Here is a 127,192-nt window from a genome sequence, read left to right on the forward strand (position 1 = left end):
TGTGAACTCGATGACTTCACCACAAATCACATCCACCACAGTCCCAGATCCCCAAGACCAATGCATTTGGGCAGCTGCATCCCAAACTCTGTAGGCCCACCTGTCTCTGCAGCTGCTACAGAACAGCCGGATGTCAAGGGTTCCCGGAGGCTCCTGGCCCTGGGGATGGGAAGCCCAGGCTCCCTGTAATCAGGCCAGCCTCAGAAGCAGCCATTTCATCAGGACAAGCCAGCTCATGGCAAGCCATCATTAGCAACCTGCTCAGCCCCAGGCCGTGACCCAGCTGCTCAAGGCCCAGAGAGGGAAGCAGGTAGTTAGCCAAAGTCTTTCATGCCTCGGAGTCCTCCTCACTCAGGTTCGTGGAAGGGTGCCTGGCAACACAAGCAGGGAGAAGGACAGTCTGCCCAAACCCCGGTCCCTACCCCCACCCCAGCACCCAGGCGGCAGTCAGCCCAGGGGAACAGAGCTTTGTCTCCAAGGAGCCTGCAATCTCCACACGAAGAGCTCTCGTTCCCCCTCAAAAAAGAAAGGGGGCTGCGGAGGTAGCTCAGAGGGTGTTTACTGTACAAGGATGAGGACCAGAGTTTGGATCCTAGAACTCAAGTGAAGCCAGATGTGGTAGTGCACATCTGTCATCCCAGTGTTCCTACATGATAAGCAGAAAAGTCCTTGGAAGTTCAAGAGGCAACCCAGTGGTAATGGGGACCTTGTCTCTGGGTGGGAAAGGTAACAGGAGATCGATCTTGTCTCAGGAAAAGCAAAGACAGGCACCCAAGGTTGTCCTCTGACCTCCACACAGGCGTGCCCGACTTGGACACACATGAACTCACAAACTCATACACACTACACACATGTTTTAAAAAAGAAGGATGCCAGGTGGTACATGCCTTTAATCCCTGCACTTGAGAGGAAGAGGCAGATCTCTGTGAGTTCTAGGCCAGCCTGGTGTACATAGTGAGTTCCAGGACAGCCAGAGCTACACAGAGAAACCTTGTCCCAGAAAAAAAGAATTAAAAATTAAAAAGGAGAAGGAAAACCAGGCGTGGAGAATCACAGATGAAAGACAAGTATAAAAAGGATGTGGGGAAAAGCGGAACCTTACAATCTGAATTAGAGCAGACATTAGGGAAGACAGTGTAGAAGTTCCTCCAAAAGTTAAAAATAGAACTATCCTATGATTGGAGGGAATGTTCAGAGCAGGGGAAATAGAAGAAATGTAGTGTTATAAAGGGGGAAAGAGGAAAAATGGAGCAGGGAGGGAAAAGTGGAGTAGGGGATGGGAGGGCAGGCTAGAAGAGGAAGTGTGGAGACAGCTAACATTAAAGGCCTTTGAAAAGCCCATAAGGGTGCCTGCTAATGTAGAGGCTTCTGTGTGTGTGTGTCTGTGTGTCTGTGTGTGTGTCTCTGTGTGTGTTTCTGTGTGTGTCTGTGTGTGTGTCTCTGTTTTGTCTGTGTCTGTGTGTCTCTGTGTGTGTCTGTGTGTGTGTCTGTGTATGTGTGTCTGTGTGTCTCTGTGTATGTGTGTCTGTGTCTGTGTGCCTCTGTGTGTGTCTTTGTGTGTCTGTGTAATTATATATATACATATATATGTAATGAGTTGGAATGGAGTTGCCCTATAACAGGGGACAAAACCCCAAGTTGATATTAAAGAAAAACCCTAATAAGCAGAAATGGGTCACCTCTTTTTGAGTTGTTGGCCAGTGAGATCCCGTAGACCCCAAACACTACAGGCTAATTGCCATTGCTCATGATTAGCCCTCAGAACTCGATAATAAGATCCTATTGTTGCTAGTCGGTGGTGGCACATGCCTTTAATCCCAGCACTCGGGAGGCAGAGCCAGGCGGATCTCTGTGAGTTCGAGGTCAACCTGGTCTACAGAGTGAGATCCAGGAAGGGTGCAAAGCTACACAGAGAAACCCTGTCTCGAAAAACAAAACAACAAACAAACAAAAAACAAGATCCTATTGTTGAAGACACAGAGTACTTGAGTTATTAACATGAAAAGGACAACACTGTCTCACAACTGTTTGCATAGCAGGAGTGTTGTGTTAAGGCTTTATTTTATAGTTTTATTTAAATTTAATTAATTTATTTGTTTGTTTGTTTTGAGAGGGTCCCTCTATACAGATTTGGCTGCTCTGGAACTTGATATGTAGACTAGGCTAACCTCAAACTCACAGCAATCCACCTACCTCTGCCTGGAATTGAAAGTGTTCACCACCACACCAGTCTTGTGTTAGGTTTTAATCAAAGATGACTCAAGGTACCTGTAAGGAATGCACAGGCTGTGTGCAACTGTCCTCAGGTCAGGTATCCATGCGGGTCTTAGAACCAATTCCCCGTGGATACTGAGGGGCAACTGTATACCTAAAGCAAATAAAGCCAGTGTGTCCACTAGGTGTGGTTGTATAAGCCTCTAATCTCAGCACTGAGGCTGAGAGAGGAGGGTCCTAAATTAGAGGCAAGTCTGGAGTGTATAGGGAACTCCAGGCCAGCCTGAGCTACATATCGAGACTCAGTCAAGAAGAAAGAACAAGCCAGGTGGTGGTGGTGCGCGCCTTTAACCCCAGCGCTTGGGAGGCAGAGACAGGTGGATCTCTGTGAGTTCAATCTGGTCTACAGAGTGAGTTCCAGGATAGGCTTCAAAGCTACACAGAGAAACCCTGCCTCAACAAACCAAAAAAAGAAGAAGGAGGAGGAAGAAGAGGAGGAAGAGGAGGAGGAGGAGGAGGAAGAGGTAGAGGAGGAGAAGATGAAGAAGGAGGAGGAGAAGAATTATTCAGTATGCTGAAGCAGTGGGTTCACTTCATGGTCTCATCACATGTGAAAGCTAAAAGTGATAAACTTCGGACAGAGGCGGCTCAGCAGATCAAGATGCATGCCACCAAGCCACAGGGTCTGAGTTTGGCCCAGGACCCACATGGTAAAAGGAGAGAATAGGTTTCTATAGATTGTCCTCTGACCTCCACACATGACTACTGTGGCATGTCCCTACCCCACCCCACCACCCCACACACACACTGGACATATCATACAAAATAAATATAAATGTTTAAACATTTTTGGAGTTATTAACCCATGGAGGCAGAGAGTAGAATTGTGGTTAACAGGCAAATGTAATTGGAACATGTGGGTCAAAGGGCATGTGATTTCAGCTTAAAAAGAAGCCTATTGTACAGCATGGTGACAGTGAGCCAGATGTGACCATGCACACCTATAATCCCGGCGCTTGGAAGATGAGAGACAGAGATTCAGAAGTTCAAGGTCAGCTTCAGAAGTTTAGGCCAGTGTGGGAAAAATGATACCCTGTTTCAAAACACCAAAACCAGAGCTAGGGAGATGGCTCAGCAGTTAAGAGCACTTGCTGCTCTTATAGAGGACTCAGGATTGATTCCCAGAACCTTCATGGTGGCTCCCAACTACTTGTCACGCCAGCACCAGGGACCGGACACCTTTTGGCTTCCTCAGGCACCCACACATATGTGACACACACACATATAGACCTACAAATACACATAAATAAAAATAAAATAAAAATGTGGTACTTCACTCACATGGTGCACAAACATACACACAGGCAAAAACACCCATACACACAAAATAAATAAAATCTCAAAAAATGCATTCACCACCACTAGGGAGTTCCAGAACTTTCCATTACTCCAGACAGAAACCCTATACCCACTAAGCAGTCACCCCTCATCCACACACACTCTACTCTCTTTCTATGTGGATTTTCCTATTCTAGATATTTAATTTAAATGGAATCAAACAAGATGTGATCTTCTCACTTTTTTTTCCTCCCAATTATTTATTTATTTTTGTGGGAGGCAGGGCACATGTGCACAGCACTGTTGTGAAATAATCTTTTGTGCACTGTGAAGATATGCTTTGCCAAGGCAAAGATTGGTTTAATAAAGAGCTGAGCCAGAGACTGTGGTGGCGCATGCCTTTAATCCCAGCACTCTGGAGGCAGAGCTAGGCAGATCTCTGTGAGTTCGAGGCCAGCCTGGTCTACAGAGTGAGTTCTAGGAAAGGAGCAAAGCTACACAGAGAAACCCTATCTCAAAAAAGAAGAAGAAGAAGGAGAAGGGCTAGAGACTCAGCTTTTAGGGGGTCGGAGATTTTTAGCTCAGTGGTAGAGTGCTTGCCTAGCAAGTGCAAGGCCCTGGGTTCGGTCCTCAGCTCCAGAAAATAAATAAATAAATAAATAAACAGATAAATAAATAAATAAATAAATAGCTGAATGGCCAGTAGCTAGACAGGAAGAGGTTACACTTAGGTGGGACTTCCAGGCAGAGAGAGCGGAGAGAGAAGAGATGAATCTAGGTCGAGGTGGAAGGGGTGAGGGAGATGCCAGAGGACATGGAGAGGAAACAGGCGGTAAAGATGGAAGAGAGGTAAAAAGCCACAAGGTAAAATATAGGTTAATATAAATAGATTAATTTAAGTTATAAGAGCTAGTGGACAAGCTTAAGCTATAGGCCGAGCTTTCATAATCAATAATAAATCTCCATGTCATTTTTTGTTGTTGTTTTTTGTTTTGTTTGTTTGAGACAGGGTTTCTCTGTAGTTTTGGTGCCTGTCCTGGCTCTTGCTCTGTAGACCAGGTTTGCCTCGAACTCACAGAGATCCACCTGTCTCTGCCTCCCGAGTGCTGGGATTAAAGGCATGCGCCACCACCTCCCGGCAACCAGCCCATTTTGTAACTGCCTTCTTTCTGTTTTATTTGTTTGATTTTGGAGATAGAATCTCTCTGTATAAGCCTGGGCTCCTGAGTGCTTGGATCACCTGTTCAACACCACACCTAGCTTCTTATTTTCACTTAAGATGTTTTTTAACTTAACAATGTTGACTAGGCTTATCCACATTGGTGCTTGTATCAGTGCCAAACAATACTCCATTGTTTGGAGAAGCCCTGTGTCTTTTGTTTGTGGGTTGTTCTTGGTTTTGTTTCGTTCTGTTTATTTTCAAGACAGGGTTTCTCTGTGTAGCCCTGGCTGTCCTGGCCCCAACTCAGAGATCCTGCCTCTGCCTCCCCAGTGGTGGGATGAAAGGTGTGTGTGGTCACCAACCCCACCCTCTGTCCTGTGGATTTTTGACAGTTGACAGGCATGCAGACTGCTTCCAGTCTAGCCTGCTATTAGAGTTGAAATACAAGTGTTTGTGCACTCAGTTGTTGGTTCTCTAGAGGAATACCTGGGAAGGAGATCGCTGGGTCATCTGGAAACCCTATGCCTAACTTTTGAGGATCTGCCAAACTTTTGGAAAGCTGCCTCCTCACATGTTTGCAGCAGCGCTGGGGTGCCTTGTGAAGTAACTTTCCTGCCCTGGGGCTTCTCTCCAGAAGCCAGGGCATGCACCTGTTTCTTAAGCATCCTTCCCAAAGCAGCTTAACAATTCTCACCCTTTTTTTTTTCCTGAAAGTCTGAGTCTCTCTGTGTAGCTCTAGATGTCTTTGAACTCCCTGAAATCCTCCTGCCTTTGCCTCTTGAGTACTGGGATTAAAAGCTGGCTCCAGCCAGGCGGTGGTGGCACATGCCTGTAATCCCAGCACTTGGGAGGCAGAGGCAGGTGGATCTCTCTAAGTTCGAGGCCAGCCTGGTCTACAAAGCAAGTTCCAGGACAGGCTCCAAAGCTACAGAGAAACCCTGTCTCAGGGGAAAAAAAAAAAAAAAAAAGCTGGCTCCATCTGATGAAATGCTTTGAGTTTTGAACATGTCTTGACTAGCAGAGAACTATGCCATGGGAAAAGGCCCCCCACTGGTGGGAGGTCTCCATCCATCCTTGTTGCAAACCCTCTTCCTGATTTTGCTTTAAGGACTGGAGTCTGGATCCCTGGGATCCATATGAAAACCAGGAAGGTGCTGGGTAGCCTGTAAGTCCACCATCCAAGATCCCTCCCTGAACAAGCAGGTTAACTAGACCAGTCAGAACCTGTGAGGTTCAGTAGAAGACCTTGCCTCAACAGTAAAGTGGCAAGATGGGAGGAAGATCCAACATACACACACACACACACACACACACACACACACACACACACACACACGATATGATGGCATGCCTGCAATCCCAGAACTTGGGCTGAGCAGGACTGTAGAGTGAGTTCAAAGTCACACTGAGCTACTGAATAAGACTCTGTCTCAAACAAGCAAATAAGTCTAATCATGTGATCAGACCCGGTTAGCATTTTGGGTTGTGCTGCCACCGGACATGGCCATGCAAACCTGCAATCCCAGCATATGAGGCTGAGGAAGGAGAACTGCTGAGTTCAACCTGGACTACTGGACTACGTAGCAAAAGCCCTCTCCAAAAAAAGTCATCCCTGACTGCCCTTGGCCCTTCTCTCTCTCCGTGCTTTTTCTGGGAACTTTCAGTTTCCAAAAATAGGTGTGCAACCTCTCTCCTCCTGACTCTGGATATGACCTCTGCTCCAGGGAACGCCCCATCACTTCCACCCCCATCTCTGATGGAGTCCCTGCTAGCAGGCCAGCCTCCCAGGTGCACCCCCTCCACAGAGGGACAGGTCAGGAAGAGCTTGGGTCCCTTAACTCTCTACTGTCACTCTTGAAAGGCATCATAATGTTTTAACAGGGGTCACCAAGTTTTCACGCTGTGACGGAACCTGCCAATTAGGTGACAGGCCACGCTCTGCCTTCTGCCTCTCACACAGCATGGTACGCTCTTTGACCTCAGGGGTGTCCTGGCCCCTCTTCTGACCACAGGGCCTGGTGGAAAGAGAATGAGTGAATGAATGAATGCTCAAAATGCATGACTGAAAGGAAGTTTGGGACAGCAGAATGGAAGGGTAGGAGGGAGAAATGGAGAAAGAGAGGATGATGGGGAGGGAGGAAAAAAGGAGCCTATTAGGCCATGAAGAGCAATGTAGGTGGTAGGAATTTCAGTGTAAACAGAAGTTGGGAGGGCACCATGAGGTAGAAGGGACAGCACAGGCAAATGATCCTTAAAAAAAATTCCTGAGAGAGAGACTTCTGGGCAGAACCCACTGCTCTGGCTTCAGCTAAACCCCAGATGAGATGAAGAAGGAGAAGCAGTGATGTGGAAGCTGCTGTTTCCCTGGCTCAGGGACGAGAGAAAGGCCCAGATGCGGAGGACGCAGCGTTAATTAGCGCCCTGAGAGGGCCTTTCCTGCCATTGTGGAGTTGGTGATAGGTCAAGTTAGGAAGTCAAGGGGGCTGATGGCATAGCTTGGCCCCAGTCAGACCTCCGGGATGCAGTCATCTGAATGACCCATCAAAGTTAGGTCAGCTGCTCTGCCCTGAATCCCCATCAGCTGGTAGGCTTTCTGTGGGCCCAGACCATCATCTCAGTCAGATCTTGGCCTCCCAACTCCCCATCCCAGAACCTGGATGGTCCTCAGGGTCCAGGACTGGAAGAACCAGTGAGAGGTTAGGGGGGCTCCTGCAGTGAGTGTCCCAATGGCCTGTAGCGATGGGGCGGGAATGACCTCTTAGGGTTTATGAATTGAGACTTCAGCAGGAACAAAGAGGAACTCGAGGGGTTGAGTAGCCATTATCAGGATCACCTGCCCCAGGGGGGTTTTAGACTCTAGACACTGGGTTACATAGAGGAGACTGGTGTTCTATTCCTCACTTGAGACAAGGTCCCATTAAGCTCCCATGATCCTCCTGTCTCCACCCCACACAGGGCTGAGATGAAACTGGAGCCTGAGGCCATGCCAGGATTTTGCTTTTTGCTGTTATTTGAGTTCTTTTTTATTGTTATTGTTTTAAGATTTATTTTAGGGGGCTGGAGAGATGGCTCAGTGGTTAAGAGTACTGACTGCTCCTCCAGAGGACCCAGGTTCAATTCCCAACCACATGGCAGCTCACACCTATCTGTAACTCCAAGATCTGACACCCTTACTCAGACATTCATACAGGCAAAACACCAATGCACATAAAATAAAAATAAATATTTTTTAAAAGATTTATTTTAGGCCAAGGGGTAGTGGCCCACACCTTCGGTTTCAGCACTTGGGAGGCAGAGGCAGGTGGATCTGAGTTCAAGGCCAGCCTGTCTACAGATCAAGTTCCAGGACAGCCAGGACCATACAGAGAAACCCTGTCTTAGAAGAAAAGAATATTTATTTTAGGAGATAAAGAGTGCTTATTTCTCTTCTCTTGCAGAGGTTCTGGGTTCAGGTCTCAGCACTATGTGAGGCAAGTTCCAACCACTTGTAATTCCAGTTCCCAGTGGATCCAACACTCCTGGCCACCTCAGACATCACAGGCATCAGCATGAATGTGGTGCACATAAATTCATACAACCTCACACACACACACACACACACACACACACAAATTATATGTGTGTGTTTGTATAAATATATTTGTGTGTGTGTGTGTGTGTGTGTGTGTGTGTGTGTGTGCTCAAGTGCAAGAGTGTGCCCTTGGAGGCTAGCAGAGGGCATCAGGCCCCCTGTAGCTGGAGTTACAGGTGGTTGTGAGTCACCCAGGGTGAGCGCTGGGACTAATTTCAGGTTCCAGGAAAGAGCAAGAAGCACTCTTAACTACTGAGCCACCTAGTTAGCCCCCATGCTGTTGTTCTTACTACAGTTATTTATTCTCTCTCTCTGTGTGTGTGTGTGTGTGTGTGTGTGTGTGTGTGTGTGTGTATGTGTGAGGACACACACATCACAATGCACATGCAGAAGTCAGAGGACAGTTTTCAAGAGCTGGCTCTTCCCTTCCACTGTGAGGTTCCAGGGACCAGACTCAGGTCAGCAGGCTGTGGCAGGCACCTTTACCTGCCCAGTCACCTCCCTTTCCCTGTGATTTTAGAGACAGAGTCCTGCTGTCTGGCCCTGGCCTGGTAACCACTATGCAGCCCAGACTGGCCTCAAATATTATCCATCCTCCTGCCTCAGCCTCCCAGGCTCATAGTCATGCACTGCTGTACTCAGCTTCACATTTGTTAACTTTGTGACTGAACAAGAGTTTGTGTATACTGAGCCATCAGAAAGGAAAGGCATCTTCCAGGGATGGCACTACACACCTATCATCCCAGCATTGGGGAGACCAAGGCAGCAGGTTTGCTAGGAGTTGGAATCCAGCCTGGACTACATAGTGAGCACCAGGTCCGAGTACCAGAGCTGCTAGCAAGCCGCTGCTTAAGTAAATAAATAGATAGAAAGATAGATGGATAGACGGACGGACGAACGAACGAACAAAGAAACAAACAAATAAATAAATAATAAAAAATAGGACCTGATACCTAGGGCCTGTAATTCCAACTACTTTGAAAGCTGACTCAGGAGAATTAAAAGTCAATGCATTCCTGGGCTACAAAAGTAAGTTCAAGGTCCGTCAGGGCAACTTCGTGCAACCTTGTCTCCAAAACAAAATGTATGGTGAGCATGGTGGCACACACCTGCAACCCTAGCATTTGGGAGGTAAGGCAAGGGGATCAGAAGTTCAAAGTCATCCTCAGCTACAGAATGAGTTCGAGGCCAGCCTGGGATCCAAGAAGACCTTGTCTCAAAAACAAGCACACAGACAAAAGGGGGCAGGAGAGATGACTCAGTGGTTAAGAACACTGGCTGTTCCTGCAGGGGACTCTGATTTGAGTCCCAGTACCAACTTGATGCCTCCCAAGCATCTATAGCTGCAGTTCTGGGAAATGTGACCCCTTTTTCTGGACTCTGTGAGAAGTACATGCATGTAGTGCATAGATTTACATGCAGGCAAAACACCCATGCACATACAATAAAAATAAATCTTTTTTAAAAGGGTCGAGGAGTTTAGATCAGTGTCAGACCAGTTGTCTAGCTTATACAAGACTCTCCATGGCTCCATCCCCAGCACTTTGGAAAAGAAAAAGCAAAATCCAGGAGCTAGAGATGATAGCTCAGGGGTAAGAACATCTGCTGATCAAACATGAGGACCAGAGTTGAGAGCCTAGCACCCAGGGCAAGCAGCTCACAAATGCTTGTACTCCAGGGGATCCGACACCCTCTTCAGGCTTCTGAGAACACCTTTGGAGGTGTGCATACCGTCACACAGACATGGATAAATTATTAAAAATACAAATAAATCAAAATAATAATGAAATTTGTTTAACTAAAAACCATTCATAGCTCATGGGCCATGTGAAAGATTGCTGGCCACTACGACCTGGCTTCTCACGTAAACAGAAACATTATAAACAATCAAAAGCCCAGGAAATGGCTCATCCAGAGCCAAGATGGCCTTCCGCTCGATGGATGGCTTTTTGTTCATTTGTTTCTATGTTTTAGATTTTTATTTTATGTACACGAATATGTTCCCTGCATGTATGTGTGTGTATTAGCTGTGCACCCTAGTGCTGGGGAGGCCAGAAGAGGGTACTGGATCCCGCCCCCCCAAACTGGAGTTCAGGGCTGGGAACTGAACCTAAGCCCTCTCCAAAAACAACTGCTGAGCACTCTCCAGCAGCACCTCTCCTTTGTTGAGACTGGGTCTCACTCTCTCTCTCTCCTTGGCTAGCCTAGAATTCTCTATGTAGACCAGCAGGCTGGCCTCAAACTCACAGAGATCCTCCTGTTTCTGCCTCCTGAGTGCTGAGGATTAAAGTGTGCGCTACCACATCCAGTCTTGGTTTTGTTTTCGAGACAAGAGCTCTGTAGTCCAGGCTGGCTTGAAACTCACTAAGTAGCCCAGGCTGGCCTTGAATTTGTGACAATCATCCTGCCTCAGTTTCTCCACTACTGACATTTCGGGCATGAGTCACACTCCACCTGGATTTTGTTTTTGTTTTTGTTTTGTTTTGTTTTGTTTTTCGAGACAGGGTTTCTCTGTGTAGCTTTGTACCTTTCCTGGAACTGACTTGGTAGCCCAGGCTGGCCTCGAACTCACAGAGATCCACCTGCCTCTGCCTCCCGAGTGCTGGGATTATAGGCGTGCACCACCACCGCCCGGCCTTTTTTTTTTTTTTTTTTTTTAAACATATTTTCTCCAGAGTCAATCTGCCTCATTAGCCATGGCTTTGCCATGGAAGTCTCTCTGGTATTCTAAATGGATAAGCTGTCCTCTTGTGCCATGGACACATGGCTCCTGGATGAGGCCACCCTACATGTTCACCGTGTCATCTATAGGCACTTCTGCGATCATCATTTTCATTGTCACGACCATCACTGGAGCCCTCTTATCTATTCTACCATCAGACAATCAACAGGCAGCTGAAGCCTGTTCTCCATCTTCAAAAGCTTTTGATGCCCACTCTCTCTCACTCACCACACACTGAAGCGATGATGTAAACAAGAAGGCGAGACATCTCTGTTTTCTCATGACACATGGGATCTTCAAAGTCACCACATTGTTCATTATCTTCCCTGAACATATTGCAAGCCAAAGGTGGTATCAGCCGGGCGACGGTGGCACACGCCTATAATCCCAGCACTTGGGAGGCAGAGGCAGACAGATCTCTGTGAGTTCTAGGCCAGCCTGGTCTACAAAGCGAGTTCCAGGACAGCCTCCAAAGCTACAGAGAAACCCTGTCTTGAAAAACAAAAAACGAAACAAAACAAAGGTAGTGTCAGATGCCCACACTGTGTCCTTGACCACATGCTCCAAGCGTTGGCCACAGTATCACAATGCATCTTCCTTGAGAAAGTCCTTTTGCAAACTTTCCATGTCTGTGCTTCTGATCACCACTGTGACTGTCCAAGAAAGTATTTTTAGTCAGGCATGGTGGTATACCCCTGTCATCCCAGCACTTGGGAAACTGAGGCAGGAATAATGCCAAGAGTTCAAGGCCAACTTGGTCAAGACTGTTTCAAAATTGAAGGATGGGGAGGGGGAGAATCATTTTCACGTTTATCCTCATTGACCTAAGAATGTTCTCACAGCCCAGCAGGGATGAGGCAGGATGTGGGCTCAGTGACAGTCAGTGTCCAGGTGTAGGGGTAACGCCACACCAGAAACTCAGCCCAGGAGTATCTTACAGGTAAGAACACTGTCAGCCACCCAGAATATGCAGCTGACTGGTATCAGAAGGCCCAGCTCAAAAGCCATCTCTACCCCTAGCTCTCAGAGAAATCTTCAGCAAAAACCCTTGGGACCTAGTCTGGCCCAAGTGAAGATAGATAGATGATAGACAGACAGACAGACAGATAGATAGATGGTTGTGTGTGTGTGTGTGTGTGTGTGTGTGTGTGTGTGTGTGTGTGTGTGTGTGTGTCCGCGCGCGCATTCATGCAGAAGTTGGGGTTGGGGGCTGCTGCTCCTATCCTGGCTCCTTGGCGCCCCCTAGTGGGCGCATTGGTGCATGATGCCCCTTGCTTCCTGACCCTGGAGAAACTCAGGTGTCCATGCACCTCATTTCCAGATTTCAAGGGGATGAGAAGGGCGTCTAGGTGCCAGAGAAAACCCTCAAGTCTGTCCCTATCACTTACTCTCAATCCTTTTTTTGAACCTGTTTTCCTAACTCTTAGAAGGCATGACTGGGATGAGCCCAAAAGTTGGCGAAGCTTCTATCTAGCACACATGAAGTCTGGTTTGTTCCACAGCACTGTGTAAACCAGTGTAGTGCACACTTGCAACCCCAGAATTCAGGAGCAGAGGCAGGAGCATCAGAAGCTCAAAGTCATATGAAAGTCAAAGCCAACCTGGGCTACTTGAGACCCTCTGTCAGAACAAGATAAAACAGGATGAGTCCAGGGATTAGGACCTAGGTTCAATCACTCACTGATACCATTAAAAATAATTAATAAGAAAACCAGGTGTAGTGTCATATGCCTTTAATCCTAATATTCGGTAGTCAGAGGCAGGCAGATCTGAGTTTTAGGCCAGCCCGGTCTACAAAGAGAGTTTCAGAACAGCTAGGGCTACACAGAGAAACCCTATCTTAAGAAAAAATTAATAAGGCCAAGTATTGTAGGGCACATCTTTCACCCCAGAACTTGGAAGGCAGAGGCAAGCAGATCTCTGTGAGTTTGAGACCACCTTGGTCTACAGAGTGAGTTCCAGGACAACTAGAGCTACACAGTGAGACCCTCTCTCAAAAAAAAAAAGAAAAAGGGGGGCTGGAGAGATGGCTCAGAGGTTAAGAGCATTGACTGTTTTTCCAGAGGTCCTGAGTTCAATTCCCAGCAACCACATGGTGGCTCACAACCATCTGGTGCCTTCTTCTGGCCTGCAGTCATACATACTGTATACATAATAAATAAATAAATCTTTAAAAAGAAAGAAACAAAGAAAAAGAAAAAGGGTACTACAAAACAAAGCATATTTGCTTATGTAGGTGCAGGTAAGTGTGTAATTATGGGGGTGAGGTGGGAGCAGAGGGGGCATATGGATGCACATCTGGAGGCCAGAGGACACCCTCAGCTCTCCATCCTCAAGTACATTCTGCTTTTGTTTGAGACTGTCTCTCACTGGCCTGGAACTTTGCCACGGAAGCCAGGTGACAAGTTTCCAGAGACCTACCTCTCATACTGCTATCACTGGGACTATGGGGGCATGTCACCACATCATGCTTTTTTGTTTTGTTTTTAAGGCGGGGTTTCTCTGTGTAGACCTGGAACTCCATCTTTAGACCAGATTGGCCTCAGATTCATAATGAGCCACCTGCCTCTATTTCCTGAGTGCTAGGATTGAAGGAGTGCACCACCATACCTGGTTCACATTGTGCTTTTTTTTTTTTTTTTTAAACTCACTCTGTAGCCCAGGCGGGCCTCAAACTCACAGAGATCCGCCTGCCTCTGCCTCCCAAGTGCTGGGATCAAAGACATGCGCCACCACCACCACCCGGCCACATTGTGCTTTCTATGTGGGTTCTAAGAACACAAACTCAGGTCCTCATCCCCTTAAAAAGGTACTTTGCCAACTAAGCCATCTTCCTAGCCCAAGACTTGCTTTCCAATGGCATCACCAAGCTGTGTGAGCTCGGAACCTCACTGGCTCTGAAGTTAAGGAATTGAAGTGGAAACTAGGGATTTAGGGTGAAAATCATCTCCCTGTTGGGCAAGGTGCCTCACATCTGTTATTCCAACACAAGGAGGCTGGAACAATGCTCCATTTGAGGGCAGTGTAGGTACTACCTAGTGAGTTCTAAGTCAGCCAGGGCTACCATGTGAGATCCTTGTAGTTGGAGTTTTCCTGCCTGGCCCACAGTCAGAACAAATCTCTCACTCGCCAGTCCCACAGTCGATCAGACCCAACCAAGTAAGCACACAGAGACTTATATTGCTTATAAACTGTGTGGCCATGGCAGGCTTTTTGTTATCTACTTCTTCTATCTTAAATTAACCCATTTCTATTCATCTATACTTTGCCACGTGGCTCGTGGCTTACCAGTACCTTATCTCTTTCTTGTCATGGCGGTGGCTTGTGGTGTCTCCCTACCCAGCCATCCACTTCCCACCTGGTGCCCAGATTTGTCCTTACTGTGGACCAGGCAGGAAAACTCTAACTACAGATCCTGTCTTAAAAGAAAAAAAAAATCATATTATAGGGCAATAGAAGACCATTTAGCATTAACCACAGGTCTCCCTCCCACACCTCCTTCTCCTGTTTTGGGACTCAAATCCAGGGCCGTGTGTATTAAGCAAATACTATCACTGAGCCAAATTTCTAGTCCCATCAATTTTTTAAAAACAATAGTTTAAAAAAAAATTTGGGGGGGGGGGCTGGAGAGATGGCTCAGAGGTTAAGAGCACTGTTTGTTCTTCCAAAGGTCCTGAGTTCAATTCCCAGCAACCACATGGTGGCTCACAACCATCTGTAATGAGATCTGGCGCCCTCTTCTGGCCTGCAGAGATACATGCAGACAGAACACTGTATACATAATAAATAAATAAATCTTAAAAACAAAACAAAACAAAAACTTTTTTGAGGGCTGGAGAGATGGCTCAGTGGTTAGGAGCACTGGCTGCTCTTCCAGAGGTCCTGAGTTCAATTCCCAGCAACCACAGGGTGGCTCACAACCATGTGTAATGAGATCTGGTGCCCTCTTCTGGCCTGCAGGCATACATGGAGACAGAAAGCTGTATACATAATAGATGGATGGATGAATAAATAAATATTTAAAAGAATTTTTTTTCGAAATGGGGTCTTGCTGTAGTCCAGGCAGCCAAAACTGGCTTTGAACCCTTCTTCCTGCTCTCTCTTCCTAGCTCTGAGTGCCAGGATTACAGGAATTCTCCATCATGCTCAGTTTAACATTCAGATATTTTAATCTGATGAATGCTGAGAACATGTTTTTTGGGTTTTGTTTTTTTGTTTTTTGTTGTTGTTTTGTTTTGTTTGTTTGTTTGTTTGTTTTTGTGGAGCTGATGATCGAACCCCAGGCCTTGCGCTTGCTAGGCAAGTGCTCTACCACTCAGCTAAATCCCCAACCAAGAACATGTTCCATACTGGACCTTGCAGAGGGTGCTGGCCATGAAGTAGACAGCATACAAGACATACTCTTTGCCCTATACAGGCTAGCCAAAGGCACTGAGGAGTGCACAAATATTTACACTCTATTCTGAATAACCAACAGGAATGTGGACAAATTAAGCATGTCACTGGGGTGAACCGAGACAGCTGGTGACCATGGTGAGTGGAGAGAGTCTCAGAGTGGGCACAGAGACAGACCAGGGCCAAGGGGAAGGCAGTTCTGTCCAGATCTAATATGGAAAAACAAACTCACATTCTGATATGCAGGAACAAATCTGTGGGGCCTCATTGGCCTGTTTGGATCAGGTGGTTCCTGGATCAGTCTGGAGAAAGCAGACAGCCGTTGGGAAGTCCACATCGCAAAGGGCCACACCTCCCGGGGAGGGACTGGGTGACGCTAGTTAAGAAGGCACACTGTTGTTCCCTTTGTTCCTGCCACTGAGAAAGTCCCTCAGACCAGGTAACATGCCACCGTGTGAAAAGTCTGTGACCACACACTCCTCAGTGGGAATGCTATGGACATAAAAATACCAACTACACCCCCTTAGTGCTGGCACAAGCTTGTAAACTAGCACTTGGCAGGCAGTTCTAGGATAGCCTCGGCTACATAGGTAGTTCACAGCCATACTGGGCTACATGAGAATCTGTCAGAAAAAAACAAAAACAAGAACTGGTGGTTGTGCCGGGCGGTGGTGTCGCACGCCTTTAATCCCAGCACTCAGGAGGCAGAGGCAGGAGGATCTCTGTGAGTTCGAGGCCAGCCTGGGCTACAGAGTGAGTTCCAGGACAACTAGGGCTGTTGCACAGAGAAACCCTATCTCAGAAAAATAAATAAAATAAAATAAAAAGTAACCATAACAACAACAAACACTGGTGGTTAGCAAGACCAGTCCATGGAGAGGGCGCTGCTGGAGTCATGCACGGCTCTACAGTCAGGAGCACTCGCTACTCTTGCAGAGGACCCTTGTTTCGTTTGAAGCACCCACATGGAAGCTCACAAACATCTACAACTCCAGTTCCAGGGGATGCGGCACCTTCTTCTGACTCTTGCGGGCATCAGGCACGAACATGCTGCACAAACCTACACACAGGCAAAATATCCAGATACATAAAATAAATAAATCTTAAAGAACAAATAAATAGCATCATCAACAACAACAAAATAAGAGCAGCTAGCCTGGGTCCAATTCCCCAAACCCACAGAAAGGTGAAAGAGAGAGCCAATGGCACACAATTGTCCTCTGACACATATTGTTCTCCCACACATACAAAATAAGTAAATACATGTAATTTTTAAATTAAAAATCAAAACATGGTGGCACACTCCTTTTTTTTAAAATTTATTTTATTTTATGTGCATTGGTGTTTTGCCTGCATGTATGTCTGTGTGAGGTTGTCAGATCTTGGAGTTACAGACAGTTGTGAGCCGCCATGTGGGTGCTGGGAATTGAACTCAGGTCCTCTGAAAGAGCAGTCAGTGCTCTTAACCACAGAGCCATCTCTCTAGCCTGGCACACTCCTTTTTAATTCCAGCACTCAGGAGGTGGAGGCAGGAGATAGGGAGTTCAAGGTCTTCTGACCCTCCATATCCAGTTTGAGGCCAGTGTGGGCTACGTGAGACTCGGTCTCAAAACAAATAAGACACCAACCGGAGAGCACAGCTGGGAACTCCAGGCAGGAGGATCCTAAGTTTGAGGCCAGATTGGGCTACACAGTAAGTTCCAGGCCTGTATGAGATACATAAAGAGACATTGTCTTAAAATATGAGAAACATGGTGAGGACAGGTACAGCAAAACGCAAAATCCCCAGGATGTGGATGCCATCTGTCTTTCTCATGGTAGGGGCTAGATCAGTCAGGCTAGGGATGTATTCCAACGTTTTGTGAGAAAGTCAAGTAGAGGGCTGGCAAGATGGCCCTGGGGGTTAAGGCGCTTGGTGCCAAGTCTGAGAATCTGAATTAGATCCCTAGACCCCACACGGTGGAAGGAGGGTGGAAGGACTCCCGCAGGTGGTCCTCTGACTTACACTTGAAAACACACACACACACACACACACACACACACACACACACACGTAATTTTTTTTTTCTTTTCAAGACAGGGTTTCCCCTGTGTAGCTTTGCGCCTTTCCTGGACCTCACTTGGTAGCCCAGGCTGGCCTCAAACTCACAGAGATCCGCCTGGCTCTACCTCCCAAGTGCTGGGATTAAAGGCGGCGTGTGCCACCACCGCCTGGCTTTTTTTTTTTTTTTTTTTTTTCCAGAGACAGTCTTACAATGTAGCTTCTGCTGGCCTGGAACTCACTATGTAGAACAGACTGGTCTTGAACTCAGAGACCTGTCTGCTTCTGCCTCTGAGAAGCTGGGATTAAATGTCCGTGCCAGCACCACGCTGGCCAATAAATGTAATATTTAAATTTTGAAAAAAGAGAGAGAGAAAAATCAAGAGGATGTTAAGTCACATACCTCAGTTGACAATAAATGTTAAAAGGGTTAAAGGTCATGGTGGATTTTGACCTACATGGCATCTCTCCACAGTTGTAACTTTCTGTCAGACATAGTCAGTCTGCAGGATCTCTGACAGGGAAGCGCTTCTGTTCACCAAGCATTACAGGCTAACATGTGTGTCAGGGAAACCCCCAAAGAGGGCTTCCTGAGGTCCCCATGGGAGCTGAGTCTATTTTCCAGAGGTCTTGTGACCCTCCTTGGGAAAGGTCACAGGTCAGAAGGCACACTGCTGTCCTCAGCAAGCTTCCCATCTGGGCACGGACATGGGGAGATTGGTCCCCCCCAAAGCTAGCTCTAGAAATTCTCTTGTGTGGGCGTGGACACATGCAAGCCACAGGTTGATGTCAGCCTGCTTTTTATCTTATTACATTTTACTTTTACTTTTTATTTTATTTTACTTGTATGTGCACCATGTGTGCCTGGTGCCCCTAGAAGCTGGAAGACAGCATTGGATCCCCTGGAACTGGAGTTACAGACAGTTTGTGAGCCACTGTCTGAATACTGGGAATTTAGCCTGTGTCCTCTAGAAGAGCAGCTTTTTTTTTTTTTTTTTTTTTTTTTGGTTTTTCAAGACAGGGTTCTCTGTGCAGCTTTGCACCTTTCATGGAACTCACTTGGTAGTCCAGGCTGGCCTCAAACTCACAGAGATCCACCTGCCTCTGCCTCCTGAGTGCTGGGATTAAAGGTGTGCGCCACAACCGCCCGGCCTGTTTTGTTTGCTTGTTTGTTTGTTTTTTTGAGCTGAGGATCAAACCCAGGGCCTTGTGCTTGCTAGGCAAGCACTCTACCACTGAGCTAAATCCCCAACCCCCAGCAGCTCTTAGCAATGAACCATCTCTCCAGCTCCAGGCTGTTTTCCTCAATGGCTTACCTTTTTCTTTCTTTGAGACAAGATCTCTCTTCTCTAAGTCTGGAACTCACCATTTTAGCTAAAATGGCTGGCCAGCAAGCCCCTGGAATTCACTTATCTCAGCCCTTACCTCCAGCTCTGGGATAACAAGCCTACACTGCCATGCTGGATTTTACATATGTGTTAGGGACCTAAACTCAAACATGTGTAGAAAACACATGACCCACTGAGCCATCTCCCCCAAAGACACCCTCCTTGTCAAGGTAAAATAACAGTTTTGAGCTGGGTAATGGTGGCACACGCCTTTAATCCCAGCACTAGGGAGGCAGAGACAGGCGGATCTCTGTGAGTTTGAGGCCAGGTTGGTCTACAGAGCGAGGTCTAGGACAGCCAGGGCTGCACAGAGAACCCTGTCTCCAAAATCAAAAAAATAAAAATAAATAAAGTAAAATAAAAATAAAAAACCTCTTGTTTTGAAAGCAATAAAATAGAAGTATTTTTTCTGAGCCAAATATGAGTGACTATGGCCCAGGAACACCAGCTCACAGCGCCCTGAATGAGTTCAACTGCAGAAAGGGTTATAGGGATGGATGCTTTCTCTTGCTGTAAAAACAAAAGAAAGTTATAAATCAACATATTTACCAATTATCTGGCTGAGAGCATCAGAAAATGGGGGTGTAAGCAGGCTGCAGCACTTGAGGAAATCTCTTCTTTGGGGGCTCAGATGTTGTTTTCTTGGGCTCTTAGCCTTAGGGCTGGTGCAGGATGGAGGTCTGCAGAGAAACTTATCTGTTAGTCACCAAATGTCAGGTCAAATGCAAGTTAACAAGGACTCTTGAAGAAATCAAGATGGCTGGAGGCAGTAACTTTATCTTTAAGAAATTAAGATAGCCTGTGATAATTGTGTCTTAAGGGAATCAAGATTGCCTGCTGTCATTTTATCTTTAAGGAATTAAGATGGCTCCTGGTAATCTTCTCTTAAAGGAATTAAGATAGTTCATGGTAATTTTGGCTCTGGACCTACTGCATTTCACATGTCCACCATCACCGTATTAGCCCAGCTGAAGTCAAGCAGTCTGCAGGCTCCTCACTTTATCATACAAGCAGGGAAAGGTTCGCGAAGGTTCTCAACCTATGGGTCGGAACGGGGGTGGGGTAGGGTGGGGTGGGGTGGGGGGCTTGAACGACCTTTCACAGGCATCAGACTTCGCCTGAGACCATCGGAAAACAAATGTTTACGTTACATTTCGTGACAGTAGCAAAATTACAGTTATGAAGTAGCAACGAAAATAGTTTCCTAGTTGGGGGTCACCGTAACATGAAGAATTGTGTGAAAGGGTCGAGGCGTTAGGAAGGTTGAGAGCCTCTCTCTGGTAGAGCAAAAGAGGAAAAGGAAAAGTACCAGGGGTTCGACTCAGGCAGGGCTGCAAAGCCTTCCCTTTCCAGAAGGGGGCGCGTCGTCCGCAGACACTGGAAGATGCTCCACTGAGAAGATGCTGCTACTCCAGAGCCAGGACTGACGTCTGCTCTGCTCTTTTGTTTGTTTGATGAGTTGGCTGGTTTGATTTTTGAGACCAGGTCTCACTATGTAGCCTCGGCTGGCCTGGAGCTTACTATATAGACCAGGCTGGACTCAAACTCACAGAGACCTGCCTGCCTCCCCAGTGCTGAGATTAAAGGTGAGTACCTCCCCCCCACCTCTGCCTTGTGATTTTCATATCCTCTGGCAAGAGGACAAGGACAAGCAATTCGGATTCCAGCTGGGAAGACGGAGCTCCAGAGAACCGCAGTGGTGGCTGGAGGCCTGAGTTTCTACCACATGGGTCCCAAGGTTTGAACCCACATCATCAGTCTTGACAGCAAGTATCTTTACCTACTGAGTCATCTCAGATAGCCACAGGAATCACTCTGTTTCTGTATTTTAAATTTTAAATTTATTTAATTTTATATGTGTGGGTGTTTTGCCTGCCTATAAGTCCATGTACCTCTTACATTCTTGGTGCCCAAGGAAGTCAGAAGAGAGGGTTGGATCCCCTGAACTAGAGTTACAGACAGTTGTGAACCACCATGTGGGTGTTAAAAATCAAACCCAGGTCCTCTGGAAGATTTAACCACTGAGCCATCTCTCCAGGCCAGAGAATCATTTCTTAAGTCATCTATTCTCTCTCTCTCTCTCTCTCTCTCTCTCTCTCTCTCTCTCTCTCTCTCTCTCTCACACACACACACACACACACACACACACACACACTACACCAAACCAACCTTCCTTTCTTCTCCCAGGACCCCTGTGCCATGCTCCCGTCATCTTCAGCCTTGGCTCAACTCTGGGATTTTGAGGAAGGGACTGAAAGTCACATCGTACAGACCTGGTGATCCAAGTCTTCTTGCCTACCCCTGTATGGTGCCTCAATTCTCCCTGGGAACTCTGATAACACTGTCCCAGAATTCTCCTCTTAAAAACTGAAAATAGGGTTGGGGATTTAGCCCAGTGGTAGAGCACTTGCCTAGCAAGTGCAAGGCCCTGGGTGGGTGCGGGGCTGAAAATAGCCAGGCACTGTGGCACACGCCTTTAATCCCAGCACTCGGGAGGCAGAGCCAGGCAGATCTCTGTGAGTTCGAGGCCAGCCTGGTCTACAGAAGTAGATCCAGGACTGGCACCAAAACTACATAGAGAAACCCTGTATTGAAAAAAACAACAAACAAACAAACAAACAAACAAAAACTGAAAATAGCCAGGCAGTAGTGGTGCACACCTTTACTCCCAGCACTCAGGAGGCAGAGGCACATGGGTCCCTGTGAGTTCAAGGACAGCCTGATCTATAGAGTGAGTTCTAGGACAGCCAGGGCTACACAGTGAAGCCCAAAACATCTGGGTCTCTCATGGTGTTCCAGGCTCATCTCTGAGCTCTCAAATAAGGCAACAGGGGCTCAGAGAAGGTGAGTAATTTGTCTGTCCTGCTGATAGTGCCAAAACAAGACTGTAACTCCGGAAAGAGTCTTTAGAGAAAGACTGGGAGCCGGGCGGCGGCGGCGCACGCCTTTAATCCCAGTACTTGGGAGGCAGAGGCAGGTGGATCTCTGTGAGTTCAAGGCCAGCCTGGTCTACAAAGCAAGTTCCAGGAAAGGTGCAAAGCTACAGAGAAACCCTGTCTCGGGGAAAAAAGAGAGAGAGAAAGAATGGGAAGCGCTGTCAGAAGCTGCCAGTCCCCTGACCACCATGTTCTAGAGTGAAAAGTATGTGTGTGTGTGTGTGTGTGTGTGTGTGTGTGTGTGTGTGTGCGCGCGTGTGTGTGCGTGTGTGCGCGTGCGCTCGCATGCCTACCAGTTCTGACCCCTTTAACCAGCAGAGGCTTCTCCCCAGACTCCCTCCTGCTGGCACATGTGAAGTGTCCTGGAGCATCGCAGCTCCTAACCATCTGCCATCCAGTCCCATGACAGAGTCATAACAATATTGTCATAAGATAACCAGATCACAGAACACCTCCCCCCAACAAACCCTCAACAGCTCGTGACTGCTTTTAAAAGACCAGACCCCTGCGCTGCATGGCTTCCATCTTTCTCAGACTTTCTGCTCTCCTCTCTCCTCAGTTTTTTCCTCTGCCCCCATCCCAGGTCAGTCGTCAGAACAAGCTCATCATTCTGCAACTACCCCTTCCGATTCGATTCCTATTCCACACTTAACAGGCACGTGTCGTTCAAGACCCAGCCTAAGAGTTGCTCCTGTGTGAAATGTTTTCTGACCCTCCAGGCAGAGTGTGAGTGACTTCCTCTTCCAGCCTTCCCTGGCACACCTGCAGCCCTCTGTATTAGTGACAGCCTGAGATGTGGCCACTCTTTTCGTCTCTCACAGGGTCAAGTCTGGGTCATATGCTGGTTATTGTACCTGGCATCAAGCCAAGCACTAAGTTAACAGCCAGCTGGGTTCAATGAGACCTGACAGAGAGATGTTGCATGTGTTTTTGTATGTGCATGTGTGTGAGTTCAGGGTCTGATCTGGCTGGAAGTCCAGGCCAAGGAGTCAGGGAGAACATTTAGAAATAGCCCCAGCTCAGGCCTGATGCCCAGATAAACTGATACTGTGTGAGAAGGTGGGGGCTAGGGTGGAGTGTGGGTCAGACACGCTGGGCCACTAGCCCTCTGGGTCTGTCAGTCAAGGCAGATGGGCCCTGCCTGCCACAGGCATCCTGGTATCCAGACCTTGGTGACCCTCAGTGACCAGTGAATATTTTGGGCTGGGGCTGAGCATCACCTGCTCCCTTGGCTGCACTTGTAGGGCAAAGGGGAACCTGCCAGCCTGTCCACTGATGAAGGCTAAAGATGGGGACACTGGAAAAATCTGTCCTTCCTGTGCTCTGTTCCGCATTACCCTCTTCCCTACTTGGAAGTCCCCTTCCTGAATCATCAGCAGCCAAGCCTTGAAGGATTTAGATCATCAGGTTCACCCTTCCAAGGATCTGGGCACGCTGAAGGAAAGAGGCCCAAGGTCACAGTGCAAGGCAGGAGGAAAAGGTGGATGAACTTCACAACCTCCTGAGTCGATCTCACAAGTCCAAATCCTGGCTGTTTTGTGAGCACGTGTAAAAGGACAAACATGGCTGCCACAGTGCATGGTGGCAGTGAGATAGGGACATCTCTGCAGGGGCTCCAGGCCTGTTGTCCCCAGCTGGCCCAGACCTTCGTGGGAGCAGGTTCTTTCCTCTGGATACCCAATGTTCTTGTTGACTGTAGAATCCCAGCAAGCTGCCCACACAGACCTCCAGGCAACTGAGGAGTCCAGGGTAGGTAGCCCAATGGATGCCAGCTTTGGCTCTGTGTCTGTTTGCTGGAACGTATGTGACCCTAGATTTCTAAGGCCCAGATCCTCTCCTTGCCAGCCCTCTGTCACTCAGGAACACACAATGATCACTTGTGTTAGTGAACCAGGCTCAACAGCCTCCTGGAACTTCCTGGATTCTTCCAGAATCCTGGGCAAGCTGTATCTGAACAGGGTACACTCTGAGGTGTCAACATTGAGATGTGGTGCCAGGAGAGGAGCCAGAACAGCAGGGATGGAGGCCATAGGCCCGTGGGCAGGTGAGGTGTTACGTATTTTTTTGTTTATTTGTTTTTGAGACAGGGTCTTGTTATGTAGCTGTTGCTGGCCTAGAACTCAATATGTAGACCAGGCTTGCTTTGAACTCACAGAGATCCACCTGCCTCTGTCTCCTGAGCACTGGGATCAAAGGTATGTACCACCACACTCAAGCCAAGAGGTACAGTTTTATAAAGTATTCTACTTACTTTTCTCCCTATATGAAAACCTAGGCTTTATTGACCACTTTGTACACGCATACAATATATCTTAATCATATCCAACCCAAATCCCCTTCCCAGTCCCCAGAACCCCCATACCACCCCCACTTCACCTTCATGTCTTCTTTTTCTTCCTAACCCACTGATCAACCTGGTACGGCTTGCATGCCTGTGGGTGTAGGGCCATCCACCCCAACAATGAACAACCCACCAACTGCCAAACCTTAAAGGAAAAAGTGACTCCTCATTTCCCCCAGCAGCCACCAACTGCTACTGGATCTGCATGGGGGTTGGGGTGGAGACACCAAAACAGCTTGACCACACAGCTGCCATGACAGGCTTAGAGACCCAGACACAGCTTCTGGCAGGCAACACCTGGACCCAGGAAAAGCCATAAGCCAATCCCACCCAGTGGGGCCTGCATCTAAGAGAAAGTTTCAACATTCCCTATACCCCTAGACAAATGTCAGCCAATCAGGGTCCTGAACCCTAGAAATCCCCTCACCTCAACCTCTGCTATGATTAAAAAAAAAAAAAAAAAAAAAAACCACCCTGATGGGCTCTGTGCTCTGCTCTCACCACTGTATCGAACAGAGCCCAAGCTCCAAGCTTGAAAATAAAGGTGTCTTGGAGGAGGTGAGAATAGGGGGTAGGTTGGGAGGGAAGGCTGGGGGGACAAGAGGGGGAAGGAGAGGGGGAATCTGTGGTTGGTATATAAAATGAATAGGAAAAAAATTTAAGGTTTATTTATTTATTATATATACAGAAGAGGGTGACAGATTTCATTACAGATGGTTGTGAGCCACCATGTGGGTGCTGGGAATTGAACTCAGGACCTCTGGAAGAGCAGTCGGTGCTCTTAACCTCTAAGCCATCTCTCCAGCCTGAAATTTTCTTAATAATAATAAAAAAAAGTAAAGGCTCTTTGCTTTTGCATACAGAATTCGGTCTTTGTGGTGGTCTTTTGGGTGGTCCTCGAGATCTGGGCATAACAGCTCCTCTGCTCAGGATAGAGTCTCATGTGTCCCTCTCCCATCCACACTGCAATGTTGACTGTCCCAATTGAGTTTGGGAATGCAGTGGCCACATCATGTCCAGAAGACCTTTTCATTCCACACCCCCACACACCCCCCAACCCCACCCAGAACTGAGGACCCAACCCAGGGCCTTGCACTTGCTAGGCAAGCGCTCTACCACTGAACTAAGTCCCCAACCCCAGAAGACCTTTTCAAAGCCCTCCTCCCCACCCTCCACACTTACATTCTTTCTGAAGCCTCTTCTGCTTTGTTCCTGAGCCTTGAGGGGAAGGGGCGGATATGAATGTCCCACTTAGGGCTGAGTGCTCAGCAGTCACCTATTCTCAGCACAGTGACCAGTTATGAGTCTCTGCACTGACTGCTGCCCACTACAGCCCCTGTGGGTCTCTGACGAGGCTGAACTATTCTCGTCTGGGTACAGATTTGCCTGTCTGTTTACTCTACCTAGCCCAGTTTCAGAGGTTTCGATTGTTGCAGAAGAAATCTTTTCATTTGAGAGCTTGGTGAAGGAAAGAGGAGCCAGCTTGAGTCCCAAGCCTGAGACCTGGTTTCACTACTTTCTGGGAACAGCCGGGTCCCCAAAGAAAGCTACCTTTGATTCCCAGACTACAAGCAGCCTCAAGGGCAATTCTCACCTAGGAAAACGTGGGGCCTGGGGATGGGGTGGAAAGGAGGACAGGAGATAAGATCTGACAGCAGGAGGAAAGCTGAGAGGGAGGTGGGAGGGTCTAACAGAGAGGACACTGAAGAAGGCAGATGGCTCAGTGGATAAAGGTATTTGCTGCCCAGCAAGTCTGATGTCATGAACCAGCTAACCCAGGTAAAAGGGAAATCAGAGACTGACTCCACAAAGTTGTCCTCTGAACTTTCCATGTGTGCTGGTGCATACACACCTATACATACATCATGTATGGGCACACATGCTTGCTCACACACAATAATACTAATAACAATACTAATACAAAACAACTTGGTGTCTCTATGTGTATGGGAGTGCATGTACCAGCATCCATGTGTGGAGGCCAAAGGACAACTTGTGGGAGGTGGTTCTCATCCCAGGGATCCACTCAGGTCTTCAGGCTTGGTAGCACTATACTACCTCTAAGGGATGAGTCATCTGGCTGGTCCCAAAAGGAAAAAAGAAGGGGAGGAGCCAAGAGCACAGTGGTTGGCTTTGCTCTGGTCAGTTCATCAGATAAGCAGACACTTGGCCAGGCAGGCCCTGCAGGGAGGGACACAGACCTGCCCAGTTGGAGAATGGCCTCCAGTGAACAGCTAAGACAGATCCATAGATCCCATCAAAGCAGGATAAATGCTGTGATGTGACAGTTAAGCTGGGAAATGAGTCTTAACTAAATGAGGGTAGGGGTTGGGCAGGTAGAGCAAGGAGGCCGACCACAAGGTAAAGCATGCCACCCCCCTGCACAGCACAGACAGGTGTGGGGTGGGGGTGGGGTAGAGTGGGCTGTTGGGAGCCCAGAAAGGTGGGCAGATGCTCCACCAAGGGGACCTATGCTACGCAGCTAGCAAGAAAATCTTGAAGATGGTATTTGTTCCATACTCCCCGATGGGCTCTGTCTTGGCTTCTGAGTGCTCAGAGGGCCAGCTTGTTGGGGATCTTGCTGGCTTTGTTGTTCTGTTTTTTGAGACAGGGTTTCTCTGTAGCTTTGGAGCCTGTCCTGGACTAGCTCTGTAGACCAGACTGGCCTCGAACTCACAGAGTTCTGCCTCTGCCTCCCCAGTGCTGGGATTACAGGCCTGTGCCACCACCGCCCGGCTCTCTTGCTGGCTTTTACAGATGAATAAACTAAGACCCAGGAAGGTCACCCAGCTGGTACATAAGTAACAGACTCCCTCTAGACACCTAAAGCTAGAGTGCTGTGTGAGTTCCCCTGAAATGACACACCCATGCTGAAGATACTTCGGACTGGCCTCCCGAGTGAGACCCTGGTGACTGTGGTCAGTTGGAATGTTTCAGGCTCAGAGCCCAAATTATCTTGGACTGTTTTTAGTCCCTAACATCTTTGTAACTATCAGGGAAAAAAGATTTTAGAATGTATTCACTCAGCTGAACATCAACCTCTACCAAAGAATGTTATCAAACTGGGTGGTGGTGGTGCATGTCTTTAATCTCAGCACTGGGGAGGCAAAGGCAGAGGATCTCTGTGAGTTCAAGGCCAGCCTGGTCTACAGAGGGAGTTCCAGGACAGGCTCCAAAACTACACAAAGAAACCCTGTCTCGGAAACAAACAAACAAACAAACAAACAAAAGACTGTTATCAGACAGCATCCAAATATAGCTAGAGCTCTCCCATCTGCTGTAACAGGCACCTTGGATTTGGTACCTGCATCTTTGTGACTTTCTTTTGTCCTGTGACTATCAAGAGTTCATGCAGGGCTGAGAAGATGGCTCAGTGGATAACCATGCTTGCAGTTAAAGTCGGCCTGCCTGCCTCTGATCTGTAATCCCGGCACTCCTAATGAGATAGAGGCAGAGACAAGAAATCAGCCCTAAAGCCTCAGGCCAGCTCACAGCACAGCAGGAGAAACAGGAAAAACTCTGCCTCAAGGACTGGGAGAGTCGACTCCCCCAAAGTTGTCCTTTGACATACATACATGCATGTACGCACACACACAAATAAGTCAATAACTAATTTAGAAATTGAAAACAAAAATGCTCATGTGACTATTTGCATGGTGGAATATACTATTTGGGGTAAGATGAATCCATGTTCCCAGGACCATGGTTGCTTGTATCCAATTATATTAAATCATCTCATTTATTTTTGGAGTGGGAGTGTGTTGACTGTAGTTAGATTCACTTGCTTGCTTGCTCACTCACTCATCCAAGCATGCTCAATATAGGAACCCCACTCTCTGACAGACACTCTTTTGTTTTGTTTTGTTTTGTTTTGAAGACAGGGTTTCTCTGTGTGGCCCTGGCTATCCTAGAACTCACTCTGTAGCCCAGCCTGGCCTTGAACTCATAGATCTGCCTGCCTCTGCCTCCCCAGAGCTCAGATTAAAGGTGTGCACCATCACCATCCAGCTTCTTTTTCGTTTTTAATGGCGTATTTATTGTTGCTTTTTATGGGATTTGCTGTTTTGCCTGCATGCAGGTCTGGGTGAGGGCATCAGAAGCTCTGGAATTGGAGTTACAGACAGGTATGAGCTGCCATGTGGGGGCTGGGAATTGAACCCAGGACCTCGGGAAAGGCAGCCAGTGCTCTTAACTGCTGAGCCATCTCTCAGACATTCCTTCTTATGACAGGATTTATTAATAAACTAGAGAAAGGAAAGAGCTGAGAGAGAGAGCAGGCCAAGGAGCTTTTCTTCTGTGAGCCACCAAGAGACGGGCTGTTTTCCCGGAAGACATGGCGTCCCTCCTGTCCGAGCTGGGTCTCCCTGGACAGGGAAGGACACTGTTCTTTCCAGGGAGCACCTGCCAGAGGCAGCGTTTTCTCAGAGGCAGCGTTTTCTCAGAAGCACACCGGTGTTGAGTACACCTGTACCTTTGACGTCAATTGAACTCCTGAGGACAAGGAAACAGATTTCCTAGAGGTGGAAGAACATTCCTTCCGACCTCCATGGCTGTGCTCCTCTACTGTGTGTGTGTGTGTGTGTGTGTGTGTGTGTGTGTGTGTGTGTACACATTCCTGCTTATGTGCACACACTCACGAGCTTGTGGCTGATCCTTCCTTTTTAACTTGGCTCCCTGCTCAGCTCAGCTCAAGCAACAGTAGTAGGATTATTTAAATAGAAATGCAAAGATGGGGAAACTTATGCATAACTCTGAGGGCCACTATATAGCCTCTGTGAGAAATGCTATACATCCTTTCCTACTGATCTTCTCTGCGGGGGGCGGGGGCAGTCCTGGAAGGGAGAAACAAAGGAAATTACTATTCATTGAATATTAATGTGCTGGGATTTCTATTTATTTATGTTCATTCCCCCACCTCCTCCAATGTAAGAATCAAGGTCAGAGTTTCCTATATGCTAGGCAAATGTTCTGTCAGTGAGCCTATTAATACTCGGAGGCCCATTAATTCTGTTTTAATTCCATTCTCTGAGAATCCAAAGGCCTTCCTTTATGGAAGGGAAAGGCAGTCAAGGGGCTTGCCTCAGTGTTCTAGGCAGTAAGGAGCATGTCTGGCATGAACCAAGGCCTCTTTCCAAAATGAGCATGCCCTCCACTAAGAGGGGCTGCAGGACAGTGGAGAAAGAGCTAAGTAAGAGCCAATGACTCCCATGGGGCAGACAGAAAGCCCCACCACCGTCTCCGTAAGAACTTCCGTTGTTCACACTAGGAATGGACAGAAGGAGGTTCTCCACGTCTCTGGGTTGATGAAGCCCTGGCTCAGCCTCTTTGGCCTCTACCTCTTGGTTCTCCCACATGCTAGCAGACATTCCCATATAGAGGCATCCTTGTCTGGGAGGGCCCAGGAAACAGCTGGAGATGCGGAGTATGCTTCTTCCCCCTTCCCATGGACCCACGATCAGCCAGTACTACAGTACAGCTCATCCCACTGGCTCCCTTCTCCTCCCTCCTCTTCTTCCCAGCCCATGGTGGCTGTGGAAACCTTGAATACTAACATCACCACAGGAGAAGGCTGGGGAGAATTGCTGCTCTTGACAGACACTGCTGCCTGCCAGATATGGCAGCCATATCTGGATCCACTAAAGGCAGGAAGGGTGTGAAAAGGGACATGACTCACACCCACCCTCTAAGGTAGTGAGCATAGCAGGATGAGAAAATGCATGCACTCAGAAATACACTCCTTTTACACACTTAGAAGGGAAAATGAGCCGAAGCTGGTGGTACAAGCCTGGGAAGCTGAAGCAGGAAGATGGAAAATTCAAGACCTGCCTGGGCTATAGGGGCAACTTAGTGAGACCCTATCTCAAATTAAAGAAAAAAATCACAATGAGGGCTGGGGATGGGATATAGACTCCTGGAAGAGCCCTTGTATAGCACACATGAGGGCTTATGTTTAATCAGAACATTTGCCTAGCATATATGAGACTCTGACCTTGATTCTTACATTGGAGGAGGTGGGGAATAAACATAAATAAATAGAAATCCCAGCACATTAATATTCAATGAATAGTACTGAGAAAGAGAGAGAGAGAGAGAGAGAGAGAAAACCAGGTAGACAGCCCAGTGGATAATTCACTTGCTGTGGTGAGAGCCTCCTTAAGTGGGCTTGATTCCCAGAACCCATAATAAAAGAAGAGAACTGAATCCTGAAAGTTGTCCTCTGGCCTCCACATACTTGTCAAGCCACATACATGCCTGAAGCTCACACACATATATCATGCACACGAACAACAAAAATGGCAACAAAATAATAATAATAATAATAATAATAATAATAATAATAATAACAACAGGACCTGGCGAGAGGAAAGAACTCAACCTCAGTGGCTCAGGTCAGAGCTTTGCAGTCACAGCATAGGTAACTGATCTACAGCTCACGTGCCTTCTTACCCCCCCCCCCAATGGCCCCCTACCCCCTTTTTTCTGAGGCTCTCACTAGCAGCCCTGGCGGGTAGCCTGGAACTCAGATATATCCTCCTCCCTCTGCCTCATCAGGCTTGGGATGAAAGGTTATGTTGTTGTTGCTCACTTTATTTTTGAGACAGGGTTTTCTCACTGAAACTGGGAGCTTGCTTTTCTGCTAGACTGACTGGTCAGCAAGCTCCCCACGATCTACCTGTCTTTGTGTCTCTACCAGTGGTTATGGGCTTACAGGCATAAGCAACCATGCCCAGTTTTTTTTTTTTTTGTTTGTTTGTTTTTTTTTGTATGTGGAGCTGAGGATCGAACCCAGAGCCTTGTGCTTGCTAGGCAAGCGCTCTATCACTGAGCTAAATCCCCAACCCATCATGCCCAGTTCTTACATGGGTGCTGAAGTGAGCACCTTACCCACTGAGCCATCTTATCTCCCCAGCCTTTCAGTGACTATTTTATTTATTTATTTGTTTGTTTGTTGTGAAGACAGGGTTTCTCTATGTAGCCCTGACTGTCTTGGAACTCACTCTGTAGACCAAGCTGGGTTTGAACTCAGAGATCCACCTGCCTCTGCCTCCTCAGTGATGGAATTAAAGGCATGTGCCACCACCCCAGCTATCAGGGATTATAGAAGCCAGGTGGATCTCTGAGTTCTACACAGTAGAGCCTGTCTTTAAAAACAAAAACAAAAAAGGAAAAGAAGAAAGAAAGAGAGTGAGAGAGAAAGAAAGGAAGGAAGGAAGAAAGAAAGAAAGAAAGGAAGGAAGGAAGGAAGGAAGGAAGGAAGGAAGAAAGAAAGAAAGAGACAAACCATGGGCCAGGTGTGGTGGTGTGTGTCTTTGATCCCAGCACTCTGGGAGGCAGAGGCAGGTGGATCTCCGAGTTTGAGGTTACCCTGGTCCACAGAGTGAGTTCCAGGCCAGCTGGGGTTATGTAGAAAGCCTGTCATAACCAACAAACAAAAACAGAGTTTTAAATATATTTTCTTTCCTGATCTCCAAATCTCTCCCATTTCAGACTTGAAATTGATTCTGAGTGACTTGCTCAAGGCCGCACCACACAGCTAGTACCCACTGAGGTCAGGACTAGACACAGATCTTCCCGTCAGCAGCTGTCAGTCGCCCCAGCTCTCCAGCACAGCGTTATGGTGTCGGTGTAGGCAGACTGCTCTGCTCCCCGGGTCTCCAGATTGCCAGTCCCTGAGAGAAGAGACGCCTTCTCTAAAGCCTGTGACCTTGAATCGGAAACCATCCCATGCCCTCCTTCCCTTGGCATCTGCTCTAGCTGAGGTCACCAGGGCTCCAGGCCCAGCCCTGAGGCCTATCTCTGTAGCTTTGGCAGAACTGGAGCTCTTAGCCTGAAGGCAACTGGACTCTCAAAGGAATCAAGACCTGGGGCTAGGGAAGGGTGCAAGGACTCTTCCTCATTGGCCTCCTTCCCAGAACAGCCAGGGTGTGGGAGGAAGGGACTCCCAAAAAAGAGGCCTTGCCACACCGCAGGTGGACCGGTCAGGCCCCAGGGCTCTGGTGATGGTTCCTGAATAACTACCCTGGACCGGCTTCTAGAGGCTGAAGTTCTGTGCACACTACTCCCTCCCACACTCAGAAATTCATAAGCCCTTCTTCCTCGGAGTCCCAAGTCAGAGCAGCCCTCTCCTATAGTCATTAATTGCATGATTCTCCCAAAAGGGAATAATTCAGCCTGTAACAACTTCTCCTGTGGTCTTTTCCAAAGCAGGGCTGGCACAAACCAGAAACTTAATTATTTTGAGACGGATCCTGCCCTATGTAGCTCAGGCTGGCCTCCAACTCAGAATCCTCTTTCCTCCAGGTGCCTGAACAACTGTTGAGTCAAGCCAAGCCAGCCACGCAAGGCAGTAATCTCAGGAGACAGAGGCAGGGAGATCTTTAGTTCAAGGTCAACCTGGGCTGCACATTGAGATGTTGATTTGGTAATTATTAAACAGAAACTCGCTGAACTAAGCAATGGGCTCCTCGAGTTCCCTTTACTCACCGGTAAAAAGGGGATAGCACCAGCTACCAACGGAAAAGTTCAGTGTGATCATGTCCTGAAGCAGGCTACAATCATCACTAAAGAGGGTCTCCTTTAATAAAGTGCTTTTAGGCGACAAGAAGGCTAGTGGCAGAAATCAGAAGAAGGACTGATTTCTGCAGTTAAGGTGGCCGGGGCCAGAAGAACCACTTGAACAGAAAGATTTCTGAAAGAGGTAAACGCAGAAGGACCCCAAAGCAAGCTGAGAGGTCAGAAACGCCTGGAGCGCTCGCAGGGAGCTGGTGGGGAGCTGGACGGCTAAGGGAGAGGCGCCAGCAGGAGACATTCCGCAGGGAGGGGCAAGCACGTGTGGAGCTAGCACGGGGGAAGCAAGGTCACGTTCGCCCAGTGCAGGTGAGGCACTGGGCAGCTCAGCCACCAATAGTGTCCAGGGCGACTCCTCTCCATTCGGCTGGGAGGAGTACGCGGGCTCGGGGTCACTAGACCATGCTTGCTGTCTGGGCTCCAATTCACTTCTATTTAATGGTGATCGCGCCTCTCCTACAAGATGACCTGGGGCTGGTGAAATGGGTCAGCAGGTAAAGGCATTTGCTGCCAAGACCCACAATGTGGAAGGAGAGAAGTGACTCCCGCGAGTTACAACGTACCCCTCAATACGCGCGCCTATACACGCATGCACACAATAAGTGTAAAACCACCACGAATTAAAAAAAAAAAAAAAAAAAAAAAAGGTGACATAAGGGTCAGGCGGCGTTTTCCCAGCCTGGCACCAGCTCAAGAGCGAGTTTCCTTTCTGTGTGGCTGTGGGTGGTGGGTGCTCTTCTTGGGTTGCGGGGAGCGCCCCGCAGCCAGGACAGGAACAAGTTGTATGGCACCGGCAGGACCGCGGACGGCGCCGACGCAGGCACCGGCGGTCTGAAGGGTGGGGGAGGGCACCAGCTCCTTGCTGGAGTGCAAGCCCTGGCTTCCTATTTCGGGAGCAAGGGGTGTGGGCCACGCTCATCATGTGACGCGAGGGCTATTTAAAGAGACTCTCCCGCCGGGTGCTGCGGTTCTGAGTGCCTGCACGCCTCCTCTCTCATCACACCATGGCGGACGCCTTTGTCGGCACCTGGAAGCTAGTGGACAGCAAGAATTTTGATGACTACATGAAGTCACTCGGTGAGTGAACCGCGGGCGCAGGATCCCGGGTGCGGAAGTGATCCTGCGGGTCCTGGCGCTGAGTTCCAGCTGGAGTGTCCCGTGCGCCTCCTTGCACACTCCCTGCCAGTCCAGGCTGGGAATACCCGCGCGCGAAGGGTGGTGTGGGCTGGAGCATCTCGGCCTTCTGGGAGGGGACGGTCGGACGGTCTTGGTCCGAACCTGGGGAGTGAGACTGCTAGGGAGAAAGCGCCCAGGGGAAGCAGCTGTGGCTGCAGAGGTCTGGGCTGGGAGGCGCTTTCTAGGAAGCAAGAGAGAGGTCTGTGATCTAGAGGTGAGAGGGAGTTGAAAGAGCAGAAGGCGAGAGAGAGGCTGACTGCAGGAGAAAGCAAACAGGAGCATGGGTGGTCTAGGAATTGAATCCCGAAAGGGAACAGAGCAGATATGAGTGTACTGTAGGAGGAAATACCTAGGAACCTCGAGAAAGACTAAGGAAAATCAAGTGAGTTCGATCTGGGAAGAGGTGAAGACAGACCTGAGCAGTCAGCCATGGTCCCTCCCCCTCCATGTTGGGATAGTGAAGGTGCCCTCGTTTTCACCAGTGTGTTCACCTCAGTGTGTGCATCCCGCTCCCCATCAGTATCTGAGATGCTGCTGGTAGGGTAGGGCAAGATGATCATCACACATGGACTTTCCTACGGAACCAGTCTCTCACCTGTTCAGTGTCAGGGACAGGGTGAAGAAAGCTGTTGTCTGGGATACAGCCAAGGGTGCCAGAAGCAAGGTCAAGAGCTGTGAGTGCGGAGTGCGATTTGGGAATGAGGAATATTCAGAGAACCTCATTGGTAAGGTCTGTGAAAATGGAGCCCCAGGACTTGCTTAGCTAGGAAAACAGCCCAGTAAATGCAAGCTGGTTATCGGAAGACTGAACTTAGAGCCTTGTGCATACCAGGCACGCTCTCTACCACTGAGTCTCTCTCTCTCACACACACCCCACACACTCCCTTTTTACTTTGTGTGACAGGTTCTCATTAACTTACCCAGCTGGCCTCGAACTTGTAACCTGCTATCCCAGCCTTCCAAGTAGTTGAAAACCCAGAACCATCTAGAGTTCTTCCCACTTCAACATAGGGAGTGGGAGATTACCTGCACGTGGGGAACGCGGTATGACCCACTCACCCAGGACTGGCCTAGTCTTTCCTTTCTTGCCTTGGGCTTAGGTAAAGACCCTTCCTGTGAAGTCCCTGGCTATATCATCTTAGTCTGCTAGGTTGGGATGGGAAAAACTGGGCTGTGTCATGGATGAGCTAGATTCTATTCCTCCTTCTGAGGAAAGAGGGCTGGATTACGACATGTTGAGGGGTGTATGTAGGTTCCTCTCACCTACTTCAGGATTGTCTCACAAAAATGCCCCACAAAGCATTTTTGTCATTTTGATTTGGGGGGTGGAACCCAAGGCCTTGCACATGCTGAGCAAGCACCATGACTGCTGCGCCTCACCCAGGCTCCCATCAGCACCTACCCAGAGAACCACACATTCTCTAGGTCGGAAGCTGGGCTTGTTTTTGTTTGGAGACAGGCTCTCACTGTAGAGTCCTGGCTGTCCTGAGCCCCTTGTGCAGACCAGGCCCTCTTGCCTCTGCCTCCCCAGCGCTGGGGTTAGAAGCGTATATCCACACCCAGCAAGTTGGCTGTTCCTGATAGGGTAGGAGTCCTGATTGCCCAGGTTTAGTTCTGCCTCCCCAGGCCAAGCTGCTAAGTCCTGAAACCGAGCTGCAGCTGCCATTCCGACCTTCTCCTTTGCCTCAGTGCCCCTTGTCTTCAGGCCATTGTGCTGGGGTGTTGACAGAAACCAGGGCCTTCGGCAGGCTGAGCACCTGATCGTCCCGAGCTGCACCCTCAGCCCAAAGCAGCTTCTTCTGTTAGGGGACTGAGATTCCATTTCACCTGGACATACAGAAAGGCTGAAGGCCAGTGAAGAGCAGATTCACCCCAGCCTCTCAGCCAGTAACTGGCTTCACGAGCACCCTACCCCTGCGGGTGGGTCCTGGGAAAACAGCTGGTTCACTGCTGAGGTCCAACTCACTCAGACACCAGTAGGCAAAGCCTTATCCTACAGAACCAAAAGTTCTTAAAACAGAGCAGCCCAGCCTAGTATAAGTGGCTACAGGTACCAATGGTGGCTCTAAGACAGTCTGGGAATCAAGGTCACTAAACACTAATTTCTATTTATTTATTTTGCCTTTTTGAAACCGTGTCTCACCATAGCTCATGTTCTGGAGCTCTTCAGCCCAAGCTGGCCTTGAATTCTTGGCATTTCTTCTGCTTCAGCCTCCCGAGTGAGATTATAAGCAGGAGTCACCATGCTCAGCTTGTTTGACTTTGGATAAGACAGCACACTCTCTAGGCCTTATTTGTAAATTGCGAGTAATGAAACCTATTTTTAGGGCTGTTTCAAGCATTACTTGGCCACCCATGGACAGCTTGCATGGTGTACATAGCTTCCAGCAAATACACATGGCCAGGGGGATATTTAGAGGTTCCATACCATATCCTTCTATCTGGCTGCCTCCTACCTCATCGCCGAGGACAGCTCAGCATGTGCTGGGACCCGGGGATAGGTAGTCAACAATGGAAGATTCCAAGGAAGCTACAATCCAAGGGGGTGAAGGCTTGACCTACCAGGTCTGTGTACTTCTTCACCTGCTTGTGGACACTTGGGACCTTGCCTAGGACTCAGATCCAATGTTATGTCAGAAGTCTCCCCAGGGACTTCAACTCAACCCCTAAGTCTGTAGGAGACAAAGCTCCTTTGTGCTTCTAACCAGGAGGCGCCGAAGCTGCAGTGTTACCACACAGAGATGGCAGAGCCCGGACGTCCCCCGTTTAAGGGTGGAAAATGGCTGAGGATCCTTGTCCAGGGGACTCGGAAGACTGTTGACTATTTCTTCTTTTCTAGTCTGTGGTCTGAGTGTTCAGGAAGTCAGAGGCAGTGGGTGCTCTGCTCTGGAGCTGACATAGGGCTTAGTGGCTTCTATCTGATTTGTGACTCTGGGCTTAAACTCCATGCAGTGTTTACATCTCCTTGCAGGGACAGGACTGAGTGAGGGGCCGTCCATACCTCACTCTAATTTCCACTGTTGCTGACCTCCCCAACATCAACATTCCTCATGTTCCACATCAGTCCAACAGCGGCAGAGCTAAGGAAAAGACTGGATGAGAAAATGGCCACACAAAGGCACCGGCCACTATGGTCCTCCTTCCCCATGCCTAGGCCCAAGATTTCTCTGAGCTTGTACAACTCCTCTCTACATTAGCTAATTCTCAACCGTCCACCCCTGCCCTTAGGTGTGGGCTTTGCCACCAGGCAGGTGGCTAGCATGACCAAGCCTACCACAATCATCGAGAAAAAGGGGGATACTATAGTCATAAAGACACACAGCACCTTCAAGAACACAGAGATCAGCTTTCAGCTGGGAGTGCAGTTCGACGAAGTAACAGCAGATGACAGGAAGGTCAAGGTGAGTCAGACCAAAGGGATGGAGGGTACTGAGACACGGTAGGGGGTAGGGTATGGTGATATACTGTGTACCCTAATAAAATTTGCCTGAAGATCAGAGAACAGAACAAGCCACTAGATTAAACATAGAGGCCAGGCCAGGATTAAAGGCACACACCTTTAATTCTAGCAGTCGGGAGGCAGAGATCTGTCTGGATCTCTGAGTTCAAAGCCACCCTGGACTACCTGAGATTGACTCAGTGTAGGAGAGAAACAGAGTCAGGCAGTGGTGGCACACACCTTCAATCCCAGCATTAGCAAGGTTGAGACAGGAAGTGATAGCTGGGCGGAGAAAGGTGTACATGGCGTGAGGAGACAGGAACTAAAGCCCTTTTCCGCTGGGACTTTTCAGGCTGAGGAGCCCTAGAGGTGAGAGGTGGCTGTGGCTTGTTCCTTTGTCCCTCTGATCTTTCAGCATTTACCCCAATATCTGGTTCCATGCTTTTATTAAAAGACATTTTAGAATTTGTGATACAGTAGGGTAAGAGGCTAGCCTTCTCTTAGTTCCTTGGCTTTGTACCCCAAGGAGCAGGCTGTCATAGATTTAGATCAACAAGGTTCATAAAGCCTGCTCAGTGCTGGGATACCCTAGTGGCTGAGTATAAGCTCTGGTCTATTTTCTTCTCACCTTCCTGGGCAGGATCTATCAGCTGCTACTGGAGTGGGCAGCAGAGCTAAGATGTTCTTCTGACCTTACCTCTCCAGCCCCAGCTGGGTGACCTTGTACACCACGGTATGCAGTAACTCCCAGGACTTCAGCAGCCATGGCTGTGACCTGAAGTGCTTTAGGAATGATGCCCAGAATCAGTGCCCTGTACTCAGGTCATCCAGGCTCTGTCAGCAGAGGCAGCTGAGCCCTCCTTACAGGCTTTCTCTTCTGCTGCTCTCAGGCTAAGCCACTGACCATGACAAACTTTTTCCAGTACCACCAGCTGACAGCCAGAGCTATGCTCCAGGATATGCATTCACCAACATGAATATTGTGGGTGTTTGTAGTCTCCAATATTTTTTTCAGGGTATGGGAGGGAGCACCTAACTCTAGTGTTGCTCAGTTACCTCACAGTGGTTATCTTGGCAGCTTGCACAAACCTCCCAGCACTGGTCTAGACGCAGAACTTAGGGTTGCTGACATCTATAGCCATAGGTTGTCCCTATACCAGTATCCCTAGCATTGTAACCCTGAAGTTGATCTCTTCAGCTCTTCCTCTGCACAGCAGTCTCCATAAAGAACAGGGGAGGTACTAGTCTTGCAGATGCAGAAGAGCTGAAGCCCAGCCCACGACCACACAGCAGGCCAGCAGTGGCACCTGGGACGGTGCACTGAGATGACAATCTACTTTGGATGAGCGTGGTTGCTTCACTACATGCTCCTAACTACAGCCTTGAACTTGCCACCTTTTTATGGGACCAGACCACACATTAAATACAACAGTGGCCTGCTGGGATGTTTAGGCTGAAACTTAACTGTTGAGTTGACAAAAAAAAAAAAAAAAAAAAAAAAAAAAAAAAGCCAATGGGGAATGAAGATTCTATAAGGTGGAATATAGACTGCCCAAGAGATGAGTGATCAACTACTACCACCACTTTTCTAGACTCCTACCCAACAGACGCTTAGTTCCCTAGTTCTGGCCTACAGCTCCCAAATTCTAGAGAAGAGAGATCTGGGCAAGCTGCCAAACACAAGCTAGCAGCTGATACAGGCCGTAGGCAGCACTGAGGACCAAGTGGGCCCTGGAGCCAGAGCTGAAGGACACTCCAAGGACACCTGGTCCTAGGACCTTGCAATTGCTGCTCTGTTGCTGGTTGAGGGGATTTTCACGTGATATAAACTGAAGGAAGGGAGGTCTAATTTTCCAATGTATCTCAAGGGTCTTTTAGACACTGACATGCACAAGAGTAGAAAGATCTTCAGGATTCCTCTTTGGGTAGTCTCAGAGAAAGGGATGGGCTTAAAGGGACCTGGAACTGTGCTCTACTGAGCTCCGCCTCAGCCTGAGCTCCTCTTGGAGGTTTGTGCCAAGGGCTGAGCTGCCTGCTGTACCCACTGCCTGAGCTCTCCACCTCCCAGGGCGGCCAGAGCAGGAACCCCATATAGCTGTGTTGGAGGTGGGCTGCCTGAAGGCTCGTCCTAGCACCAGTACTACTTAGCACCAATTAGGTTCCTGGCCTGTCTTGCCCTTCAATTCTGGCTCTGGTCACAGCTTAGGTTCTACCTCTTCTACCCCACAGTCGATCGTGACACTAGATGGAGGCAAACTTGTCCATGTGCAGAAGTGGGACGGGCAAGAGACTACGCTTACAAGGGAGCTGTGTGATGGGAAACTCATCCTGGTAAGATGGGCAGCGGTGGTGTCTCGCAGCAAGTGCCTTGTCTTCTTCAGTCCAGGTCCTCTGTCCCCTAGGGGACAGAGGACCTGGACAAGAGAGGCAGGGATGGGGATTCATATGAGTCTTGGTTCAAGTATCAGCCTAAAGGCTGCCTGATTTTGGACCTGTCACCTTCCTAACACCAGCCTTGAGGGCTGCTGGAAAGACTGTATTCATAGCCAAAAGCACCACCCAAATGGGAAGAATGTATTAGGTGCCCATGAAAGCTTCCTCCTGTTTGCTGTTCTCCAGGAAGGAGGAGAAAGCAGGGCCAACTGGTCCAAGGCTCTCCAGGAGCAGCTGCCACTCTGTCCTCTCCTGGGTAGGAATGCAGACATCTGCAGGAGCACCTTCGCTATTGTTTACTGTTTCTGGCTTCCTGTAAATACCTATGGCCTAGATAGGGGTACAACCAGGCCTGCAGATCTGCTTTGGGACAAGTTTAAAAGCTTCACCAGGAGAATGTAGCCCTGTAGGACGGCACCTGCACCAGAAACATAGAGAGCAATGTCAGCATGGCAGACCTCATCTGGCTCAGTGGAACCTGCCAATTGCATCTCATATTCACAGGAGACCGGGGTCCCCACTGAGTTAGGAGTGAGGTTCCTAGCTTTGGTAGGGAGGTAACAGACAGGACCATGTTCACTGGGCAGTTAGACTAAGGTGACCATGGCTTGGCTCTCCTGTGACACAATAATGGGTGGTTATGAGAGGGAGAAAAAGTTGGCAGACTAGTGGTTTTCTCAAGACTCTGATGTTTTTATTCACGTTTGCCTACTATGTGCCAGGTACCACCTTAGTGAGCAGGTGCTAAACACAAAAGAAAGCAGAACGAGAATGTGCTAGATTTTGACCAATTTACATCTTCTTTCAAGGGCCCATTTTCCCAAAAATCTTTAAAATGGAAATTATAACACTTATCTTAAAAGATTTGTATCAGAAAAAAAAAGTCAAGTTCCTGGCACATAGTAGGTATTCAAGGGCTGATCAGGAGGAAGAGGGTGGGGAGCACTCCTCTCTTGCCCTGCCCCCTCTGACCCTGTCCTTCCTTCCAGACACTCACCCATGGCAGTGTGGTGAGCACCCGAACTTATGAGAAGGAGGCGTGACGCTGCTGCGCTGTGGCTGACTGTTCCTCTGCCTACGGGCTACCCCTCGACTCAGCACCACGTGCCTCATTTTTTCCCTCTGGTGTTTTGTATAAATACACTTTGGTTGGGATGTTTCTGGAGATGGGGCACCAGCCTGAATCCCAGTTCCCATTGTGTATGTGGTTTTATTTTTTAAAACTGTATCCACAGGATGCTCTGAGGTCAATAAAACAGAGTCAAGGCCACCCAGTTGCTTTTGCCTTTGCGCCTCCTTTCCTGTACGTCCTAGGCCCAAGTGACAACAGCCTATAGGCCACCTGGGAAGCAGCATCTGGTAAGGAGCCCAGGTGGACAGTCTCTGCTGCCACCATGCTATGTCTTTACCCTGGCCTGCCATGGTCAGATGAGCTAGGTGTCCCTGAATGACTACTTCACACCCACTCTGCACAGAATACTCCTGGATTGGCTCTATGGTTGCTGTGGTCACCCTCCTTCTGGAATATAGGCTCAGGACAGGGTCCAGGGACCACTGTGGTGGGAGGTGACTGCCAAGTTCCCATTCGTGCCCCAGAGAGCCCCCAAGGTTATAGTCTTACTGGATTTTCTAATCAGCCCAGGGGAAGAGGTCTTCACTATGGAAGAGAGGGCTTTTTGAGTGATCTCAAGAAAGCTGTGACTTGCTAGTGACCTTGGCTTTGTGCCTCAGCTTGGCCTCTTTCCAGAGTCTCGGATAGCATATAAAATGTTTTCTGTCAACTACTGTGCTAAGTCTGTAAGTTACCAGGAAGGATTATAGGAACAAGGCCTTCCAGAAAGTTTAAAACCAAACACATCTCCATTTATGCCAGGAATTTAAGCAGAGACCTGCAATGGAACCAGTCACTCACATAGTGATACAGAAGGCAGAGCAATGACCTTGGCTTCGGATGTCTGGTTCAGCAGTCACTGCAAAGACTGTTCTCCGCACACTTGAAGCACAGGCCCGGGTTGAGGGAATGAACAATACTTCTCCCTCCTGCCTCCAATAGAGGCTGCAGTCTATCCATAACTGGGCCTAGACAGCAGGCAGGCGGAGGCTGCTCACTTTGCTCTCCCACCACAGCCAGGCTCACCTCCACAGTAGCACCTGTGGCTCTAGCCTGGACTCCTGCAAAGGGATCCAGCTCTGGCAGTAGCAGCCGGGGATGGTACTAGAACCTTCTGCTGAATAAGGAAATTGTGTACATGAATGCAATGGCTGTGGGGGTCACTTGCAAAGGGATCAGAAGCAATAAGGAAAAAAACATTTTGGGAGCTGCCCTCTAGCTTCTCAAGCTGCTTGCTACACGAAGAGAAGCCATCTGAGCCCACAGGGACAAAGTCAGTGGGGTGGGAGACCATATTCTCACTAATGAGTCTTTCCAGGAGCCAGGGCTGCCACAGCCCATCCCACCCTCATTCTTTATGCTTCTTGTGTTTCTTCTTCTTCTTTTTCTTCTTTGTAGCCTTGCTGTCCTTTGATGCATGCCTTGCCTTCTTGCCCATATCACTCTCAGAGTCAGAGCTGTCACAGTCAGACGACTTCCTGTCTCTGTGTTTCTTTTTCTTCTTTTCCTAAAAGGGAAATGTAAAATTTCAACACCCATGTGTATATCTCCTTTAATATCAAAACCATAGCAGGTGACCAATAGGTGAGATACAGCTGAGTGTGGTGTGCATTTGGGAAGTGGGAGCAGGAAGATCAGGGGTTCAAGGTCAGGCAGAACTGCATAAGACATCATCGCAAACAAAAAACAGGCAGTGGTAGTGTACAAAACAGATCTCTTGAGTTCAAGGCCAGCCTGGGTCTACAGAGTAAGATACAGGACAGCCACCAAAGTTACACAGAGAAACCCTGTCTCAAAAAACCCAAACCAAACAAATACCCTGCAAAAAGAAACCCAGGCAGAGAGGCACCTGTCTATAACCCCAGTGCTACGGGGGCAGATTTGGGAGGGTATACCCAGGGAGCTCCAGACCAGCTGGACTATAAAAGGCAGAAAACCCCAAATGAGGAGTGGGGAGAACGACAACACACAACACTTGTCGATCTTATCAACTGTGTAGAAAGTGTGCTGATATGTACAACATAGACATGCTACCATGTTCACACACACACACACACACACACACACACACACGCACACACTTAATACCCAGAAGACTCCTGGAGCTAGAGTTACTTGCAGGTGATTCTGAGACACCCAAATGAATTCTGGGAACTGAACTCCAGCAGCACATGTGCTTTTAATCACAAGGCATCCCTCCAGCCCAATGCTTCTTTTTAAAAAACAAGCATCTACTCTTTTTTGCTTGATTTTTTCAAGACAAGAGTTTCACTGTGTAGCCCTGGCTGACTGTCCTGGAACAGGCAGGCTGTTCAGACCAGGCTGGCCTTGAACTCAGATCCATCTGCCTCTGCCTCCTGAGTGCTGGGATTAAAGGTGTGTGCCGCCACCACCGCTTGTCTCTCAGTGAGTTCTTAGCTAGCCTGGTCTACACAGTTCCATGTCAGCCAGGGCTATGTAGAGAGATCCCCATCTCAAAATGAATAAATACAAATATCAGATAAATAAGTTTAGGTCAATCTTTGCAGCAGGAAAAACAAGTATTTGGAGTGGGAGGTCTGAAGTCGGGCCTCACGTAGTCCAGGTCTATCCTCAGCTCCTGATCTTCCGCCTTAGCTTCCCGAGTGCTGGCCTTGCAGTAGTAGACTGCTGTGCAGTGTTTGCACTCTTTGGAAGAAGTACACACACCAGGCTTTTCTGTCTGTCTTTTTTTTTTTTTCAAGACAGAGTTTCTCTGTAGTGTTTTGGTGCCTGTCCTGGATCTTGCTTTGTAGCCCAGGCTGGCCTTGAACTCATAGAGATCCACCTGGCTCTGCCTCCCGAGTGCTGAGATTAAAGGCGTGCGCCACCATGCCCGGCTCTTTGTTATTTTTATGTTACTTATATGTGTGTGTACATGCACTCCATGGACCGTGAGTGGCAGTCAGAGGATAACGTTCTCTTCCAACTGGGAATCCAAATCCTGTCTCAGGCTTGGCAGCTGCCTTTATCCACTGAGCAATACCACTGGCCTCTCTACAACCCTTTTTAATAAAAACAACTTCATAGGCAAGCTTACTCCACAGGGCATAGCATGGGAAGTCCAGAACCCTAGAGGGGTGAGGCACAGCCACAGAGGATGGGGGATAGTCCTGATCCCCTGGTGGCTGCCAGAATGGAGACCTACTGTGATTCAAACTTGTCCCTTCCCCCGGGCAGCCCCACTGATGTGCTCGCTGGCAACGGAAACAGATGGCCTCTCTTACCCCTAAAGAGCAATCACCATCTTGAGCTCCATGCAGTGGACAGGAGCTTTTGGGAGGGAGCATGGTCAGAGGAGGAGAAAATACTATTTCCTAACTGACTTTTCCTCACACTCACACAAAGAAAGGGCAAGTGCTGTGAGAAGGATCGGAATGTGCCAGAAAGTGTTTTAAGGTAAACCAACAGTTCACAGCTTTGCAAGTGGAACGTTTTTCTTTTTTTTCACTGGGGTGGTCCTAAAGTTAGACATCCTGCACACAACCACGTCACCAAAGGTAACAGCACAAACCCAGAGTTGGGAGGCTGGTTTCTACACTTCTGGGGGCGTGACCTGGGTGGTTCTTCAGCACCGTGTAAGCTGCCTCCTTGAGTTTAAATATCTACATTGCCTCAGCAAAACTCCCCAGAGGAGACTACAGGAACAGGGAAGGAGGCCCAATAAGTGAGGCTCCTGCTCCTGTAGGCTTTTTAGCCAGCATCCTGCAAGCCTGGGTGATCCACCAGGTGCTGCAAGCTGCCTTGTGGTGGAAAGAAGAGCGAGCCGGTGTCTGTCACACAGACCTAGCCCCAAGTTCTACCTACTACTACTCTGCTGCCTTGACAAGTCATCTCACCTCCCTGAAGTCTAGCTGCTGCAGATGGAAAACAGGTAAGAATAGCATCCATGTCACATGGCTGTGATGATTCAATGAAACAGTATCCATGGCGTGGAGAAGCTGGAAGGACTGTCCCAGACTATAGGGTAGGGTTGAAATCTGCGTGTCGATGATGGGAAGGAAGTAGCTCCTAAGCAGAGCATGGCCCTCCATGGACACGACAGGAGGCCTCACAGTATGGTGGTCAGAACAGCAATCTTAGAATAAGACAATTACATTTCAGCTCTGCCACATGAGTCACCATGTGTCACTGGGACCAAGGACTTGTTGAAACAGTACTTACTTTGAAAGAGGCCATGAGGGTAAGTTCTAAACCTGGCACATTACAGGCATCCTGCAATGCCTAACAGCTTCCTTTCCACCCAGTGCTGGGAACTGAGCCCACAACCTTGTGCAGAGCAGGCAAGTGCTCTACCGTGGACTATGTCCCCACCAACTACAAGTACTATCTCTTATTTCAGTAACTCTCAGGGTCTTCTCACAGTCTCAGCAAAGAAGCAGAATGAACAAGTTAAGGGTTTTTCAATAATTCACAGAGATCCACCTGCCTCTCTGCCTCCTGAGTGCTGGGATAAAGGTGTGTGCCATCACCTGGCTCAAACTTGACCCTGAAGGCTTCCTAGTGTGTCACTGTGATCTTTCAGTTCCACTCCTGATGCCATCTTTACCGGTCCCTTCCCTACCTTACATCCAATCTCTCAAGGATTCTGTCCACTGCCTCCAGAGTCCACCATCAGCTCCTTCTCATCATCTCTACAACTGTTACTCTAGTCCGGGTCCCAGTGACCTCTCCTCTGGATTAGCAGTGTCTGTCAACCTGCCCACTTCCAGCCTTACTTTCTGACCAGTTTCCGTAGAGGAGCCAGAACAATCTTCTTAAAAAGGAAGGCAGAGAGCCGGGCGGTGGTGGCACACACTTTTAATCCCAGCACTCGGGAGGCAGAGCCAGGCGGATCTCCGTGAGTTCGAGGCCAACCTGGGCTACTGAGTGAGCTCCAGAAAAGGCGCAAAGCTACACAGAGAAACCCTGTCTCGAAAAACCAAAAAAAAAAAAAAAAAAAAAAAAGGAAGGCAGAGGTAGATGGATCTCTCTGAGTTTGAAGCCAGGCTGGTGTAAAGACTAAGTTCAGCCAAAGCTAGTGAGACCTCATCTCAAAACCGTCAGAGCATGCCATTGCTCTGCTGAAAAGCTCTACGTAAGTAGAAGGCCTTACAACCAGGGCCCTCCGTGGTCTCTACTCCCCCCCTCCCACTCTCTCTCTCTTATTCTGCCCACACTGGCTTCCTCACTGCTTCCGAAGTGTGCCAGCTCACTCCCAGCACCCAGCTACTGCACCGCTGAAGCCCTCTCTCCACTCAGCTAGGCCATTTGCTGTCCCACTTCAGATGAGTGTACTTATCCAAATAATACTTTAAAAATTTTTTTGAGACAGGACCTTGCTATATGCAAACCAGGCAGGCTTGGAATCCTCCTGCCTCAGCTTCTCATGTGCTGAGATCAATGATAGTTCATAAGAGTGGCTTACCCACATAGCGCCCTATCTAAAATGCCAAGACAGGGTTGGAGTGTAGTTCAGTGGCAGAGACTTGCTTACCATGCACAAGGTGCTGAGTTCAAGCCCAACACCACAAAACAAACCCTCAGACTGTTTTCTCCAGGGCATTTGCACTACTTGATATATTCATATCAAGCAGTATTTGTTTACCAGGTCCTTGACTATCACCTCCATTAAGCCACAATGCATGTTCTTCATTTTGTACCTTGGTGACTAGAATAGAGGTACATTGTGTGTGTGAGGGGGAATGGTGGAAGGTGATATTTTATCACAGAAGTGGAAATAAAATATCTGGGTGTGGTGGCTCCATTTGTAATCTCAGTATCTGGTATATGGAGACAGGAGACAGGAAGACCAAGTATTTAAGATCACACACACACACACACACACACACACACACACACACACACACACCCAGAGAGAGAGAGAGAAAGAGAGAGAGAGAGAGCAAGAGAGCATGAGCGAGCTCTCAGCAGGTAAAGCACTTGATGTACAAACGTGGTGACCCGCCTACCCCTTTTCACTGAGCATATGTGCATTGAACTCTTGTCCTTACCCACACAGCCATCGTGTATTGGTTTAGCTTTGTATCCAGTGTATTCAGGACAGACAGAACATGGCAGTGTAAATATCCATCCCTCTCTAAACTGACTGAAGGAACCCAAGGAGAAATTGGGGTCTAGCTCCCCAGAATCAGAGGATGCCTGTTACATGGCACATATTTACTGTTGTAGCACGCGACATCCACATCTTAACTCCCTGCCGTTCCCTAGTTCCTCCACTTTGCGGGGCAATCCCTGGCTCACAGGCCTAGTGTTAAATATGTTCCCCAGAATACAGAAGCCAGACACTGAAGCAGGCTTGAGAAGAAACAGGCAAGGTCCAACAGCTTCTGCTTTGGACTCTCTGGCTGCAGTCCAGAGTGGGCTTGACTCCACTGCTTCTCTTGGCCTTTGAGAGCCAGTGACCTCCTTGGGATGAGTTTCTCTCCTCTATTACCATACATACCTTGGCTGGTTATCCCTCTCCTTAAGCAATTAGCTGATTGAGTGCTGTGACCTTTAGTTCATGTGAGATGCCTACCACACATAATCATTCCTGTTACCCACTCATCAATTTGACAGTGTGGATGGCTGAACACACACCCTTCAGATCAATCTATTCAGTTCTGCATGTGGCTCCAGAACTGTGAGTACTAGAGCAGTGTCCAAGTCAACAGACATGGACTCTCAAAGTCCATTTCTTACTGGAAAGGAAAGGTCGTCTGCTATGGGGATCCGAGCTATGGAGAGGCTGTGATGGTGGCACTCAGGAGGTGAGGCAGGAGGATGGTAAAGTCAAGGCCAGCCTTGATACCCAGTATCCAGGAGGAGGAGAGAAAGGGAAGAGAAGAAGAGATTAGAGAGTAGAAGAACAGAAAGGAGGACTCCTGGAACTTGGAGACCTGAACCTGATTTACACTAGGTATAGAAATAAATCAACAGGCAATACTACAAGCTAAAGGCCTCTGGTTACAAAACAAAAACTGGGGCTAGCTTAGCGGGTAAAGGTGCTTGCTTCCAGCCCTGATGGCCTGAGTTTGGTATCTGAGATCTACATGGGAGGAGAGAACAGACTTCTGCAAGTTGTCCTCTGACGTCCACAAGAGCAAGACATGACTTGTTATCCCTCCCCAAATAAAGAAATAATTCATTTAAAAATGCTTCTTTTTAAGAAACTGGCTAAGCTATATCTTTAATCTCAGCACTCAGGAGGCAGAGGCAGGTAGATCTCTGTCAGGGCTGGAGAGATGACTCAATCGTTAAGAGCAGTGGCTTTTCTTCCAGAGAACTTGGATTCATTTCCCAGTACCCACTTGTCTGTCAGTTCCAGGGCTTCTAAAACCCTCACATAGACATACATGCAGGCAAAACACCAATGAACTAAAATAAAAATAAATTATATATTAAAAAAGAAAAGAAAACAAAAACAAATAAAACCAACCAAACAAATATGCATGCAGGCAAACACTGATACACATAAAAATAAATCTTTAACATACACACATACATTCACACACACCAAAAAAACAAAACAAAACAAAAAAACCCAACTGGCTAAAGGTGAACTTAGTATCTTGTTATATCAAGTGACTAACACTCTTCTGGATACATGTGAGGCAGAAGCAATATAATTTTAAGATGCTTAAAATATGCCCTCTCCAGGCACAATTCCAATGCCAAGAGTACTCAGGAGGTTAATAGGAGGATCACCAGTCCATGGCTAGCCTGGGGTACAAGCAGTCAGAGAAGAGGAGGAGGAGGAGGAGGAGAAGTAGTCGTCATTGTCGTAGTAGAGAACTTTTGGCAGGACCTAGGAACTAAGTGAATGTGAGATAGAGAATAAAGTAAAGGCATATGGCTTCTCTCTTAGGAGGGCATTATTGCTAAAACAAGGGACATAAACAGAAGTATGGTGATATTTTATTTGTACTGAAATGTGATTTTATATGTATGTTAATAAAGTTGCCTTGGGGTCAGAGCAAGCCACAGCAGAAGCTGGGTGGTGGTGGTGCACACCTTTAATCCCAGCACTTGGTAGGCAGAGCTAGGCGGATCTCTGTGTGTTCAGGGATACAGCCCAGCATGGAGACACATGCCTTTAATCTCAATACCGACCATAATGACCTGGAGGTCTGTACAGACAGGCAGTGATGAGGAGGTCATGTGGTTGGGTTTACAACCAATGAGAAGGCAGAACAGAAAGTCTATAAAGAAAAACACACAGAGAGTAGGTCTCTCACGGAGAGGAAAGACAGAAGCAGCAGTGAAGGGTAAGGTTTTCAGCTCTTAGCTATTGCTCTGACCTCTTGGCTATTAACTCTGTATTTGGCTCTGTGTTTCTTATTTAACAAGACATTACATCTACACAGAAGGGCAGAAACAAGAGTGGTATGTGTATGTGTGTTGTCAAAGAGCTCATAAAAGATTATGGGGCCAGTCGGTGGTGGCACACGCCTTTAATCTCAGCACTCGGGAGGCAGAGGTAGGCTGATCTCTGAGTTCGAGGCCAGCCTGGTCTCCAAAGCAAGTTCCAGGAAAGGCACAAAGCTCCACAGAGAAACCCTGTCTCAAAAAAAAAAAAAAAAAAAAAAATTATGGAATGTAGGGGTTAAGAGATGGATGGTTCATTGGTTAAGAGTACTGGCAACTCTAATAGAAGACCCAGGTTCAATTCCCAGCATCTACACAGCAGCTCACAAACATCTGTAACTACAGTTCCAGGGGATCTGACTCCCTCTCTGGCCTCGGCTGGCACCAGGCACACACATGGTACACAGACATACATGCAGGCACAACCCCCATAGACAATAAATAATAAAAACATAACACCCCCCAAGAGATCAGAGATTGCGGTAGTGTATTTAAGAGTGTTAGACCTAGGAGCTGTAATGAAGAAGCACTCCAGAGGTGGAGGCAGGCAGATTGTTCAAGGTCAGCCTGGACTACATAAAGAGTTTGAGCTCAGTCTGAGCTATGAGATTATGTCTCCAAAAAAGAGTCAGTATCAATTAGGAACTGACTTGTCATCACTTTCTATTTTGAGGAGCTGGGCATCACCCCACAGGGAACATTGCCAAAGATCACAACAATCCCACTCTGCAAATGAAAGAACTGTGGTTAGTTTAAACTTACCTAGCCAGTCATAAGCTCCCAAGGACCTCAAACTAGGTTTGAGAGACTCAAGCCGAAGCCTAAAGAACTAGGGAGGCCCCAGGCCAGGAGTATGGAGAGAATGTACACGTCAGTGACTTTCATGTTACTTGGCTAATTCTTCTAATGCTGTAACAGGCCTTTCCCTTACCTACAAAATGGAAAAACCCTTCACTGTGATGATGCCACTGAGGGAAAAGATTACAGCAGAACCTTTCACCTCTAAAGATTGCAATGCCTGATACAAAATGACCACTTAACACATTTTTAAAAAGCTGGGCACAGTGGTTCACACCTGCAATCCTAGCACTCAGGAGACTGAGGCAAGAAGATCACTGAAAGTTCAAAGCTAGCTGGAGCTACAGTGTGAAACTCAATCTTAAAAAACACCAAAAGCTGGTTATGGTGGTGCACATCTGTAATCCCAGCATTCAGGAGGCAGAGGCAGGTGGATCTCTGGTGAGTCTGAGGACAGCCTGATCTACAGAGTTCCAGGACAGCCAGGGTTACATAGTGAGAAATCCTGTTCTCTCCCACCTCCCAAACAACCACCACAACAGAAAACAAAACACAACAAAAAACCAATGAAACAAAACAGAAATATCCTACAAGTTGGGGAAACGATTATTGGCTGACCAAACTCCAGCACAGTCCTTTGACTTCTCTGCATAGCATGCCACAAATCTACCTTCCTTCTGTACCACAAAAATCACTGTGCTCTGAGCAGTAAAAGAGGGTAACGCCAGCAGACAGGGGTCTTCTCCATAGATGGGAACAGGAAGTACTTCCTTGAAGACAATTTGATAAACCTAGCAAGAGTCTTAAAGTCTTTCTTTTATTAATTTTATTTAGTGAGTTATTTTGCCTACATGTGTTTATGTGTACCACATGCATGGTTGTTGCCCATGAAGGTTAAAGAAAAAAAAGGCATCAGATCCCCTAGAACCAGAGTTATGAATGGCTGTGAACCACCATGCAGGCTCTGGGAATCAAACCCAGGTCCTCTGCAGGAGCAACAAGTGCTCTTAGCCACTGAGCCATCTCTCTAGCCCCAGGAGCCCTAAAGTCTTAACTCAGTATCTTTGTTTGCTTTTGTTTCTTTTCTTTTAAGACAGGCTCTCTATGTAGCCCTGCTTTTCTAGAACTCTCTATGTACATACACAGGCTTCACCAAGACAGAGTCACAGTCTATAACCCTCAAATGTCTGTAACTCACTATGTATCCTACTGTGGCCCTGAGCTTGTCACAATCCATCTTCCTCTGCCTCCTGAAAACTAAGATTACAGGTGTGAGATATCACACCTAGTTCCCTTAACTCAATTAATTCAGCTCTTATCCCATGAGTCATCTGTCCAGACCCTCCCCTCTTTTGAAAAGATTAATGTATTTTTATTTTATGTGTATGGATATTTTGCTTGTATATATGCACATGCACCACATGCATGTAGTGCCCTTGGAGGCCAGAAGAGGGTGTTAGATTTCCCTGGAACTGGAATTAGAGGTGGTTGCAAGCCATCATTGGGTATGGACAACTGAACCCAGGTCCTCTGCAGGAGCAGCCAGTGCTCTTACGAACTGAGGCATCGTCCCAGCCTTAACTCAGTAAGCCTAACCCAGGGACATATTCAGAGAAAAGTAAGGAGGTATAGCCAGCATTTTAGTTGGAAGTATTAAGTGTAGAATAATATTAAAATAAATTAATAATTACAGCCAAGCACAGTGGCACACCTGGGAGGAAGATCAAGTGTTTAAGGTTCCTGAGATGTGTGTGTGTGTGTGTGTGTGTGTATCAACTTTGAGGCCAGCCTGGACTACAACTAATTAACTAAATCAATCAATAATCAATCAATCAATCAATCTTCATAGTCACTGAGTGAAATATTATGTGGCTTGTTTGTTTGTTTTTTGAGACAGGGTTTCTCTGTGTAGCCTTGGCTGTCTTGGAACTCACTGTCCTCAAACTCAGAGATCTGCCCATTATGTGGTTTTTAACATCAAGTGTTTTAAGAACATTTAAGGATAATTAAAAATAAGAAAAATGAAAAAAGTAGGAAGTAAACTACACATACAATGATCATAATTTTATATTGTATGTATATGCATCTATTTATATTGTTAACTAGGAAAAAGATTACAGTATGCCAAAACTGTGTATACAACTCTCTGGAAAGATTATGAGAGCTTCCTTTTTTCATTTTTCACTATTTCAAAAATGCTTACACAAAACATTTATATTTTAATACTGACAAAAAAATGTGATAAATAAAAGTAAGCCAGCTCTTACCTTTTTTCTTTTTCTGGAAGAAGTCTTTGTGGGATCAGGCTTCTCAATTCCTTCTTCCTTTGTCTCTTCTTTTTCCTCTTCCTCCTCAGGGATCAGAGAATACTTGGTTCCACCTGGCTGCATGAAACAGTCTTTTGCAAAGTGGCCTGTGGAAAAGAAACAAAGCCTAGAGAGGAAGGAGCTGCCCTCTTGCACAGGTGGATGCCTTCCAGAGCTCCTGACAGGGCCACTGCTTCAAAGATATTACTACCGAGTTATCAGAGTGGCGTTTCTGCCACCTCAAGGTGGCAATGCTCACTCAGTTCGAGCCAGGCGAGCAGCTGGTGTTAGAGCTGCGGGAGGCACTGGTGCTGCTTTGGAAAAGGCAGAAGATACAAGCAAGCAGGCTTGTGCTGCCCTCCCTTAGCAATGGGGCTTATTAATTTTTAAAGATCTATTTTGGAACTTACTCCTGACAATGCAAGGCTCCTCCAGAGAGCAGAATGCTTAACAGAGGGAACTGAACTGCAGGCCAAGCCCTAAAGGAAGATAGCTGGCAGGAAGTGGGTACTCACATCCAAGCCAGCACACACAGAGACAGGCACAGACACCCAGGGTGACTGAGAATTCAGACTGTCAGGTCTGGCAAGGGCCTTAGAGATCGTGAAATCCAACACCCTGCATCTGCATCAGATAGGAAGGCCTAGAGCGAAGTAGCTCAGGGTCAGACAGCAGCAAACACTCAGCTCAGGCTGGCTGTTTCCCCCTTTTGTGCTGCTTTTGATACACCAAAGTCAAATACCTTCAACCTGACCTTCGCTGGCTGGGTAAAATTCTACTGCTTGCCTCTCTGCTCTCTGCTCTGTGGGGCATTAGGTAGATACAAGTGAAGGGGCTCCACACTGAGCCTGTGATGATATTGAGGGTCCCTTTTGTTGTTTTGAAGATGAGTTGGTTTTTTGCTTTTGTTTTTAAATTTTACATATACATGTGAATCTGTGTGCAGGTCTGTACTCATGAGTGCAGGTGCCCGAGAGGGTGTCTGACCCCCTGAAGCTAGAGCTACAGGAAGTCTCTAGGGCTCTTCATCTCGCAAGCAGGAAAGCAAGTGTGAGGAGTGACTAGAGATTTAATGTGTTTGCATTTGAGTCTAGAGGTTAGATGGGGCCTGGGAAGAGGGATACAGCACAGTTTTCTAAATACCAAATATTCAAATACTACCACAATTTCCTCAAGGGCTATTGCTTCTCTCACTGTTACATTATCCTTCTCTATATATATTAATAAAAAATAGGGCTTAAAACCTCACAAATTCAGGCTGGAGAGATGGCTCAGCAGTTAAGAGCACTGGCTGCTCTTCCAGAGGACCCGGGTCCAATTTCCAGCATCCACATGGCAACTCACAACTCTGTAACTCTGTAAGTTACAGGATCTGACACCTTCAGACATACATGCTGGCAAAACACAAATGCACGTAAGATAGATAGATAGATAGATAGATAGATAGATAGATAGATAGATATGAATGGATAGATAGATAGATAGATAGATAGACAGACAGACAGACAGATAGATAGACAGACAGACAGACAGACAGATAGATAGATAAGAGCCCCACAAATTCAACCAGGACACAAATCTGTGCCCAGTCACTGCAGAAAAATGAGCAAAGCATGAAGGATGGAAAGCTAGGGAGAAGAGGTGACAAATTGAGGTCACTCTGAAAATAAGAAGATGGCAATCTCTCTCATTATAGCTCTAATAAGGGAAGTCAGGCTGAAAAGCTTTTAATATTTGAGTAAGACTAGAAGAAATCTGAGGAAATGGAGCCAAAAGGAAGTGACAACCCTCTATCTTTATGACAAAAAAAGGACCCTGTATTCAGAATTCTGAACTTAAAGAGATGAAGGAGGAGGAGGAGGAGGAGGAGGAGGAGGAGGAGGAGGAGGAGGAGGAGGAGGAGGACAGATCTCATTTGGATCCTTAGGGAGTGTATCTCCACGTCACTTAATTTCTACAGAGGAGTAACTGTACTTAGAGATCAGTGTGGTGGAGGACGGTGTGAGAGTGCGTGAGCAGCAGCCAACTGAAAGCCACACTGAGCTAAACCAACATGGTCTCCTTCAGCCGGGGGAAGAGACAGGAATGACAGACTTCTCATACCTTTGCAGCCACACTTCTTGCAGACAGTGTTCAGGACAGCCTCAAGGGTGATCTTCTGCCCAGTGTAATCCTGGAAGGAGCGCCTCCGCCTCTCTTCTTGCCTGTAATGAAAGAGATCCTGACCACTGGCGCTTTTCAGAAGTGGCCAGATATCTTACAATGTAATGCTGCTTGCTGGTTTTCTGTTTGGTTTTTGGCAAGGAAGTGGGAAAGAGAAGAAAAGCACTGGGCAGAACTAGACAGTGAAATAGCTCCCTCTTTTTTTTTTTTTTTTTTTTCTTTCTCATTTAGAATAAGCTTTGTTTTTGTTTTGTTTTGGTTTTTCTAAACAGGGTTTCTCTGTAGCCCTGGCAGTCCTGCAACTCGCTCTATAGACCAGGCTGGCCTTGAACTCACTGAGATCTGCCTACCTCTGCCTCCCAAGTGCTGGGATTAAAGGCATGCGCCACCACTGCCTGGCTATTCCTGACACTTTTAATGAACATATAAAAGACACACATGGAAGGCACTTATAACAAGTATACACTCACTTAGTTTTCACAGTCTGAACTTCCCCATATAACCAGCACTGGGGTTGATATCTTAAAACAGACATCTCAGCCCAGCAGCGGTGGTGCATGCCTTTAATTCCAGCACTTGGGAGGCAGAGACAGGCAGATCTCTGAGTTTGAGGCCAGCCTGGTCTATCAAGTGAGTTCCAGGACAGCCAGGGCTATTATATAGAGAAACCATCTCGAAAAACAAAAAACAAAAACCAGTCATCTCCTGCTCACTGCTAATCATCAAACCTACTCCCAGAGTAACCGCCATTCTTTCTTTGAATACAAAATCACTTTTCTCTTTACAGTAGCTGGTAATGATGGTACACACCTATAATACCAGGACTGGAGAAGCTGAAGAAGAGTCTCCCAAGTTCAAGACCAGCCTGAGCAATTTAGCAAGGCTCTGTCTCAAAATAATAGCACCTGGGGCTGGGGATTTAGCTCAGTGGTAGAGTGCTTGCCTAGCAAGCGCAAGACGCTGGATTCAATCCTCAGCATACAAAAGTCCTGATTGCAACTTTCAGTACCAAAAGAATTATCTATGCGCGTGCGCACAGACACACACAAAATGGATACATTCTGTATAGTTCTACTGTTTGTGAAACATATCCACATTGTTGTCTATAGTTAGGAATCATTTATTCTCATTGGTATATGTTATTATTTTGCTGTTGTCAAAGACAAGCTAGCCTTGAACTTACAGAGATCCACCTGCCTCTATTGGAACTGAAGGCATGTGTCACTATGTCCAGAGAAACATGTGGCTAATGTGACTAACGAATTAAGATATTAAACTGAGCTGGAGCACTCTCGAGGATTAAGAGCACTTTCTGCTCTTCCAAAGGACTGGGGTTTGACTCCTGGCACCAAAATACTGACTTACAACCATCTGCAACACCAATTCCAGGGGATCCGGTTACCCTCTCCGGACTCTGAGGACACCAGACACAAGTGGTACACACACATACATGCAGGCAAAACACCTATACAGGTGAAATAAAAATGAAAATAAAACAAAACAGATATTAAATTTCACTTATTTCTACTTTTTGAGACACTGAGAACTGAACCTAGAGCTTCCTCCATGCGAGGCAAGCACTTGGCTGCAAGCTTCACCCCAGACCCTTTTACTCTTTGTTTTGAAACAAGTCTCACTAAGCTGCCTGGGCTAGCCAGGGTTACAGGTCTGCAGCATCAGACCCAGTTCTTAAATTTTACTTAATTTTCATTAATTTACATTTAAACAGCCCCATGCTATCTACAGCTACCTAGGTAGACAAGCATCTAATTTAAGTTCTGAAAACGTTTGCACAAATGTCAGGCCTTTGCCCTAGAAGAATGTAAATGCATAGAGTCAATTATCTGGTATGGGTTATAGAAATGGGCCCTTTCAAAACAAAGCCTGAAGAATAAAAGCCAAGACAGGCATTTGGAAACATTGAGCAAGTCACTTCCTTATGGGTTTTCAGGAGTGCTAATTTGAAGGCTTCTTTCTTTCTTTCTTTCTTTTTTTTTGTATAGTTTTTGGTGCCTGTCCTAAAAATTCACAGAGATCTGCCTGGCTCTGCCTCCCACATGCTGGGATTAAAGGCGTGCGCCACCACCGGCAAAGAGCATAGTTTTAAGTGGCCCTGAGCCAAAGCTTAGACATATCGTTATAATCAATCCCAATACTCTGGGATTCTAACACATCACGTGCCTGACCAGACCTCCCACATAACAAGTGTCTCACCTTCAGCTCTCACTTTCTGCCCCCTTCTGTGTTGGTCAGGCTTCACTGTAGCTCACATAAAGCAATGGTTCTCAACCAGTGGGTCAGGACCCATGGGAAAGAGTTGCTCACTCTCAGTAGTCTCCATTCTTCTGTGTTTTTTCATTCAGTCCACCCAAGTTAACTAGTGAGTGCTATGTGCCAGTGTTAGTACTGAGGGGAGCAAATGAACAAAGAGCACGTGCCTAGGATGTACAAGGCCTGAGGTCCAATCCCCAGCACCACAACAAAATGCTGGCTCGGTCAGGAGAGGACAGCTAGCGGAGGCCGGAGGAGACAGACTTGCCTGGTCACCTCTTCCACACACAGGAGCCCCTGATGGGCTGTGCCTTTCCTAAAGTCCTTTCACTTCCCGAAACACCATTCCTTTTCCTGCTACGTGAAAATACCATATCCACTCCTTAAGACGTAGTTCAAATGTCACCTCTCTGAACAGAGGACCTGCAAGAAACTCCTCCTCCTCCTCCTCAAGCTGCCTTGTAATGTTGAACAGATAGTAAATGAATGCTCTCAAGAAAAGAACACTAGCTGAGAAGTGGCACTGCCAGCCTTCAATCCCAGAGACAGGCGGATCTCTGAGTTCAAGGCCAGCCTGGTCTACAGAGCTCCAAGATAGTCAGGGCTACACAAAGAAATCTTGTCTTGAAAAACAAAAAAGAAAAATAAAAAGAAAGGAAGGAAGGAAGGAAGGAAGGAAGGAAGGAAGGAAGGAAGGAACCCTAAACATTGAGCACTACAGGAGGCAAGGAGGGTAAGGCAGGCAGGCACCTGTGCTCATGAGCCATACACATTCTTTCAACAGAAAAAGTGTGTCAGTCTCAGTCCTGGGAAAAGCAAAGAGGCACTTAAAATAATGTCCAACCATAAGTAGCTATCTATACTAAGTGTTTATGACAGACTTGCCATTAAGATGGCTGCCTGCTAATAAGACCTTTCTTCGATGATTTGGTCATTTTTATTACATTTACTGTGTGTGCACACAGTACATGTGTAGAGGGCGGAGGGCAATTTGTAGGAGGCAGTTCTTCCTTCCCCAGCTGGGTCTCAGTAGTCCTTTACCCACTGGGTCATCTCGACAGCCCTCATTCTGTTATTTCTGAGATAGCTAACATTATTTTTGTTTTATAGAAAGAAAAAAAAAAGCTGAGTTTATCAAGATTAAGAATCTGTGACAAGCCAGGCAGTGGTGGCGCATGCCTTTGACCCCAGCACTCAGGAGGCAGAGGCAGGCGGATCTCTGTGAGTTCAAGGCTAGCCAGGTCTACAGAGTGAGTTCCAGGACAGGCAGGGTGGTTACACAAAGAAACCGTGTCTCGAAAAACCAAAGGCAAAAAAAAATCTGCAATAGACCTGCCTGATGTCACTTGGGTCAGGTGGGTGGAAGCTGGGTCCTCAAGGCCTGGGCTGGTTGAAGACATTCACATGCTCTTAACTGCTGAGCCATCTCTCCGGTACCCAGGAATTCACAGCTGTTTTTGTTTTTGTTTTTGTTTTTTTTTTTTTTTGAGACAGGGTTTCTCTGTGCAGCTTTGCACCTGTCCTGGATCTCACTCTGTAGACCAGGCTGGCCTCGAACTCACAGAGATCCGCCTGGCTCTGCCTCCTGAGTGCTGGGACTAAAGGCATGTGCCACCACTGCCCGGCTCGAATTCACAGTTTTTTAACAAGTCTGAAAAGCACAGGATTCTTTGTGAAAAGGTACACTGGATCAGTAAATGCCAAACTTCAGCATTTCTGAGTTGAGTTATAAGAGATTACCACTATAACTGACAAGTGTTTTACGAATAAGCAGACCTCCTACAAATACATCAATATTTAGAACTAAACTACAGAAATATGAAAGGCTTAGTCTCACAGTGGCGAGCAGGGTATTTGCTTTAACCCTGGGTCCTACACCAAAGTATCTGGCCCATAAATCTGCCACACAATCTCCAGCTACAATCTAGAAATATGAAGGGAAACAGGAGATGATGCTTAACTCACAGGTTAGTGTAAAAATGAGAGGCACTGATGTACACCTGCCTTGTGTCTGCTACACAGTATCTTCTCAATAAACACTACCTCCCTTCTTGTTAAATAAATGCCTTTGTAGCTGAAGCAAATTTTCTCAAAACTATAAACATAAGAGCTTCAATTTTTTTTTTTTTTTCTGCAAAAAAGATCTCATTCAAATTATATTCATTACTCTTTGTGGGTATGTTCCCAAGCCAGGTTCTCAATATGTAGCCCAGAATGGCCTCAAGCTCACTATGTAGCTCAGGCTAGCCTTTCTTTAACTTCATATCCTCTTGCCTTAGTCTCCCAAATATACTGGGATTATAGGAATGTGCTACCACATCTAGTTTATTTATTAATCAATGCTATTGCTGCCAGAGAGAAAGAGCATAATGTTTAACATCAAAAATCAATGAATAATAGCATGGTTAACCTGAAGATAAATGTATGATTTAGTTGACTTGCTTGAAACACTGGAAATAGTTAATAATCCTCTCAAGGGATTTTGTGTGTGTGTGTGTGTGTGTGTGTGTGTGTGTGTGCACAACTTTGTGTAATTGGGTCTTTCCTTCGATCTTTACATACGTTTCAAGGACTGAACTCAGACTGGCAGGTTTTCACAGCAAGTGCCTTTATCCAGTGAGCCATTACAACCACCACCTCCACCACGACGTAAGGGGTCTCAAAGAGTATGCAACCTTGGGTTAGAAATTCAATGAAGAGGCAGGAGTGGTGGCACAGTCTTCAGTACCAGCACCTGGGAGGCAGAGGCAGGAGAATCTCTGAGAGCTAGAGGTCTACCCTGGTATACCAGTGAGTTCCAGAACAGCCATGGCTTATGTTGAAAGACCCTATCGCAAAAACAAATCAATAAAGGGGTTAAGGTAGTTAATAGCAGTTTCCCTGGAATTGAAACATTCCCCAAGAGGCTCATGAGACTCGAGGTAATGTCCTTATGTTTGGATGTCTGGGAAAGCTGAAAGGTACAAGATTCTCAAAGACCCCTCCCCAGCTTTACAGAGACAGCAAACAGCTGCTGAAGAGGAGGCTCTGACCAGCAGAGCTGGGGAGGAAATCCACAGACCTGGGGCTGAGAGCTCCAGGGTTACATTTCAGTTGCGCTGTCACCAGGGTTGGGGTGGGCTTTGCAGCAACACGGTTTTTTTGTTTTTTGTTTTTTTTTTCTGAGGATCGAACCCTGGTCCTTGAGCTTGCTAGGCAAGCGCTCTACCACTGAGCTAAATCCCCAACCCAACGCGGCTGCTTTGAACCCAACCCTGTCCCTAGAAAGGAGTCCTCACCCACCTCCTGTTTGTAACCCCAGAAAAACTTGCTGGTTCAGTCAGACTCAAACGTAGTCATTACTCTGGTCTGCTGTGGACTCCCTTTCTGGGTGGTATTGCATTGGTGCGTGGCATCTTCCCAGAAAAGTCTCTCACAAAACAGAGGGCTTACCAGGAAAAAGTATTTCAGCCAGGCATGGTGGTGCACGCCTTTTAACTCAGCACTTGAGAGGCAGAGGCAGGTGGATCTCCCTAAGTTCAAGGCCAACCTGGTCTATGTAACAAGTAGCAGGCTAACAGGGGTTCATAGAGACCCTGTCTCAAAAACCAAACACCTCTCCCCTCAAACAAAACAAAACAAAAGCACTTGCCTGAAAAAGTCTGAGGCCCTAAGTTTTACCCCCACGCTAGGCCTGAAGGTAGAGGGAGAGAAATGCTCCCACAAGTTCTAACCCCACACATGCCCCCCAATAAATAAATGAATGTAAATTTTTTACAGAAAGAAGTGCAATAAAGGATCTGAGTCAGATAGCCTGTTTTCTGTCTCTTGAGAAATCACTTAGATCAAGAGAAAACCTTCCATGCTGAAGGGAACTGGAGGGTTCTCAGATGAGCCAAGGAAGGTGCTGTGTTCCAAGACAGGGAGGAGTCCCCGCTCCCCACTCCCTGTCTCTCCCTTTCTTCAGAGCCAGTGCTGACACCAGCGAAGGGGTGACAGCACTTCATGAGTGCTGGCTGCTCCGGACTGAAGGAGAGCAGAAGAGGGAGGGAAGGTAACAAACTGCCTTCGAGACGCTCCAGCGCTAGAACAGTGTGTGATCATTCCATCGCCACACAGCAGGCTGTGTGGGGCATGCGCACTGAGCTTCAGGCCACCCAGGCTACACAGTGAGACCCTGCCTCGAAACAGACAAGAAGTGCACTTTACACCTAGAAAAGCCCCAGGTCATCAGTACTGCAGTCCTCACTAACATCACAGCCTACAAAGGGTAGCAGGCCCAATCTGTTCTAATTTACACAAGCTGTACTTGTGGGATTTCAGCTCTTCCAAACCCTTTACCTACTCAATGATAACGTTGTTGGGATCGAGGTCTTTCCCAGTTCCTTGGTTGACAACTTTCATGGAGAGGGACACTTTTATTCTATCATTTTTCATCTGAAAAAGACAAAAGAAGAGTCACCAAAACCCTTGTGTGTGTGTGTGTGTGTGTGTGTGTGTGTGTGTGTGTGTGTGTGTGTAGGGGGTGTTCATGTGGGTGCATGCTGTGTATAGAGGCCAAAGATCAACCTGAGGGGCATCCCTCTGGAACTTCTACCTTGTTTTCTTTTTTAACAAGGCTGGCTGACCAGCAAGTCTCCAGGACTCTCCTGTCCACACCTCCTCAGCACTGGGATTATAGGAGTGCACCACCACACCCAGCTTGGCTGCTGGTGCAACTGAACTCAGGTCTTCATGTCTACATGCAAGCATTTACCAACCAAGCCATGTTGCCAAGCCACCAAACCCCGTAAGTACCTGACTACCAATTTGTAATACTTCAGAGTCAAGCTTGTAACCATCACTACAAACCTCAAATAGACTAAGTGCTAAGTTAAGAACACTGGGAGTACGAAGAGGTAGAAAGGGCAGACTTAATGGAGAAGAGCTATAGGAAACAACCTTCATCCATTCCTATCTTGGAAGTAAAACAGGCCAGGGGCCAGTGAGATGACTCATTGGGTTAAGGTAACTGCTGCCAAGCCTAATGGTATGAGTCCGATTCTCAGGATCCACATGGGGGGGGGGGGGGAGAAGGACATGACTCCAGCAAACTGTCCTTTGATCTCCACATATACTGTGGCCTGAATGTGGGAATAGGCAGACAGACATTAGACACACACACACACCCCTGCCTCAGCTGCTCCAATGCTAAAATTACAAGGGTATGCCACCATGCTCTGGTTCAGTCTTGTAGCTACAAAACCTAACATACTGAAAGCACTCAAATGGGTTTTCAGCTTTTTAATAACTCCAGGACTTTCTGCCTGCCATTCCCTGGTAGAGCACAGAGAGCATGCATTCCTGTGCCTGCACTGCCCATTCCATTAGACGGTGCCAAACTCTAGGAAAAATGACTATGAACTGTGTCCTTTCCATCCTGCCTCAAGCTGAAGTGTACTTGACAAACACTCTCTGCAGCTACGGTAGAGATGAAACCTCCTCCTTTGGTTCTTTTCCTTCTGAACCTCAGGAGGAGAGTTTTATGAACACCCACTCCTACCACACTTCTATACTTCATGTTATTTCTCCTAAATCTGCAGGACAGACAACCAGAAGATTCAAACTCAAGACAGATGACTGGGACAAGATTTAAAAATAAGAATGTCAGCCACCATGAACATTTACACACTCGACGTCATAGAATTCCAATCAAACCTTAGCTTTTTATAAACCTCTCAAACCACATGAAGTTACAGGAAACTTTACCTCTCGGCCAATAAGCTTCACCCACACTTTGTCTCCAACATCTACTATTTCAGAAGGCTTGTCCACTCGACAGGATGACATGTGAGTTCGATGGACCAGACCTGGGCACAAGAAAGAAATAAACATTTATACTCTGAATGAATGGATAGGAAAATATAGGAGCTGGAGAATACAGGAGAAAATTTAAATTTTCGATGAAAATATTACATAGATTAAAAACTACAAACTAAAACAACTTAAGACAATCTTTTAATCTAAGCAACCAACCAACATTGTTTGAATTATTTTACTTTATGTGTATGGGTGTTTTGCCTGCATATATCTGTACACCATGTGCGTGCCTAGTGCCCCAAAAGAACAAAAGAGGGTGCTGGATCTCCTGGAACTGGAGTTAGAGACAGCTGTGCACTGCCATGTGGATGCTAGGAATCAAACTCTGGTCTTCTGGAAGAACAGCCAGTGTTCTAATCACTGAGCTGTCTCTGTAGCCCCAATGAAGATTCAATAACTGCTTGGTTGGGGTACAGCTCCGTGGTAGAACATGTACACAGTATGCACTAGGCTGGGAATTCAATTCCTAGCACCAAAAAATAGAAAAAAAAAAAAAAAAAAAGTAAATGAAACACTATACAGTGTTACCATTCTTCATTTTCTAGATTTCTTTTTAATAACAAAAACGGGAGAATTCCAAGGACTGGTTGATTCTTCAATATGTTGAGCATTTAGCTGCTCCTGTATCAGCTGTACTAATGTCTGTAATTTTTCTGATGTCAAAGGCCATGGTTCCACCCAGACAGGTTTGTCCAGTTGACCATTTTAAAGGTAGGGCTGTTGGTTCCTTTGAAAGATCAGCAGCTGTTGTGCCCTGCCATGCACACTCTGAATGGTCGGTGACTGTTCTTTATAACACCTTTCAATATTTCATGGAAACATGTTAGTTTACAGTTTGTTCTGAGATTGGAGGAATGTTAATCTGGGTAGTCCATTGCTTTAACAAATCATGTCCCCATAAATTCATTGCTATGTTAGCCCATAATGGCTTTAGTTTTTCTCTCTGTCCTTCTGGCCCTATACATTCAACCCATCTCATGAGTTTTATTTTCTGTGATACTGGAGATTGACCCAAGCCTCCTGCATGGTAGACAGGCATTCTACCACTGAGCTACATTCCCAAGCCCCTCAAAGATTTATTTTTAATTATGTGTATGTATGTCTACATGCCAGTGTGCCTATATGTGTGTCTATATATGAGGTGCTCACAGAGGCCAGAAGAAGGCATCAGATCCCCTGGCGCGGGAGTTACAGGCAGGTGTAAGCAACACAATATGGGTGCTGGGAACCAGACCCAGGTCCTCTGCAAAGCAGCAATTGTTCCTAACTGTTGAACCGTCTCTCCAGCCCCATTCATACAGTGCAGATAGAAACTCAAGTTGGCAAAATTCTTTTTTTTTTTTTTTTTTGGTTTTGGTTTTGGTTTTGGTTTTTCGAGACAGGGTTTCCCTGTGTAGTTTTGCGCCTTTCCTGGAATTCACTTGGTAGCCCAGGCTGGCCTCGAACTCACAAAGACCCACCTGGCTCTACCTCCCGAGTGCTGGAATTAAAGGCGTGCACCACCACCGCACAGCTCAAAATTCTTTACAAGACATAAAGATGTTACACCTTTGACTTTATCCTTTGGTGGTGTTTATCTTTAACCTTCTAGGACTTTGCATACGCTGGGCAAACGCTTCTACCACTGGCCAAGGTATTCACACCTTTGATATAAGAATATCATTGGAGTTGCTCCCCCCAAAAAAAAGCAATACAGGTAAAACACCAGTGGAAAAAAACATTTGAGGTATTATTATCTATAAAGTTAAAAATGTAAGAATTGAGCAGGGAGATGGTGGTGCAAGTCTTTAATCCCAGCACTCCGGAGGCAGAGGCAGGCGGATCCCAATGAGACGAGGCCAGCCTGATCTACAAAGCAAGTTCCAGGACAGCCAGGACTTCACAGAGAAACCCTGTCTTAAAAAAGGAAAAACAAAATACAAAACAAAACAATAACGACAAAAATTAAGAATTGTGGCTGAAAAATGGATCAGCAGAGGTGGCTCAGTAGTTAAGAGCACTGGCTGCTCTTCCAGAGGACTCAGGTTCAATTCCCAGCATCCACATGGTGGCTCACAACCTTCTATAACTCCAGTTCCAGAAGCTCTGATGACCTCACACAGACATACATGCAGGTAAACACCAATGCACATTAAATAAAAATAAACAAAGGTACTTTTTGAAAAAAAAAAAAAAAAAAACTGGTCTCATCTGGGTGGTGGTGGCACACCCCTTTGATCCCAGCATTTAGGAGGCAGAGGCAGAGGCAGAACTCACAGAACCCTGTGAATTCAAGTCCAGTCTGATCTACAGAGTGAGTTCCAAGATAGCCAGGGCTGTTACACAGAGAAACCCTGTCTTGAAAAACCAAATAAATAATAAACGATAGATTCTTTAAAAAAAAAAAAAAAAAAAAAAAGTCTATATAGCCAAAACTGGCCTTCTGACTCAACTATAGGTCAGTACCACACACCTTGGCTAAGTACTATTTTTAACATATTAAATTGACAATGATGTCTAGAAAACAATAACCAATATTGGTGAAAACAGAAAAATAAGAAACATCATTAAAGTAAGAATTAACATTAAAAAGTTACTTAACAATAACTACCAAAAAATGATAAACCTGGGAAGGGAGTAGCCCCTGAATAGGAGTAGCACAAGAGTAGGAGTAGCCTAGGAGTAGCCCAGGAGTAGCAGTAGCCCAGGAGTAGCAGTAGCCCAGGAGTAGGAGTAGCCCAGGAGTAGCAGTAGCCCAGGAGTAGCCCAGCATACTTGCCTAACGTGTAAGGTCCTGAGTTTGATCTGAGTACCACAAAAATAAATTTAAGTAATTAAAATAGTTTTAACTTTGGTTGGGCATAGTGGCATACACCATTAATCCCAGCTCTTGAAAGGCAGAGGCAAGTGGATCTCTGTGGGTTCAAGGCTGGCCTGATCTACATAGCAAGTTCCAGGACAGCCAGGGCTATATGGAGACTTGTCTCAAAACACAAAACACATCAATAACTACAAACTTTTTTTTTTTTTTTCGAGACAGGGTTTCTCTGTGTAGCTTTGCGCCTTTCCTGGAACTCGCTTTGTAGCCCAGGCTGGCCTCAAACTCACAGAGATCCACCTGCCTCTGCCTTCCGAGTGCTGGGATTAAAGGTATGCACCACCATGACCCAGCAATAACAAACTTTTTAAAATTAATCTTCTATTATATGTGTACATGTAAGTGCAGGTGCCCGTAGAAGCTGGGATGTTGGAGCTCTGGAGCTGGATGTACAGGTGGTTGAGAAACATCTGATGTTCTGGGAATTGAACTTGGATCCTCTGGAAAAGCAGTTCATGCTCTTAACCGCCAAGCCATCTCTTAAGTCCCTTTAAATAATTTTAAAATACCCCTCTCCTGACTGTTGAAGGTGAATTCCTCTAACAACCTTCTTTCCATATGCCAAGGAAATCCCAAGCTGTGGCACAAGACAAAGTCTAGTCAATCACGGTCCTATATCTTCCTGACTATAGAAATTGGTTAGTTCAGGAAGAGACAAAGAAACCACCAACATCCATCATCTTTCTCAAAAACATTTCTACTAACTACAAAAAGCTGTCAATACCCATCTTGACCAGCAGGTGGCATGAGTCTGTCAGAGGAAAGTAAAGAGGATCATAGCAGAAGAGACAGGGCCTAGGGCATAAACTGAGTTAAATCAGGTCTGGTGGCACTCATTTGTAATCCAAGCACCTGGGAGAGGTCAAGCTGAGGCCAGCCTGGGCTATGTATGGAGACCCTTTCTTTAAAAGCAAAACAAAACAGAAGCATCAGATGCATCTGATACTAACCAAGGATGAGACTAGAAGTCCCCAGCAATACTGGCCAAAAACTTGTGTCTGCCACTTTGTACCAGGAGTTCTGGCTAAGTCTCACTATAACCACATCCAGGAAACTGACCTAAGAAAACAATCAATTTGGATTGTGCTGTGCACCCAGGCTGACCTTTGACCATGAAGCAGACTCATCCACTTGCCTGAGCCCCGAGGAGCTGGGGCTACAGGTGCATGCTGCCATGCCACACAACACATATAGAGAGGGGAATTTAGAAGCACCCTAAAACCTACCACAAACACAGCAATTATGTCAACCTTCGGCAGTCGCTAGGAAAGCCAGCCACATGCCAGTGATTCATTTGGTAGTAAATCTGCCTGGTACTGTGCATATCTAGGATTTTCCACGGTAAGAACAGTACAATACAAAATTATAGGACTACAAAGGCTTGAAATGTTAAGGAATTGCCCAAAATGCTAACAACGAGGATAGTATCTCTGGGAGCTAGTTATGTGTCAACTTAACACCAGCTAGAATCAGTTTGGAAGAGAGAACCTCAACTGAGGGATCCAGGAAGGTGGTCCTGGATGCTGTAAGAAAGCAGACTGAGCACGCCCTAGGGAGCAGGCCAGTAAGCAGCACCCCTCCACAGCTTCAGTCTCAGTCCTGGCCTCCAGGTTCCTGCCTTGATTTCCTTCTGTGATGGAATATAACCTGAGAGTTGTAAACTGAAATAAATCCTTTCCTGGCAGGGTGGTGGTGGCACACGCCTTTAATCTCAGCACTCGGGAGGCAGAGGGTAGGCAGATCTTGGAGTCTGAGGACAGCCTGGTCTGCAAAGCAAGTTCAGACAGCCAGAGCTACACAGAGAGAAACCCTGTCTCAAAAACCACTGGGCTATGGTGACGCACGCCTTTAATCCTAGCACTCGAAAGGCAGAGCCAGGCAGATCTCTGTGAGTTCAAGGTTAGCCTGGTCTACAGAGTGAGAGCCAGGACAGGCACCAAAACTATACGAAGAAACCCTGTCTCGAAGAAACAAACAAAGACCCCCAAACCAATGTCTTAGGGTTTCTATTGCTGGGAAGAGATACCATGACCATGACAACTCAGTAGACCAGGCTGGCCTGGAACTCAGAGATCCACCCGCCTCTGCCTCCTGAGTGCTGGGACTAAAGGCTTGTACCACCATTACCCAGCTGACCACAGCAACTCTTACAAAGGAAAACATTTAATTGTGGTGGCTCACTTAGTTTCAGAGGTTTAGTCCATTATCATCATGGTGAGACATGGTGGCCTGCAGGCAAACATGGTGCTAGAGCTGAGAGTCCTTACATCTTGACTCAGAAGCAATCTGAGACACTGGGTGGTATCTTGAACATATACAAGACCTCAAAGCCCACCTCACAGTCACACACTTCCTTCAACAACACCAAACCTACTCCAACAAGGCCATACCCACTAATAGTGCCACTCCTTATGAGATTATGGGGGCCAATTACACTCAAACTACCACAACCAAGAACCAAAACAAAACAAAAACTCCTTTCCTCCCTAAGTTGCTTTTGTTTTGTTTTGTTGAAGACAGTATTACAGATAAACTCTTTCACTAATTTTTTAAATATTTTATAATAAAGAAAATTTGGGGATTTACTTCTGGAGAAAATGAAAATAAGTAATTATTTTGAGACATGACCCGGAAATTGTGTCTAAAATAATTGCCCTCTCTAGTAAATTGAGACTTTTTAGTTTTGTTTTTGAGACAGGTTCTTGCTATTCAGATCATGCTGGCCTCAGACTTGTGAGGCCTGCCTCCAACTCTAAGTGTACTTAGAAGCATGCATCACCTCATCTGGCTGCTGAAATTCAGCTCCCTCTCTCACAAACTTGGGTGCACACACCTGAGCGTTTGTATATGCCTGAAATTCAATGCATTTATCCTTTCTGTTTAGGGCTTCTCTCAGGAGCCACTGTTTTCTTTATCCGTGGCCAATGGGGGCTCTTACCTCTAAGATAGCTGATTCTACAGCTACCTCCAAAGGGCTTAATATGTAAATATATGGATATAACTATATTTTAAATTAGGTTATCATATAATCTCCAAATCAAATAAAATTCATGCATCTTGGGTTTTATGCCCCCAGCCATGATGATGGAATGATCACTCTTGTCTAACTAACAGTTTGAAAGGAAATTCAGATCCCTGAGAAGAGGGAAACCTCACACTTAGGCAGTTTGGGTTACAACAGTCCTCTGGTTATTGAAATTCACTCCATTTCTCTAAAGGAAATGAATGTGCCTAAGATACCCGACCGCACATTGTATTTCTTCCCTAAAGCTGAAGATCTACTTACTGGGAAGTCACAAGGAAATACTGGCAATTAAACAGTATTATTAATAGTCTTTTGAACAAGGATACATTTGCCATTTCTGGCAGATTAAATGATTAAACTCACCCCCTGAAACTGTAGGCCCCATATAAACTCTATCTTCTATAAATTGCCTTGGTCATGGCGTCTTAGCACAGCAGAAGAAAAGCAGCCAGGACAGCTGTACAAGCTACATTTGTGTAAGAATACTTAGTGCCTGGAAGGCACCAAAACTGCCCATCAAACACCTGTCAAAGTATCCCCATCATTAACAATGTGAGACTGCAGTTATAGTTTAGGGACAAGGACAAAAAAAGATCTCACATGTTCTTCACATATACTGTTTCTGTCTTGTTTTAAGGCCCAGCCTTGCCTCAAACCTATAATCCTTATGACTCTGTCCCCAGGACTGGGGTGCCACCGATCTAGGCTTGTGATCCCCACCAATACTTTTTGATTCAAAGTTGGTTGAATCCATGAACATAGAGCCCATGGATACAGGGTCAACTATAACAGAAATGGAATTTGAATGAGTTTGTCAATGCCCTTATAAAAATATGCCCTTATTTTCTATCCCTGAGATACATGATTCTTTGTACTAAAAAAGCAGAAAGAGCAGGTTGCCTACAGGCAGTGGACTCATGCCGTTTTACCCTAGCAGATGCTCCAGATGCAGACACAAAAGTGCTTTACTTTCTCTCCCGAGACTGAATCCCAAGCCTGTGCACACGAGGCAAGCACTATACCACTGAGCTTTACTCTCGACTTCTGTGCCTGGATTTCTGACATGAAGCCACAAAAGCCCAAAGGGCATATCAAATCCATCATCATGTTCCATCAACCCAACATGACACTTAGACAGAATGAGTCCCAACTGAACGTCTGTCAGCAAAAGAAGAAAATAACATAACCCTGATACTTGGAAAGAACTGGCTACTCAATCACCACGTAAGACAGCGAGCTTATTACCACCCCGTAGAATGCTCTTCCCATTGTTTCAGGCTCAGTATTAATCTCTTTCACAACTTCAACAGTCTAGAGAGCAAGGTGAGACTGTCAATCCATGAGGATGGGCAAAATGCCAAAAGAAAAGACACAATGAAAGCTCTCCTTGATCTCTTCCTCTACAGTTTTCTGTGGGTCATCTCCAGTGAACAGCATATGACAATAACACAAGCAGAGAAGTCAGTGCTTCATGCTCTCTATCTGCTGGGATTAGAAATACAGTCAAACTTTACCAACACTACAATGCAAACACAAATGGATCCAAGGATGAATGAAAAACAGTTCTGTCAATCAAATAACCGGAGTCTGAAACAGGGACATCCTCTCCACTCCACGATGAGGAAACTAAGATGAAAATCCAAGTGATTCACCCAAATCAAGAAACTAGTAAACGGCAGAGCTGGGACTGAATTCATGCATTTACGCAATAAGACTTACTGACTGCCCACTACATCTCAGACACCACACTACGCCCCAAGCCAGGTGAGTTCAAGGTAGTCTCCTTACTTCTTTACATGCTGCTTTAATTTGTTCCCATGTGTAGTAGTAAAGGGCTCCACTGCTTACCAGCAGCATAGCTATCTTACATTTAATTGTTCAAATAAAGAAGTCAGCAGCTACTGTATTGGGCTGCACAAAAAAGGTAAAATATAAAACATAAAAATACATTTGGCTGGGTGGGGTGGCACTTAACAAAATACCATCCCCTAGCAGCCTAGTGTAAGATGACTTCTGTGAGTGCTATCCTAAGATACAGTGTGATCTTGCCTCAAAAAAAAATTAAAAATGGCAGCAAGTTGGCTCAGCAGTCACCTGGCTGTAAACTCGAGGACCTGAGCTCAATCCCTGAACCCCCCCACAAAAAGCCAAATGCAGTGGCCCACACCTGTAATCCCAGCACTCCTACAGTATGATGGGAGACAGAGACAGGAGTCACCTGGAAGCTCACATCAGCCTGGAATATGCAGACAAGCAGAAATAAGAAGCAGCATAAATAAAGTGGAAAAAGAACTGCCTCCCAAAAATTGTCCTCTGACCTCCACATGGACACCATGACACCCATATATGCCAATAATAATAAAAACTAAAAATACATATTTGTGTAGATGCATGTGTGTATACATATATGTATGTCTGTGAGTGTATATGTGTGTATATATGTATATATGTGTGTGAGTGTGTATGTGAGTATGTGTGTGTGTGTGAGTGTGTGTATTGTTTTGGGCTTTGCCCTTGTTTCCAGCAAAGACTCCAAAAAACATGATTATCTGAGTAAGTTATATACCTTTTATTAGTTATAAGAAGCCCCCTTTGGTGTTTATGCCAATAAGGTGACATCTAGATAGTCTCTGGATGGGGATGGTCACAGAAGAGTCAAGTGATTTGAGCGTTGGAACATTCAGCCCCATCCATCGAACTCCGCCACCGGGAATGGAGGAGTGAGTGTGGAGGGGACCTCAGGACAACCCTGCAGAGACCGGAGTAGCTCTGGGGCTGGTGAGAAGGATGTAGAGCTGGGTGGACACTGAGAGGACACTGACACCTCAACCCCACTCTACTCACACCTGTCCTGTCTCCCTCCCATCGTCTGTTCCTGAACTTCTCCTCTCATCAGAAGCCAGCAAAAGACAGACCCTGTTTTCCTGAGCTCTGTCAACTTGCACTGTGGTGTTTGGGGTGTTTGTTTGAGACAGAGTCTTGCTGTGTAGCATTGGCTGGCCTGGAACTCATTATGCAAATCAGGCAGACTGAGATCTGTCTGCCTCTGCCTCCTGAGTGGTACTGGGATTAAAAGTGTGCCTCACCATGCTCTGCTCAATAGTTTTTAAAAACAAGGTATCCAGTAGCCCAGGCTGGCCTCCAATTCATTATGTAGACAAGGATGGCCCAAATTTCTGATTCCCCTGCCTTTATTTCTCATGTGCTGGAATTACAGGTATACACCACACCCGGTCTACTCTAGCAAATTACCAAGCTTAAGGTGAGGGTCATGGGAACCTTCAAATTAGAACTGACTGGTCGTCTTTCGGGGCACCTGAGGGATGGCAATCTTGTAGGACAGAGCCCTTCAACAATGGGATCTGATATTAATTTGGGGTTGACAATGTCAGAAGTGAATTGAAAGTTGTTGGACATCTTGTTGGTGTCCAGAGAAATGAAAATCTGGTTTGTGTGAGAAAAACCAATGAGAACAGATCTTTAACATTACCACCAGCACATAAAGTTCTATTGAGTAACAACAGAGTATGGTGATTTTTTTTTTTCCTTTTTTGGTTTTTTGAGACAGGGTTCTCTGTGTAGCTTTGCACCTTTCCTGGATCTCCCTCTGTAGACCACGCTGGCCTCAAACTCACAGAGATCCGCCTGCCTCTGCCTCCCAGGTGCTGGGATTAAAGGCGTGCTGAAATGTGGTGACATTTTATTTGTATGTTAATAAATAAAGTTTGCCTGGAGATAAGAGGAAATAGCAAGCCATTTTAAGTAAACACAAGTCAGGCAGTAGTAGCACATGCCCCTAATCCGATCACTTGGCAGGCAAGGTCTCTGTGGGTTCAAGGCACACAGCCAAGTGTGGTAACATACTCCTTTAATCCCAGTACCAACCACAGAGACCTGGAGGTCTGTTCAGACAGGCAGTGACAAGGAAGTGAGGTAGCTGGGCTAGGAGCCAATGAGACGGCAGAACAGCGAGGCAATAAAAGCCTGGGTGGTCAGGAATTCATGGCATTTTGGAAGTTAAATTCAGCTACACCAGAGCCAAGGCTAGGGTGGATGGGTCAGTGGGGAAGTTGTTTACCACCAAGCCTGATGCCCTGAGTTCAAAGATGGACCCACACAGTAAAAAGAGAGAACCCCCAGCTATACTCTGACCTCCACACAAATATTATGGCATGTCCCCAAGCCACATTTGCATACAGAGAACAAACAAATGAATGTAAAAAAAGGAAAGACTAGTTTTGATTTAGAGACAGAGAAGAGGTCTTTAACTCAACAGTGGTTAAAGAGAAAGTAATTCAAATTAGCATCTCCCTAAACTAAAGCTGTTACATTCAGATCACATTGACCTCATTGCTCAGTCCTTTCAAGGTGGGACCTAATGATATCCCACCTTGGAGAAGCTAGACACACTGTAGGGGAGTCCCTGCTCAAGTTATCCACCAAACCGACACCAGATGCTAGGATTAAAGCTCACAGTTCCCACCTAATTATTTGGCTCCCTGAGCTCTCGCTGTGAATTTGCCACAGCTGTCAGACTGACAGATCCACTTGTAAGCTGTCAGCCACTATCACAGGCATTATCTGACAGGGAACAGACACAAGTGAGGTGAAAACTGACTGCTGAAAGGTAGCAGGCTCTTCATCTCCACAAAGTCCCCAAAGTGTCACATAAGTGCCCACAGGAAATTGGCACTAGCAGCCATGGCGAGTACATTAACAAGAAAATCTGTCTTTAAGCAGAAAGAGGTGTGAATCCTGGAGGGTGGGGTGAGCACCACCTCATGAAGTCAGTCCCAGCCAGCATCAAACAAGGAACTTAATTACAGCTGCTGACTGCCAGCTTGAAGACCACTGGTAAGCCACTTAACGCAGAGATGAAATACACAGCACAGTGGTCTCCTCGGCTAACAGCGCAGCTTTATGAGCCACAGATTGACACAGCCTTCTGACAGAAAAAATATAAAAGGCTCCAAAAAGTGAAAAATCCCTCTCCTATGTCTCCCTCTCAGCAAGCCAACTACCCACAGGAGGACACTGGGAGGAGTCTGTTCAATAGTCTTCCAAACACACGCGATCCCTTCAAATACAGAGACATGGGTACACGCTCTTCAAAAAGGAGGGGCACACCACACAGATACTCCACACCTATGTTTTTTTTTGTTTGTTTGTTTTTTGGTTTTTCGAGACAGGGTTTCTCGGTGTAGCTTTGCGCCTTTCCTGGAACTCGCTTTGTAGACCAGGCTGGCCTCGAACTTATGGAGATCGCCTGGCTCGGCCTCCCGAGTGCTGGGATTAAAGGTGTGCACCACTGCCACCCCTCACACCTGGTTTTTTAAATTCTTAGATATCTTCTCAGGTCAAAAATTGAGATTTACCTTGTTTCATGTATTTTCTGTAGTTTGATTTTTTGAGACCGGGTCTCTCACGATGTAGCTTTGGATGGCCTGGAACTCACTCAGATTCCCCTGCCTGTGCTTCCTGAGTGCTAGGATTAAAAGCATATGCTACCATGTTTGGCTTTTAGATTTAACTGGTTTATTTTTATTACTTTTTATTTTCGGTTTTTCAAGACAGGGTTTCTCTGTGTAGCCCTGGCTGTCCTGGATCTCACTTTGTAGACCAGGCTGGCCTCAAACTCACTGAGATCCATCTGCCTCTGCCTCCCAAGTGCTGGGATTAAAGGCGTGTGCCACCATCACTCAGCACTTATTTCATGTTTTCCTAACTTTTAAGTGTATGTGGGGACATTCATGCGGAGGTCAGAGGACAACTTGCAAGAGTCAGCTCTTTCTTTCTACCATGCGGGTTCAGGATATTGAGCTCAAGTCCCCCGTCTTGGTAGCAGGACTTTGTTTCTGTGGCAGGGTCTTGTAGTCCCAGCTGGTCTCACACTCACTGAAATACCCCTGTCATAGACCCCCAGGAATTAAAGGCCTGAGCTATGATGTACAGCTTTGATTCATAGATCCTAAAATTCGTTTTTTTAAACCATGTGGTCCAGACTAGCTCCAAGTTCAGTCCTCCTGCCTTAATCTCTGTGTGGTCTGTGGGAATGTGCCACAATACCTGGCAAGGCTCATTTTCTTCCTCATCAGGTGTCTATTCTGTCGCTCTCTGCTGCATGCTGAGTCAGGGTCTCTCACTGAATAGGACCTAGCTTGCAGTTTAGGTCAGACTGGCTGGCCAGTGAGCTCTCGGGATCCACTGTCTCTGCCCTCCGATGCTGTGCTTACAAGAATGTATGCCATGCCTGGCTTTTTATGTGGGTTCTGGAGATTTGGGCTCAATTCCTCACATTCTTGGTGCCATTTCCTTGGCTCCTTTTTGTTGTTGTTGTTTTGGTTTTTAATTTCTTGAAACAGAGTCTCAAAGACTATGCTGTCTTTGGCCGCCCTTTAACTTCTGGCGTCCATCCTTCCTCTGCTTCCTGGGAGCTGAGATTACAATTGGGAGCCACTAAATACTGCTAAAATGCTTCTCCAGTCTTTCTTAGGAAGAAACATCATTTAGTGTTCAGTTAATAGAGGCTGGTAAGCCTAAGATCAAGGCACACATATACATACATACTTGCAGGCAAACACTCATGCACATAAAACTCTTTATCCCTATTTCTATACTGAAACTAAAGTAAAATAAGCAACTATCTGAAAATTTTAAGTCTCATAGTGAGAATGTGGTGGGGGCCACAGTAGAATGAGTTCAATGGAAGTGCTGGATTCCCCGTTATGGGCTCCCACCTTGCTTCCGACAGCCTGGGATTTTGATAAAGGCTCCATAGTCTGTCACCATAGCAACCTATAAAGACAAAATAAAAAATCAATGTTGCACAACCAAGAACCAATCTTTCCTCCTCCTATATTCAACAGAGGATCTCAGGTAATGCAGGCTGGCCTCCAGCTCCCTGTGTGGGCAAGACTGAGCAGGAAGTTAAATGGCATTCTTTCCAGAGCCTTTCATCCCTCCACCTCAAGCAATCACTGTTTTGGCTTCATCACAAGACAAAAGGACTCAATAAGATGCTCACTTGCTCTGATGTTCACTAACATTTCAGTATTCACAACATACAAACACTTCAAAACACCCTCATGACTGTACAGAGTTGATACTGTCATTCACATGTGACAGATAATAAGCTGATGTATGGAGAGACTACACAAGTCCAGAACTCCTGAGTAGCAGCCCTGGAAGCTCAACTCAGTCTAAATCACACAAGCGCTGTTCCTGGATTCCTTCTCATGACCAAACTGTAAAGGCTAAAGGCAGTGTGGCAGCTGTGATGCCTGACATCCTGGTTTCTCCTGGTATCGACTAGGAGTATGCATGGGAACATCCCATGTTGCAGGTGAGACAAGAGAGGGAGGGCTTTGCAGTGGAAGGTGAGGCTTCTAACTGTGGCCCTAAACTCCATTTGTTTCCATTTGCTGCTATAAGTAGCAAAAGATAAACATCATGTGCCCCACACTGGAGTCTAGTACATGTTGTACATTCAACAGTGTATCATTTTTGATAAGTTATAATTCAAGATGATGAAATACAGAGAGATGAGGGCTGGTAGAATCAAGCTAGGGGCAGAATTTTGGTCTCCTGCTTCACCAAACATCAGCATTACTCACTTCAATATTAGATGGTATAAATTTTTTTAGAATTTCATTCCCCTCTTTATTTGTCACTGTTTACTTATTATATTTTTAGTGTTTTGTTTCAGTACAGAGTCTTACACTGTATTGAAACTCATGGCAATTCCTGGGCTCAGAATCCCAAGTGCTGAGAACGTATGCATAAGCCACTATAACTGGCTTTCTGCATGTTATTGTTTTTTTGAGACAGGGTCTCACTGTATAGCTCTGGCTGGCCTGGAACTCATTAATTATGTAGATCAGACTGGCCTTAACTCGGAGATATGCCTGCCTCTGCTTCCTGAGTGCTGGGATTAAAGACATTCACATTTTAAAAGAACAATCTATTACTTTTATGTGTATGGTATAGATGTTTTGTCTGCATGAATGTCTGTATACCATGTGCTTGTAGAGCCCACAGAGGCCAGAAGCAAGTATTGGATCCTCTGGGATTGGAGTTACAGATGATTGTATGACACCATGTGGGTGCTGGGAATCAAACCTGGGTCCTCTGGAAGAGCAGCTAGTGCTCTTAACCACTGAACCATCTCTCCAGACCGATGTATTTTTAAAAAAACACTTACTTAGTGTTGTGCATACACATGCATGTGCCGTAGTATGTGTGTATGGAAGTCAGAGGACAGCTCACAGAAGCCAGTTTTCTCCTCCCATCAGTTAATTTTAGGGAATGAAACCCAGGTGGTCAGGCTTGGTGGCAAATGACATAACCATTGAGTTATCTTGCTGGCCCCTCTCTACTCATTTTTAAATGGGGACATATGGACAGAATGCCTGAACTAATTCTCTAAGACATACCATGAAGGAAGGGTTATAACCCTAAGTTCTGTAATCCTGAGGTAAACAGACGAACAAGCTATGAGAAAGTAGGATCAAAAAGTTCCAAAAACAAACAAGCAAACAAAAAATAGTACAATTATCAGACCATGACAAGGTGGAGCCAGAAGAGCTTTAAGAAAGATATTTAAGGGGCTGCAGAGATGGTCCAGTGTTTAAGAGTATCTGTTGTTCCCAGCACCCACACAGTGGATGACAACCACCTGTAACTCCAGTTCCTGGAGATCCAGTGCCCTCTTCAGGCCTCCAAGGGCACTGCATACCTGTGGTACTTAGACACACATGCAAACAAAACACCCTTACACATAAAATAAATATAAGTATTTTTAAAAAAGAAGATTTTAGATATTAGCTGGTCCATCCAGGCACAGTGGTACACACCTGCAGATCTAACATGAGGATGTAGGGAAAGGGGAACTAGGTATGAGACAGGAAGATTACCATGAGTCCAAGTGTATGGGCAGAGTGAAATTCTATCTCAAAGACAAAACAACAAAGACATTAGCTGGTCCAATCCTGTCATTTTTCAAATGAGGTGAGTGAGGAAGATAGAATATAGATCTGACAAGATAAAAAGGTCAATTATTGAATCTACATTTAAAAAGGAACTACTTGTTTTTAATAGGATAAGTAATGAAAATTTTGTCTGAGTTTATCAAATGTTACTGGACTAGACATTGTTAATATATATAATGGAGTTTTTAATCTGAATCTGTCAAATGTTACTGGACTAGACATAGTTAATGTAATTCTTGACTGTATATATTGTATATACTTATTGGATAGTTTTTCTTATATTAGTTATAAGCTTTTTTAAAAAAAGGGGAAATGTCGTGATATTGTGTTCCCCAAAATATTGTGCACCCTAATAAACTTATCTGGGGTCAGAGACAGAACAGCCACAATATTAAACATAGAGGATAGGCAGTGGTAGCACAAGCCTTTAATCCTAGCATTCCAGAGGCAGAGATCCATCAGTTCAAGGATACAGCCAAGCAAGGTGACTCACATCTTTAATCCGAGAAAAGTGAGCCTTTAATCCCAGGGAGTGATGGTAGAAAACAGAAAGGTATGTAAGGTGTGAGGACCAGAAACTAGAAGCATTTGGCTGGTTAAGCTTTCAGGCTTTTGAGCAGCAGTTCAGCTGAGACCCATTTGGATAAGGACTCAGAGGCTTCCAGCCTGAGGAAACAGATCAGATGAGGAATTGGTGAGGTGAGGTAGCTGTGTCTTGTTCTGCTTCTCTGATCTTCCAGCATTCACCCCAATAACTGGCCTCAGGTTTGTTCTTATTAGTAAGACCCTTTAGAGATTCATGCTATAAGGACCAGAGATAAAAAGTAATTAACCAAGTTCACAAAACAATCTGTTCTATGTGAAAATGGTCCCAGATGAAGAAGTAGTTCCCTTTTTAAAAAAATAATTTACAATGGGCGATGGTGGCACAAGCCTTTAATCCCAGCACCCGGGAGGCAGAGCCGGGCTGATCTCTGTGAGTTCGAGGCCAGCCTGGGCTACCAAGTGAGTTCCAGGAAAGGTGCAAAGCTACACAGAGAAACCCTGTCTCGAAAAACCAAAAAAAAAAAAAAAAAATTTACATTCACTTATTTTAGAAATGAGTGTTTTGCCTGATGTATATGCCTGGTGCCCAGACAGGTCAAAGAAGGGCACTGGATCACCTGGAACTGGAGTTACAGATGACTATGTGCCACCATGTAGGTACCAGAAGAAAAAAAAAAAAAAAACCTGTGACCTCTGTAAGAGCAGCAAGTGTTCTTAACTGCTGGGCCATCTTCCCAGCCCTAAGACTTTCTATTTTTTTTTTTTTTTTTTTTTGTGGAGCTGAGGATCGAACCCAGAGCCTTGCGCTTGCTAGGCAAGCGCTCTATCACTGAGCTAAATCCCCAACCCGAGACTTTCTATTTTTAATAGAAATAAGCAAATGTTTTCCTTCTGTCTCACCTAAAGCACTTTGACACTTTGATTTGCTCTAGGATTCTGAAAAACAGGTTGAGCAGTCTCACGCTGTATGGCATTATTAAGGAACACAGTTATCTGAAAAACTTAACAACAGCATCTGGAAGTTAGGGCCCAAACTACCTTGCTGCTGTAAATTAAAGCAAAATAACTTCTCAATCCTGAAGCTCCTGGGTCACATTATCGTCTTTGGAGGTAATAACAGACCTTAATTTTGCCTCTCCCAAAAGGAAAGGGTAATATGCTTCAGAATAGACTCATTCAACTCCCCAGTAAGGAAACGGTATTCCAGCACCAGGTGTTTCCATTCCTGTCTCCTAGGGTGCACTGAGAGATGATATAAACAGGATGGCACCTGCCATAGAGGAGCATACAGACTCTGCAGAATGTAAATGATGAACCCGAGACTTGGAGTTCCTGGTCCAAAGTTAGAGAGTAGCACATCCAGGCACAGAACAGACATTTTTTAAACTTGACTCCAGTGATATTTCTACCTCTCCAACACTAATTACTTGCAAGCGTGTCTTTGTCTGTGGCAAGTCTAAGACAAACCCTAGCTCCCACCGCTATCCTCACACCCCCACCATGTTTAATAGATACCGGCAGCGAGACCTCAGAGGACGAGAAGCAAGTGGATACTGGCTTCTCATCATTCAGTCTGCACACTGCTACCATCCCTGCTAAGCCCATAAAGAAATGAATCCTAGTTTCTTCAAGGGCAACTCGTCCTACCAGCTGGAGGCACAGGCATATTCCAATATTTATACAGCAGCTATGTATGCTATGTACCAAGCCAGAGTATGAAATAAAAACAGCTTTTAAAATATAGATGCCTAACCTGTTTTTAAAAGAAAATGGGGGGGTTGGGGATTTAGCTCAGTGGCAGATCGCTTGCCCAGCAAGCGCAAGGCCCTGGGTTCGGTCCTCAGCTCCAAAGAAAAAAGAATATGGGTTGCCGAGATAAATCACTACAAGCAGTTAGTGAAGTAAAACTATTAATGTGATAAATGTTATAAGAGAAGCATGCAAACACCCTGATCTACCATCTACCTACCCGCCCGCTGCACTCACTTAAAACAATCTCTCATGCAGCTTCTGGTTCCTCCATAGTTTCAGTGCAATTGTACAACCCCAGCTAGGACTTGGCAGAGCACAGACTTCGATTTAGGACCACAGCTTCATCGTTCATTAATCAACTGGCAGTTACTTAGCTTCTGAGAAGAGTCTACTTAGTCTCTAAAAGGAGTTAGTTTTACGAAGATATTCATAACACAAGAGTTCGATCCTTTTTTTTTTTAAATTTGTTTGTTTGCTTACTTATTTGTTTTTAGATAAGATCTGACTGTGTAGCTCTAGCTGGCCTAAAGCTTACTATGTACAGCAGGCTGGCCTTGAAATCAGAGTTTGGGCTGCCTCTACCTCCCAAATGCTGGATGAAAGGTTGAGACACTACACCTGGCCATTGTTTTCAATCTTAATGTAACTGGTTCTCCATGTAAATATTAGTTGATAAACTCACTCTGTAGACAGGTTGACCTCAAACTCAGAGATCCACCTGCTCCTGCCTCCCCAGGATTAAAGGTGTGCACTACCACGCCTGGCTTGTTTTCTCTTTTAATTAGTTTGTTCAAGACAGACTCTCACTTTGTAGCCCAGACTGGCTTGAATAGGATTGGATTCCCTTGCCTGCACTTCTCAGGGGCCAGGATTACAGGCATGCATAAGTTTGTCTGGATAACATGTCCCCTTATGCCATGTGTTGCTGAAAAAGCAATCAGAACTATGATGTTCTTCAGCACTCTGGAGGAGAGGAAAGGGAATCGCAAGTTCACAAATTCCAGGCTGGCCCGGGTTCCACAGTGATGTCTAGACTGTTTAGTCTATTGTCAACACAGCACAAGCTGCAGTTATCTGGGAAGAAAATGCCCCACCAGACTGGCTTATGGGGCATTTTCTTGATTCATGACTGATAAGGGAGGGCCCATCCCACTGTGGATGGTGCCACCCCTGGGCAGGTGGTCCTGAGTGGTTTAAGAAAGCGGGTTAAGCAAGGCATGGGAAGCAAGGCAAAAGCAGCATCCTTCCCTGCCTCTGCTTCAGTTCCTATCTCCAGGCTCCTACCTTGAGTTTCTGTCCTGACTTCTCTTATGGACTGTAATGTGGAAGGGAAGTAAAACAAACTCTTCCCTCCCCAGGTTGCTTTTGGTCATGGTGTTTATCAAAGCAACAGAAATCCTACGAGACAGAGACCAACCTAGGATACCTAATGGAGACCCTGTCTCAAAAACAAAGAAAAAATAAAAGAGGTTAGATGTGGTGATGACAAATGCCTTTAATCCCAGCATCCAGGAGACAGAGACAGGTGGATCTCTGTGAATTTGAGGCCAGCCTGGTCTACGGAGTGAGTTCTAGGCTACCTAGGACTACAAAGTGAGACCCTGCCTCAAAAAAATTATTTTTTGGAAAAGCTATGAAGTTCTCTCTCCCCTCAGACCATCCTTCTTAATGGCAACACATAAAAAACACCTTTAAGGGTTGGGGATTTAGCTCAGTGGTAGAGTGCTAGGCCCTGGGTTTGATCCTCAGCTCCAAAAAACCCAAAAAAACAAAAACAAAAACAAAAAAACACCTTTAGGCCAAGTGTAGTAATTCATGCTTGTAATTCCAACATATGGAAGCCTGATACAGGAGGATTGCTGTAAGTTGAGGACAAGGCTTGACTACAAAGTAAGTTTGGGACCAGTCTAGGCTACACAGTAAGACCCTGTCTCAAAATCTCAAAATTAACCAAAATCAGGGTTGGCAAATGGCTCGGCAGGGACAGTGCTTACCACCCACCCTAACCACCTTAGCTGAATTCCCAATCCCCTTGCCTCCATCTCCTCAGTGCTAGGATTACAGGGCTGCACCACCACACCCTGTTTTTGTGTTGCTGGGGACAGAACCCAAGGGCCTCCTGCATCCTAGACAAGTGTTCTACCAACTCAGCCACACTCCTAGCTATGACCTGTTTTTGATATCTTATTTTGGGTGCAGTGCATGAACAGATTGGAGAGAGGCTGCAACAGAAGTGGCAAATTCCAGTCAGAGACAAGCAAGAGATGAAGAGCCTGGACTAAGGGGTGGCAAAGGCATAAACAAGCATGTAGACAAGAGATATAATTAGGACTCCTGAAGGAACTAGAGAGGAAAACCTAAGATCAAGTCAAAGGATGAAATCAAGTATAAGACCAGATTCCTAGCTTTGGCACCAAACAGGTAACAATTCCATCTGCTAAACTGGAAAAAGACTGGTTAAAAATCCTATTTTGCAGGGGAAAAGTTTAAAATCTAAGTTAGAGATGCTTTCATGCACCGAAATGAAGGTGTCAAGCCCACAGAAGTCTGCAGTATAGAGAAGGTATAGTGTACCATGGTGCCCAGTGGCCTTCCCATTCGAGAGAGTTTCACATGGATAGGAGAATAACCCCAGATGCTTTCCTCCCTCAGTATGTTCTTAATACACTCTAAAAGGGAAGTTTCAAAGTGCACAACATACCTCTCCTTGAAAAATAGTATAGAGTGCAGGCAAGTTTTCCATGGTCTCAGGCCTTCCTGAATTCATCCTTAATATTCTATGGCTCCTCCATCTCTCTTCTGCTAAAGCTAATTCAAATATCCTTTCAGAAAGAAACAACAATTAGAGCAACATCTACATTCAGAAGAAACGAGGGGCTGGGGATATGACCCAGTCATTAAAGAGCCTGCTGCACAAGCATGAGGACCCGAGTTCAGATCCCCAGAAAGCCAGGCACAGAGGCACACGTCTGTAACCCTGGGGTAGGGACAAGATGAACAGATCCCAAGAGATCACTAACCAGATAGCCTAGCCAAATGGATGAGCTCTCGGTTCAGTGGGTGTGGTGGTTTGAATAAAAAGGCCCCATAGGCTCAGGAGTGGCATTACAGGAGGTGTGTGTGGCCTTGCTGGAGGAAGTGTGTCACTGGGGGGTTGAGCTTTGAGGCTTCAGAAGCTCAAGCCCAGGCTCATGGCTCACTGTCTCTCCTGCTGCCTGCAGATCAAGATGTAGAATTCTAAACCAGGCAATACTGCCCGCCTTTAATCCCAGCACTCAGGAGACAGAGCTAGGCAGAGCTCTATGAGTTTGAGGCCAGCCTGGTCTACAGAGCAAGATCCAGGATAGGCACCAAAAAACTACACAGAGAAACCTTGTCTTGAAAAGTTTTAAAAAGGGGAAAAAAATGTAAAATTCTCAGCTCCTAATCCAGCACCATGTCTGCCTACATGCTGCCATGCTTCCCACCATGATGATAATGGACTAAACCTTTGAACTGTAAGCCAGCCCAAATAAATGTTTTCCTTTATAAGAGTTGCCATGGTCATAGTGTCTCTTTACAGCAATAGAAACCCAAACTAAGATAGTGGGTGACTGTGTCTCAAAAGGTAAAGAGGCCAGGAATGGTGATACACCTTTTTTCTTTTTTAATTTCATTTTTTACCTTTTGGTTTTTCAAGACAGGATTTCTCTGTAGTTTTGTTGCCTGTCCTGGATCTCACTCTGTAGACCAGCTTGGTGGTGTACACTAATCCCAGCACTTGAAGGCAGAGGTAGGCAGAGCTCTGTGAGCTTGAGGCTAGCCTGGTCTACATAATGAGTTCCATGATTGCCAAAGATACATAGTGAGAGCCTGTCTCAAACAAACAACAACAAGGTAAGGTGAAGAGTGATCAAAGAAGACACCTAAATTGACCTTTGTCCTCTACATACACTCCCACACATGCATGCACACTCACATACACCTTCATGTGAACATACACATAACACACACACACACACACACACACACACACACACACACACACACACACAGAATAATGAATGGGGCTGGATATGGAGCTCAGTGGCAGAGATGTTCCCTAACATACGGCATGAGACCCTAAGTTCATCCCCAGAAACACAGAGAAAGAAATGTGACATTCCATGTATAGCCTCCAAAAAGTAATATCATTAGAACATACCATGTACTGTCATCCATATCTCAGCATTCTAATTATAGGCACTTGGGAACCTGCATGTCCCTTCTTTCTGATTTGTTACTTACCCAAAGTCATTAGGTACTGGAATTTCAGTTAAAGTAGAGGTTTTGTTTGTTTGGTTAGCTGGCTAGCTTTTCTGGGATGTTGTCGTTGCTTTAATTTTAAGTTTATTTGTCTTATTTGTGTATGTGGTGTATGGGCATGCCTGTATATTGGTATGTATACCCACATGTGTTCAGGGAGGCCAGAGATGTCAGGTTCCTCTTCTGTCACTCTCCATCTTATTCCCTTGAGACAGGGTCTCTCACTGAACCTGGAGCTAGGCTGGCAGTCAGTAAGCCCCAGTAAACCCTGTATCCTTCCCTACAGCACTGGATTTATACACACAAGTAACCATAGCTGGCTTTTTCTGTGAACTCTAGGATTTTGAACTCAGGCCCTCACATTTGAACAGAAAGTATCCTTACCTTCTGAACCATCTTCCTAGTCCAGCTTTTGGTTTTTGAGACAAGAGTTTTCCTATGTAGCACAAGTTGTCCTTGAACTTGTGCATCTGCCTCATTAGTGCTGGAATTACAGGCATGTGCTACCATGCTTGGCTTTGTTCAGGGTAGTTTGTTTGTTTATGATATTAGATATCAGATCTAGAACCCTGCATATGCTAAGCCTGACTTGACCACTGAAGTGCATCCCCCACAGCCACTGTTTGGAGATGCGGTCTCACTACATTGCCCAGGCTACTTCTAGACTCCTGTTGAATTCCTGAGATGGAGCAGTCTTCTTGCTTTAACCTCCCAAATAACTGCTACAGGGATGGGCCATCACACCTGGGTGGTTTCATTCCTTGTATCACTACTGCTGTTATTCGTTTGTCAGGGAAAGACTTTTAGAAGAAAGAGTATGTGTGCCTAGATCTGAAAAACAAGAAACGTCTCAGGACAGTGTGGTAAGGGATGTTTTAATCCCAGCATTTGGGAGGCAGAGGTAGATCTCTGAGTTTGAGGTCAGCCTGGTCTATAGTAAGCCCTAAGCCAGTCAAGGTTATACAGTGAGGCCCCGTCTCAAAAATGAGAGGCTTTTAATTCCAGCACTCGGGAGGCAGAGACAGGCAGTTCTTTGAGTTTGAGGCCAGCTTGGCCCACATTGTGAGCTCCAAGCCAATCAAGGTCATACAGTAAAAAAGGAAAATTCATCTCTTTTTTATTTTACGTATGTGTGTGCAGATGCCACAAAAACTAGAAGAGAGCATCAGATCCCCTGGAACTGGAGTTAAAATTGGTTGTGAGCCACCCGAAGTGAATGCCGGGAACTGAACCCTGGTCCTCTGAAAGAGCAGCAAGAGTTCCTAACAGCTAAGCTGTTTCTCCAGCCTCTCTATGTGCTTTTTAATTTAAAATATACACTTTTGGGAGCTGGGAGCTGGCTCAGTCATAAAGTGCTTGCCATCCAATTATGAGAACCTGAGTTCCACCCCAGCACCCAAGTAAAGAAGCTGGGCACAAGTGTGCAGGCTTGTAGTCCCTGCACCCCAGAGGCAGAGATGGGAGGATCCCTAGGGCATGGCAGCCAGCAAATCTAGTGGAATCAGTGAGTAGCAAATTTAGCGAGAAATATTTTCTCAATAAAGTGGAGAGCAATTTAAAAAGACCACCGATGTCAATCTCTCATCTCCATACATACATATGCATGCACACCTGCACACAAGAGCATATACACACAAATAGAAATACACAGGATGGAGGTTAATCTATCCATTCTTGAGAAATGCCTCATAAACAAGTTATTTTTAAGTTTATAGACTGACTGAATCCCACCTCTCTTATTTCCCAGCTATGTGGTCTCATCCCCAGACTTTCCATTCTTCTTGCCCAGCATCCCTTGCTCCCCATGCCAGGACAGGTGTTATTAATTTGAACTCTATGGTTCTATTAAGAGACCGTCATTAATCCCTGCACTTGAAAAGCTAATTAATTAGTGGAGTATAGAATCTGTAATAGCACTGGGACTGCTAAAATGAGGACAGACATTGTAGTTCCTCTTAATTTTTAGTTCCTCTCCACATAAAGTCATGGAAAGAGCGATAGATGAGGAACTAGATCTAAGTTGTTTCTTGCAAAATTAGGCTGTGAGGGAGTGAGGAGAGTGTGAGGAGGGCTGGAGAGAGGGAGTGAGGAGGGCTGGAGAGAGTGAGGAGGCTGGAGAGAGGGAGTGAGGAGGCTGGAGAGAGGGAGTGAGGAGGCTGGAGAGAGGGAGTGAGGAGGCTGGAGAGGGAGTGAGGAGGCTGGAGAGAGGGAGTGAGGAGGCTGGAGAGAGGGAGTGAGGAGGCTGGAGAGAGGGAGTGAGGAGGCTGGAGAGAGGGAGTGAGGAGGCTGGAGAGAGGGAGTGAGGAGGCTGGAGAGGGAGCTTCAGCAGCTGAGAGCATCAGCTGTTCTTCCAGTGCAGCCAGGTTCTACTGCCAGCACCCACATGGTGGCTCACAACAGTTGATAACTCCAGTCTCAGGGGATTTGATGCCTTTTCTGACCTCTTCAGGCACCAGGCTTATACATGAAGCACATACATACATTTAGGCAAAACGTCTGTATACATAAAATGACAATTCTAAAAAACAAGAACAAAAAAAAAAAATCTGAGTATAAAGAGCTACATCTAAAGCTTTCTTTTCTTTTCCTTTTTGACAAATTTCTAAGTAGCCCTGGCTGTTCTGGAACTCTATGTAGACCAAATTCACAGATATTTCACAGATATCCACTGCCTCTGCCTCCTGAGTGCTGGGATTAAAGGTGTGCACCACCACATCCTGCCTAAAGCTTTTGTGTTCACTCCTCCCACACAACAGAAACCTTATGTAGTGGTTGTTGTTTGTTTTGGTTTTTTTTTTGGTGGGGGGGGTTGTTTTTGTTTTTGCAATACTAAGGATTGAAACAGAGGTCACTTCCCCAGCCCCTGGCTTTGTGAGCTAGAATCTCGCTATGTGGGGCTCAAGAGATGGCTCAGAGGTTAAGAGTGTGTGTCACTCTTCTAGAGGACTGGGGTTTCTAGCACTTATGTGGCCGTCCACAACCATCCATAACTTCAATTCCAAGTCACCTGATGCCCTCTCTGACTGCTGCTGCTAGAACCAGACACTCATGAGGTACAAACACACACACACACACACACACACACAAACACACACACACACCACACCACACACACACCACACCACACCACACCACACACACCACACCACACACACACCACACCACACCACACACACACCACACCACACCACACACACACACCACACACACACCACACCACACACACCACACACACACCACACACACACACACCACACCACACCACACCACACACCACACCACACACCATACACACACCACACCACACACACACTACACCACACACACACACACCACACACACACACCACACCACACCACACACACACCACACACACACACCACACCACACCACACCACACCACACCACACACACACACACACACACACACCACACCACACACACACACACCACACACACACCACACACACACCACACCACACCACACCACACACACCACACACACACACACCACACCACACACACACACCACACCACACACACACCACACCACACACACACCACACACACACCACACCACACCACACACACCACACCACACACACACACCACACACACACACCACACCACACACACACCACACCACACCACACACACACACCACACCACACACACCACACCACACACACACACACACCACACCACACACACACACACCACACACACACACACCACACACACACCACACACACCACACCACACACCACACACACACCACACACACACCACACCACACCACACACACCACACCACACACACCACACCACACACACACCACACACACACACCACCACACACACACCACACACACCACACCACACCACACCACACCACACACCACACACACCACACCACACACACCACACCACACCACACACACCACACACACACCACACACACACCACACCACACACACCACACCACACACACACACACCACACCACACACACACCACACACACCACACACACACCACACACACACCACACCACACCACACACACCACACCACACACACACACCACACCACACACACACCACACACACACACACACCACACCACACACACACACCACACCACACACACACACACCACACCACACCACACACACCACACCACACACACACACCACACCACACCACACACACCACACCACACCACACACATGTGCACTCAGGAGGCAGAGCCAGGTGGATCCCTGAGTTCAAGGCCAGCCTGGTCTACACAATGAGTTCCAGGACAGCCAGGGCTACAGAATGAGACCCTATCTAGGGAAAAAATGAGAGAGAGAGAGAGAGAGAGAGAGAGAGAGAGAGAGAATATGAGAATTCCCCAAAAACTTGTCTATGAGGCATTTTCTCAATTGAGGTTCCCTCTCCTCAGATGACCCAATCTTCTATCAAGATGACATGAAATCAGCCAGGACACTCACACACATAAGATAAAACAAATAAATCTTTTTCAAACATTAAAAAGAAAAAAGACTACCACTATGTAGCCCAGGCTGGCTTCAACTAAAATTCTACTGCCTTTGCCTCCCAAGTGCTGGTATCACAGCATGAACCACATATGATTCCCTGTGCAATTTGGGGAGAAGGATGAAATAAAGTGTCACTCTAGCAGCCTGGTATGGGTTGAAAATCAGTGTTGCCCAGGCTAGGCTTGATTTTGTAGCAATCCTATCTCAGACTCAGTGTTGGCATTAAGACCGTGATCCTCTCTTGTATCCAGTCCATCACCAAATCCTATCCAATTTACTTCCCAGTCATCCCAGGATACTGTGAAACCATCCTCAGCCCCACCTCCAGCTTGGTTCCCACTGACATTGCTGATCAGAACTACTAAGCATAGTCCCAAAGCAGTCTAGTGCCTCCAGTAAACTTCCTCTCATCTCTCCAATCTCTTAACACCATTAAGCCTGAAGAATCAAGCCATCTCCTCCTCCATATCCCACATCCTGGAGGGCGAGAAAACTTTCATTGGTTTCATACTAATTTTAAAGTTAAGACTGCAAATCTTCATGACCTCCAGGTTCCTCTTGTACCATACCCGCTTCAAGCTCTCTCTCAGCACACTGGCCCTTTGTGTCTCTTAGTCATCTTCTTCCCAAATGATAGGGCACTAGTGCACACGCTGTTCTGTGCAGAACGGTTTTGCCTTCCTCTCTTCCCCTAATAAGAACTGTCCCCCTTCAGAGAGCAACAGCTCGGGCGTCTTTTCCTCTGAAAATCCTTCAAGCTTCTTAGTTACTCATAGCATGAGGCATCGCTCTCTTAACTAGTCTTCCAATCAACTGGGGAGATTTGTTTAACAATGTTTCCCACACACACCCCAAGAGAGACACTAAAGCCCTGAGGTTGGGGACGACGTTTCTTCAGTGTCCCCCAACGATCTGCATAATAAATATCACTTGTACCGCTTACGAGAAGGCCTGGTACACAAGCATGAATCTTAGATTTCTCAACAAAATTGTACTTTGTAGGAGCCCTCGGATATTTCTTCCACCACTGTCTGTCTGGGGACATAAATTAAGCCCTTAAAAAAGACGGCTGAACCAGTGACAAAGTCTGCCTCCTCAGCCAAACCAGGCAGTGAAGCCGGGAGACCGGGAGTCGGGCATCAATTCCTAGGAACGCTAGCACAGCGCTGGACGCAAAAGCGGCATTGTGCAGAGCAGCTGTCAAGGGACAGAGGCCTAGGGTTCGAGTCCTGCGGCCAGAGAGCTCAAAGCTCCGCTCTAGCCTGCCAAGGAACTACTTTTTCCAGGGGGTACCCCCACCCCCAACGGCAGGGCCGCCAGGTGAGAATGGTAGGCTCAGGCTTATCACCTAGTCCCAGCTTCCAGATTGGAACAGCCACCCGCCTCGTTCCCCACACACTCACTCCGCGCCGTCTCCTAGCCTGGCAGTCGCTTCATCGCCAGGAACGCCAAATCGGCTTCGCTTGTTCTCAACCCACAATGCACGGCGCGCCTAGGAGGGACGCCGGCTCCGCGCTCCAATCCCAGAATTGAGCTCCCGTGGCGTCATCAAGAGGGGACCAGTCGCAAGAGCGTATTCAGAGGGAGTTGCTGAAGGGAATGTTGGGAGCTGATTGGTTGCTCCCCTCCGGAAGTTCTGGAGGAAGAACTCAGTCGGAGCCAATTGCGCGGCGCCTGCGGCCGGCGGCGCGGTCAGTGGCGGTGCCGAGGAGAGTGGCTACCGCCATGATCGAGCAGCCGAAGCGCAAGGGCCCGGAGCTGCCACTGGTTCCCGTCAAGCGGCCGCGGCATGAGTTGCTGTTGGGAGCGGCGGGGTCCGGCCCCGGAGCCGGACAGCAGCAGGCAACTCCGGGGGCTTTGCTGCAGGCGGTAAGTGAGGAGGTGTCTTGCTTTCGGCCCTCCGTTCCTCTCCCTATGGACCGTACGGGCGTTGGGGGAACGGAAAGACAGTAAACCTGAAGTTGAAGCAGGTGTCTATAAAGGTGCCCTGTGTTCTGAGTCTTTTTCATACGTGTTTCCCTGTTGGACGCCTGTTTTCAGCCTTTCAGTCGTCCTGTGAAGTAGCATTGAAGCATTTAAAACCTTGGCTTCAAAATCAAGATCCACACTTCCGCATCCTAAATCTTCAGGGATTCAGCATAAAATAAACATTCAGAAAAGTTTATAGAATGGACGAATGAATGAATGAATGAAGGAGAGGGGAAGCAAGGGAAATGAATGAGCCAGGCTCGCTTTGCTACCTGGTACAATTTACTTTTCTCGTTCTCTGAATTTGCATTATTAACAATAATTAACATCCGTTGGCTCTTGTGTTAGATGTTTTGCGTGTGAAATTTCCATTAATAAGTGTACTACCAATAATCCTGAAATCTCTTTGTTAGATTCCAGTATACTAGTTTATTTTTTTTAACATAGCAAGATCCCTGTCTCCAAAATACATAAAAGAAAAGCTGGACACACATTTATAATCATCACTCAAGAAGGATCATGGTTTCTAAGCCAGTGTAGGCTATTATAGCAAAACTCTGTTGAAAGGAAGAAGACAAAGAACTGTAACCACAATCCTTTACCTCCTCGTCAAACCATTTCTATGTCATCTGGCGTCATTGCAGGTGGAACTTAATTAGTATTTCTGGTTTTGTCTTTGAATCAAGGATCAGTTATTAATCCAGTAGCCAGGGGAATTGTCAAAACATTAAGTCACATGATAATCTGCTGAAAACATTGTGTTGGCTATTTCATTCTGAATTTTTAAAAAATCAAATTCTCTAATAATCCCCCCCCCTTTTTTTACCATGCTCATCTACCAGTTTTCTATCATATCATGTTCAAGTAACACCAACATGTGTGTTCTCACATTTTGTTGTTGTTGCATTTGCTGGAATGTTATTCCATATGTCCACATGGTTAACTATTGGCTCTTTCAGTGGGGCTTTCCTGACCACTGTATTTTAAGTTGAACTACCCTGTACTCTGGAGCCCATATTATTTCTTTCCATTGCACACAGCACTAGGTGTTTGGCTTTTTTTGTTTGTTTTGTTTTGTTTCCTTTCCCTTTCACGTTTTCCACTAGAGTGCAGGGTCCATTGTTTTAATGAGTGCTGTTTCTCCAGTGCCTAGATATGTCAGGTTTATTTTTATCTGTGTGTGTATCTGTATGCATGTTTATCCCCTGTGTGTGTGTGGGGGGGGGGTACCCTCCTAGGCCAGAGACATTGTTGGGTCTTCTGAACCTGGAGCTACAGGCACTTGAAAGCTGCCTAGTGTGAGTGCTGGGAACTGAACCCAGGTCTTTTGGAAGAGCAGTAAGTGCTCTTAACCACTAAGCCATCTCTGTGGCCCACATGTACTTTTTTTTTTTTTTTTTAATAAATATACTGGATGAATATGACCATGGTACATTATTTGCATTTAGTGGATATTTCACAAGAAACTCATTACTTTGTATAGTTAGTACATGATAATAAAAATAAGTTAGTATACTGGAATCTGCCAAAGGGATTTTAGGGTTATTGGTAGTACACTTATTCTTACTTGACAAGTAAATTTGTTGGCCCAGAGTTGGAGGAATTGCCAAACCTAGGCTTAGTGTCCAAGACCATAGTCAGAAACTACTTTGCCAAATCGAGCATACAGATACACACTTGTAATACCAGCACGCAGGAGGACTGAAAATTTAAGACCAGCCTGGGCTACATATCAAAGCCCTGCTCATACCCCAAAAATCTATTTTGCATAATAAGTTGTACCATGCAGGGTTTTACAAAGGCTGCTTGGGTGAGCTAGAGTCTGAGAAACGTTCCTGTACTCCCAGACCTTCATTTCTTTGGGGAAAGAAGAACCATGTCAGCAATGAAGGTAACACAGATAGCAATGAGGCTTTGACAGAATGCAGTGGAGCTAATGGAGCACTGCTGGGGAGATGGCTGCTGCCTGAGTGGGTGTTAAAGACTCCAGGGAGGAAATATTTAAAAGGAGCCAAATAGGAGGAGAGCTCTATGGGGGACATCTTTCCATGTTAAGATCCTGAGGCATAAATGAGGCCAGCATAATAAGCTGTCAAAAGTTGGTTGTGGAACAAAAGCAGAGTTAGGCAGAGTCCTATGGTGGGCATACTGGAATGTCCAAGGGCTTATCTAGCCAGAAGCGGGAGTTCTGTGAACAGAAGTGCCATCCCTAGCCCAAATGCACCACCTCCAACTTCACAGCCTCCTTTGTCTGTGTACAGTGACTGCCTCACACTCCTCCTAATTTAGGGACCTCCAAGATGTTCCTCCCTTCAAGCTCCAATCATGTTGCTCTCGGGACACGAAGGAGAAGTATACTGCTGCAAATTTCACCCCAATGGATCCACCTTGGCATCTTCAGGATTTGACCGACTCATATGTAAGGCACAGTTTTTGAATCTCGAGTTACTGCTCTCTGCTAAATAATGTGGTTTTATTTTTGTTTGTCGGATGCCATAGAAGGCATCAGTCTAAATTTGCAAGTTAAATTATAGTGATAATGTGCTAAAACGGGTATCAAAATATTGAGCAATCATCAGGTACAACCATAGGTCCATATGGTAAATAAAGAGGAAGGAAACATTTTACTAATTGGGTTACTTTGGTTGAAGTTATATATTCTTCTCTCTCTTCTTCTCTCCCGCCCTTCCTCTTCTCCCTTCCCCATTCTCCTTCTGTCACTCTGATGTAGCTCCAGCTGTCCTCAAACTGGCTATGTAATTAATGAGAATGACTTTGGAACATCTAATCCTCCTGCCTCTGCCTCCCCATTGTTGGAATTAGAGGTCTGTACTACCAAGCGCAGCTAAAGATGGATTTTTCATGGAGACAGCTCTTGAGAGCATCAGAGTGACAGTGGTTACTGAGAGTTAAGAGGAAAGAAAGAACTTTTCTACTTATGAAAACATGAGACCTTAACCTATACCTAGGATCCTAGCATATGAGGGAGAATGATGGAATCCTCATGTGGTGACTCACTTAGATCATCTGCTACCGGGTTCTCAGCTATTCGTTAGGAATACCCATATTTGAAAAAATAAGTGCAATTTGGAGAGATGACTCATACATTAAGAGCAGTTGTTAGCAGCGAGTGGTGGTGTCTTTAGTCCCAGCACTCAGGAGGCAGAGGTAGATGGATCTCTGAATTTGAGACCAGCCTGGTCTACAGAGGGAGTTCCAGAACAGCCAGAGCTGCACAGAGAAACCCTGTCTGAAAAAGAAAAGGAGAAAAAGAGCACTTGCTGCTCTTCCAAAGGACCTGAGTTCAGTTCCCAGCTCCTGACATTGAGTGCCTCATAACTGCCTATAATACAGATTCAAGGGATCCAATGCTCTCTTCAGACTTCTGAGGGTGTCTGTGCACACACACTTCCATACACATCAGTAAATACTAAATCTTTTAAAAAAATAAATACAAAAATGAAGCTGAGGTGATACAGTGCAATGGTTCTGTTTTCAGGTTGTCTATAGATTCTGAGCATATAAGAAAAAGTATCCAACATTTTAAAAATTAAAGCTGAGGAGGGTTGGAAAGATAGTTCAGCAGTTAAAGTACGTATATTGCTCTTATAGAAGGCCCAAGTTTGGTTCCCAATACCTACATGGTGGCTCACAACCATCTCTAACTCCATTTCTGTGGGATTTAGCTTCCATTTCTGGCCTCCATAGGCAGACATGCATATGATGCATATATATACTTGCAGACAAAACACGCATATACATTTTATCTAATAAGGTAAGCCTGAGAAAATAGCTTAGTCAGTTAGGACCTGAGTCAATTTGCAGAACTCATATAAAGCCGTATAGGGCAGCCTGTGCTTTCATTCTTATCTCTGGGGAGATGGACAGGTAGATCCCTGGGACCATCAGCTGGCCAGCCTAATCTGCTTGGCAAGTTCCTGGCCAGTGAAGATATCAGGTGGATGGTGCCTCATGAACAGCATCCACAGTTGTCCTCTCTGGCTTCCATACATGGGCATTCATGTATATTCACACCTGAGCACGTGAGCAGGCATGAGCATGCACAGGAATTTTAGTGTTGAGAAGATTGGTCTCATTGGTAGAACCAATGATGTTCCATGGGCATATAATTTCAGAAATATTTTCCTGGTTATTTTACATTAACCTTTCTCTGACTGATGATGGGTTTTCTTCTTAACAGTATTGTGGAATGTCTATGGTGACTGTGATAACTATGCTACATTGAAGGGACATAGTGGAGCGGTGATGGAACTGCATTATAACACAGATGGCAGGTGAGTTCTGCATAGTGAAATGACAGCTGCTTCCACACTAAAGCTCAGCATCCTGTATCCTGCAGCCCTCGGTTTTGCCTCTTGGGAGACTGGCAAAACTATGATTTGAGCTGGGCGGTGGTGGCGGTGCACAGCTTTAATCCCAGCACTCAGGAGGCAGAGTCAGGCAGATCTCTGTGAGTTCAAGGCCAGCCTGGTCTACAGAGGGAGATCCAGGAAAGGCTCCAAAGCTACACAGAGAAACCCTGTGGGGGGGGGGGGGGCGGGGGAGAGGGACACGGACACACAATGGGATGGACTGCTCTGTTTTGGCAGAGCAGAATAGTGTAATGCTATTATGTCAGCACTGAGGAAGCTGAGGCAAGAGGATCACATCATTTACCTTCTAATATGCCAGTACTTAGACCAGTTTTTTTTTTCTTTTTATGAGACATAAATCTTTTTTTTTTTTTTTTTTTTTTTTTTTTGAGACTTTTTTGAGACAGATTTTTCTGTGTAGCCCTGGCTGTCCTATATTAGCTCTGTACACCAGGCTGGCCTCAAACTCACAGAGATCCACTTGCCTCTGCCTCCAAGTGCTAGGCCCAAACATCTGCACCCACCATGCCTGATTACATAGAGCAAATATAATTTGAAATTAGCTCTAAAATTTTCATCACATGGCATTGTAGCTCATGCCAATTCTCAGAAGGCAGAGGCAGACAGATCTCAAAGTTCAATGCCAGCCTGGTCTACAGAGTGAGTTGCAGGGCAGCTAGAACTACGTAGTGAGATCCTATCTCTCGAAATAAATAAATAAATGAAATGTGTATCTGTTAATTGTGTGTGCACGGTGTTTGTGTGAGGGTGCATATGTAGAGGTCAGGACAGCTTTGTGGGGCTGGTTTTCTTTGTTCACCTGTAAGTGGGTTCTGTGACTCAAACTGGCCAGTACCTTCATCTGCTAAGAGATCTCACACAGCTGTTCTTATCATGAAAGTAATACGCTCTATGTTAAAAAAAAAAGGCAACTAGAAACATTGTCCACATTTTACCTCTCCAGTTACTGCTTATACTGTACTTTTTCTAAAGTCCCTTTCTACCAAAATTGTTGAGTTTTGGCATATCCATTATGTAAACCAGGTTTACAGTCCTGTCTACTGATTTTTTTTTCTATTTTATTTTTTTTTGCTTTAACCTACTATCCGTTACAAAAATTAAAACTTCATGATTTTAGGATATATATAAATAGGTGCTACAGAAATTTAGCTACACCAAGTTGATCTCATTGTTACACATTTTGATAACTTTCTTTTTATATTGCTGAAGATTGAAGCAAGCTAATTTTTCTTTATTTTTTTAATTACATTTTAAGGAGTGTAAGTAAGGCTGCACGTGACACAGAACAGTTGTTGAGGGCAGCAGCCAGCTTTTGGGGGCTGGTTCTTTCTACATGAGGATCGTCACATATCAGGCTTGGCAGTGGACACCTTTACCCTCTGAACAATCTCATCAAGCCATAATCTTTCCTCCTTTCTTTTTAAACAGTTTTTATTTTCACTTGTTCATATTTCTGTATTCTAAAACATACATTATATTAATTGTATATGGTGGCATTTTGGCAGTGAAGTGCATGTGTGTGCGTGTGCGTGTGCGTGTGCGTGTGTGTGTCCGTCCATTTGAGGACAAAGGGGTATCAAGTGTCCAGCTTTATTCTGTACTTTAGTCTCTTGAGACAAGGTCTCTCACTGAGACTGGAGCTGAGTTGGTAAGCAGCAAACCCCAATGATCCTCCTGTCTCTTCCACAACAAAGAGCTAGGGTTATAGGTATGCATGGACATTTCCAGTGTTTTATGTGAGGATTTGAACTCTGGTCCATGAAACAGCTGAGCCATCTCCATAGCACCTATTTTGTTTTCTTTGAATCATAGTCTTGGTATTTACTCAAGCTGATTTGAATTTGCAATCCTTCTGCCTGAATAAGTGGGATTACAGGTGTATGACACTGTACCTGGCTTGTTTTACATTTCTGATCTCAAATTTTACAATGTTACATACATACATTAAGTTACATTAAATTATATTTTATGACTGTTTTTATTTTATGTGCATTACTGTCTTGACTGCATGTGTATCTGTGTGAGAGAATCAGTTCCCTGGAACTAGAGTTACAGAGAGTTGTGAGCTGCTGCCATGTGGGTCCTGGGAATCGAACCCAGGTCCTCTGGAAGAACAGTGAACGCTCTTAACCGCTGAGCCACCTCTTTAGCTTAAATTATATTTTAAATTAAGAAAGTATTACAAGGGACTGGAGAGACAGCTCAGGTTAAGATCATGTCTTAGTTAGGGTTTCTATTGCTATGAAGAAACACCATGACCACAGCAACTCTCTTATTTGTTTTTCGAGGCAGGGTTTCTCTGTGTAGGTAGACCAGGGTGGCCTCAAACTCAAGAGATTCACCTGCCTCTGCCTCCTGAGTGCTGGGATTAAAGGCGTGTGCTACCACTGCTTAACAACCATAGCAACTCTTACAAAGGGAAACATTTAATTGGGGCTGGCTTATGGTTCAGAGACTTAGTCCATTATCGTCATGGTGGGAAGCATGGGGCACACAGGCAGACATGGTGCTGGAGAGGTAGCCAAGAGTTCTACATCTGGATCCACAGGCAGCAGGAAGAGAGTGACACTGGGCCTGTCTTGAGCATATGAAACTTCAAATCCCACCCCCAGTAACACACTTCCTCACAAGGCCACACCCACTCCAGCAAGGCCACACCTCCTAACACTGCCACTCCCTTTTGAGCCCTCGGGACCATTTTCATTCAAACCATCGGGGAGCACGTGCTGCTCTTGCAGAGGACCCAGGTTCAGCTCCCGAACCCACATTCTGGCCAACAACTCTAAATAGCTTTGGTTCCAAAGCATCCAACACCCTCTTCTGGCCCTGGACACTACACATGTATGGCCCAAACTTAAAAGCAACACATTTATTAGAAATAAATAATTTTTCCTTCAGCATTATAATGGGCATTGTTGCATATACTCCAATCTCAGCTGTTGGATGATGATGGGGCAGGAGCATCTTGTGTTCAAGACTTGCCTGGGCTACATAGCACAGTTCTGTCTGAAAGGGAAAAGAGGGCATTATAAGTTTAATGTAGAAATCATTCCCAGAGACAGAACAAAGGGTTGGAATTACTCAGCTCTTAAATCTAGAACTGCCACAGTCGGCCTCACCACCACAGCAGGAAGTGAGAGAGAGTAGAGTATCACAAAGAAGGAAAAGATTGATTGATAAAACCACTATATGGTTGTGTGGTGTGGGTCAGTCTGATAGTGACTCCTGAAGGCGAATAGGAATGCCAAAGACAGGGTGAGGCCCCCTGAATTCATGAGCTAAATTCACAGTGCAGCAGGCAGTGATCTGGAAGAATTTGACAAATTTTGGCAAGTAAAAGATTTTTGTCTCCCCCCCCTTTTTTTTTTCTTTTTTGAGATTCATCTTTTTATTTATATAGGTGTTTTGCCTGCCTGTATGTCTGTGCACCATATGCATGCAGTACCTGTGGAGGTCAAAAGGCATCAGATCCTCTGGAACTAGAGTTACAGCTGGTTGTGGGCCTTTATATGGGTGCTGGGAGTCAAACCCAGGTCCTCTGGAGGAGCAGTCAGTGCTCTTAACCGCTGGGCATGTCTCAGCCCTACTGTTTGTCTTACATCTTTCGTGTTCTTCTTCTAGCATGCTCTTCTCGGCGTCAACAGATAAAACTGTGGCTGTGTGGGATAGTGAAACGGGCGAGAGGGTTAAAAGGCTGAAGGGACACACTTCCTTTGTGAACTCCTGTTACCCAGCCAGGCGGGGCCCCCAGCTCGTCTGCACTGGCAGCGACGATGGCACAGTTAAGGTAGGTGTTACTTCGTCTGTGGTGCAGCTGAGTTGACATAAACTCTGTCTTGACTTTATACCAATATTGTACTCTTCTCTTAGTTTTAACTCTTTTTCCAGAGCACACTTAAAAATTTCCCAATTAATATAATACCCTACAGAATTCTGTTAGAACCATAGACTATATTGCTACTTGCAATCAGTAGACTGTGTGGATTTGATTCATGGCTCAGCAGTTCACCTTGAGCAGTTCACTCTCTGAGCTTCAATTTCTTCTTTTTTTCCCCCCTGAGACATGGTTTCTCTATATAGCTCTGGTTGCCCTGGAACTCCCTCTGTGGACCAGGCTGGCCTCATGCACCACCGCCACCTGGTGTACTTTCTTAACCTTTTGAACTGTAATAGTAATATAAGTAAGTGTCTTACAAGGTTGCTGTGAAATCACAGGTGTCTAAAAAGCTCAGCAAACAGTCTCAGTGGCCTAGGATGGGAACTTACAGATCATTTAGTTTGATGATTCCCAAGCTGTCTGTGTTAGGATTACCTGGAGAACCTACTGAAAATACCCAGAGTAGAGCCAGTGTGCTGGCCAACCTCAGCTGTGTAGTGAGACAGTCTCAAAACAGATAATAAGCCAGGCGGTGGTGGTGCATGCCTGTAAATTTGGAGAATGATCATCCTGAGCTGTCTAGCCAGGCTCTGACTCAAGAAAAAGAACAAAGTAAGTAGCAAGTAAGTAAAAACTAACCGGAATCAGGTTCAGTGAGTCTAGAATGGTCATCAAAATATTTAGAATGTTATTTCACTGAGATTTCAGTGCCCATGATATCATCCAGCACGCTCATTTCACAAAATAAAATGCAGCCTACAAACAAGGAGAAAATAGCAATCAAGTTATCTCAAAGACATGATGCTTCATAGTATCAGCTGATGCATGAGTTTCACATACATGCCCTTACACTATGTTCACACACATTCTCACACATGCAAACACGCACACATGCATACTACTTTACCACGTTCCCTGGCTGCTTGGTTTTTTTGTTTGTTTGTTTTGTTTTGTTTTGTTTTTAACTTATTTTATATGTGTGATTGTTATGTCTGCATGTCTGCACATGTACAGCATACATTCCTAGTTCTCCATAAGAACAGTAAGTGTGGGACTGGAGAGATGGCTTAGCTGTTCTTGTAAAGTGCCGGGGTTTGATTCCCAGCACCCACATAGTGGCTCACAGATTTTTGTTACTCCAGTTCTGGAGGATGAGGTTATAGTCAGAAGTTTTCCTATGTCCCACCCGGCTCACAGTCGGGACAAATCTCTCCCACTCACATTCCAAAACTGCTTAATAAGCACACAGAGGCTTATATTATTTACAAACTAGATGGCCTATGGCTCAAGCTTCTTGCTAGCTAGCTCTTAGAACTTATCCCATTTCTATTTATAAGTTGTTGTGTGGCTTTGCAGCTTACTGGGTGGCAGCTTGCCGGGGGCCCTCTTCCGCCTCCCCTTTCCTCTTCCTCTCTCTCTCCAGTTAGAATGTACCGCCTAACCTTATTCTACCTCACCATTGGCCAAACAGCTTTATTTATCAACCGATCAGAGCAACATATATTCACAGCACATAGAAAGACATCCCACAGCACTTCCCCTTTTCTGTCTAATCAAAAAGGAAGGTTTTAATTTTAACATAGTAAAATTACATATAATAAAACAGTTATCAAGCAAGAATTACAGTTTTAATATCTAGTCTATATTTGGCATATTTAAAGAAAATACTATATCTTATATTTGTGAGTCTAAGGTTTTATATCTAATTTATCTTTTATCATAACCAAGGAAAATTATAACTATCTAGTCTTAACTACACCAAAGACCCCAGAAGAATATAATATTACCTAAGTCAACAGGAAGTGCATTGTAAGCAACTTCCAAAAATCTAAAATGACAGAGATAGCTGGTTGCCTGGACAGTCATTCAAAGTTCCTCTGCAATGTTGAAGGGCATCCATTTTTAATCCATATAGGCCTAGTCTCTCAGTCACTTTTTCCTGTGTCCTGTAGAATGTCTGGCAATCTCCTCTGTAAAACAACAACCTGAAGGACCATTTCACCTCGATTTGGCTAATTCAGTGGTCATTTTCCTATGGGTCCTCTGTGTCCAGTTTATACATCAGGTGGCCTCTTGCAGAGGACCCAGGTTTGGCTCCCAACACTCATGTGGTGACTAATAACCATATGTAACTTTGGTTTGGGGGGATCTAATGTCCTCTTAAGAGCACTGCATATATGCAGTGCATAGACACACATGCAGGCAAATCATTCATACACATAAAATATATAAACCTTTAAAGATACAATAAATAAAGGTGGTGATTCTGATATGTTTGATTATGTATCTTGACATGTTCTGTGCTGAATAATATTCTATGCTGTATCATTTTTGGTTTGCAAGCCTGGAACCCTAGGTTAGCTGTACTGAATTTGGAATCTTTTGTTTTGGTTTTTTGGGGGGTTTTGTTGTTTTTTGGGGGGGGTGGTTCGAGACAGGGTTTCTCTGTATAGCTTTGCACCTTTCCTGGAACTCACTTGGTAGCCCAGGCTGGCCTCAGACTCACAGAGATCTGCCTGGCTCTGCCTCCCGAGTGCTGGGATTAAAGGCGTGCACCACCACTGCCCGGCTTGTTTTTTTGTTTTTTGAGACAGGGTTTCTCTGTGTAGTTTTGGTGCCTATCCTGGATCTTGCTCTGTAGACCAGGCTGGCCTTGAACTCACAGAGATCAGCCTGACTCTGCCTCCTGAATGCTGGGATTAAAGATGTGCACCACCATTGCCTGGCCTGAATTTGGAATCTTAAGGGTGAAATTTAGTGTGTGTGTGTGTGTGTGTGTGTGTGTGTGTGTGTGTGTGTGTGTGTGTGAGAGAGAGAGAGAGAGAGAGAGGGAGGGAGGGAGGGAGGGAGGGAGGGAGGGAGGGAGAGAGAGAGATCCAGAAGACTCTGCCTGATCCCCTGGAGCTGGAGTTACAGGTGGTTATGAGCCACTTGGGTCCTCTGGAAGCACAATAGGTAGCTGAGCCTCTCTTCAGCCCCATTAAGTGTTGCTAAGGGCCTGCTATAGTGAATGCAATAGATAGGAACTTGTTCTTATTTGTATTCTTTCCTTTTCTCTTACATTTTGCCTTTCCCCCTTTGTCCTCATGGTTTTCATTGGGTCCTTTAAACTTTTTCTTTTTTCTAGTAAGAGGAACAATTTATTGCTCAAAGCAGTAGTTATAGATTCATTTTATGTGTATAAATGTTTTGCCTGTGTGTATGTCTGCGTGTGCCCACAGAAATCAAAAGAAGGCATTGGATCTCCTGGAACTAGCAGTACAAATGGTTGTAAAGCACCGTGTGGATGTTAGGACTCAAACCCAGGTCCTCCACAAGAGCAGTGCGTGCTCTTAACTTCTGAGCCTCCTCCCCAGCCCCATCAAAATAGCATTTTGTAAAATGGGCAATATGTCATATCACCTAAAGATGACTGCTTTTCATATAGTCTTTTTTTGAGATTTATTTTATGTTTTTATTTATATGTATGTATTTGAATATGTGCACATGTATGCAGATACCCTGGAAGTGAAGTTGCAGGCACTTGGTGAGTCTCCATGTAGGTGTTGGGAATTGAACCTGGGTTCTCTGGAAGAACAACTAGAACTAGTGCTCTTACCCCTGAGCCATCCCTCCAGGCCTCCTTGTAGTTCTTCAGTTTGAATTTATTTGAAGACATCAAGCAAACTTTTTTATGGGAATGGGTTCTGGGTTCTTTCTTCCTTCCTTTCTTTCTTTCTTTCTTTCTTATTTGTTTATTTGTTTGAGACAGGGTTTCTCTGTGTAGCTTTGCACCTTTCCTGGAACTCACTTTGTAGACCAGGTTGGCCTTGAATTCACAGAGATCCACTTGCCTCTGCCTCCTGAGTGCTGGGATTAAAGGCGTGCGCCACCACTGCCCAGCAGGAATGGGTTCTTAATGATAGGGTCTCACTATATAGTAAGGAAGAAGGTCAGACCAGCATGGGTGAGGAGAGGACCTTCATAAGGCCAACCAAAATGGGGGTGACAGTTTGATGGGAAGCAGGGAGGAAGATACCCGCAAAGGTAAAGGGTTGAAGAGAGTTTGGGATATCGGTTACACTCAAGGAGCCTGATCAAGTAAATAAAAATATTTAGTGTCATAAGAAATGGAGTTTTCAGCACACAAAAAAGGAGAGAAAACTAAATGAGTCTTCTGATGCTGGTTCAAATAAGAAGAATCAGTGTGAGCTCTCTTTTAGTTTATAAGTCGATAATCTAAACTGAGTCCTTGTTTCAGGAAAAACATTTTGGGTAAGTGGCAAATCTCCAGTGATATGTTGGGAGTGTGGATACTGGACTAGGGGTAGTGGCCTCCTGAGTGCTGGGATTAAAGGCATGTGCTACCATGCCTGACTTTTTTTTTTTTTTTTTTTTTTTAAGTTATGTCTTGGTCTTTCAATACCATTTGCCAGTGAACAAAGCCAAGGCTCTTATATTAGGCCTTGTCAAGGGAAGTACTTTAAGATGAGCCTAGAAAATCTTGTACAAAAATTTCTAGGCAAATGATGCAACTGAATGTTATTAGTAATGAGGCAGAATTGTGAGCTGTGCGCTAGTACTTGATGTGTTTCTGTTTCTATGATACTCCTACCAAAGGAGTATCACTGAAGCAATATCAGACAAATCCAAGTGCAGAGAGGGAAATTCCTGTGGTCTTTACAAGTGACGGGCCCCAAAGTGCAAGGAAAATCTGAGAGAAGCTGAAAAGACACCACAAACTTAACACAGAATTCCAAATGGAATCTTGGTGTCTTTTAAAAGGGAAGGTGGGTGATGGTTGAGTTTGAACGGCATGTGAGCATCAGGGTAAGCATGTTTCTTGGTTTTTTTCTGTAGATGACACACTGAGGTTAAGTGGTTGACATTTATGTGGGACAAACATTAGGAGGTGTTGGGGAGATGAGGCACTAGAGCAACTCACTCTAAAATGATTTTAGGGAAAAAAGAAAAAATTATCTTCCAACTTTTCAGTAAGTTTGTGATTGTTTCAAGATTTTAAAATTATTTTAATCAAACTTTAAGTGGTTACCGTACCTTTTAGGTAAAGACAGATTGGCGCCAGGTGTTAGCACACACCTATAATCCCATTACACAGGAGGCTGAGGCAAGAAAATGGTGAGTTTCAGACTAGCCTGGGCTACATAGTGAATCTCTGCCTCAAAAAAAAAAAAAAAAAAAAAAAAAGAGGTGGCAAAAATAAGAGACAAAGATTATTTTGATCTGTATAAAGATTATCTGTTGAGACAAAGGTTCATCATGTGTGAGAGCTGGATTATCAAGGCCTTGACTTCCAAACTAAGAAGTTTATACTTGTTCTGGAGGATTGTTCAGTGTCTGGTTTTTTTTGTTGTTGTTTTTGTTTGTGTGTGTGTGTGTGTGTGTTTTAAAGGAAAGGAAAGCACTCTTTTCTCAGGTTTCTCTTTCCTATAGATTTTTCTACTTGAGATAAAATGTAAATTCATCACTGAATTTTTTTTTCTTTTTTTCTTTTCTTTTTTTTTTTTTTTTTTTTTTTCTTCGAGACAGGGTTTCTCTGTGTAGCTTTGCGCCTTTCCTGGAACTCACTTGGTAGCCCAGGCTGGCCTCGAACTCACAGAGATCCGCCTGGCTCTGCCTCCCAAGTGCTGGGATTAAAGACGTGTGCCACCACCGCCCAGCTCATCACTGAAATCTTAAAAAGCTAGGTTAGGGCTGGAACTCACTGTAGAGTCCTTGCATGACATGCGCAGGGTTTTTGGTTCACTCTCTAGCACTTAAAAGAAATGAAATAATTCAAAATTAAAGTGACTTTGATACCTGAACATTTCATCGTCCCCACAGAAACCCAACCAAGTCATTCTTGTTTCCTTCCTATATTCCAGCCCCTGGCAACTTCTCGCCTGTCTGTGTCTCTCACTTACCTGCTCTGGACATTCCCTACAAATAAAATGAGACCAGCTACAATCTCAGTGTTCGGGGGGAAATCTCAAATTTGAAGCCAACCTGGGCTACTTTCCTGTATAATATGGAGAATGTGGTAGCCATCCCTTTGGTTTTGAATGGGTTTATTAAGTACATAACATGCAAACGTAGAAGAACAAATAGTAGGAGCACAGACAGCAAGTAGCAAAACATCCTCAAATTAGTTTATAATGGCCAACAGAGACGCCCTAAGTAGCCTGCTTGAGAAAGCAAACAGATGGAACATTATCAAATCTCAGTTCACACAAACACCCAGCAGAAGTCAGCAGGGAAGTTGAGGTACTCTACTGGAGCTCCCCACTGAGCTTCTGGCTTCTCACTCCCACTGCAGGCCCTCTTGTATAATGGGATAATGGTGACTATTGGAATTGGTTACCTTCTAGCTGTTCTCAAAGGCACAGGCTTCAATTTCCTGAGCTGCTTGCTGTTTCCCCACTACAGAGCCAGCTTGACCCAGAACGGGGTGGGGTGGGGGTTGGAGGAGACAACAAAGACCTCTCCACTCCTGGAGTCCACTTTCCTCAAGCACAGCACAGAGTGCCAATGTCATTTACATTACAGCTACATGGTACAACAGTCTCATTCTTTTCTGGGCTGGGGTAAAGTGCTTTCTGTGCAAGCATGGGGACCAGAGTTCAGATCCCTACCACCCAAGTAAGAAAGATGGTGGGCCTGATGGCCTACTGTGATTCTAGAGCCCTGGTGGTAGAGACAGGGAATCCATGGAACAACAAGCTGGCTAGTGAGACTAGCTGAAATGGCCAGCTCAGGGTTTAAAGAACCCACCTGTCAGTATGTAAGGTAGAGAGGCACCTGATGTCAGCCTTTGGCTTCCATAAGCAGATTCATAAGTGTTTATGTATCACACACTCATACATGCATCACGATGCACACTACACACACGTGTGCAAAAACCTTTTTTTGCAGCTGAATGAATATAGTGCTATACTTTTGTGATCATGGTGCTTGTGAGGGGGAAGCAGGGAGATAAGGAACTCTTGGGTTTTTTGGTTTAGTGTTTGAGACACAGACCTACTGTGTATACAGGCCTCACCTCAGAACTCTTGTTCCTCCTGTCTAGGCCTCCTGGGTGCTGGGATTTCAGATGTGTGTTCTGAGGCTTGAGTCTTGCCATGTTGTGGGCTGATCTCCCGAGTTCAGATGATCCTGCTGTGTACTTCTGTGCCTGGCACTTTTGTTGAGGTTGGCTGGTTGATTGATTGGTTTCTACTCAGGGACTTATTGTGTAGTACAGAACAGCCTGAGGTTGACAGTGATCTACCTACCTCAGCCTCCTGGGTGCTGAGATTATAGGTAGCCTGGGTTACATGGTGAGTTCCAGGTTAGCCAGAGCTATATAGTAAGACCCTGTCCCAAAAAAGTAAAATAAATAAAATCATTATCCTAATGAGCAACAGTGTTTTTTGTGGTGGTTTTGTTTATTGCTTTCTTTTGGTTTTTTGTTTTCTTTTTATTTTCTTTTTTTTAAACAGGGTCTCAGTATAGCCCTGGCTGTCCTTGAAGTAATTATGTAAACCAGGCTAGTCTCTAACCTACAGAGACCTGTGTGGGCCTTGCAGTGTGCACCTCTATGCCCAGAATAACAGTGTTTTTATTTAGCTTCCTTTATGAATTATAAGGTTGAGCTTTTCATGTTCTTTTTGTTTTTGTTTTTGTTTTTTTCTTGGTTGGGTTTTTATGCTGGCCTTTTTTTTTTTTTTTTTTTTTTAATCAGCTTAACACAAACTAGAGTCATTTGGGAAAAGGGACTTGATTGAGAAAATATCTTTGTATGGTCAGCTATAGGCAAATCTGTGGTGTATTTTCTTGATTGATATAGGAGAGTCCTGCCCACTGTGGGTGGTGCCACCACCTAGGCTCCTGGTCCTAGCTGCTATAAAAAAACACCCTGGCTAGGTGGTGGTGGCGCACGCCTTTAATCCCAGCACTCGAGGCAGAGGCAGGTGGGTCTTCGTGAGTTCAAGGCCAGCCTCGTCTACAAATAGAATTTCAGGACAGCCAGGACTGTTAAACAGAGAAACCCTGTCTTAAAACAAAACAAACAAAAACATTTTTCAAAAAACAGAAATTAAATAGGCTGAGCAAGCCAATAAGTAGCACCCCTCCATGGCTTCTGCATCAGCTCCTACCTTCAGGTTCCTGTCCTGCTTGAGATCCTGTCCTGACTTTCCTTAGTGACAGCCTGTTACCTGAAAGTATAAACTAAAATAAACCCTTTCCTCTGCAAGTTGCTTTTGGTCACAGGGTATTATCACAGCAATAGAAACCCTAACTGAGAAGTTTCAGAATACTACTTTACACTGAGTGAAGATGTGTCACTGGGATTGGTTTAATAAAGAACTGAATGGCCAGTAGATAGGCAGAAAGGTTAGGTGGAAATCGGGACGGAGAATACTAGAGGGAAGAAGAAAGATGGAGTCGCCAGCTAGACGCAGAGGAAGCAGGACATGCAATAGGAGAGATAAAAGACACGAGCCACATGGCAGGGCGTAGATGACTAGAAATGGGTTAGTTTAAGTTGTAAGAACTAGTTAGAAACAAGCCTAAGCTAAGAACAAGCTTTCATAATTCATAATAAGTCTCCACGTCGCTATTGGGGAGCTGGCTGTACAGAGGAAGACTTACTACTACTAAGGCAATTTTTTGAGACGGCTTCAGGTAGGCCGTTATAGACCTCAAACTTGCACAATTTCTCCTGCCTCCACCTCCTAAGTATTTGTGGGTGTGTGCATGACTGGGTGTTTACATTTATAGAAATGAAAGCAACAGGTCAGCTTTCGGGAGTTCCCTCTTCCCACCTACTTTGTGAGACAGTCTCTCACTGAACCTGGGGCTCACCTACTGAGAAGACTAGCTGACCACAAGCCTCAGGGATCTTCCTGCTCCACCTCCTCAGTGCTAGACTCATAGGTGAACTACTGTGCCAGCTTTTTCACGGGTGCCGGAGATCTGTCTGAACCCAGATACTCACATATCGAGCAGACAATTTATCCACTGAGTCACCTCCCTAGCACCTTCCTGTCTTTCTTTTTTAAATTTCACCTATTTGTTTGTTTGTTTGTTTGTTTGTTTGTTTGTTTTTTGGTTTTTCGAGACAGGGTTTCTCTGTGTAGCTCTGTGCCTTTCCTGGAACTCGCTTTTGTTGACCAGGCTGGCCTCGAACTCACAGAGATCCATCTGGCTCTGCCTCCCAAGAGCTGGGATTAAAGGCGTGCGCCGCCGCCACCCGGCCAATTCTTTTTTTTTTTTAAAGATTTATTTATTCATTATGTATACAGCATGTATGACTGCAGACCAGAAGAGGGCACCAGATCTCATTACAGATGGTTGTGAGCCACCATGTGGTTGCTGGGAATTGAACTCAGGACCTCTGGAAGAGCCGTCAGTGCTCTTAACCTCTGAGTCATCTCTCCAGCCCTCACCTATTTGTTTATGTGCACACCATGACAAGCATGTAGAGGCCAGAGAACAACTTGGAGAAGTCAGTTCTTGCCTGTCGTGTGGCTTCCAAGGATCAAATTCAGGTCATCAGGCTTGCCAACAAGCACCTTTACCCACTGAGTCATTATCTTATAGCCAGCTCTCTTTGGGGTTTTTGAAGCAGGATCTCACTCTAGCCCTAGCTGACCTAGACTATGGTCCTCTTGGCCATTTTTATATCTTAGGAGTAAGGTTTATTCTATTTCTTTTCCTGTTTGTTAATTTGCTGTTTGTATTGTATATGTGGTATGTGTATATGTATGTCTCAAAAAATAAGGTGACATACACTTATACACACACACACGTGCACTCAGACACACACATACACACACAAATATTTGAAGTAAGCAGATAGAGTAATTTCAGTCTGTGCATGTTAACTATGGTTTGTTTTTGTTGTTGTTGTTGTTGTTGTTTCCTACACTTTGGGAGGCCTGTGGGATTTTTTTTCTTGTTTTGGGGGTTTGTGGGGTTTTTTGTTGTTGTTGTTTTGTTTTGTTTTGTTTTTCTCAGGTAATGACACAGGCTGCAGTGTGGCCTAGAGAGCTCTTGGGCTTAAGCAGTTGGTTTGGCTCAACCTCCTCAGAAGCTGGGAATATTAGGTTTATTCACACTTTTACAAAAGAATCCGAGCCAAGCTGTGGCATGTGTCTTTAGTACCAGCTACTTGGGAGATAGAGACGATAGGAATCCTTGAGGCCAGGAGTTTGGGGCCCTGTGCGACCCTGACACTTGTTTGTGCGTGGTTTGTACATTTTACATCGTTCTGGTTGTATAAGATTTATTTATTTTTATTTTATGTGTATAGGTGTGTTGTCTGCGTCTCTGTCTGTGTACTGCTTGTGTGCCTGGTGCTATTGAGGCCAGAAGAGGGAGTCAGATCCTTTGGAACTGACTGCCCTGTGAGTGCTGGGAATAGATCTTGGGTCTTCTGGAAGAGCAGCATTGCAATGCTCTTAGTCATTAAGCCAGCTCTCTAGCCTCCGTCCTGTTTATTTTAAAGCTCATCAGACATGGCCCTGTAGGCAAGCTTGGCTGTTTAGTAATTCACTGCTTTAAACTTCTCTTTTGGGTGGGAAGGTTCCGGGTAGGAGTAGCTGATCTGCTGAGCATTAGCAAGGGTGTAGTGCTTCCGATCATCTGAAGCGGGCATCGGGCCGTGCTGTGTGATTGCTCCTGAGAATGATGTTACTGATGGTGCCTGTTTTCTGCTCCAGCTTTGGGACATCCGGAAGAAAGCAGCTATCCAGACATTTCAGAACACATACCAGGTGTTAGCTGTCACCTTCAATGACACAAGTGATCAGATTATCTCTGGTGGAATAGACAATGATATTAAGGTATGGTTGTTTATATCATATTTACCTTTCACGAATATATATCAGAAGCTAATCTTTTTAAAAATTTGAGATTATAGGAGGTTGGCACTTAATGCCAACTAAAGGAAGATAATGACCTGAAACTCACTTTCTTTTGTCCTGTTCTAATTACTCCCTGAATCAAAGGTTACAGGTAAATGTATATAGGCTCATATAATTGCCGTCAAGGACCAGGTGGTTAATATGAAGTGTGCAATCCTTGGGTGGAGAGGAACTGTGAAAAATCAGAGTATGGCCAGGCCTGGTAGTGCACACCTTTAATCCTAACACTCAGGAGGCAGAGGCAGGCAGATCTCTATGAGTTCAAGGCCAGCCTGGTTTACAGAGTGAGTTCCAGGACAGTTGGAGCTACATAGAGACCCTTTCTCGAAAAAAAGAATACGGAGTGTATTCATTCCCTGACTAGATATTTGTTTATTCATTTTTAATTACACTTATTTCTGTGTGTGGAGGTCAGAGAACAATTTGCAGTTAGTTTCACCTGTCCTGTGAGTCCCAGGGATTGAACTCAGATTGTCAGCTTCGGTAGCAGGTACCTTGACCTACTGAACCTTCTCACCCCACAAAAGACATTGAAATTAATTGGAAATTAGCTCCCTGGTCTAATGAGACAGGGATTAGTCTCTGACTCTACTCTCCTCCCTCAGTATGGTTCTTTTGACACTGGAAAGGAAGTTTTCTAAGCTTTTCCAAGAAGAGAACTTGACATTGGGGAAGGGCCATGGACCGACCATTGGCAGTGCAGTGTTACTCAAGCTTTCAAGGAAATTGTCTTAGATTCCAGCCATTTTCTACTTTTGTGGTTGCCAGGTCTTCTTCAGCTCCTGAGCCCCGGTTTCCTTGAGTGAACAGCGCCTGCCTCACTAGTACATGCTTGGTGCCTGAGAAAGTGGTGAGCCTCCATGTGGATGCTGGGAATTGAACCTGGGTCCTTGCGAGAATAGCAAGTACTCCTTAACCACTGAACCAACTCCCTAGCCTCCCGAGTCTACCTCATTTATAGGCTCCATTCTTCCAGGTCCCCCTGCCTCTAGAGCAGTAAAAGATAGTGTCCTGTTGCTTGATAAGAATAACAGGCAAAAGCAGAAAAGAGGGTTTATTGAAATAGGCTCATGTCTGACTGTGTTCTCCACTCTCGGTGTATTCCCTGCCCAGAGCTTCAGCTTCATCGCTTTAACAGTTAGCACAGTGCTTTCCAGAATAGGTGGGCCCACCAACAGGAATTACTGGATACTGCTTAGACACATAAAAATAAGTTAATGTCTTAAAGCCATGATACTTTTTATACTCTTTAAGGTGCTGCTTGGGAGCCAGTGAGATGGCTCAGTGGGTAAAGGCACCTGACACCAAGCCTAACAACCTGTTCAGTCCCTAGAGCCCATGTGAAAGGAGAGAACCAACTCCTAAGTTGTCCTCTGACCTCCACCTGTGCAAGCCACTTAGAGGCTTGCCTGTGCTCTCTAAAAAAATAAATGAATGTAGAAGAATTAAAGCTGCTACTTTGGTATGTACCTGTAAAAATGTTTGCATAGATTTTCTATGGCTATCAAAAACTGTTATTTCTATAATCCTAGCATTGGAAGGCTGGGGCAGGAGGATCACAAGCTTGAGGACAACCTGGGTCACGTAGTAAGACCTTGTCTCAAAAAACAACAAAATAAATCTGGTAAATAACCAGAATGTAAGACAACTTCCAGCCTCCTCCAGAGTTTATAGCGTTGCACTCTGTGCCAGACCCATCCCTGACCTCCGTCAACCATTGATCTCTTTGTCCTGTAGTCCCTTTTCCAAAATATTTGGGGTATATGAGTGTGAAGCTTTTGGGGGACTAGCTTTTTAGTTAAGCTATGAGAATTTGATTCTCCTGTCTTCACCATGGGAGCAGACAAGCAGAAGGCTTGGGTTTGTCTTCTTGCTACATGCAGTGTGGATGCTGCTGCTGGGCCTTCTGTGTGTTGCATACAGTGCAATACAGTCTAAAGGTCTGCCTGGTCCTTGTGTAGTTTCTGTCTTCTCAGAGACAGTGTGTTATACCTTCTCTTAGGGCAGGGTCTCTGCAGAGAATAAATCCTAGCCATTATATGTTGATATATACCAGTTTTAATATGAAATTTGTACTTATCTCAGATATGAGAGACATACTAATATAGTCCAATGAATACTGGTTGAATTTAGCTCTGTGTTCAAAAATATCCTTCCGTATGTTTTTGGAAAGTGTCCTGATCCTCATAGCCCTGCAGCCTTCATCTTTCTAAATTAAACCTTGGTTTGGGGTTCACTTGTTTTGTTTGAGACAGTAGATCTGTAACTCTGGCTGACCTTGAACTCACAGGTATTCCTCTGCCTCCTAATACTGAGATTAAAGGTGTGTACCACCACACCTGTCTTGTTTTGTTTATTTGGGAGGTAGGTTCTCCTCCCATCTTAACCTTCTGAATGCTGGCATTGTAAACATTCAAAGTGAGGTTTTTTTTTTTTTTTTTAATGTGCGTGTGCGTGTGCGTGTGTGTGTGTGTGTCTGTCCTTTAGGAGACAGAATAGGGTGTCTGATCCCTTGGAGCTAAGTTAACCTTAGTTGTTAGCCACTCAATGTGGGTCCTGGAAAATGACCCAGGGTACTATGCATCGGATACTCTGGAGCAGGAAGTTCTCTTAACCTACACACACCTAACTCCTTTCTGAATAAAAGAAAGTGCTGTGCTTTATGGGATGTCAGATATTTTATTTATTTAGAAAAAAGTATGTGGCAATATGATGAAGTTTTTTATGATACCAGTGACCTTCACAAAATTGCTAATCTTTTCCCTGTGACATCCAGGCTATTTCTGTTTCTGTTAATGTTTATTTTTACATATTTGCTTAATCGCCTGTTATGTAAATATTTTTATATTTTGGCTTTAGCGTTATTTTTAGGAATTGCTCAATAATATTTAGAGCTTGCCGTATACCAGGCATATGCAAAGCATTCTTATTTGTAATCTTTCAGAAGGGGAGAGCACTTGCCTAGTGTGCTTGAGGCCCTACGTTCAATCTCTAGCACTACAAAGAATATAAAAGACAGAAAGACAGAAGACGTGCAGATACTGTTGGGCCTGGAGATGTAATCAGTGGTAGGACACAAAACCCCAGACTTGAACCTCAACAATGAACAAAGGGCAGAACTCCTAGATAGGTATTTTTGTGTCTGTCTTCCAGAGGAGGCTCAAAGGGCTCTTTGCATAAATATGCTTTTCCTTTCCTTTTTTCTAAATGTATGTATACACATATACATGCATACATACATATATCATACATACATACATACATATTGTTTCTATATACATATTATAACATAAGATGAAAAATCTTAACTTTTCCAGTTTCATGTTTACTTTATATAATTTTGGGCTATGTTTTCATTTTGTTTTGTGTGACTCAGTTTCCTGGTTGTGTCCTTAGTTGGCATGGAGCTTGCAGCAATCCTGCCTCTGTCTCTAGTGATGTTCCCACATACATCACTGTGCCTAGCTTTGTCTACTTTTATTTGTAGGAGGTTTTTTTTTTAATTTTGTTCTGAGACCCTGGCCTAAAATGCACGATTTAGCTAAGGGTGTCATTGGACTTCTGACCCTCCTGCTTCTCCTCCCAAGTACCAGAATTCAGGGGTGCGCTTAGCTTTTCTTTCTTTCCTTCCTTCCAAGATGGGTTCTCTGTGCAGTCCTGGCTGTCCTGGAACTCACTATGTAAACCAGGCTGGCCTCAAACTCAGAGATCCACCTGCCTCTGCCTCCCGAGTGCTGGGATTAAAGGCGTGTGCCACCACCACCTGGCTTTTATGATTTTTTTGAGATGGTCTTTTAGCTAAATTAGTTGGAACTCGATGTTATTCTAGCTACCTCAAATTCAAAATCCTTCATCTGCCTCCTGAGTGCTGTAATTAGACATACACCACTAAGCCTGGCATCTGGTTTATATAGTTGTTGTTTTTTTTTTTTTTTTTAGATTTTTAGACTTTATTTGATGTGTGTGAGTATTTTGCCTGCACGTGCACATATGTGTGCACCATATGTGTGCCAGGTGCTGGAGGAGGTCAGAAGAGGGATTCCCCTGCAACTAAAAGTACAGATAGTTGTGCACCACCACCGTGAGTGCTCGAAACCAAACCCAGTTCCTAAACAAGAACAGCAAATACTCAGCCTCTAAGTCATTTCTCCAGACTCTGGTTTGTTTGGTTTGTTTGTTTGTTATTTAAGACAAGGTCTCTCTGTGTGGCCCTGTTTGTGCTGAAATTGTCTCTGTAGCCCAGACTGGCCTTGAACTCACAGAGATCTGCCTGCTTCTGCCTCCAGAGTGCTGGGGTTAAAGTCACGAGCCACCATGCCCTGACGTCTCTGCTTTTTTTTTTTTTTTTTTTTTCCTTGATAGTGTCTATATAGTACTGGCTGTCCAGAACTCACAATGTAGACCAAGCAATTTTGATCTCAAAATCACTGAGCTCCTCCAGCCTCTGAGTGCTGGGCTCAAAGGTGTACACTACCATACCTAGCCTTTCTTTGCTATTTTTCAGTTTGAATCCTGAGTACAGTTTTGTGTTTTTACAGGTTTGGGACCTGCGTCAAAACAAATTAACGTACACCATGAGAGGCCATGCAGACTCTGTAACCGGCTTGAGTTTAAGTTCTGAGGGGTCTTATCTCCTGTCCAATGCCATGGACAATACAGGTAACTTAGGAGAACAAAGCTGATCCGGGGCTAGTGTCTGTTGACCCTAAAGGGGGCGGGGTTAGTATTAAATAATGTGTACTGGGGAAGCAGTGACAGGGCTCAGCTAGTTAAGCTGCCTGTGTTCAGACTAGAACTGAGTTTGCTCCTGGGACTCATGCTAAAAGGCGAGAGTCAGCCAGGCAGTGGTGGCCCACATCTTTAATCCCAGCACTTGGGAAACAGAGGCAGGTGGATCTCTGTGAGTTGGAGACCAGCCTGGTCTACAGAGTGAGTACCAGGACAGGCACCAAAACTACACAGAGAAACCCTGTCTTGAAACCCACCCACCCCCCCAAAAAAAAGAAGAATTGTTATGATTATCTTTGAAATAGGCTTATTTTTTAAAAAGCTCAAAGTTAACCTCAGGTGGATCTCTGTGGCCTGGTCTACAAAGTTAGTTCCAGGATAGGCAGGACTGCTACACAGAGAAACTCTGTCTCAAAAAAGAAAAAGAAAAAGATTAGGCTAGACTCATGAGAGAGAGGCAGGCAGATCTCCGAGTTTGAGGCCAGTCTGGTCTACAGAGCAAGTTCAAGACAGCCAGAGCTACACAGAGAAACTCTGTCTAGAAAGAAAAAAAAATGTTTGCCTCAGCTACATATTCTAGGTCAGCCTGGGCTACCCAAGACTATATCCAAAAAAAAAAAAAATTAAAAAAAAAAAAAAAAATCTGATTTTCTTGTTGTTATTCTTTTCCTTAATTTTACAGAGCAGGAAGTCAAGAAGTGTCCTCACTTTATCTGGCATTACCAGTATATCTATATAAGATACAGTATTAGATTTAGAGTCTGTGGTTTCTAAGGCAAGAATGAATGATAGAGCACTCACCTGGAATATTATGTGAGACCCTGAATTAAATCCCCAGCACCTAAGGATGGAGAAAGTATTCCTGCGTCCTGGGGTTGGGAGACAGTGTTCATGTGTCCTGGAAATGGGGATCTGTGTCCTAATTCTCATTGTGGTGGTTTTTGCTGTAGTTGACCTTGTTCAAGTTGAGACTGTCAAAGGGCCCGTCAAGTTAAAGGAAAGGTTCAGCTGAGTTTTTACAGGTATGCCGTCACACCAGTGCGTGGTATTAGATTGTCCTGTGGAGGTGGGGAGGTGACTCAGCTGATAAAGTGCCTGTTGTTCAAACACAAGGACCTGAATTCAGTTCCCTGGCACCTATGTAAAACCCAGACATCTGTAACCTCCACACTGGGCTATAAGGGAATCTGTGAAGCTCACTGGCCAGCTAGTCTAGCCAGTCAGCTCAGTGAACCCTGGTTCCAAAAATAAGGTGGAAACTGAACATGGTCATTCACACTTTTAATCCCAGCACTTGGGAAGCAGAGGAAGGGAGATCTCTGTGAGTTGAAGGCTACTCTTATTGATCTACATAGAGAGTTCCAGGCCAGGGAGGGTTGTTACACAGAGAAATCCTGTCTCAAAAAAAAAAGAAAAAAAGGAAAGAAGGAAGGAAGAAACCAGGTGGCGGTGGTGCATGCCTTTAATCCAAGCACTCAGGAGGCAGAGGCAGGTGGATCTCTGTGAGTTCAAGGCCAGCCTGGTCTACAGAGCAAGTTCCAGGAAAGGTACAAAGCTACACAGAGAAATCCTATCTCAAAAAAAACAAAAAAGAAAGAAAAAGGAAGGAAGGAAGGAAGGAAGAAAGAAAAGAAAAGAGAAGGAGCCTTAGCAATTAGTATCGTGTTGTTTGGACCTCCTCACCCAGGAGACAGTATTTGTTACTGACATGGAAGCTGCAGGCTACAGTTGTATTTGTTACTTGACTGATGTGGATTTGCTTTGTAGTGCGTGTCTGGGATGTCCGGCCCTTTGCTCCCAAAGAGAGATGTGTGAAGATATTTCAAGGAAATGTGCACAACTTTGAGAAGGTGAGTGGTACCTGCCACGGCTTGGTTTTACCATCCATTTGATCTGAAGAATCATTTATAGTGATGCTAAGGATAGAAAGAGAGGTGTTGACCCACTGAGGAGTGAAGTCTGGTAACCATCATCATCGGAGCTGCCCTCTCTCCCACCTCAGCCATCTGTGTGCTCAGATTGCAGGAGCGGGCCCCCACACCTGGGTCAAGGCTCTTCTGGACAGAAGTAGCACCAGTGCAGAACAGTGGGGAAGGCAGCCACGTGGGCAGATAGCACTGGGGCCAGCCTCGTTCAGAGGACTTCTGGCTTCAGTACCTCCCTAACAGGGCCTTAAGTCAGTGTCGGTGGGCCCCAGACTCCCATTGCTGTTACCCAGATGATGACAGCTGTTAGAGCCTGGGTCCACACCCAATTCCCTTGTAATCAGAATGGCCTGAGTTCAAGAGAGTTTTTCTCAAACCCTCAAGTGTCCAGTCAGCTCTTTTGGAAGCCACTTTTTCTGTCATTGAGTTTCTTAAGAGAGATTAATGATTTTCTTTTGAGAGTTCACTGAGATTGTTTTACCTTATAAATCAAATCTTATTTTTGTTGGGTTTGGGGTTTTTTTTTTCCGTCAAGATAAAGCAAAGAAGAATAAAAAAAACAAAAAATATAAAATTTGTAAATGGTTTAATGAGAATCAAGATAAGTGGAGCAAAGGGAGCCTTTGTTTAAAGACGGAACAACTTTTTGTGGCCAGGTTTGTTTTTAATAACTGTAGGTTAAGCATTTCTGCATCTAGTTTTCGTGTGGTATAAAATTACAAAGCAGGCTGGAGAGATGGCTCAGCAGTTAAGAGCACTGACTGCTCTTGCAGAAGACCAGGGTTTGATTCCCAGGAGCTGCCTGGCAGCTCACAGTTGTGTGTAACTCCAGTCCCAGAGGATACGATGCCCTCTTCTGGCTTCCTCAGTCATCAGGCATATCAGGCATACCTGCAGACCAAACACCTAAAATAATAGGATAACTATTCAAAGAAAAGTAAGTAAAATGACAAAACATGCCGTTTGGAGCAGGAATATATTAGCTGATGTTTGTTCTGGGGAGACACTCAAAGCCCAGTAGCAAATTTCAAGTCAGTTGCCTCCTAGAATAGCAAGAGGAGTTTGGCATAGTAACTGTCCTGTGCATTCTTGCTCATTACAGAACCTCCTGCGGTGTTCTTGGTCACCTGATGGAAGCAAGATAGCCGCTGGTTCAGCAGACAGGTAAGGCTTCCTGGGGAGAAGGTGTAGAATGATGGGCTGGGCTGGTCTCGAACTTAGTGCGTGGATATGAAAACAACAGGCATACTTACCCAAGGGGCTCAGGGGCTCGCAGAGATGAAGCTCTTACATTTTAACCCTTTGTATCTGTTGGAACTCAAAATCTTCCTAGTCTCCCAGTCTTCTGCCATGTTCCTTCATTCAGTACATTTCGGGCTGTCCTCTCCAGGCTCAGATCCCAGTGCTGAATTCTCATGAACTGTTAACCTCCCGCTGCATTCTTCCCCCCAGCTTCTCTCCACCTTCCCTCCCTACTCTCTGCTACAGCTCTGAGCTTTCCCTGGCATTAAAGTTCTCTCGCTCGCTCTCCTCTCTTTAACACAACACATTGTTCTTTCCTGTGGTCACACCTCATATGTCTAACTTTTACTCGTATTCCCCTTCTTACATTTAGGCAAGCATTGGGATATCCCTGTGAATTGCTCTCAGTAGTCAGGGTTGAGTCTTGACATTCTCTGTAAACTCAGGGTACTGCTAGTTGCTTGAATTCTTATAAGCACTTGCTAACTATTTCTAGAATGAATTCCTAGGTCAAAGATAGCAGTCAGATTCCACCATTTGTGTCAACCCAGCGTTTGGTCATAGCTGCCAGTGTTGAAGATGATTCAGAGCCAGATCTGGGCTCAGTGGCAAGTGGCAACTTTGCTGAGTGAAATGGGCTAGGTGTTGTCCATCTCTGCCAAATGAATAGTGCTTTTTTTTTTTTTTTAGATTTATTTATTTATTATGTATACAGTGTTCTGCCTGTATGCCAGGTCTCATTACAGATGGTTGTGAGCCACCATGTGGGAATTGAACTCAGGACCTCTGGAATAGCAGCCAGTGCTCTTAACCACTGATCCATCTCTCCAGCCCAGACCAATGCTTTCTTACGTGTGAACTTAAACTGGTTCAAGGCCTTATGTTGTGAATGAGAGACAGAAGGGAGAGAATTCACCCATCTATGCTGTTGATTTTAGTGTCTGTGGTGGTGTGTCCTTGGGAGGAATGGAGTGAGGACAATGCTCTTTGTAGAGACTCCTGCAGACTCAGTGGTAGAGGCCTGTAAGCAGGGTTCTTCCCTTGCTCATCATAGCTGACAGCACACTCAAGATTCCTGTCGGGGACATGCTTGGAAACTTGTTTTTGTTTTTGTCAAGACATGATCTCCGAATGTAGCTCTAGCTGTCCTGAAACTTACTCTGTACACCAGACTGGTCTTTAACTCACAAAGATACATCTGCCTCTGCCTCTGCCTCCCAAGAACTTGGGTTTAAAGATGTGCACCACTATACCTGGCCTGGTTTATGCTTGGAAATTTTTTAAGTCCTTTTTTTCTCCCAAACAAATTTAATGTTAGGAGAACTGGACAAGTATTCAGGGTGTTTGGAGCAGGGAGTTTGGCAGATTTCCCCTTTCTGCTTACAGCTCACTTCTTCGTGTGCACTTTAACCCTCCCCAGTCCTGTGATGGACACTAGCCAGGCTGGACCAGGAGGATTCAGGCCAGCCTGCTGACTTCCTGTGTGTGGTTCTAGCTTTATAGTATGTAATCACGATAACCACAGCAATCATTAATTCTGTGGGCCAGACACTTTGCATATATTCTCGTTTTTCTCAAAAAACTATAAACTCACTTTTCCCCCCCATCACTTTAACAGAAGAAGGAAGCATTTGTCTGATTACTTACCTAGTGAATCGCTGCCCTGGAGTTTGTATGTGGTAGAACAGAGGGCCTGAGCACCAGCTAAGAGGCAGAGATGGTGGGGTTCTGCCTCTTGTCTAGGACATGAGTTTAGGGATAGGGTAGCCGAAAATTGGCTGTGTAGCCAAGGATGGCTTTGAAGTCCTTGTCTTCCAGCCTGTTCCTCCCAAGTGCTGGGTTTCTAGGTGTGTGCCAATGTGCCCAACTATCCCAGAACTTTTACTCATTTGCTCTGGAGCCTGAATTGTGTAAATAATAAATTCAAGATCTATTTCAATTTTGTTGGTTTCAAGCCACCAGATATTCTTTACCTCACTTGGTACAGTCCTAGTTTCTAAAACCCAGAGCATAGTTCAGGAAACAGCCATTCCCATTTCACTGCAAGACCCCAGTGTCCTCCCCACTTCTAAGGGGCCTGCACTTGTCTTTACGGTCCCTTGCAGGTTTGTGTACGTGTGGGACACCACAAGCAGAAGGATCCTGTATAAGCTGCCTGGCCATGCTGGCTCCATCAATGAAGTGGCTTTCCACCCTGACGAGCCGATCAGTAAGTCTGGAGAAAATGACCTCTCCTGAGACTCAGGGGACAGAGGCAGGCAGGGGTCAGTTATGTGAATCCATTGCTAACACTTGGGTTTTGAGGTATTTGGGTATGAGAGTTTTTTTGTTTGTTTGGGTTGGGTTGGGTTTTGGGGGGTGCAGGGTGGTTTGGCTGTAAGAAAAGGCAATTGTCAGCATAAAAGGAGATGCCAGTGCTATAGCAGCCGAGGATTTTCTTGTTACACTAATATTCAGATGAAATTGGAAACTCTTCCCCCCCAGCCCCAGACAAGAGTTTTCTCTGTGTAGCCCTGGCTGTCCTGGAACTCTGTATGCCAGGCTGGCCTTGACCTCACAGAGATCCACCTGGCTCCGCTTCCCAAGTGCTGGGATTAAAGGCACCACCACCACCGCCTGGCCTGTTGGGGGTTCTTTTTGTCAAATTTCAGTTCAGCTACTCTCCATGACTTAGTCTCTTGGAGTGGCAGGGAATATAGACAAGAATGACTTAGGAATATTTATAATAAATTTGATTAAGCTGGGCAGTGGTGGCGCACGCCTTTAATCCCAGCACTCGGGTGGCAGAGGCAAACGGATCTCTCTGAGTTTGAGGCCAGCCTGGGCTACAGAGTGAGTTCTAGGAAAGTCACAAAGCTACACAGAAATCCTGTCTCAAAAAACAAAAAAGTAAATAAATAAATTTGATTAGCTAAGCCAAGTAATAGGCTTTATATTTGAAGAAAGAGGGGGAAAAAATGTTGCCTGTCTCCAGGGCTTTCTGTAACAAGCAGGAGCACAGTTGAGTGGGTGGCACCTGTAATCCCAGCCTTCAATGAGCAGAAGCAGGATTGCTGGAGGTTTGGGGCTAGCCAGTCTATGTCACAAGTTTAGATCAGTCTGGACTGAATAAAGAGACTGTCTCAGAAACCTTGTCTGAGAAAGGCTCAGCTCCAAAAAATGCACACACACCTGCACCTGTATGTGTGTGTGTGACCAGCACAGACATGGACAAAGATCTTTTTCTTGGGTCTGACTTACAAGAGCATCAGGATTTGAGCCTGGTCATGTTTCCCATAGCATAGCCACCCTGGAGGCTTCAAGGGGACTTGGATTGAAAGGCCAGGCTGCAATTTCCTGTGTGTAGTGTTTGGGAGGAGAATTCAAGCTCAGTCCAATTGCTCTCACATGTCACAATTGCCTCTTGACACGGGGCCCTTGAGCCCAAGTGTTCCCAAGCCTTCATTGTCTCCTCTCTGCTCTTTTTCCCTCAGTCCTCTCAGCATCCAGTGACAAGAGGCTGTACATGGGTGAGATTCAGTGAAGATGTGGGCTGGAAGACTCCCAGGCTGTGGGACCTGAGACTCAGACTACATGATTGGCCAGAGTCAGATGGTGTCCCGGCTGACCTGCCTTCAGATGACCGTCACTAGCAAGCAGCTGGAGGTGATGGCCATACTCCAGCAACCACTTGTACCCCATTTACAGGACAGCTGTGGCCTCTGGTACCACCTGCCAGATTTCAGGGATTGGTTTCTTTTTTAAAAAATAAGGTTTCTTCAGAGGGACAAACATTGGGTTTGAGGTCTCCTGTTTGTTAACTTATGCTGGAGACAGGCAATGTCACTTGAAACTTGTTAGTTGGATTTGTTTTCTGTTTTATTTTAAATTGAGTAACTGGCTTGTATGATATTTTTCTTTCTGTGTTTGAGTCATTTTATATTAAAAATCCAAACAGATACCTTTTTACAAGAACCTTGTGGCTTAGGTTTCTTATTTCTTCCTGTCTTTCCTCTGAGGCTTGATTGCTGTGAGTTAGAGCAAGCATCCATTTACACTTCAGAGACGCTGTTTACTTGGAGGACACCCCCCCCCCCAGGATTGAAAATGACATAGTATAATTATCAGTAGCAAATACTTTTCTGTAACTACAAGCAGAGCATCCAGAAAGTGGTAAGTGAGGTCCAGAAGAACCTGGCTCTTGTGTGTTTGGACACAGTCTCTGAATAGGGTCTGTCAGCTCTGCCTCCTGCCCAAAGCATTTTTCTTAGCCGCAGTCCTGTGCTCAGGGCTGCTGGAGCAGACGGAGCCATGGCAGCCCCAGTCGGTGCCCTTGGCCGGAGTACAGCTTCATGAGCAGCCCAAATGGGAGATGGATGTTTTCATAGGCTTTGGCCACAGCATTTTCTGTGGCTTTTTATGATCCTATTTATTGGTCTGACTTTTCCTGCTCTGACAGAGATGTGCCTTCTTCTAAGACAGGTTCCTACCTCACTGGGGTCTCTTGTTGACTGTGTCTAGCACACAGACTGTCACTAATGAATCCATCTGATCCTAGGAAGTAGAATGTGTATCTCAAAGCAAAAAGTCTTCCTATCTTCAACAATTCTGAGCATGTTTAGCTTTAGACTTTATGCCCATGAACTTAAATCATATTTATCATAAGTCAAAGAGGATGCTATCAGGTTTACAACATAGTCATTCAACAGCACCAAGCTGTTATGTGACAGGCAAAGTCATTGTTAAGAACAGAGACAAAAAAGATCTTGTCCTTGCCATCATGAGAAGTATACAAACCAGAAGAAAACAGTGTTGGAAATAAACTACTTTTTTTTTAAGTAAGCACATGCCAGAGATTTATTTAACTTATTAATGAAGAAGCCAGCAGGATAGTAAAGCTCTCAGAGCAATTACTGTAATACAGTGAGTGAAGTTTGAGTAAAGCACACTGGAAACACAGGGGGGAGCGATTTATCGCGCCTGCGAGAGAACAAAGGCATCAGAGATGCTGTGATTGTGCTTGGATATGGACAGAAAACAAGGAGGGCTGTCTAAAAGCAGACACAAACCTCAGGGGATGATGGGATGTCCTGAGCCAGAGAACGCAAGTGTGATTGGCAATGGGGACAGCAAACCCCCAAATCCCATAGAGTGTAAACTTCAGGGACTAGATCCTGTAGAATGAGGCTTCTCAGGGTGTCTTCCACAGACTTCACATACTCTGAGTTTAAAGATCCCATCGTCAGGTATATTTGGGAAAGACGGGTTAAAAAGCATGGAACTGGCTTCATTACTTTGAGCCTTTACCATACAAGGTTCTGTGTACTATGGGATCTGACCAGACACGGCATGAACTGTAATCCCAGCACTTAGAACCTAGAGACAGGAAAATCAAGTTCAAGGTCATCCTCTGCTACATAGCTAGTTGGAGGCCAGCCTGAGTTTGCTTGCCAGAAACTGATTAAAAATCCAGATGCAGGGGGGGCTGGAGAGATGGCTCAGAGGTTAAGAACACTGGGTGTTCTTCCAGATGTCCTGAGTTCAATTCCCAGCACCCATATGGTAGCTCACAACCATCTGTAATGAGTTCTGGCCAGCAGGGATACATGCAAACAGAACACTGTATACATGATAAATAAATAAATCTTAAAAAAAAAAAAAAAAAATTCCAGATACAGTGGTGCTCATTTATAATCCCAAGCACTCAACATGGAGATGAAAGTTGGAGACAGGGATTGTCTAGAAGCTCATAGACCAGCTAGCCTGAAGCACCCACACAGCATGACAGACACAAGAGAAACCCTTCTTCCAAACAGTAACAAAGGGGAAGAAAACTCATTACAACCGGGCGGTGGTGGCGCATACATTTAATCCCATCACTCGAGAGGCAGAGCCAGGGGTATTTATGTGAGTTCGAGGCCAACCTGGTCAACAGAACGAGATCCAGGACAGGCACCAAAACTACACAGAGAAACCCTGTCTGAAAAAATCAAAACAAAAGAACTCATTACACAGACACACAAATATATATACATATGTGTGTGTGTGTGTGTGTGTGTGTGTGTGTGTGTGTGTGTATATATATATATGGGGGGCACGCACAACCCCCACATTTCCCCAGGAGCAGCAGGATATATTAGATAGAGTGTGGAGATAAACAAAAAATACAGGATAGGGTTAGGGATTTAGCTCACTGGTAGAGCGTTTGCCTGGCAAGCACAAGGCCCTGGGTTCCATCCTGAGCTCAAAAAAAAAAAAGAAAAGAAAAGAAAATACAGGATAGCTTCAAGAGTGCCTGGAACCTATTCCAACAGGCTCAGACTATCTCTGTACCAGGATATTTATAGAAATGCCAAGTGGTGGAGCAAAAGATTCCCCCAGCACAGCCAAGCATAGACCATCTCAGATACCTGTACTCAGGCCCATGGTCCAGTCATCCTCTATGCAGACCTGCTGGGTAAAGTCACTAAGAAACCTGAAAATAGGGGTTGGGGATTTAGCTCAGTGGTAGAGGGCTTGCCTAGCAAGCACAAGGCCCTGGGTTCGATCCTCAGCTCCACATACAAAAAAAAAAAAAAAAAACCACCCTGAAAATAGTCTACCCCTCATATGTAGACATGTCTTGAAAGGGAATGGTGACTGTCATCTGGCCAAGCACTAACTAATTACATATATGGCTATGATGACCTTCTCCAGGAAAAATGTGGCCCCGAATGGCTTCAGCCTGGTCTTCATTCCTCCAGAGAAATCATAAGTAGCTTTTTTTTTAATTTATTTTTATTTTATATGCATTGGTGTTTTGCTTGCACGTAGTATGTGTGAGGGAGTTGGATCCCCTGGAACTGGTTCTATGGATAGGTGTGAGCTGCCGTGTGGGTGCTGGGTTGAACTTGGGTCCTCTGGAAGAGCAACCAGTGCTCTTAACAACCACTGAGCCATCTCTCCAGCCCCCCTACAAGTAGATTCTTTTTTTTTCTTTCTTTTTCAGAGCTGAGGACTGAACCCAGGGCCTTGTGCTTGCTAGGCAAGTGCTCTATCTATCACTGAGCTAAATCCCCAACCCCACAAGTAGCTTCTTAACACCTCTTTTTAAATTTAATTTTTTTTAACTTTATTTTATGTGAATTGGTGTTTTGCCATTGTTATTGGGTCCCCTGGAACTGTAGCTACAGACAGTTGTGAACTGTCATGTGGGTGCTGGGAATTGAACCCAGGTCCTCTGGGAGAGCAACCAGGGCTCTTAACTGCTAAGCCATCTCTCCAGCTCCTAAATTTAATTTTTAATCTATGTGTATGTGCCTGCTTATCAGTATGTGTATCATGTGCATGCAGTATCCACAAAGGCCAGAAGAGGGCATCGGATCCTGGAGAGCTGTAGTTACAAGCAGTCATGAGCTACCTGATGTGGGTGCTGGGATCTGAATTCAGGTCTTCTGAACAAATAGCAAATGCTCTTAACTGCAGAGTCATCCTCCAGCTTCTTTTTTTTTTTTTTTCTAATTTATTTATTTATTTAGTTTGTTTGTTTATGAATGCTGAATGCCATTTATTAAAGGAGGGAGGAGGTCTTAAATACAGGCTTACAGCACAGTGGGAGAACCCTGGAGGGCAGAAGTTCGCTACCAATGTTTTACAATCTTGCATCTAAGCTGTTAACGCCCACAAGGAGCTTCCCTTAAGTTCTGATTAACACCAGATACACATGTCTCAGTCCAGTCCCTTTTACTCACCTCATTGTATGTTTGTAAGCATGGTGTGTATGTGTGGGCACCTGTGCCATGATACACATAGGAGGAGGAGGATAAGGTGGAGTTGATTGCATCCCCCTTTACAGAGGTCACCAGACTTGCATCAGCAAGCACCTGTTGGAATGAACACATGCCACAGTGTGCATGTGGAGGTCAGAGAATAACTTGGAATTGGCTCCCTCCAGCCATGTAGATCCCTTGGGTTGAAGTCGAATTGTCAGGACCATGGAGCCAGGTCACCAGCCTCTGACACTGCACTTCCAAAGGCCTCCCAGTCCCTTGAGTTGATGCTGACTGGAGAGTGGAAGGCCTCAGAGGCTAAGGGGGTTTCCTTCAACTCCTTCTGTCCTTCCTAGTTCCTTACAGGGCTGAGTAGGAGCCATTAGCAGGAAATAGCGGTACCACTTAGGATGGAAGCGAATAGAAGCCCTAGCTGGGAATAAAGATTTAAGCATAAAACATCTCCAGGGGGTGCAAATTGTCTCCTCACTTTGGGAGAGACAGATTGCTCCCGAATGAGTAATGGCATCTCTAGCTTTCAGTTAATTTCCCTTTATGACATCCAGTCTCTAGCACTTAATACCGTGGGTACTTAAAGCCAAACTTCTTTTTCACTGGGTGGTTTTTGTGAGCTGAACTGTGAGGGAGGTGGACTTTTAAATCATTTTTTTTTACACACACACACTGGCACAATTATTTCTTCTAGCCTATGGCCACAGTTCCGTCTATCCCTAATTCCCCTTCAAACAGCTGATTTACAAACAGTCCGTGAGAGCACAGGTTGGCCCTGTCTCCCTTCCCTGTTTCCCCTGGTTGTACAGAGACAGTTGACCCTTTCAGGGGAGAGAAGAGAATTCCTGGCAATGTCAGTGGCCTCAGTCAGGGATGAGTCTCCTAGAGAGGGAGAACTAGTCATCCTTTGTCCCATGTAATCAGATGACAGGCAGAGCTGACTTGTCTGAAGTCAGCTGTCAGTTTCTTCACATCAAAACCAGAGTATTTGTAAACCAGGTGGTGGTGGCACACGCCTTTAATCCCAGCACTCGGGGAGGCAGAGGCAGGCAGATCTCTGTGAGTTCGAGGCCAGTTTGGTCTACAGAGGGAGTTCCAGGACAGGCTCCAAAACAACACAGAGAAACCCTGTCTCTAAAAAACAAACTGTATTTGCTAACCAAAGAATCTACTGGGGCTGGAGAGATGGCTCAGAGGTTAAGAGCACCGACTGCTCTTCCAGAGGTCCTGAGTTCAAGTCCCAGCAACCACATGATGGCTCACAGCCATCTGTAATGAGATCTTGGCGCCCTCTTCTGTATATATAATAAATAAATAAATAAACGTGTATATATAATAAATAAATAAATAAAACGGTGGTAGCACACACCTTTATTCACAGCACTCGGGAGGCAGAGCCAGGTGGATCTCTATGAGTTTGAGGCCAGCCTAGTCTACCAAGTGAGTTCCAGGAAAGGCACAAAACTACACAGAGAAACCCTGTCTCAAAAAACCAAAAAAAAAAAAAAAAAAAAAAAAGTCTACTGCTTCTTAAGCAGGGAGAAGGGGGAACAGAACAAAGGTAAGAATCCCTGAGCAATTTGGGCTGTGAGATTTTGAGCCTTGGAGGAATGCTGTTGGAAACCTGGGTTGACAGGACTATTCCTTCTCGAGGATTTGGGGCAGGTTCACTAGGTTTGATCCCTAGCGCCAAAAACCCAAAAACAAATCAAGACTTTGAGACTGGACAGCTGGTAGCTGGGGCCAGAGTGTGTGTAGGAGGGGTGAATTTAACATGGCAGCCTCTTTCCATGGGACCAAGTAAAGCCCCATGCATATAGTGACCCTTCTCTGACCCCACCCTGAGAGAACCCCTACCCGCTGCA

General features: G+C 45.6%; 3 protein-coding genes across 7 annotated transcripts; 2 read left to right on the forward strand and 1 right to left on the reverse strand.

The window, feature by feature from the left end:
* Positions 1–33,538: 33,538 nt before the first annotated feature.
* Fabp3 (fatty acid binding protein 3) lies at positions 33,539–40,998 on the forward strand. Of its 2 annotated transcripts, XM_036178468.1 has the most exons (5): positions 33,539–33,753; positions 36,001–36,005; positions 37,050–37,253; positions 39,521–39,622; positions 40,714–40,989. In XM_036178468.1, the coding sequence occupies exons 1-5, from the start codon at positions 33,681–33,683 to the stop codon at positions 40,765–40,767; spliced, it is 438 nt and encodes a 145-aa protein (XP_036034361.1). In that variant the 5' UTR covers positions 33,539–33,680; the 3' UTR covers positions 40,768–40,989. The 2 variants fall into 2 exon arrangements, with proteins under 2 accessions (XP_036034361.1, XP_036034360.1); XM_036178467.1 differs by lacking the exon at positions 36,001–36,005 and having other exon boundaries at positions 33,542–33,753; positions 37,081–37,253; positions 40,714–40,998.
* On the reverse strand, positions 40,915–90,078 carry Zcchc17 (zinc finger CCHC-type containing 17). Of its 4 annotated transcripts, XM_036178463.1 has the most exons (8): positions 89,972–90,078; positions 82,447–82,567; positions 75,198–75,255; positions 62,468–62,568; positions 61,065–61,156; positions 54,410–54,510; positions 52,268–52,413; positions 40,915–42,342 (listed from the first exon to the last, which is right to left on the reverse strand). In XM_036178463.1, exons 2-8 carry the CDS (start codon positions 82,510–82,512, stop codon positions 42,184–42,186), a joined length of 723 nt encoding a protein of 240 aa, XP_036034356.1. In that variant the 5' UTR covers positions 82,513–82,567; positions 89,972–90,078; the 3' UTR covers positions 40,915–42,183. The 4 variants fall into 4 exon arrangements, with proteins under 4 accessions (XP_036034356.1, XP_036034357.1, XP_036034359.1 ...); XM_036178464.1 differs by lacking the exon at positions 82,447–82,567; XM_036178466.1 differs by lacking the exons at positions 75,198–75,255; positions 82,447–82,567.
* A 147-nt stretch (positions 90,079–90,225) lies between these two features.
* Snrnp40 (small nuclear ribonucleoprotein U5 subunit 40) lies at positions 90,226–121,539 on the forward strand. Its single transcript, XM_036180080.1, has 10 exons — positions 90,226–90,437; positions 92,826–92,955; positions 94,738–94,831; positions 98,552–98,717; positions 109,490–109,612; positions 114,232–114,352; positions 116,189–116,271; positions 117,449–117,510; positions 119,694–119,797; positions 121,062–121,539. Exons 1-10 carry the CDS (start codon positions 90,294–90,296, stop codon positions 121,109–121,111), a joined length of 1,077 nt encoding a protein of 358 aa, XP_036035973.1. The 5' UTR covers positions 90,226–90,293; the 3' UTR covers positions 121,112–121,539.
* The last annotated feature ends 5,653 nt before the right edge of the window (positions 121,540–127,192 follow it).

The sequence above is a fragment of the Onychomys torridus genome, chromosome 2, assembly GCF_903995425.1.
Source record: "Onychomys torridus chromosome 2, mOncTor1.1, whole genome shotgun sequence".
NCBI classification, from domain to species: Eukaryota; Metazoa; Chordata; class Mammalia; order Rodentia; family Cricetidae; genus Onychomys; species Onychomys torridus.

What these genes read in the sequence shown, in the direction of transcription:
- Fabp3 (XM_036178468.1), top strand. Translation starts at nt 33,681, where the DNA reads ATGGCGGACGCCTTTGTCGGCACCTGGAAGCTAGTGGACAGCAAGAAT. An exon ending in CAGATGACAGGAAGGTCAAG is followed by an intron (nt 37,254 to 39,520) that starts GTGAGTCAGACC and finishes TCTACCCCACAG; the next exon opens with TCGATCGTGACACTAGATGG. An exon ending in GTGATGGGAAACTCATCCTG is followed by an intron (nt 39,623 to 40,713) that starts GTAAGATGGGCA and finishes CCTTCCTTCCAG; the next exon opens with ACACTCACCCATGGCAGTGT.
- Zcchc17 (XM_036178463.1), bottom strand. Translation starts at nt 82,512, where the DNA reads ATGAATTCAGGAAGGCCTGAGACCATGGAAAACTTGCCTGCACTCTAT. An exon ending in CCCAACAACGTTATCATTGA is followed by an intron (nt 54,511 to 61,064) that starts GTAGGTAAAGGG and finishes CTTTCATTACAG; the next exon opens with GCAAGAAGAGAGGCGGAGGC. An exon ending in CTTCCAGAAAAAGAAAAAAG is followed by an intron (nt 42,343 to 52,267) that starts GTAAGAGCTGGC and finishes TTTCCCTTTTAG; the next exon opens with GAAAAGAAGAAAAAGAAACA.
- Snrnp40 (XM_036180080.1), top strand. Translation starts at nt 90,294, where the DNA reads ATGATCGAGCAGCCGAAGCGCAAGGGCCCGGAGCTGCCACTGGTTCCC. An exon ending in AGGATTTGACCGACTCATAT is followed by an intron (nt 92,956 to 94,737) that starts GTAAGGCACAGT and finishes TCTTCTTAACAG; the next exon opens with TATTGTGGAATGTCTATGGT. An exon ending in ATGTGCACAACTTTGAGAAG is followed by an intron (nt 116,272 to 117,448) that starts GTGAGTGGTACC and finishes TGCTCATTACAG; the next exon opens with AACCTCCTGCGGTGTTCTTG.